The sequence below is a fragment of the Pituophis catenifer genome, unplaced genomic scaffold (genome assembly GCF_029215685.1).
Source record: "Pituophis catenifer annectens isolate HBS135680 unplaced genomic scaffold, rPitCat1.0.hap2 SCAF_3, whole genome shotgun sequence".
Classification (NCBI taxonomy): Eukaryota; Metazoa; Chordata; class Lepidosauria; order Squamata; family Colubridae; genus Pituophis; species Pituophis catenifer.
Window position 1 is genome coordinate 92052949 of NW_027256883.1, and position 130612 is coordinate 92183560.

A 130612-nucleotide genomic window follows, 5' to 3' on the forward strand; every position below is an offset into this window, starting at 1 on the left:
TGCATTGCTATAAATGGGGTTTTCAGTCTCCTCTGCTCCTCTCTTCAACACAGCATTTTGTACAATACAGTGAAGGGCCAAGTTGGGGTTAAATCTGACGGACCAGAATGATGCAACACACAATTGAGCTTCTGTCCTGAGCCAAGCAGCTCTTAGAGAGTGGTCCTTTTTAATTAGCTGCCCAAGATTTTCAGAACCTGATAATTTCTGGATGGCATTCAGCCAATATCAGAAAGTCATATGGTCAGTTTCGCTCTGGTATTTGCTCAGTCTCATTGCAGGATGATCGTGCTTAGGTAGCAGCTTAGAACATCATTCAGTCTCAGGGGTGGAAAAGCACAAAGCACATCTTCCTATATTAAATCTCTGTATCTCCCCCATTAGTCCGCCTGTTATTCATTCCTACTTGCAAGTGTTAACAAGCTTATTGATAAGTGTTGATAAGGAAGAATTAGTGAGTTAGGCCTTTACTAGCACTCTTTGTGTGCACACACCAAATACCTCCAGCAGTGATGGAATGGACACTTTGCCTGGAGAGCTTTGGCAAAGGGCAGGCACACAGCAATCTTCTCATGCGCAAAATCTGAAGAAATTTGAGCTCCCAAAATCTGTCTGAAACTATAAACGCCCACAGTGGTTTTAAGAAGTTTTTCCGACGGGTGGTAGAATCTAATTTCAACCAAGTTCAAACATCATGAGGCATTTCCATCCTATGAGAACATATGGTTGACTTATTTTAGTTCTCTCAATCTGGGCGGTTCTGTATGTACATTATGCAAATTAGTAATTATGTAAATCAAATTAAGCTTGGGAAAGTATTTGCCAATCCACACACACATAGACACACTCCCATATGAGTATGCACACACACGCACACACGTATCTGGCTCCAAATCACTCCTTTCAAAGAGATTTCTTTGCGAAGAAAAAAACAAAAAGTTTGTATTTGTGTTCAAAGTCAGTTTGGGACAACACCAAGCTGCACGAAGCTTGCAGATACAGTCCTAGGCCCATTTCCCTTTCATTATCCCTGCTGAATTCAGTGGGCTTCATTTCTAAATAAGTATCTATAGAACGTTAGTGTTTGTTTGATAGTGTGATCCTTAATTTACTTCCAGACTGCAATATTCTTTAAAATCTGCACCTCCTATTTTATGCAAAGAATTCCTTACTATATTTCTCTCTGGTGACATTGTCTTTTATTGACACTATTAGATGCTTGCTTTATCTTCAATAATGACACTGTTGTACAGAACAATTCTGTTATTTAACTACATGCAAACATTTCCCTAGCATTTTCAGAAAATCTTTTTTGTTGTTGTTATTCAGTGCCCTTTTGGATATTGAGAAGGAACAGCTGACATCAGGTATTAGCAAGTGGGAAAAACAGTCAGATTAGATGTTAGATCTGTGGCAAGATGGATAGGATCTGTTGGGATGTATAAAGCTGATAATGGTTGTCTTATCTCATGCATCTGAAGAACCAAGCTAATTTAAGGATTCATAAAAACAGTTTTACACTGACCTTCTTTCACTAGATGGAAAGGAGGTTAAGTTCTTTGCTCTCTAACCAAAGAGCTTTAGCAAAAGATAAGATTGTGTATTTATAGGATTTTTATTATGAAAGTGACAGTGGCATAAACACTTGAAAATATGAGAAGGGATAACCCAAGGAAGATCAGTGATAAGCCCAATGAACTTTTACCCCAGGAAGGCAAGATGTCTGCCTGCATGAAACAACTGCCAAATTCAGATTTACAGGTTATAAATAGAGCAAATTGTCATCATAGATAGAATTTTTTAAAAAAACCTACTCAAATAGCACAAGTAGTAGAGTAGTAGGAAATCTAGGAAATAAATCCCATCCCTAGCAATCTTCTGAAAGCCACCTTCAACTCCCATACAAATACAAATATTTCAGAGGTGGGTTCTACTTACTTTTACTACCGGTTTGCAACAGGAGCGCGCACGTGCGCTTCTGCACATGCGCAGAAGCTTCTGTGCATGCGCAGATCGTACCTTCTGATGTCCGGGCAGGTGGGCGGAGCCTCCCACCACTTTTACTACCAGTTCTCAAACAACCCACCATTGAAATATTTCCAATGAAAGGATTTCCATAAGAAATGATAGCAATGATATAATTTTTTCTCATGTGCTCCTTTTATATTTATTTAAAATTTTGATACTGATTTTAAATCGACAAGTTTTAAATTATGGGCCAAATTTATTAATTATTTTAAATCTATTTTTAATTGCAATGTTATGTATAAATGTTTTTATTTTGGCTGTTCACCGCCCTGAGTCCGAAAGGAGAAGGGCGGTATAGAAGTTTGAATAATAAATAAATAAATAAATATATGTGTGTGTGTGTTATTTGTAATTTTCCTGTAATAACCGTATTTTGTAGACACTATTGATTGGGTCAATATACTTTTTACACAATGCTAACATTAATAATACAATTAAATATACATAATCTTTGTCTTCCAACTTCTAACCTTAAGATGTACATTGTACATCTTTTATATATCAGTGTATATAATACTATTTTCCCAATTTGTACTCATTTTTCCCCCATTTGTTGGTGTTCTTCTACCTTCACATCTTTGTCTTTAAACTGTACCATTCTCTCTTTAAGATTCTTTATCACTTTCTCCATAAATATAAACGTCAATAAGTATGAATAATTCTTCATACAATGTCCTCTGCTGAATCACTAATATTTTAATATTTTAAATATTACTCAATGTTCCACCATAACTCCAATATCTCAATTTTCTAGAAACACCAATAAAACTAATTATTAATAAGGTTTAATCAGTCCCGGGGTTATATCTCTAAATCCCCTGAATTTATAGTCTTTAAAAGCTATAAATTTCAACATATTTTTATATACCGTTAACAATAATAATACATTTAAAATTTTAAATGTACCTAATCATAGTCTTCAACCTCCTAACCTTAATGTATTTGTGGTTATAGTAAATTCTATTATATGTCAATATGTTCCCAATTTATACTTTCTACTTTTTTCTATTAGTTTTTAATACAGTCACTGTATTGCAAGATATTTTATCTCTATCCATCATCTCTTAGACTTTTTAGAATTTCATCATTTATTGACTTTTTGATAACTCTTTTATGTTTCTCTTTTGGAATCTTATGTTTCTTTCTTACATTTTTGCACAGACTCAGTGGTGAGCTACTGCTGGTTCAGACCGGTTCAGATGAACCAGTAGGCTGGCCCCACCCACCCGCCCACCCCCACCCTATCCTGTCCTATTTCCTTCTTGCTGGCTCAGCTGATTCGTGCAGCACAGCTGATATCTGTGCCTCCGTTGTTCTACTTACTGGGGCTTCCGTAGAAAGTAAGCAGCTGAACTTCAAATTGTTGTATTTTGAATGCTGCACCAGTTGTTAAACCAGTTGCAGCCCACCACTGCATAGACTGAATATTCCCTCTGCCTTACCCCTTGTCTCCTTCTGCTGCATCATTTGCATACATAAGCCTTTATTATTTTTGGGAGATCTTCTTTCTTTTTCTCTATTCTATTGTAAACTCTTAAAGAATTATCTATTTGATTCTTAGTATTTATTGTTACTATCTCTTCAGTGTTTTTGTCTTCTTGTAACTTATTTTGATTTGTCTCCTCCACAACTCCTTCTAATTTCTCATCTGTATTCTTAATATTATGTTCTTTTTCCACCATTTGTTGAGGATCTTCTATACTCACATCTTTATTTTTGAACAATCCCATCATATCCTTATGATTCTTTCTCACATTTTCATAAATACTTTTAAGCGTCACTAACATTTCTTCATACATCTTTATTGTCTCCTGTTGAGTCATTTTGTAATAGTTTAATATATTAAAAATTACTCAATATACCACTAAGATTCCAATGTCCTAACCATTGGAACAAATCTCAACCATTAACTCTTGGATACTTATTGGCCCATTGAAGGTTTTATCTGTTGGGGTATACCTGCCATCTCAATTACTCTATTCTTCTCAGGTTGGACAAGGAATTATAAGTGAAGTTTAGAATCCTCAAATCCTATCTGGTTGATTTCATTGCTTTATTTGTCAAATTTTATGCTACCATTTTATAATTCATCTACACTGATTGCTAATCTTAATCCCTTATCTCTTTTGCAGCATATTAGAGCACTCTGTTTTTAATTTTTTTTTAATTTTTTTTTTAATTTTGATTTATATGCCACTCTTCTCCGGAGACTCAGGGCGGCTTACAATGCATTAAGCAATAGCCTTCATACTTTTGTATATTTTATACAAAGTCAGCTTATTGCCCCCACAAACCGGGTCCTCATTTTACCTATCTTAGAAAGGATGGAAGGCTGAGTCAACCTTGAGCCTGGTGAGAATTGAACTCGCAGTAATTGCAGGCAGCTGGAAGCTAAATACTACCTTTAACAGTAGCATTAGTCTGCTGCACCACTCAGGCTCCTCCTTAATATTGTTTTAAGTCAAAATTCTTTGTGTGCATTTCTCCTTACTATTCTGAAATTGTTGATACAGCTTCAGATATTTGCATATTGTTTTTCTTTCTGCTGGTTAAGGACCATAAACAAGTCTTTGTGGAGGGAAAAAGAGGGTGGGAGGAAACAGGGATGAAAAGAGAGAAAAACAAGCAAATTCAGCATTCAAAAATTACTGAGAGAAGGCGATGGATGGGGCTGGTTCCTTAAAAAGCTAATTTAAGTAGAATCCACATTTCAGCTTGCTGTCTGCTACCCCCAGCTAATCTTTTGTGAACCTTACTATGAATTTTGGCTTTGATGCTAAAATTTCCATTGGCTTTTCAACACAATGTTATCTTCTTCAACACAAATAATAACACGAGGCAAAAGTCCATCCCAACACATACATACAAAAGCCAAATTTACATAGTCCCTTTTTCTGAGGGAGAAGAATCATACAATCTGTGGTTCAATGTGTATCACCCCCTTCTACACGGGCTGTTCTTCCCTTGCACTACAACGTGGACAAAACAGAGAGTTTTAGAGTGTATTCTTTTTCTTTATCACACTCAAATGAGATAATGAGATAATTGACTCTTGGTAAATGCCTGAACTGGACTGTTGTTTGCAAACCTAGCCTGGTAAAACTGCCTCAAACAGCAAACAATGTTGATTTGGGGGATACCAATATTATCAGTTTTCAGAGCTGATGTTTTTAAGGATGCCTAACAGTTCAGTTCCTAATAGTGTCATATTTTTGGACACTTCAGTGGATGGCCTTTTTCAGAATGCCAAACACAGTGTTTTGAAAGGCGCTGTCTTGTAAAGACTTATTTTCCTGTATTAATGTAAAGTCATGATTTTGGTACGCTTGGCAAATCTCACAGTGTCAGCCATCAAGTAGTCTTAGTGTCAAAACTGGAGGTCAGTCAAGAATCCTTCAGCTGTTTGGAAGTGTACTCCTACCAATTTACAGATACTTTATTCCCAAACTACCACAAAACAGGGATCAAAATCCAGCTCGTAACTTCCCTGTGTTGGCACAGCAGCAGTAGCAGCAATAATATGGAATGGTTCAGAATATGTGTGTTCTTTATGTAGAGAGGCATTTCATGGAAAGCCAAAGAGGTTTAATTTCATTGGATGCCCCCTTTATTGGAAGTAATGCCTTTTACAATATTTGGACACTGCATAGACACTTTAAGAGCTAAAGGAATAAATAGAATAGTAATGTCTGTAACTTACATAGGTTACAATAGAAAGATGGATAATAACTGTCTATTTTTTTCTTGCCTCTTTGTCATATAGTTAACAATCTGGCATCTATGTTGGAACTACATCAAAATCATGAGACAAAGAATATTTGTGTCCAACTTTCCAAAATAAACACTCTACCTACTGCCTACTAGGTAACCAGAGTGTAAACTTGCCATACAGCATTAACACAATATTTAAATATACATTTTCCTCTAAGGAGAACAGTGCAGTCACACATGTTATTATCTCAATTAACTTGGTAATGATTTTTCAAAGATAGCCAAGAAATTTCTGAACTAGTTCAGGCCAATTTAATTCAGAAAAATAATAATCCTATCCTCTTATCTTACACTAGCTCTAGAACAACGGAATAGTAACAGCAAACTGTCATAGACAAAAATGGCTGTCTAGGAGGGGGGAATCCTAAATAATTAAAACTTGGCAAGATTTGCTCTGAGTATATATTTCAATGTCACAGATGTTATTCATGATTTTCCTTTGATAATCAAAGAAATGTTTTAAGAAAATTGAGGTTAAGATAAGTTTGTCAATTCTCTAACACCCAAAAACATTTTATACATAAGATATCATTTCCATCTTTATGTTTCTGTAGGAAAACTACATGAGGCAATTCCTTGGCAGCATCTTAGAGTTTAGTTCCAGTTTACTAGCATAAGGCAGTCTTTCTATATGTAATGAAAACACAATATGAACCATTGCTTACTTTTTCTCTGATCTTTGTGTGTTATCTAAATCTCTAAAACAGACTCCCTAGAGTGAAAGCGACCAAAAAATTTTATTTCATGAGGAATGCTGGCAGATTCCATTGTAGAAGGCACCTGACTAAGACTTAGTTTTAGGTCACTCTTGAATGGCTGGAGACTTATACTATAATAAAAAGGACAGTGGCTTCAGGAATTCAAGGCAAAGGCCTAGGTCAACCAAAGAATGTTCCCACATTTTACTACTTATTTTATATGTTCCAGGGCATCCAGTGATGTGAGAAATATATTCTAGATCATTCATCTGAAATAGGAGAGGAAGTGTTTGTCTGCTAACCCTATCTAATTGGGGTATAATTTAATTTACTTTAGCCCTATTCAAACATTCATCCTCATCATTTAGATGATCACATTTCCCAAATCTAGACCTTCAGTTGCATTCATACTGATTGGACCTACTGCCTTTCATTTCCAGGGTAGAGCAAGGAATTGCAAATGTTCACCATCATATGGAAACAACAAAGACATCCTTTCCATCAGTGGTGGGATTCAGGTAATTTAACAACCAGTTCTCTGCTCTAATGATTTCTTCCAACAACCAGTGTGCCAAACTGCTCAGAAAGTTAACAACCGGTTCTCCCGAAGTGGTGCGAACTGGCTGAATCCAGCCACTGCCTTCCACCATATGCTATCATTAGGGCTGACCTGCTATCATTTAGGGACTACTCATTCCAAGTCTCTGCCATGTTATGATAAAAGTAGAGGTAAGGATAGAAGTGGGGGTAGAGAGAGGTAGAGATAGAGATAGAGAGAAAGAGAGAGGGAGAGAGGGGGGATAGAGAGAGGGTATAAAGAGAAAGAGGGAGATTTTGTTGCTTAGTGATATTTTAGTTTGTTTTCTCTTTTTATTTATCTCTTAAAAGCATTTTAATGAGGTTATAAATTTGAAAGTAATTAGAATAAACTTGTACTGTAAATATATGTCATCATGATGTACTTGCATTGTAAATATATGTCATCATGATATAATTGACAATATTGTCAAGTTCAAACATTTATATATCCTAAATGTAAAAAATTATACAATTATGAAGTCAAACTGATTTAACTATGATTTTAACCATGTGCTAAATTCTTCAATTTAAATCATCTGAATCTAATTATATTGTTTTTTATGAGATTGAATCCTTAAAAATGAATGTACATATTTATTATTTAAAGCATTTCCTGTTCTATTTCTTGCAAAGAAGTAAGCATTGGAAGTATGCTAAAAAGAGGTTCTGAGCACAGATAAATGTGTATGGCACAGCAGAGTTGCATAGATTCCTCTTTAAATTCATTATTTTATTTTGAGAAAAAAAGTTTAAAATAGCATGTTCCGTCGATCTGAAAATGTTGTAAACTGAAGCCTGGGAAACAAATCCCTAAGGAAATGCTGTGGTTTTTAATAACCATCTTTGTCAATGGAAAAACTGTAGATTACTTGATTCAATTTAAAATTTAAAATATTTATAATGCAATCTACATATTTTTTTAAAAAAATCAGAGTAGATATAATGAAAATGAAGGGGAGGGGAGGGGAAGGGAAAGGGAAAGGGAAAGGGAAAGGGAAAGGGAAAGGGAAAGGGAAAGGGAAAGGGAAAGGGAAGGAAAGATCTAAGGATTCTCTAATCCTTCACGTTTCCAGGTGAAGAGAGATAAAACATAGATTGGTCACTTCTAAAGGAAGAGGGTCAGGCATAGATGTCAGATAGGGGGGAGGGGGGAGTTGTTTCTGGATTACCAGTCGTAATCCCTCTTGTACAACTATGTGGTACAACTCTTGGTTCAGGCTGCCTCGGAAGTAATGGACCAGGAGCCGCTCCGACCAGTGTCTCAGTTTCCCAACTAGACTCCGGAATTCACAAATGTATTCAGCCACCGGTCTATTCCAGGAGAAAAAAGATGGATCACTGAGATTATGTGTGAAATTTAGTTCCACACATAATGTGTATGTGTAGAAAACACGTGCCCACTCCCTTCAGATTTTCAAGGGCCAGCGAGACCTCACCGGACGCCACCAGAACCGTGGCACTTTCCAAGGCGCGGGCTCCTCTTTTGGGATGAACCCATTTCGGAGTGCTCTGCCCTTCACATATCCTTCTGGATATTCCACCCCTCCATTTTTCCCTCTGTCAATCCATACTATTATTTCTCCTTCTCTCCCCTACTGCTCATTCTGCTTTTCCCTCTTTCCTCCCATCCTGTACATGCTTATTTCTTCCTCTTTCTTACAACTTTCTAAAAAGTGGAAATGGTAATAGGGATGGTGCTATACAGCACCTTCATTTCTGCAAAGTATGTCTAAGGGAAGGAACAAGCATGGATATCATCAAGCATGCCTGATGGCCAAAATCTAGCATCACTGCTGCACATAGGCATATATATTCCCCAGGAATCAAAAGAAGTGACTTGGAATGAAGTAATAGAGAGAAGGTCAGTCCTTAGAAGATAGGAGGTTAGCTTGCTTTAAACTCTGTAGACCAAGCCAATAATTCAATACTTATAGCAGCATCAGAATTGGACAATATGGGAGACCACCAGAACATATCAGAATGATAAATTGGGAAGTTGAAAAAAAGACATCATGGAAGAAATTAATGTCCAAGCCAAGATAACTACAAAAACATATTCATCTAGTCACCAGGATTTGAACTGAAAGGAGAACTTTTCACATAAATGGAATTTCAACCTCTTTTTAAAAACTAATCTTTTGGAAATAATCAAAAAATGACCTGCGTTTTGAAAATTCCAACATCTTTGCCATTTCTATCACTGAATAGTTTGCTTCTCAGGGTTTGTTATGGTAAGTGAAAAATAGGAGGAACCACCATTTAGTATTCTTTTCATTCTGTTTTGGCTTATTTAAAAACTCAGGTGCACACTTCAAAAGAATTTTTTAAAAAAACTGGTAAGAGAACTCTCAGTAGAAAAAGGTCTGTTGTGAACAATAAATATTTTTGAAATATAGCCATCACCCAGCACTACATTTTCTGCTACACAGGATAGTTACAAAGGTATGTGGATCAAGGATCAAATTTTATTCACAGTCCTATAGAACATTTTGTGCAAAACATTAAGCAACAAACTATTAAGAGAAAATGTAACTAATTGTATTTTGACATGGAATAATCAGAACTCAACTATCGCCCAAATTTCATTAGAAGCAATTGTGCCTGAGTAGTATTGAACTTTCAAAATGCATTCAAATTTTAGCATTAGAGAAGTCTTCTTCGAATGCTGTGGACAGAGAACAAAGAGATGGATCATCAAACAAATCAATCCAGAGTTCTCACTGAGGTATAAATGATCAGGCTCAAATTACTTTAGATACATTATCTGAAGATCCAGCTCCCTAAAGAAGGCTTTAATGTTGAGAAAGGTAGAAGGAAAGAGAGAAGATAACCAGCAGCAAAGTGAATGTGTTCAGGTACAGTAGTAATAAGTACACCATTGGAGACCTGAAAGACAAGATTAGGGATAGATGTATTCACTTTCATGGTATAGTTGGAGAAGCTGATGGTGATATCAGTTCAGAGCACTTCCAAAACTGACAAGTATAGTGGACAGTTTAGCAGAATATGCAGTGCTGATTCAGTCCCACATTTCACACAAGAACAGATTTGTAAGGGAATGTTGCTATACCTTTCTTCTGGTTCCTTGAAAGCAAAGCATTAAGCTTGGGAACAGTAACATAATCTCCATTCCTAACAACTCTTCTGTTACGAGTGGAGATAATGTTATATAAATACTTAAAAGAGTAGATAAAGGCCTGTTCCAAAGCCCAACACTACAGTGATCAGAAATTCTGTTCCTGTTTTTTCTATTAAGTCTAGATCCAAGATACATTGCTTACTCTCTTGTAAGGCCCTCTCTAGTGTTCCAGTCATTGAACTGAAAATCTACAATAGATCAAGGATGAAACAATGCTTTTTTCCCATGAGTCAAATTCATAGACAAGGATTAACTGTGATAGAGATCAATATGAAATAAATAAATTTACTTAATACTTCAATTGGAAAATCCCCATACAGGTTTCTATTGATAATGCAACATAGCTCTAGCCTTAAGCTTACATTTGACATGCAACAAGGGACATGCAATATTGCTCTTAGAACTTGAATTGAATTACTTCCATTTTTTTACAACTTTATAGGCACAAATTTATGTGACATAAGTATTAGGCTTAGTACTTTGGCCCTGAAAAGCATGGCTGCAGTGGGAATATTAGTATTCCCATGACAGTTGACAAATCAAGTTTTATTTTGAATAAATTGTGTTACAAAGTGGAAAACATGCGGACCCATCAATTACTGTTCTTTTAAATTTATTTTGTTTTTCAAAAAGCAGCTAAAAACTGCAAAGGAAAGCTCCTTAAAACTGTTTAGAGAAGTTCAGTGAAAAGGACAAGTGTGGACAAATGATGTCCTTAATATACATCCTGCTCACTACCAACATTTTTTTCTCTGCATAGGTTGCAGGATGGATAGATTGGAGTGTACATACATTCAGAATATGCTCATACAGTGTGCTTGAACAGCACATATACAGACATCACTAACATGCTAAATTTAATGACTGTTATCCATTAGTTAGTAGATACCGTTATATTGTGTGTGTGTGTGTGTGTGTATAAATGTATATAGTATATCTACATACATACATACATACATACATACATACGTAAATGTATATACCTGTTAGTACAAATACATATGGTAGTACATAAATATACTGTATATATATAGTTTGGTTATGTTTCTGCAAACCAAAACTGTGAATTCACTAGTCATTTGTGTGAACACAATCTCCATCTATTGTGTGGGTAAATATGTGTATTCTAGATCCTTTTCTTAGAATTCTCTGTAGAATTCAGGAATTTAGTATCAGATAAGCAGGCATTCCACTAGCATTTCCTACCAAAAATTATTGCCTGTAATTTTTGCCTTTGCCTCAAGCATGCTAATAAAAACAAAATAAAAGGCACACTGAAGTGAAAAAAAAGAGAATCCAATAGAAATTTTAATAGAGAAAATAAGTCAGAAGAGGGTCATAAACCTTACTCCTACAAACCACAGCTCTAATCAGTTTTGCTGTCTTAAGCCACAATTAATTTCTCCAAGAGAAACAAGCCTGAGAAAGACTGTACAGTAAATACTGTCAGAAATATTCATTCTCCTGAGGAATAATCATAGTAGGAACTTATGCCTCCAGTCCATATGTAAACCACTAAGATTTTTTTTTTTAAAAAAAGGCAATAATTGTTATGCTGATTGATAAAGAGTTTTTAAAAAGAGGGACCCTAACATGTAACTTGTAAATTCACTTGTTATCAATGGGGAAAGAGATTTTTTTTTGTATTATTGTCAACAAGTAGATATGGCAACTGGGTACAAAACAGGGTAGTTTTCAGCATGTCCTACCTTGAGCAGAGGTAAGATGGGGCTGGGTGTTTTCTTTCAATCAATGCATCTTCATTGGATGGCTCTTAACTGCTTTGTCACCTGTGACAAAGTAGCAAAAACTAATCACTCCTCAGATTTCTTTTAACAAGAGGAGGAATGTGAGTATTGAAGTACTTTGTTTAAGGATCCAAATACTATATAGCACTAATTTATTTACTGGTATTTAAATGATTCATATAGCTCCTTATCTCACAAAAGTGATTCAGTATTTACTATATTGTTCACGGGAAAATGCAGAAACATCTAACTTCCTTCTCACTGGCTGCTCACAAACCAGCTACTCTGGGTTGCTTATAGGGGGTTAAACACCTACATTAAAAGCAGCCATGCTGGGAACAAATCAGATGCAATGCAACATTGCTGGTACATAGTGGGACCCCACAGGAATCTCACTTGAAGCCTGCAGGATTGCCCAAGATTGGGCAAGAAAAGACACCTAGCACCCTCTTGAAACATGTGATCAATTTGTAAGGGTAATGACCATAAAATTGTCTTAGCTGGAAACCTATTTATTTCACTCAGTTTAGACATACCTATCTTTATATAAAGCTGATCTATAATGTACCTAACCATGTGAGTAGGGAAGCATTACTGAAGTCAAGCTTTCATGCATACTCACTGACACACTGCTTCATTTCCCAATGTAACCTCAGGAATTACCATAACACAATACATAACACAAGTGCTATCACACCATCAGTCAAGCCAAAAGTTCCACATCAATAAAGCTTCCCTCCGACACTGGAACACTGTGGCTTTCCATGTTATTTTAGACTTGCTGGGAAGGACAAAAGAAACCATACCCACATACCACAAAAGCAGGATAGTAGAAGGGAATTTGTAGAGTTATAACACATCTGGACAACATCAACTTGGGGGACTGCATTACATTGTAACATGGCAGGGGGTACAAGTCTAGTCTCCTTCTAGCAATAAAACTAACTCTAGGAGAAATGATTGTAGCTGTTCCTTCCACGGGGAATAGGAAATAAAAGAAAACTAATTTTCTGGTTTGAATTCAGTTTACCAATACTGAACAATTCCCTCCACAGAGCAAGCTGTCTGAGGAATCATATATCAGTTGCAAATATTACCTAATTTACAGACTTTCCGTAAAGATAAATGGGGAACTCCCTGTCTTCAGCCCCTGATTTAAGCGTAAGACCACACAGAGAGTTGGGAGTGGTGAGATCAGTTTCACATAATGATAAGCTTCTAAAGTTCCCATGGCTATCACAACCAGTTTGTTACACCTGGCCTTTGCAGAAATCCTGGGAGATAGTGATCTGTTTTGCTGATGTTGGCTGATATTGGTGTAGCTTGTTTCTTATCTAATGAATAGAATAATTTGTCCACTGCACAAGGAATTTTGTGTGTATGTGTGGGGGGGGTCCCACATCTGAACAGCTGCAAGATGAGTTCAGTGGAGCAAATGGGTAACTGAGATCAGAAATTGGCACATCGGTTCTACACATTGGCGCAAAGCTGTGTGATTTTAAAAAATTGTGACTGTTCCTCTTCAAATTGTTTTTTTCTAAACAATCCTGTTCAGAAAAAGGTGAATTATGCTTTAATGAATAATTGAGAGGTGCTATGCTTACATGAAGTGTGAAACCCTTTTTTTAAAAAAAAAATCAGAACAGCTTTATTTCAAAATATAGTCAAGATTATTAACTTAACTATAAAAGACAAATCAGTGGAGGAAATAGTCTTATCAAAGATTACTACCCATGATACCTCTAGCCACAAGTAACTTACACTTTGCCAAGCCCACATTCTGAGCCATTGATGCATCTGGAAATCTCACACTTCTCTAACCAGCATGTAATAACAAATGCTATACATCTTCTCTGTCTCTGAGTATTTTCCAGGTGACTGGTATAATAATTTTAGAGGCTTAGGAACAGCAATATGCAATAAGAGAAATGAAGCTACTGGTTTACAAGATGCAGTTTTACTTCTTAGCAGTTTTTGTGAAAGAAAAATTCTCGCCCAGTTTTGCAATCCAATCAGCAGAAAGATTTAATTTTTATCCAGAATGCACTTGTAATGAAGAACCTTTATGATAGTAAGAGATCAATTTTTTTCCTTTTTCCTTTTTTTGTTCAATTGTGTCCAATTATCAGACACTGTGTCTTCTTCTTAGGACTGAGAGAAAGTGACAGATCCAAGGTCATCCTGCTGGCTTTGTGTTTAAAGCAGGACTAGAATTCATAGCTTTCTGGTTTTTAGCCTGATCCCTTAATGACTACACCAAACTGGCTCTCTAAGAGAAACCACTAGATGGCAGCAAAGAAAACTAGAACCCTTTCCTTCCATGTAAGGGCTCCAAATTTTTTCAATCCAAATATGGTAACTCAGGCAAGCTCTTCCTTATCGCAGCCATTCTGTAAGAGAAGATCTCAACATTCTAAGTTTTCCTTCTGATCCCCCTCAAAATTGCTTAATGCTTTTTTAATTATAATTATTGTTAAATTTCTTCAACAATACAAATGACAACAAATAATACAAAAAGGGTACATTTCATTTTAACCATACAAAAGTCAAATATTTTTTTAAATAGGAAAAAGCCAAACAGTATTTTTTTTTTAAATGAGAATAAAATGGAGGAACAGATTCAAAAAAAGAAGAAACAATAAAAGAAACAGATAATACTGGGGAGAGAGGGAGGGATGAATGGAGAGAGGGAGGGAGGGAATTCTCTATAATAGAGAAAGATCAATCATCTTTCAAAACCTGGGAGAACAGCCAAGTTCTCAACAATTTTCTGAACATCATCTGGACAAGAACTATATCCTTGAAGAGGATGTTGTTCTAGAGCAGGGGTCTCCAACCTTGGCAACTTTAAGCCTGGCGGACTTCAACTCCCAGAATTCCCCAGCCAGCTTTTCTTCTGGGAATTGAAGTCCGCCAGGCTTAAAGTTGCCAAGGTTGGAGACCCCAGTTCTAGAGAGCAGCTGCTGTAATAGAAAAATAACTAAGGCATATACATTAATGTCCCTTCAGATTTTTTACAACTCCAGCATATTGTAGGAAAGATTCAGCTATTTTTAAACATCTGCAATATACTCAAATAAGTTTTTGTTTATTTGATTAAACAATTCTTTAATTTTTAAATCCCCAAAAATGTATTTAATGTTCCTTAAAATTTGAGAACATTGCCATTGTTATATAGATTATAACAATTCGCTGTTCTAAATTCCTTGCATATTATCCAGACAGAGAGATATATAGTACTGAATTGTAAATTTAGCTCCTACAAAAACTTTTGTAATACATTCAAAGGTACCAGAGTCAGATTCTGCAACAGCATCTGGGCCAAACAAGCCATATTATCTGATATATATCTACACAGCTATTTGGGGGAAATTATATTCTTTTTAATATTTTTCACAGATTTTCATTGTGTCAATACTTATTAAGGGTAACCATCTCATTTTCACTTCATGTTTTATTTTTGTTTGTTTTTCAACAAACAAATAGAAGTAAAATAGAAGTAAATTATTTACTTATATTTTTAAATTATTCCAACGTGCCATTTTCTCATAATAATTAATATCAAATTTTAATTTGTTTTCCAATAAAGCCTAAATATGTCAAACTGCCTTAAAGTCTGCTGGAAGATCTCTGGAGTTCTTATTAAGAAGTGGAACCAAGCACTTGCCAGCATTTCAAGAATGTCAAATATAATTCTCAAATTAGTCCCACAGTAGTATATATTTAATATCATTTTCATTCTAATATGTTATTGAAGTTAATAGCCTTGTTCAATGATATACTTTAAAATCAAGAAACTAACATCTTATCAATAGCTTATCAATTTACTTAAAATATTTAAGGGAAACCGACACAGGAACAGTTCTCAAAATACTGTGTCAATTTTGAAGCCTTATTCATTTTCATTATATTTATTCTTCCTCACAAACTCATGGTTCTTTCATCCATCAAGCAGACCCCTTTTATCAGGGCATTTCAGTCTGAAATTTTAACTAAACATTTACTTTCTGTTTAATTTTCACTAAACATTTACTTTTACTTTTTATTAAACTTGCCAAACTCTCCAATCTCAAATTAAGTATTAAAGTATTAAAGATCCTCCTTGGTGCAAATTTCAGTAGAAGAGTTGTCATATAACCCAGGGAAGGATAATGTTTTCCTGGTCTTTATTTGGTTTCCAGTCTTAGAATTTATTTATTTATTTAGTTAAAACGTATATAACCGCCCATCTTCTAACCAACTCTGGGCAGCTCCCAATCAATTAGATGTTGTATGACCATTTGAATTATTTTGGTTTGCATCTTCTGTTCCCTCCACTGAAGACAGAGAATTATAAATTGTTCTGTAGCTGTAAGCATAAATAGGAGTTATGCTCCATCTTAAATGCTTTTAGTGTGAGTTTAGGGAAGAGAGTCTACTGAAGAGCCATTCTAATGCTGACTCAACTATATGGTCTGTACAGTTCCCAGCTCCCTCTTCTGGGTAAGTTCTTGCTCCTACAAGCAGCCAAATACCATGTAATTTGTCACAGCGCTGAAAACTATGTCATGCATTACAGCATGCCAATATTTTTATTCTCATGTTTTTGGTTTAGTCAGCTAGCAAACAGGGAGTTTCATAGTACATAGTAAGTTAGCATCAAGGATTATCTTATATCTAAACATTTTTTTACTATTGTCTAGAGAACAAATAGGTGGACGAACAAGGATTTTTAAAATCCTCCTGCTTTAAAATAAAGGAGGAGGCAAAAAAAGGCCCAAAGAGATTTTGCCATTCACTGCAGCAAATGTTGCAAGTGAGTGTTACACTGATTCTTTAATGTGCATTTGGAAATAAGCCTCACTTAAGGCTTCAAAGTGGGATAGGACAAATGGAAAAGCTAGGCACAATCCATTTCCAGCTGCCATCATAATAAATTCTTAAATCTAACTCATACTAAATCAGACCGACCCCCAAATCCCATTGCAAAGCATTGGTGCATTCCTTTGCAATTAGTTTAATGCACTTTGTTGTATAACTTCTCCTTCTTGTCCCAATGCACTGCAAGCACTGTGTATGGGAAAGGTACTCTCCAAATTTGGAGACTTCAAACTTACAGAAGATCCTGCATGGCCATTTATAGAGACCTCTTCATGAATAAACTGGGGCAAAGGCAGAAGAAATATTGTTGTCAATAATTCCCAGTGTCTGGTTATAGGAAGAAAGATAAATTCACAGAAAGATTATCTTCTGTTATTTTGCTACACTTGTCCACAGCTTCTAGTTGCAGAGCCACAGTCTGCATGCAGACAAGGATCTCTACATTATCTGTTGAAGAAACCACGATTATTTCAACATGTGTGTATTGAAATAATTTTGATATATAGAGATGCCTATAATTTTGGGCTGTTTTTAGCACTGTCTTTTCAAATAAATAAATAAGTACCAATGGCTAGAGAGAGTGGCAACTCATAACAAATTTTTGCTGATCTTGAAAATGGCTTGTCCACATGTGCCCTCACTGTGGCACAAACGTGTGTTGCTAACCATTCTTTAAGGACATGTGTTCATGATGTAGTCCTTGTCTCATATCCAGCCCACATATGAACCTCCTGCCTAATTCTATATGAAGCTGATCAAATGTCTAAGTGGCATTTTCTATCCAGACACATGCTTTGCTGTATGCTCACTTTACAGTGCTTTGGTGGTGTCCATGGTGATGATGTAGTCATGGACTGGGATCTGCCCAGCTTCTGTGGCTGCTTTCAACTGCAGCATAGATACTGACACTTTTCAGGCCCAGCCTGTGGGGTTTAATCTTTGGAAAGAAAGAATAGGGCCCTATGCAAAATTATCTCTTCACATTTGTTAAATGCTTCCGTGAAACAGCTTACTGGTTACAGGAGGCGCACATGAACCTAGAATAATAGGAACCTTCCCACTTTTCAAAATCCTTTTTTTTTAAAGTGAGTGTTGCTGTTGAATGCTATTCTGGCAGCAGAAGTGCTGGAAAAGAAGTTACAATGATGGAGCTAGGGAGATGGCAGAAGTAGCAGGGAGTATACCTTCCGGTGCCTATTAAGAGTCCACCCATCAGCCATATTTAAAAGAATGAGCAAAAACAAGCCAATGAGAAGTGTGCAAGAGAACAATCAAGACAGACGAAGTAGGAAACCAAAATCAAGATAGAAAGAGGTAACAAGCAAGATAGGTAATCTGCAGATAATCGAGACTAGAGGATGAATGTTTGCTGTAGCTCTTGATCTGTGGATGAAGGGAGAAAAGTGGGAGAGACCCATGAGCCTAGACTTATGTAAAGCTCATATTTTACACCAGCATCTCTACATCTTAGGTAGGAAGACTGACAGATCTTTTCCCTACAGGCGGGAAATCAAGCAAATGATTTTCTTAATGGCCCACATGGATGCTGCAGCATTATACTGCCTTGTTTCTGAGGGCGCAGTGGCTTCTGGGATGTGGAGTGTTATGATACCCCTTTGAACATGGATGCAACATCAGTACATATACAGAAAGCCTGCATCATGATGCCACTTCTGCCATCTTACTCATTTTCATACATACATGTATGTCACTGTCAAGCAAATTAGTATTTAGTTGTCAGGACAGAGCAAATTATACTGGCATATTTTAGTGCTCCTTTGCAGATGGGAAGGAAGCACGTTAAAACGGCTGCCAGTACAAGGCCCTACCTAAATTCACCAGGAAGAAACTGAGCTCAGTTATTGACAATAATTAAACTTTTGTGCTGTCAATGACTGGGTCTTTATCTTATCAACAGATCAAGATGAGATTTTGAAAAGTTTCAAGAGATTGAAGCTCTTCCAAGCACCTCTTCTCAATTAAAACAAAGGGCAAGGGCCTCCCTTCAAAAAAAAAAGAAAAGAATTACTTCACCCTGGCTTGCTTTCTTCTGCGCTAGTTTTATTAGTATTTTTAAGCAGGGTAATTTTTAAAAAGTGCACTTCTCCCAGCACACCTTACCCCATACACAGTTACATTCAGGAATGGTAGAGTTGAAATGTATGAATCTGCCACCTTTGGGGGGGGGGGAGGTTTCGGGTGTATATACTTGTCCTTTCTAAAGGATAGAAGACATTTGCCCTCTGCACCTGCTCGAAAGCTCTTGCAGGGCAGCCCTCCTCGAAAGCAGGGCTGGAGAGCGTAGCGAGCCCCGGGGTCTCGAAACCCTTCTCTCGTCCGCCTTTTCCCATACCTGCCCGCCTCTTTGGCTCAGCAGGACAAAGGCGAGTTAGCCGGACGGCGGGAGCAAAGCCCCGCCCACTTCCCACCTCTCCATCCGAGCGCGCCGCTTCTCCGCGGCAGCTGCAGGTGCGGGAGGGGCGGGGCCGAAGAGACTGTCATTCAGCGGGAGCCGGCTGGTTACCCTCACCCGTGCGGCAAGCGAGAGGTCCTCGCAGAAGCTCGCATGGGGCGACGGGCTGGAGAGATACACCTGGCGCGCCAAGGAGCCTCCAATCTTTCCACGCCCGCTGCCGTCACCGTCAACACCACCACCATCAGCCCCGCCGCTTTTGGTCAGGCACTTTTTAACAGCCGCTGGGCGTTCTCCTCACCGCGGAGCCTCCGCCGGGAGAGAGATCTGTTCATTCCTGTCATAAAGTCGCTTTAGGCTGCCTCTCTGCACAGCTCCCCCTCGCAGATGCAGATCTTTGCCACCTTGGAAGAGGGCTCCACTTCCCTTTCTAAACCAGGAGTCAGCCTCCCTCCCTCCGTCCGATTCATCCCACAGCTTACAATTCATCACTTCTCCGGAGGATGCCTTCAAACAGCTTAGTGGGGCTGTGGTTTTGGCTTTTCTTTGAAATACAGGTTAAGGTACGTTCGCCCAGAGAGCAACTGGGCTGAAGCCTTTGCCTCCCGCATTTTTCTCACCCTACCCGACTCGCTTTCCTTACCGCCGCATTAATGACGTCAACGCGAATGGCTCGGGGATGTTCTCCGAAACAATGTTAAAAGTTTTTTTTTTTTTTTGCTTGTTTGTAAAATGTGACTGCATTCCCTGAGCCTTTGCAAAATATTGAGGGTGGGGAAAAGATTGTTGGTCTCTTTCAAATTTGCTTGGTTTCTTGTTTGTTTTTTTTTAATTATTATTTCATAGGGATGTGTGGGTCAAACAGCTGAAGGAAGCCAACCTCTCCTGTTTTCCTCTTTGCATTCAGAGTTGCTGCACTTCACTGATAATAGTGGTAAGTTAACAGAACTTGGAATATTTGTCAAGGCACCTGAATTTTACTAATTTCCTAACAGCTCAAATTACATAAAGAATAGCATTACTGTATGTAAAGTGAATGATACCTGAAAATAACCTTTTGACTTTCTTTTACAATCTTTTGCAAATGCACCAACTTTTCACTGATAGCATCCATCTCCAGAGTATAAATGCAGTGCATGTTTACTTGGAAGTGAATACTATAGTGTTTAGTAGTGTGGTTACAAGGACTGCAAATTTAATGTGCTGTACTATTTTGTATGAACTTTCGGAGAAGTTAACTGAAATTTTGTACATTAATGTGATCCTATGAGCAGTTCAAAAGCTCCTGTTTCAGAACTAGGAGAACTGTAAAACTGGGGTTGTTTACATTGTTTAATCTTAAGCATGTTTAGAAATATATCCCATTGTAATCACAGAGGGAAGTATGCTTTCTTGGAATTTAGCCCCACCAAAATAATGAGACTAGCTGTCAATTAAACTTGCATAATATTGGCTGTATCATTCTGTGGGGATTCAGATAAGAATAAGCTAAACATTTAAAGCATAAACAATTAACCTGTTAAATCTAATTTATCCTGTTGTAAACCCACATGGGAGTAAGTGATATTGAATTTTGAGAGACTAATTTCAAATAAAATACTTACAAGTAGGCTATTAAGAAATCTTGCTGCTTGTTATAGGTGACAAGTTCTGTGTATTATTAGTAAGACTGAATTATTGAATTTATCTGCTGATATTTGGCATGGTAATAATTGTGAAATGTGGGCTATATTTGATGTGTTTCATTACTCTGTGTCAAAGGATTGAACATGACTTTCTTAAATTAAACTGATATATTTGTTACTGGCTTTCTTCCAGTCTAGAATTGCTGCCCTGCAACTTAAAACCTAACAATAATAACTTAATGGATGAGGAAATAACACCCACACACATTCAAGCTAATGAATAACTGTTGCTCTCAGTGAGGTCTTATCACATAGCAATAGGAACCTAATAAAGATCAGAGCCAATCAGTGGCTTGCTCTGTTTGCCTTGCAAATATTTCAGAATAAGTGAGCAACTGTCCTGTGTGAGAACACAAACATACACACCCTTTTCTCACAACCAGGTTATCAGGTAGTCCAACTTTTATTAAAATCATAAAACAACCAAGCAAACAATAAAACTATCCCAATAATAACAATAAATAACAGTAAATATAGTAAATAACAAATATTAATATTTTTGAATACTTAGTTAATATTTTCATTTTTCATTTCATTTTCATTTTATTAAATTTGTATACCGCCCTACTCCCGAAGGACTCAGGGCAGTGAACAGCCATAAAATAAAACATATGAATACAAAATTTAAAATGGAGATAAAACAAATTAAATAAATTTGGCTGAACCATTTTAAAACCCTAATAATTTAAAACCAAATTTAAAATTCCCATTTAAAAAGAGGAAAAGTTTAGGTCAGGCCAGCTTGATGGAATAGGAACGTCTTAAGCGCGCGACGGAAGGTACGCAGATCCGGAATCCTCCGTATCTCCGGGGGGAGCTCATTCCAGATAGTAGGTGCTCCCACAGAGAAGGCTCTCCTCCTGGGGGCCGCCAGTCAACATTGTTTGACCGACGGCACCCAGAGGAGCCCCTCTCTATGGAAGCGTATGTCGGTGGGAGGCTATTGTGGTAGCAGGCGGTCCCGCAAATAGCCAGATCCTAAGCCATGGAGCGCTCTGAAGGTGATAACCAAAACCTTGAAGCGCACTCGGAAGACCACCGGGAGCCAGTGCAGCTTGCGCAGGAGATGCATTACATGGGAGCGCCACGTCGCTCCCATCACCACCCGCGCGGCCACACTCTGCGCCAGTTGGAGCCTCCGAGTGCTCATCAAGGGGAGCCCCATGTAGAGAGCGTTACAATAGTCCAGACGTGAGGTGACGAGGGCATGAGTGACTGTGCGTAACGAGTCCCGATCCAGAAAGGGATGCAACTGGCGGATCAGGCGAACCTGATGAAAAATCCTCCCGGTCACGACCATCAAGTGCTCTTCTAAAGACAGCCGTGAATCCAGGAGGACACCCAAGTTGCGAGCCCTTTCCGTGGGGGCCAATGCTTCACCCCCAATAGTCAGCAATGGGACCAGCTGACTATATCGGGACGTCAGAAACCACAGCCACTCGGTCTTGGATGGGTTGAGCCTGAGCCTGTTTCTCCCCATCCAGATCCGTACGGCCTCCAGGCACCGGGACATCACTTCAAGGGCATCGTTGGGGTGGTCTGGGGTGGAGATGTACAGCTGGGTGTCGTCAGCGTACTGATGGTACTCCACCCCGAAACCATGGATGATCTCGCCCAGCGGCTTCACATAAATGTTGAACAAAAGGGGCGAGAGGACCGATCCTTGTGGCACCCCACATATAAGGGGCCTCGGGGTCGACCTCTGCCCCCTGTCAACACAGACTGCAACCGGTCGGAGAGAAAGGAGGAGAACCACCGTAATACGGTGCCTCCCACCCCCAACTCTTCCAACCGGTGCAGCATGATACCATGGTTGATGGTATCAAAAGCTGCTGAGAGATCTAATAGGACGAGGACAGAGGAACAACCTCTGTCCCGAGCCCTCCAGAGATCATCCACCAATGCGACCAATGCCGTTTCCGTGCTGTACCCAGGCCTGAAACCCGACTGGAACGGATCTAGATACGTCGTTTCATCCAGGTACTGGGGAAACTGTCGTGCAACCACACTCTCAACAACCTTCGCCACAAAGCGAAGGTTGGAGACTGGACGATAGTTAGCCAATATTGGGTCCAGGGAAGGCTTCTTGAGGAGAGATCTCACCACCACCTCTTTCAAGGCGGCGGGAAAGACACCCTCGCCCAATGAAGCATTTATAATCCCCTGGAGCCAGCCTTGCGTCACCTCCCAGGAAGCCAGCACTAACCAGGAGGGGCACGGGTCCAACAAACATGTGGTTGCATTCAGTCTACCCAGAATCCTGTCCACGTCCTCAGGGGTCACAGAATCAAACTCATCCCAGATAACATTCTCAGGACCTGCCTCCGTCATCCCCGCTGGATCTACCCAGTCGGAGTCCAGATCTTCCCGAATCTGAGTGATTTTGTCATACAGATACTGAACAAAATCCTCGGCTCTTCCCTCCAAGGGGTCCTCCCTCGCTTCCTGGTGGAGCAGGGAGTGGGTCACCCTAAACAGGGTGGCCGGGCGGTTATCTGATGACGCAATAAGAGCAGCAAGATAAGTGCATTTTGCTGCTTTTATCGCCACTAGGTAATTCTTAATATGAGATCTTACCAGTGTCCAGTCAGATTCAGTACTACTGGCCCTCCAACTACTCTCTAGGCGTCTTTTCCAGCGCTTCATCTCCCTCAGCTCCTCAGTAAACCAAGGAGCCAAGTGAGATCGGCGCCGGGTCAGAGGCCGCAAAGGCACGACTCGAATATTAATGAATAGTAATATTTTGACTACTCATCTAGCCACTTTAAGTGCCAAGGAGTATTAATCCAGTGAGTGAACATACTTCCAAAGGGGAGACCGATGCTTGGCCCCTCTTCTACTGAATATGCAAGAGAAGATCTGGTGTAAAAAGTGTTGGGATGTTCTGTCCTCCTCTAGCAAATCATTTTTAGAGTAGACAGAGAAGAGTGGAATCTCCTTCTTCCCTAACTGGCGTAAATACCTAAAGCATTTATCTGTTGATGGCACATAATATCTCTAATGTTATTTGACTGTATTTTTCTAGTGACCTGCACAGTTAAAGTACTGACAACATACAGTATAACTATGCATTACATCTGACAATGAAACAATGCTTCAAAAAAAAAAAGTTCACCCAATCTGTGAACTATGTTTGCCAGTTTGTGGAAGGTCAATAAAGAAGGAGCAAGCAAGTCTCCAGAGCAAGGAGTTCAAGAGTGTGAGGCTAACCACAGAAAGGATTACTTTGGGGCCCATGTGTCTTACTCCTCCTCTTGAACCCTATTCATGCAGGGATGGAAGCTGCAGCAGCCCCTCCCTGCTTCAAGGATGACCTCATCCAGAGCTAACAATGGAATTGTTGTGAACTGGGGTGCCTCTGGATCAATAGCTACAGCATCTTTTGAGATTTGTTCTGAGCTTATTTCTACCTATCCAGATCCTTACAATTCTAGACAGAGTTAAGCTATCACAATTACTAGAGCCTAACTTGAGGAGATGATACACAAATGAGGATTATCACCAAACCAATAATTCCTCAACCAGAGATGGTTGAAGAGCTTTCCCAACAGTTCCATGTGGAACTGTAGTAGGAAGTTAAAATGTAGTAGGAAGTATACCAAGCCTGTAGTATCCAAATTACAGCACTCACTGGTTCAGTTGCTTTCCCCTTCAAATGGAACCACCATAGGTTGGCACCAGTAGGCAATCCAGCAAGATAGCATGGTCAATGATAACAAAAACCACTGAGAGATCTAACATGACAAAATGGGTCATACTCATATCATCGAGATCCTGCTATAGTTTATTTATTTGGTTTGGTTTGGTTTTTATCCTGCCTTTGTTATTGTTTATCAACAAGTCAAGGCAGCAAACATACCTAATATTCTTTCCTCCTAATGCTTTCCCCACAACAACAATCCTGTGAGGTAGGTTGGGCTGAGAGAGTGTGACTGTCCAAAGTCACCCAGGTGGTATCCACAAGAGTAACCAATACTGTTTCTGTCCTCATCTGAAACCTGGCAAAAGCCCAAATGAATCATTTTCATCTAGAGTCTTCTATAATTAAGGCACTGCAACATTTTCAGCAACATTCACCAAAGGGGGTATTGGAAACCACATATATCGAGATATGGCTTCTTTGAGTGAAGCCACTTCACAAAAAAGTGAACACACTTTTTTCAAGGCTGATGACATCACATCCCCCCACCCCTAAAAAAAAAACATCAATTATCTCTTGAATTCAGGCATGCATGGCTTCTAGATGCTTGAAGAGCCAGGAAGATATGGGACTAAAGACATGTTGATTCATGCTGCAGGTGATCCTATCCACTTCTCAGTTTCCACAAACTCAAATGAGTCCTATGAGACAGTGGAAGACATTGCCCCATAGTTCATATTAGATTCTGTCCATGTGCCATTTAATTGCCAATGAATATGAGTGATCCTGTCTTCAGAAAACCTTGTCTTCATTTCAATTCATTCATTCATTCATTCATTCATTCATTCATTCATTCATTCATTCATTCATTCATTGCCTTCAAGACAGTTACCAATACCTTCACCAAAGGCAAAGCACCCAATTGACTTAATCTCAGGCACTCTTGTCCTTCTGTTTTGGGAACCACCAAACATCTGATCCTTCTTTATTAAGCTACCTCAGTGCTTACTAATGTTATGGTACATATAAATTCCCCTTCCTGGGGAGAGTACATCTATCTGGGCAGACAGTACATAAACACATCATGAGAACATCAGTCTTAAAAATATAGGATAGGAGGGAAGATCAGAACCATGAATCATGACATTAGTATGTTACATCAACATAGCAAGAATTGGGGTTCTGCTAAGGATCCCTAATGTGAAAAGTCTCCAAGAGGGAAATGTCTCTTTTTCTTGGCTACCTATCTGTTCTGCATTTGTGTTAAATATAAAACAGAGTTTCACTGTTAAGAGGTGGGACTTTAACTCCCAGAATTACCCAGCCTGGGTTGGGAATATAAATGCACTCATCTTAAAATTGCTGAGATTGAGAAACATTAATGAAAACATCTTTCATAACTGATAATAGAAGGATAATGTCTTCTGCATCTTTACTCTTCCTGTGTGCTTGGCATGAAAAGCAAATAAACTGGTGAAAGAGGCAGGAATACTTGATTTTTTGACTGAAAAAAATATGTTAGTTTGACACTGATTTATAAGAGTTTCTGGAAAATAGGATGAAGTCCCTGATAAAAGGAAAAGGCAGACCAGTGAAAAAAGTTTGCAATCCTTTGGGTGATAATTTACTAGAGTGTGTTAAAGGAAAATATATTCAAATGGAGAAGAAATGAACACTAGAGGGTGCTAAGTGTGAATTTGGGTTAATATAAAAGGGAAAAGACACATTGCCATAGTGTCACTATCATACTACAGACCACTCAACCAAACAGAGGAAATAGAAGAACTTTTTGCTAATCAGTTAGCTGAGGTGTGCAGGATATATAGCAATGGGGGAATTTGATAATTCTGACATCAACTGGGAGAAAAATTCTGCATGTCGTTGGAGATCAAACTGATTCCTGATGAATCTACTAGAGAAATTTATCTACCAAAAAGTAAAGGATGGAACTAGAGGATTGGTTGTACTGGACTTAATTCTCACTAAAAGAGATGAAATGATAGAAGAGGTTGAAGTTATGGGAACTTTGAGAGAGAGTGACCATGTGATATTGGGATTCAACATAATGCAGGCACAAGCAATAGAACAAAATCAAACTAGTATCTTAAGCTTTAAGATAGTTGATTTTTAACAAACTTAGAGCTTGAGCAGAATTCCATGGATGGAAATATTTAAGGGGAAAACAACTCAAGAAGCTTGGGAAACCCTGAAAAATGAGATTATAAAAGCCCAGTCAAGCACAATACCACTGAAAAAAAATAACTGATCCCAGAAGAAACCAGCATGGTTACATAAAGAACTCTCTGATAAACTAAAAAACAAAAAGGACAGGTATAAAAAGGAAAAAGAGAGACATGTAATTAAAATAGAATATCAGCATATAATCCAAAACTACAAAGATGAAGTCAGAAAAGCTAAGGCTCAGAACAAATTAAGATTTGCAACAAATGTCAAAAATACTTTTTAAAAAGTTTCTTTCAATGTAAAAAACAAGAAAAAGGCCAGAGAAATGATTAGTCCGATAATGGGAGAAGATGGCAAAGAGTGACAAGTAGCAGGGAGAAAATGGAACTGCTTAATTCATTCTTTGCAGGGAGAATGGATGTGTTCTTGATCCCTTGACTGCACTGATACCTACTTCTCCTGCCTCAGTACATCCCAAAACATTGGCACAGGCAAATTGCTTCATGGACTGGATCTTATCCACACATTTCCTTGGGACACTTAATAACAGCCAAGTACACCCTCCTGAAATGTTTGAAAAAGGATATTAAAATGTTTGAATTAGTAACAACCTATATGTGTACTGAGATGTAAGCCATGTGGAATTTACTGGGACATCCTCTGACATAACACTGCATAAGACTATAGCCTAAATATAAATGTCATACTATTTCTTCTATTATTTATGTTGTTCAGAGTGAGTTCTTGGCCTCTTTTGTCTGACATTTTTTGGGTTACAGCATTGTATTGATTGGTCAAGTTGTATTTCAGTAAATGGAAGCTGAAATTACTTCAAATACTAAAATAACCTATCAGGAGTAGCATTGTCTATTTGGTAAAAGATCACCTGGGAAACTTATTTGCACTCACTTTATTCATTTCAATCTTTGGATCAAGAGGCATTTGACTAGTCAATAAATTGCTTTCAATTACTAAGTCATTTTTAAACTGGGCACAAGTTTGCACTTACATTCTCTTCCACCCTTCTACTATCTGTGATCCCGTTATTTTTGTTGAACCATACTTTTTTCATATAGCATGCTATATACGATCAGTATAACATATGGTAGAAAATGTTTCATCCATTATGCAGGATTTATGTTTTTCAATTTTTCATCCAAAACGTTCATCCCATTCTGCTGAAAATGGCTCAATTGCACGTAATTGCCTATTTTCTAGATTATAACCTCTGGTTGCACATCTAAGTGAATCTCAACAAAAGTTTAATGAAATCTTTTTTCCTTTGATTTTTTTTTTAATTTGATTTATATGCTGCCCTTCTCCGGAGACTCAGGGTGGCTTACAATGTGCTCAGCAATAGCCTTCATCCTTTTGTATATTTATACAAAGTCAGCTTATTGCCCCCACAACTGGGTCCTCAATTTACCTACCTTAGAAAGGATGGAAGGCTGAGTCAACCTTGAGCCTTGGCGAGATTCGAACCTGCAGTAATTGCAGGCAGCTGGTCTTAATAACCAGCTTAATAACAGGGTGCCTTAGACCACTGTACTACCAAGGCTCTTTTCAACCTTGAATATTAGCAAGATAGCATACCTCTATTAAGTTCAAACAGCTCCTTTAGGAAAACAGAATATAATTCTGGGAGTTCTGAATTAGAATTGTCTCTGTATGAAATGGAATGAATAAGTAGTGAACTTGAAGATACCCCTATGCACCTAGTGAAAAATAGTTTTTAATATATCACACACAGTTCTTTTGAAACCCAAGTTAGTATATGAATGATTTGTAGTACCTCCTACTTTGGTATGGATGTTTTTCGATATAAATAATATAACACAAGATCATTTTGCCTTTAAATATTTACACTAATGGTATATATTAACTAATATATAACATTATTTAAACCAATGTGTTGTGGGTTAATACTTTTGTCCTCTATATTTCAATATAGGGTACATGTCAAATGAAAATTTTCATGAAGATCTGCATTGCTGATTGCAGCTGAATGATAGAGCTGCATGAAGCACTCAGTTGGCCTCACAGCCTTAAGCAAGTCACTCTTTCATCTTTAACCCTTACATCTCATTATCACTGTCTTCTTGTGGATATATCAATGATACTTATCTGGAGTTTTGATTTAGTTTTAATTTAGTTAAGGAGCTAAGTTGCAAATTTAATTATATTTGTAAATGCTTGGAACTGTGCCTGCATTTTGGGCCTGCCATTTGCAATCTGATTCTATGCCTTAACTGATTACAGAATATGACATTGTGACAGCATATGAAGTAGATCAAAATGGAGATTATATAAGCCATGCAATTGCACACCATGAAAGAAGGAAGCGATCAATTTCAGGAAGATCAACTGATTCATTACATCTCCATCTCCAAGGATTTGGCCATGACTTCCAACTTGATCTGAAGACCTCCAATTTTCTTGTGGCACCTGGATTTACAATACAAACTCTGGGCAAGGGGAGAACCAAGACAGTACAGACATTCCCATCCGAAGACTTCTGTTTTTATCAAGGCATTTTGCGATTGCACGAAAACTCAACTGTAGCACTTTCAACATGTGGAGGCTTGGTAAGTAGAGATGTGCCAAATGCTACAATTTAAGTTATGTGGAAATCAAATTGGAAAGAAAATGTTTTATATAGTAAAATATTTGTGAGCATTTCAGTAGCAAATCGTACATATAATAATTTGTGATAAATCAAGAACTCTGCTGTGTTGGGTACGCATCCGACTGGACAAAGAAGGATTTGGATCATGAAATGGAATAGAGTAATATTGAATAGAACTTCATTTACCAAAAACAGTAATGAATCATCCGTGAAACTCTGCATTTCAGAGTTGGAAACAAGACTGGATCCACTTAGATAAGCTCATCATCATCCCATCCAAAAAGTAAAAAAAAAAACAGCAACCAAGAATTGAAATTGAAAATTAACCCTCTTTAAAAAGTCATGTTACAAGCCTTCATTTAGGTAGGGTTTTTAAAATATATCCTTGCCCACCCTAGCAGGTGGAGTTTGGTGCCCTCTTTTGAGCAAGCTGGCTCATTTCCATTTTATCTATGTTTTGACAATAATCAGATTTGTTCATTCCTTGCTTTTTACTGACTAGCTCACAACAGCTCTGACTTCCTGTGAAGAATGACCCTGTGATAACTGTGCCAATACATTGGGGGCAGGAAGGTTTGATTAGGTATAATACCATACTAGGAACTAAAAGAAGGGAAAGTATTGAATTTGTTGCTCAGTGGTGACTCAGATAAGAGCATACTTTGTGATCGGACTATCATTCATTCATTCATTCACCTTATGTGGGAAGGAGAACAAAGATCTTGGAGACAGAAAGAAATATTTAGTTTTATCAGTCATTCTATCTTATTGTTACCCAGTCTCCCATCCTGAGCCCTTTTGTGTTGCTAGCCAACTGATGTGACTGATTTGTTTTATGGAATAGACAAGTGAGTTAAGTTCCTATTCCAGCTTTACTATGGAACCACGAATTTCAGATAATTTCTCATAAAAAATATTTGACCACCCAGAAAACTTATAAATAAACAGAAATGTTCTGTAAACAGTCTAACTTTCATAACTTCTTATTAACTCCCACTGAGACCAGTCCTGGAGATTTTATTCCTCCAATTAAAGTGTGCATGTGACATACTTGTATTGAGCTATGCATATATACCCTTACACTTGCCAGAATCCATGCTCCCAAAAAAGACAGGGCCAGTACAAAATATTAAATTACAATGAATTGTACTAATCACTGTCAGTTAAGATTAATTGCTTGTAAAATATAGCATTCCATTTATAAAATTAATTTAGCCCCATTTTCATATCTACAACATTCATTCACAGAAAAGTTATCCTCTCAACCGCAAGTATAAATATTCTCAGAGGGACTGTAGAAATTAGAGTTCAGGAAAGCAAACAAATCTACATATGCTTACTCTTTGTTAAATTATATTGACTTCAGCGGCCCCTATTCCCATTTAAGTATGGAAAGGGTTCTGCTATATTGGCTGCCAATCTCTTTAAGATCTCTTTTAGTGAAAACTGGGGAAGAAATCGGGGGGGGGGTTGGTACAGTCCCCCCCATTCCAAAATAAGGTCAAAAGAGGCATTGTGGTGGGTTTTCCCAATGCTGGATTATGAGCAATCTAATTTTAATTTTTCCAGTTCCCACTCTCTATCATGTTGAGTTAGAGGGGAATATCTCTAGCATAACCTGGGCCAAATATGGCTCACTATTTAGATTTGGTTAGTGATAGCAATCACTTAGACTAAGTTCTATATTGACTAGTGTGCTAAGAGGCTCCTATACACTATGAATGCATAACTCCTTATTTTGCTTTTTTACCCATAGCATGTGTTATATTCTACCTACAATACTGATTGAAGAACAATCAGTATTGTTGTTGATTGAAGATTATGTTGATTGAAGATTATGACTATATTCTTGAACCCAGTAGATTGATCCTAAATGGAGCTAATTCTTGAAGTTTCTTTAAGGCAATTTCCATCACTGAGTATCTTAGATATATATTAACAGAGTTAATACCGATACAGAGTTAGAAAGGACCTTGTAGGTCATCTAGTCCAACCCCCGCCCAAGCAGATCCTACACCATTTTTGACAGATGGCAGTCCAGTCTCTTCTTGAAAGCTTTCAGTGATGAAGCTCCTACAACTTCTGAAGGCAAGCTGTTCTACTGGTTGATTGCTCTCGCTGTCAAAAAAAAATATCCTTATTTCCAGGTTGAATCTCTCCTTGTTCAGTTTCCATCCATTATTCCTTGTCTGGCCTTCAACTGCTTCAGAAAATAGCTTGACCCCTTCCTCTCTGTGGCAGCCCTTCAAATATTGGAACACATGTCTCCCCTGGTCCTTTTCCTCACTAGACTAGCCATGCCCAGTTCCTGCAAATTTTCATCATATGTTTTAGCCTCCAGTCCCGTAATCATCTTGGTTGCTCTTCTCTGCACTCTTTCTAGAGTCTCAACATATTTTTTATAGTGTGGTGACCAAAACTGGATGCAGTATTCTAGGTATGGTCTTACTAAGGCTTTATAGAATGATATTAGTACCTCACTTGATCTTGATTGTAAATCCCCTAAATCAATAGTGAAAGAAGTAATTCTTTTATCTGTTTGCAGAATAATCATTCAAGTGAACAAGTAATCAAGTGTGATGACAAGATAGAAGATTTTGCCTGCTTTCTCGTCATTGTGCATAATTTTATTACTATTGTTAGGGTTATACTTGTCTGTACGGTGGACTTGTCTATATGGTTACACTTGTCTATACGGTGGATTTCAGACTTGCATTTTCATTATTTGATGACCAGAGGCATTCAAGAACCAAGCTGTGGTTATGACTATGCAATTTAAGGTCTTGATTGATTGCCTGGCACTTTTTAACATCACATGAATATAAAAGGGGAGTTATGTTTTTGAAGATGCAATCATGATCACCATCCTGACATGTAGATGATGACTAGAGCATCAAACAAATATGATGTAATTTCACAGACTAAGTAAATAGTGCATCCTAGTGGAGACTTAGCTGATACATTTGACTAGCAAGTAATGAAAAATTAACTGAATGATATAATGTTTTGAATATTGTTCATATTTTATTTGATACTTTGTTACATGGTTATTGAAGATGTTGGTTAAAGTATTTGTGCACATCCATTTTTCACTGTATGGGCCAGCATTGTACTACTTAGTAAGCTTCTGTTAATGTGTTTTTAACCTATTTGAAATTTAATTGAAATTCTCCATTTCATAAAAATAATATTCCCATTCTTCTGCGGAGATGGGGAATTTCATAAAAAATATGTGAGTGGAAAATCTGTATGCTCTTTAATAATTATATTATTATAATTATGAATTCATTTTAAAACCATAAATGTTTCAGTCTCCTTGCACTGCATGTGTTTCCTGGAATTTTGGTAGAAAATATAACATCAATTGACCCCATGGCAGCCAAGAAAAGAAGTTGGTGCTCTGAAAGTTAGTTCTATTTTAAGTTTAAAAAAAACATTAAACTTTTTTTCTTTGCTAAATCATCTTATTTTTAGAATGCCCAAGGAATGGCATTATAAAATGGACAGTGGAAGATGCATAGATGAGAAGAGATTTTGAAATTATCCACATTATGAAAAAAACTAACTCTTCATATTAATACATGTCATTATTCAGTGTATTTATGAACTGCAGTATCTGTATATTAATATTAAAAACTTGTGAAGTGGATTTAATGTTCTATAGGGAGATGACTTCACTTAATTACAGATACATTTTGTCATGAGATAACATGATGTCTCTTTGTTAGAATGCCAGGATTATGCTATTTATTTTTACCAAAATCCCTTACTCCCACCCATAGGTTCCACCCAGGAAAGAAAGTCTAATTTATATTCAGAAGTGCTTACGTTTTAGCTTATTATTTATTGAAACATAATGTTCAAAGTGATTTGAGACTTTTTCCATTTTCAAAGTATAAAAACAATGATACGTGATAAAGGGGCAATTAATTAAGCACCCCTTCAAACTCTTGGAGATTTGTTTAACAAGTCTTTCCTCTTCTTGAGTGACTATAAAACAGCAAAATAATTTTGTGCTCCCAAGATTTATATTCTCAGTTTGACTACTTATACATCTCAAGTTGTATTAATTATAAAACTAGCACCAGGAACTGACTTATGTTTAGTTGTACATGTTTCACAACTTACTAAATGAGTGTCTCCATTTTGGATAGAAAAAAAAATCTGTCTGTGAATCTGTGATGAAACATCCACATAATGTAGTAATCAGTATTTTAGTAGTAATAAGGATTTTATAGCGTATCAAATATATAGATAGCGAAGTACATCATTTACAACCATATTTGGGGCTGGGGAAAATCATCATTAAGCAATGTGTTCATTAAGTAAGGCATAATGTGACCTCACCTGATTTTATAGCCTTTTTTGCCCCAGTCATTAAGCAAATTACCCTTTTTTTTTTTTTAAGGAAGATATCACATGACCACAATTTGCAACCTTCCCTGATGACTGTCAGTGAATAAAGGCAAACATACGTGTACCAGGATAATGTTGCAAGATCCAATCTTGGTCAGTCACCGGGACCAGAGGTTTTGTCTTCTGAGTTTTCAGACTTATGCTGGAGCCCATCCTCAGGGAACTTCTCTCTACCAGAATATACCGGACAGTTCAGAAGGCTAAACCTCTAATCCCAGTGATGGACCCAGATTGGATCTTACTTCCCAATGACTTTACTTATCAGAAACCAACTGGAAACATTACAAATGGCACTCACGTCATGTTACGTCACGTCACGTCACGTCACGACACTGAAATTTTCACAAATGCAGAGCCCAAACAATGAGCATTACATGTCATTATAAGGACCAACTGAAACATATAGAGCAGAAAAAGCTTCTGAGTTCCATAGAAGTCTTCTTCCTTAAGATGGGCAATGAACAAAAACAGGAGGAAGAAGAGAAAAGGACAGGAAGGAGTTTCAAGACAAACAATTGGGTTTTCAGCAAAAAAAAAAATGTAGTAAAGAAGTGATGAATTTGAAATTATTTGGATCATCTCTAGCACTATCAGAAAATAAATTCCTTTGTAAATCTAGCACTTTAGTATTCTAAAATGTCCTTTAAAAATCTGAGAAACTATTTTTATTATTTACATGAACCAATCCTTTGTCCAGGATTCTTGTTCTTGGGTTAATTTACAATAGGTCTAAAGATATATTTGTACACAAATACCATCTTACCCTTATTACTTTTGATGCAGTTAAAAGTGAATTCCTCACATTTTGGACAAATATTTGTGTATATAACATATAAGCTTAGAAATATCTGAGCTATCTCATATCTTGTCACAAGAACTAATCCAGTACTTCCTGAAATCAAATGGTCTTTGGTTCCATTTGAAACATATTTTGTCAATTGGGATTTCAGTTTCAATTTTCTTTTTCTCCCTAGTCATAACTTTCCCTGAATATGGAACTTTCATTTAGGTTCCCACACCATCATCAGGTGTATGCTAATAATGCAGCATATTGAGGTCCATGATGTTTTGTAAGTTGTTATGGCAACACAATAACAAGTAGGAGTCTTTCCTGATAAATAAACCTTGAGAACTCCAAAAATTACTATAGGTTTGACCCAGAAGACAAAAGAACACTTGACCTTATTATTATGAAATATAAAATCATAGTGGTCAGTGGTACAAAAGACCTATTAGCTGATTCAGCCTTCCATTATCATATTTTCCTTTGATAGGATTTTTAAAGTGTTATTTTGGAATTTCCAAATGACAAGATTTCTACACTTTTTCCACTGTTTAAATAGCCCTGTGCAGTGCTTCATATTTAATTCCTAAACAATTCTTTGCATCATACAGGGGCATAAGAAGAGTGTTTATCTGCTATAGTTTAAATCAGTTGTATTTTTTTTCTGGACCATATGGCAGTGCAAAGCTGCTTTTAAGAGTTATAGACAGGTGGTACATTTGGGCTCTCACTTATTCTGGAAGGCCTCTTGGTAATCAAATCTCTATGGTTGCATAACTCCAACATTACAGAGGTGGATGCCTTTATAATATGAGGAAAATTCCTGCCACTATGATTTTGGGAAAAATTAAATAACATTTTGCAGTAAATGTTACCTGCTCCTGTACATTAAAGTGAGAATAGATCTGCCACCAAAATTATGTTGTTCTGCAGAACTTGATAATGTAAGTATGACCTACATGCCTGAAAATGATGTTAGATAGTGTTCCTTTTTCCTCACTATCAACAGGCATTGATATGGAATGAAGACAGAGAAAACTTATAATTCTGGAGAAAATGTTATAGTCAGTGTGTAACTGGTGAGTTCTACACAATGAGTTTTATTCTGAAACTGTTCTGATTGCAGGTTAACACTCACGAAATACTACTCTGGAATGTTCTCAGATTTTTGTGATTTGCTGAAATCAGGACACTATAAGAACAGACATGATTATATTTAAGGAAGCCTTCACTTTGGTTTTTCTTACTCTACTAACAATTTTATAAAAAAAACATCACTGTGGCCTTTCTCTGTATATGCTATGGGGATGTTTTCTCCTTCTCCTCTTTCTGAAGCTGCATTTCAGTTCCTTTGCAATCTGGTGTTCGGTTACTTTGCAATATGGAATGTAATTGCTGGGAGGTAGTTGTGGGCTTTACCTGAGGATGGAGGTAGGATTACCTTTCATCATCACCAAAGAACATCTTCATCATTACCAAAGAACATCACCCAGCAACTTGCATTTTGGAACACTGTAAGAAACTAAAAGCTTACAAGAATCCTACCTTGCCATACTTTGTTTTCTCCATTACACAGCTAAGAATCAATGGGCAAACCTTTGAAACATATACTGTAAATCCACTTTGTGGGGGGGGGACGAGACTTAGTTCTTGGGATAGAACATATTAGGGAGAGGCTAATATCACTTTAGAAATCATAGAAGTCTCTCCCAATATCTTAAAAAGGGTTTACCAATGTTCACATGCCTTCGCAGTCCATGCCTTCAGCATGACTTGAAGGGAGATTTGCAAGTGGCCTGTTGAACAATGGTTCTGTCCCTATGGTGCCAGTCAAGTAGAATATATTATTCACTATATCCTCCACTCTCCTATTTACAATAAGATTAGGCACCGAATTATTCATGGTAGGTGAATGCTTTGTCTCTGATCTTCACTTATTCAAAGAAATGGCCCAATGAGAGCTTACACTTGTTTGACACAAGCAAGACTTCCTGTCCCATGGAAACCTATAACTGCATTCAGGTGAATGCAGATAGACTTCTCTCAGATCTTTATCCTCAAAGTGCAAAGTTCAGTGACTGAACTGGAATTTGGGGCTTGAATGATGCTCCAGATATCTTACATACATTACTATACCTTGTTCAATCTAACCCCTGTACAGAGCTACTGAAACCTGCATTGGTATAAATTGTGGTTAGCATTGGAATAAAGATACTTGGTCGTTGTTACAAGTGACAAGATAGTGAGAAAAAATAGCTTAGAGAGAAGGCAATATTCATCCCTAGGCTTTCTGCTTTGAAAATATCGGTTTGTGTATAACCACCATGAGATTTAGGCAAATTGTAAAAGGGACATCTGAAAGCTGAACATGGGAAAAGAATTGAAGGGACCTTTTCTCTAGGATTGTTAGCAGCCACTGCCCTTGTTCCTAACTGTTTTTTTTTTTTTTCTAGTCAGGCTTGATCAGGACACAGGAAGCAGATTACTTTTTGAAACCACTACCTCCAAATATTGCACTTAAACATAACATTTCTGTTCCTGGTGGTCACCGTTCTCACGTACTGTATAAGAGATCGATTGAACGTAAACTAGTAATGGAAAATAATGAAGTAATTGGGACTGATGAGAGTCAGCAAGAGGCTCACAATTATGTCTTTCAAGATAGCCAACCATCTCGCAATTCTGAGTGGCATCAAAAACAGCACTTTTGTGGAAGGCGTAAAAAATGTATGTAAAGATGTCTCTTCCTCTGTTTATTACTTAATGTATTTTAAGACTGCCAATTTGACATTCAGTTCTGCTTTTTCCAGCAAATAAATGTTTTCACACATAAGATGTGATCAAGAAATGAAATTCAGTTGAACATACTGCTTTGTATAATGTAAATGTGTGAGAGGTTGCTCTAATGTAATTCCATATCAAATGTACAAGCAAATTGACATCACTGTGTTTGTAGTGTAAATTTATTATCATGTTAGGCTTCACCGTTCAAAATTCTCTTTTCCTAATGCTTTAACTCCTTAACTGGGAACAATCTATCAATGATGTGCTGTATTTAATGCTTTCTTCTATTTTTTTCATTATTATTAGGGTGCTGGAATTTATGTTGGCTTTTGAATACATCTGCATATTTCCCCTTTTTTAATCTTAGGAGGAAATAACCTGATATGAAAGATGTTTGGATGGGGTCCAAATCCCATCAGTCCCCAGCAATGGGCAGAAGACATAGTTTAAATCACCTTTAAAACAATCAGACTATCAAATTATACTCAATCTAAGCATCTTTGGCCCAACCCAGACAAATGAAGCACTCTTAAACTGCATTGATTTAACCAGGGAAAATTAATTCACAATTTAAATCAATGGTGCAGGTAATCTCCGGGTTACGAGCACTCCCTTAGCTCGTAACCTGGAGCTAAGTTCGAAGCTGTGCAACAAGCGCTCCCCTAGCACTTATGAACAAGTCCCAAAATTACGAATTTTGCAGCACCATGGCAGTTGTTCGCCCTTACAAACAACAGCAGAGGCTCTGCAACATTCGTCCTGCATGTTGCAGGTCAAAATAGAGCTGCTGAGGGGCAAATCTACCTCTCAGAAGCTCTTTTCGGGCCTCCACGGGCTTCCCCCAGCACATTGCAAGCCGTAATGGAGCTTCCGAGGGGCAGAATTAAGTACATGACAAATTGCATGTACTTAACAACAGTTGTAGCATCCCCAGGTCATGTGATTGTCAGTTGCAACCTTCCCAGCCAGCTTCCAACAAGCAAAGTCAATGGGGGAGAATGGATTTGCTTAATGACTGCATGATTCATTTAATAACTGCAGTAATTCACTTAACAACCATGGATAAAAAGGTTGTAAAAATTTGGTATGACTTAAAGAATGCTTAGCAATGGAAATTCTGTACTGAATTATGGTCGTACATTGAGGAGAACCTATAATAGGTGGATGGATCATGTTAAAAATTGTAAGTTAGTGCAGCCTCAAATTTGGGAGTACATATAGATATCCATATTATGACACTGGAAATCATAATATCTTTGACTTTTATTCTTCCTTATTTTCAGTTTGTTGGTTTGGTTTGATTTTGTCATTCACGTGAACCTATATAACTGAATGTTATTTGAACATTTTTTGTCTTGTTGTTGCAGATATGCCTCAGCCTCCAGGGGGAGACACCTATATCTTGCCAGATGAATATAACCCTCTGCTGAGAAACAAGCGGTCCCTTCTGAAAGTCCATAAAACCAAAGAGTTCAATGTTGAGACTTTGGTGGTGGTTGACAGAAAGATGATGCAAAACCATGGCTATGAGAATATTACTACTTATGTTCTAACTGTACTTAATATGGTACGGATGTTCCCTTCAGTTTCTTACTGAACACTTATACAGAATCCATATTATAATTGTCTAAGACTCTTCCAATAAGAATGTATCTCCCCTTGCTCCCAGACAAAAGTTTCTTCTTCTGATACTGAAAACATTTGGTTTCTGTGCTGCCTTTAATAGAGTCCAACGTAATAGAGACATAAAAACATTCACGTCTTGGATATGAGTAACATTTAGCAAGTATGTTAACATACCACACCTTTGCTTGAACACATAACCCCACACTGATGCCTCACCTGTTCCTCACTCATTCTTCATGGCACCATAAGATTCTTGCAATGACTCTTCTTAAACCTCAGCTCCCCTCCTATTTTTCCCTTTGACAAAAGCAAGAAATGAGCATAGCCACTTCAAACCACTGGAAATCCTCGAAGCAGAACCTGCAGGGTCACTTTGACCAAAAGAAGGCGTCATGTCTCTAGGACCTTCATAACATTAATGGGTAGAAACGAGTATCAGAAAAAAAGGAGGAACTTAGGTTTTTCATCTGTAGCTATCGTTCAGCTGGAAAGACACATCTTGTTTCCCGTTGCTGACCTCAGTGCAAAAGTGCTTCTCTGTATGCCTATATGGGCAGGTGGACGGACACAAGCACATGCAGGCATTTTCTCAAATACCTTTCAATGCATAGAAACATAGAGGTTATGTATGGATAATTACCATGAAATATGAACCTTTTTCACTAAAATTGCTGTGTAAAACTTTACAAATATACATGTTTAAGAAACAAATAACAGACAATATATACTATCACACACACGCACACACCTCCTTCTCTTTTTCTGTGCTATTTAAATAGATTGTTTTAAAGACAAAAATAGACTGCATCATAGCTATGGATGAAAATCAAACATTGTACAGGTAGTTCTCAACTTATGACCATAATTGAGCCCAAAATTTATGTTCTTAAATGAGACATTTGTTAAGTGAGTTTTACCCCATTTTAAAATCTTTTACAGTCTTTCTAGCCACAGTTATTAAGTGAATCATTGCAATTGTTAAATTAGTAACATGGTTGTTAAGTGAATCTGACTTCCCCATTGACTTTGCTTGCTAAAATTTCACAAAAGATTATCACATGACTTCAGGACACTGCAACCATCATAAATATGAACCAGTTGCCAAGCATCTGGATTTAGATCATATGATCATGGGAATACTGTAACAGTCGTAAGTGTGAAAAATGGTGGTCATAAGACACTTTTTTCAGTGCCATTGTAACTTTGAATGGTCAGGAAACAAACAGTTGTAAATTGAGAACTACCTATATTTTCATCATAATTTACTGATGGCACTCATTTAACAAACTCTAATTGTTCCACGATTTCTTAAAAATATGTTTCAGGTTTCTGCTTTGTTCAGAGATGGAACAATTGGAGGTAATATCAACATTGCAGTTGTTGGCTTGATACTTTTGGAAGAAGAGCAGGTAGAGTATATTCAATATTTTAAAGTAGAATAATTAATCTTGATTTTTAATCTTGCTCCTGGATTCAATTCTTGACATCTCAGTGCAGAAGTAGCATTATAAAAAGAAGCCAAATCTTTCCTTAGCTTGGTGCCTGCCAGATGTGTCAAATCACAATTTCTAAAAATGCATGCTGTAAGGCAGCTTTAGAGAAACTACCTTTTATCATCATAGCATTTGTGCACAGTTGTATTTACCTTTATGCAAATGTAAGTTTAAAGAGAATAAACATTTGAAACAGAATGTTCAGGATTGAGCTTGTTGATTTATTGCCCCAATTATGTTGTATAATTAATCTCTATGTTTCAAACTACTCATTCCCATCATAAGAACCTGTCTTCTTTTTTATAAATGTACATTCTGAATATTTGGTATTGAAACTTGGCCCTAGTTCTCAGAGATGCTGCAAGCTCAATGCCTTATCCTCTGTCCCAATTGAGGCTAAATGTAATCTTCTCAGATCAGAGGCAGAGTATGAGGTATGATATGAACATAGCTTCTAATTCTTTGGCTTCACCAGATCATTCCTCTGAGCAATGGACAATTGCAAAGGAAGAGGCCTGGATCCTGGAGCACCAGGCTTGTCACTTAAAAAAACTATTTTTTAAGTGCTTTTGGGGTAAAGGAATCCCATTATGACAGACCAAATTAAGCTGCTTGGCTCTTCTCTCATAGAAGTCTGGAACTATAAGCAAAATTGCTTAATGATGTTCAAAGGATCTGGGCCAGACCATAGCATCACACATTGGCTGTTTCACAGAAGTGTTTAGCCAGAATATTTTTAACCACAGGTCAACAAATAATTAGGGGCTGATTCACACCTCTGGCTAAACTACAATGTGTGATATTTGCACATCCAGTCAAGCCAAGAACAAACAAACCTCGGTATGGTTTTGTGTCTTGTATGAAGAGCCATTCTCTCAAGGATTCACCCAGGTCAGATTCTATGTAGCCAAAGTTCAGAGAGAACTAGATCTCAGTCCAGTGAGGCCAGAGGTGAATAGGGCAGCCCACAGCAAAAAGAAGAGTTAATTTGTGTAAGCAATAACAGGCAAGCAAGGTATCAAGTGTCAAAAGCTGCAGCTGAAATTCACATAGCTAGAGGGAAACAGAGAATGCCAGGGCAGGGGTCAAGTTCCAAAGGGAGTGATAATTTTGAGAAAGGGAATGCGCATTTCACCAGGTAAGACTGTTTTTTTGAAAAGACAAAAAAAATTGCACACTTAGATTGGAATATCGTAGAGTTGATAGAATTGTGTTATGATTTAGAATTGGTTGACTGAATGGTTCAGACTGATAGGCTTCTCTGGCAGAAATTCTGCATGATTCAAGACTTCTAGCTCAATTCCCTCATAGTTCCTCCTCATTTCAAGGACCATTCTGGCCTCTTTCATTCTCGGTTATGAAAGATTGCCACTTCTGGACTGATTTGAACCAGAATTGTTAACCATGTTCTATAGTTGTCATGAAACATGATGAACCATGGGAGTATCACAAGCATGAAGGAATTTCAAATTTATTACAACCCCGAGGCCAGGTACAAACATGAAGGAAAAATCTGCATATTAATAAGGAAATAATAAGTATGTCTACCACTCAAGGATTATATATGCATAGCCCTTTCAGGAAATGTGTTTTATAGTAAAAGAAAAGCCAGAGTTTTTTATCCTCTTCCAATATCTTTAATGAATATTTTTATTCTGAGTGCATTTCTGGAGTATCCAATAAAATACTTGAAGGCACTTAAATATGTTAGTTTGAGATATTATCCTTTCCTTCTTAATCTATGAAAGAAAAACTCCAGATTATCATATCTCCAGTTGTTACAACTATGTTGATGGTATATTTTCTACTTTCCCATCAATTATTTCCCTCCTTTTTTTTTTTTTTTAGCTTTTGAATTGATTCCAAACTCCTGTGCAGTAGAAAACTCTACTAGCAATGTAATGCTTCATTTTATGTGCTGAGCGATCAGGGCTCCTAACATGACAGCTTAATTACACTGAATGTTTAGATTTTCATGCTTGGACCATGTCCAAGCTGAAAGAGTAGGAAGAATAATCTTTTGATCTTACACCTGTGACATAATTTTCTTTTATATCTCTGGCTTGGAAGTGCTACTCCTCTAAATCTTTTGCTTGCTATTCTGTTGCTTTTGAGACTATCCATAACTACATATGTATGCTATTGATCATATAAACAGAGCAAAAGGAGCTAAAAAAATAGCTAGCAAATGGGGAAAAATTTACTTTAAAACTAACTATATTTTACAGTTACAGTTTAGCTTTGAATTGATTAATCACTTGAAATTGTTCATAGGAAAATGCCTTTGGCAGATCTTTCCCATTGTTTTTCCCTAATTTTGTCCCTACGCATTATTCTAAGAGAAAGTAATACTATTGGACAGACATAATATGATAATCTCTATAGAGATTTGCCTATCTCCCTCCCTGTAAAGACATTAAAGATTTTTTGACATTCTTTGTTAAAGTAGCTGTGTCTTCTGGATTAATTTATTATTCAATATCCATGCTTAAGTCTAATGCTCAGAAACCATATATTTTGGACTTGATGTTTTGGTAGTTGACACATTTGGGAAACAACTGATTTTGCTGTATAAATTACATTATGCTAATATTGTGGACAAGATCCAGCAGTAGCTATGGCCAATTTTTAGGAGCTGATAGCGACTGAAACAGTATATAGTCATGTTTCTCAAAAGGCTTACTGTATTTCATATGTATCAAGGGCTTGAATGGGTACAAAAATATCAATAAAGGTTCCATTCATGTCAATCTGTCTTATTTGAATTCTAACCTTTAAAGTTAATTAACTCATCATAAAGTCTTTTCTTTCTTATAACTTATTCATAAGTGCAGACATTAATCTCATTTATGCAATAACACTTTCCAAGATATTTGAACAAAATTCCTAGATAAAACAAAGTTCACTTCACCTCTTCTCCAATTAGCCAGGCATCTTGCTTCAATATTAGAGAAGAAGATCAAAATGGCTTCATATATCCTCTCTGTGTTCAACAATCTTCTCTCCTGATCAAAGATATTTTAGGTACTTAGGTATACAGAACAGCAGCAAAGATAAAAGAGAAGAGATAATATTAAACCCAGTATGTTTTTCTTCCAGAGTTTTTGGAGTGAAAGTTGAATGGCTTTAGTTACCATAGTCAGCCATCCCCTATGAAGGGTGATATCCTAAACAAATGGAGGTACTTGATTTCTTAACATAGTTTTTGAGAACTATTTTAGAAACCCGAACCCTGAGTACAAGCAAGCATAGAGGAATTAGCACCACCCTGTCTAGTGGTCCTAATCTCAACATTTCTATGCCACCCAGCCATATGCAGAATATTTTTCAGAATATGGTCCCTTCTCCACTACTATAAAAATTATAGGTGACTATTAGAAATTCCTTATTGATCAAAAATATATTACTTAGACTTCCAAGGACAAAGCAAATAGTCCATTGCAATACAGATAAACTGTACATATCACAAACCTCACTATGCATATACAATTAACTAATGAAGAATTAGAATCTGCTGGAGTCTGGTAATTCCAAGGAGGAAATTATGACTTTGGAAAGTCAAAATGTTTTCAGGAGGAAGTTTCTGGAAAATATCTGAAAATGGTGGAACCGTTTTTTTTTTTTTTTTAATTAAAGAAAGTGAAGATTTGCCACTAATCTTGTAAAAATAATAAAAATTCTAGAATCTCATATCTATTATCTCTTGTAATCATACTTTTCATAATCTTTATTTGCACTGGGTGACACAGTGGCTCAGTGGTTAAGACACCGGGCTTGTTGGCTGAAAAGCTGACAGCCCAGGTTCAAGACCTGAGAGTTGTGCAATGGAGTGAGGAGCTCGCGTAGCTCCTGCCCACCTACCAGTTTGAAAGCATGCAAAAGTGAGTAGATAAATAGGTACCACTTTGATGGAGAGAATACCGCACTCCATGTCATGCTGACCACGTGACCACAGAAACGTCTTCAGTCAATACTGGCTCAATGGCCTTGAAAAGGAGATGAATGCCACTCCCTACAGTCAGCAATACTCAGTGGAGTAAAATCTGCAAGGACACCTTTCCTTTTCCTTTCCTTATTAGCACTACATCATTTGGTGAAATAAATAGGCGAGATTTAAAAACAGTACTCTATACTTTTGTTTCTCTGTTTCTAGTGGGAAACATTGTTGCTAACTTGCAATTTCAGAAAGAGAAAACAACAAATACAATATTCTGTGTTCCAAGGTGCCATATCGACCCATTGGATAAGCCACAAAAGAAAGTTAATGAATCAGCTGAAGAGAGTTTCTGCAATAATAATCAATGCTCGTTATTTATTGATCACTTGGCAGGATGCAAACCAGGCCTACCAATCTGGGTGCATCCAAGCCAAATATTTTTGCTAGGCAAGTCTGGTACTTTGCTAAGGGCTTGATAAATATATTGGCTTTCCAGTCCTAGAAAGAACTCCTGTATGAAGGCTCTGATGGATTACCTGACCTTGGCTGGTGAGTTGCATTAGGCAATACAATCCTTTCTAATGAGTTTACATTAACAATAGGTCTTTGAAGTTCCTAAAAATGTCAAGTTGATTTTGCAAAGTAGACCAAAACATCAATTTATTTTGTCTAAGCTGCTTTCATAGAAGAAAAATATTGGTGTTCTGTTGTTTCTCAAAACTTGCCCCAAAGTGCTGGCCTGTTTTTATTCAGTTGCAAACTGTATTTTAAAAAAATCCCTGTTCATTTTTACATTCCAACTAAAAAAAAACTGAGTGGAGGTATTCCTTTGTTTGACTTGTCTGCAGCCAGGCCTTGTGATTAATCACCATGCTGACCATACTCTGAGTAGCTTTTGTCAGTGGCAGTCTGGGCTGATGGGAAAGGATGGCAGCCGACACGACCATGCAATTTTACTAACTGGCTTTGACATCTGTTCCTGGAAAAATGAGCCTTGTGATACTTTAGGTAAGTCTTTGCATGCACTGGGCCACAAATGCACCAAGGAGCCTTTGGCAAGACTGATATTTTCAAATTCAGGTGCTAAATACCTGCAATCAGCAGGACGTAGACATCTTCTAAGTCTTGATGCTTAGATGATGAGAAAAGCAGCATTTCCATTATTTAAAATGTTTGTGCAATGATATCTAGTGATTGCAGTTCCAAACAGAGACTAAATAATATCAAGTACATAGAGATTTATCCATGTTCTCCTTGTAATGCTACTTGGAGTAGCAAAGTAGGAGTAAGAAAGGACACCAATCTTATTAATGAATGAGAATATTCTGCACCAGCATCTTTCTACTCAAAGACAAATCTGGTTTCTAATGCATCCATGGGACTTGTAATGCATCTCAGTTGAAGCTTCCAGGGATTGAAGGAAATAAATATGTGACTCAAACACAACAGCTATATGCTATCAACTTTTACCATTTTTTCATGATTAAAAAAGGGAGACATCTCTTCCTATCTTATTTTAATTGTCTAATCCCAATTTTTTCCCCAAGGCATGCTGTTTATCTTCTTTTTTCACTTAAAACACTCCAGGATTTGCACCGATAAGTGGCATGTGCAGTAAATACCGCAGCTGCACTATTAATGAAGATACTGGACTTGGACTTGCTTTTACTATTGCTCATGAATCTGGACATAAGTAAGTTTGTCAACCTGTTTTTGAAGGAGCAAAAGAGTTTTAAACTTAAAATCCTTCCTGCAAAAAATGACCAATAGATGATTCATTTAGATATCCAACCATGCTGTGTGATTTCCACTAAGCAGGGTTACTGCTTACATTTTAATCACACTTTGATATTTAAGTATAAAAGGAAACATACTGAAGCTGCTGATCTGCCCCATGTTCCATCTTCTTAGTATTTAGACTCCCAGGATTGTCCTTTAGAGTGGCTGCAGTGGCTATAACTAAAATATTAAAAATCCTATTTAAACTATAGGTTCTGGCTCATGGTCATAATTTGCCAATGACATTTGTTATAAACACCTCAGTAATGTATCTTAAAATTTTATACTGTGTGTATGTATGTATATGTATAGGTATAGGTATAGGTATAGGTATAGGTATAGGTATAGGTATAGGTATAGGTATATGCATATGCATATGCATATATATATATGTATAAAGCCATAATCTGGTCTATTAACGTATTTTGCAATTACCAGCAGTTAACCCTCACTGAATACACCATGATATATGTTTTTTGGATCCAATGCATATTATTAAACAAATTAGGCCAGCCCAGTTTAATGCAGGTTACAGTTGAGTAGGGGCAAATAAATCAACTTCTTTTATCAATCTGCTTATCTACCTAAATTCTTTCCTGCCTAAAATTACTTGTAGCCTGTAAAAAACACAAACATTGATAAGCATATGTGAAGCTATGTAGTCTAAGCTCTACATTTATGCTGAATAAAATTATTTAGATAGAATGTTTAAAGGGCCCCTTGAAATGTATTGGAAAATCATTGTGTTTCAAAAGTATAACCAGATTAAGATTGTGCACAATACTGAAAACAGTAATTGAGATTCCTCTTCTGCTCAATTTAAATTCTGGCATTATGAGACAGTATTTGTAAAGGTATAAAATTAACATTTTGCCTCTTACAGCTTTGGCATGGTCCATGATGGAGAAGGAAATATTTGCAAAAAATCTGAAGGTAATATTATGTCACCCACACTAGCAGGACACAATGGAGTCTTCTCCTGGTCAGCTTGTAGTCGTCAATATCTCTACACATTTCTAAGGTACATGTGCTAAGTGAGTCATTTCAGTGAGGAAAAAGCATAAGCTCTGAGAAAGTTGCTTTTGTCCCTTAAAATGGGAAAGTTTCATTACAGAAAGCTGTAGGTACTGATATACATGCAGTGAGATCTGGGGAGTTTCAGGCTCAGCGTTTCAGATTACACATAGTGATAAATCTAGTATGATTCTATATGGTTCATAAAATAGCTGTTGATGGATTACATTTCCTCAGTTTATTTTTTGGGAGAAAGGAACATATTGCAGGAATTTGGTTAATGCATTCAAGGAACATATGAGGGAGGAGACTGCATGCCTCCAATCTTTCCTGGGAACTCTCCAAATGAGTTGAAATACAAGTGTAAATGTTCTCAGCCAGCCAACATGGGACTTTAGTCCCTGCAGATGGAGAAGACTCATATTTCTTATGTATAAATAAATATATTTTTAGCACCATCTTAAATGGCAGCTATAAGTGCAAGTTTTATAATAATTGCAAAACAACTAAGAAGTCTACATCGAAGTTCTAGCTTCTCTTTCTCCTATTTGGAAAATTCCATCATTGATCTGAGTCATGTAGCAGAAAAACATACATTTTCTACATATGCCTCATCCCAAGCTTGGCTGCCTCATATTCCTGCTTCCGTCCATTTAATGGACATATGTAGAAAGCAGAGGAAATGTCCTTTAAGGACAAGAGAAAGGCAATGGTTAGATAAAACTGCCCTCTTTTCAGAAATGAGTAGCTATTACAAAGGTCTGAATTTGATATAACCAAAGATGTCTTGTTTGGTTCTCTTTAGCTCTCCCCAGTCCTTGTGTCTTGCTGATCAACCTAAGCCTGTGCAGGAATACAAGTATCCAGAGAAGCTTCCAGGGGAGCTTTATGATGCAACTATTCAGTGCAAATGGCAGTTTGGAGAAAAAGCTAAGCTATGCATGATGGACTTTAAAAAGGTTAAAAAATATTTTATTTAATTTAGTTTTAATCTAGATTAAATTTAGTAAATTATTTAATCTAGGGGCTCTAGATTAATGTATGTGTATTATTATATCTTCTTCCTCATTTTATTCCCACAGGAAAGTGTGAGATGCATTAGTTTGAAAATAGTGAATCTCCTAATTCTCGTGAACTAATTCCACCTAGATTAGAAGTTAATTAAACTGATTTTGATTTAAATAATTTCAGATTATATATATATATATATATATATATATATATATATATATATATATATATGTAAGTTTTCACGGGTATGTATGTGTGTATAGTTAATATTTCGGGTTTCTTCCCGTGTAATTGTGGATATATCCCTAAAAGGGTAGAAGCGACGTTTCGGCAGAATCCCATCTGCCATCATCAGGCTTATGTCAGCAGTCATTTTGCACTAACTGCCGTTGGTATTTCAAATCTGGTGCTGGTATTCTGGGATGGCACCAGATTTGAAATACCAACGGCAGTTAGTGCAAAATGACTGCTGACATAAGCCTGATGATGGCAGATGGGATTCTGCCGAAACGTCGCTTCTACCCTTTTAGGGATATATCCACAATTACACGGGAAGAAACCCGAAATATTAACTACACACACACACACACACACACATATATATATATATGATAGTATGTAATTATATATGTAAATATATATACATACTTTACATATATAAATACATACTATTTCATATGTCTTCCCCATTTGAATTAGTTTTCAGAACAGCTTAGAATAGTGGAATAAAAGCTGATAGAGAAAATAAAAGCTAGCTAACAGCATGAAAATGTCAAAGTATTCATTTGTGCTGGAAAAGACCTTGGAATGAGCAGTGTCCTGGGAAAGAGCAATCCAAAGTTGGATTGACATCCCGGGGGAAACCCCTTTCCTAATAGCTTTGTGGATAGAAATCCAGAAAAGAATATCTTGGTTTGATGTGAAACATTTGTATTGACCCTATATAATAATATTTGGATAGAAAACTCAGTTACAGGTAATCCTCAATTTATAACCACAATTGAGCCCAAAATTAATGTAGCTAAGCAAGGCAGTTGTTAAATGAGTTTTACCCTATTTTATGATCTTTCTTGCCACCATTGTTAAGTGAAGCACTGCAGTTGTTAAATTACTAACATGGTTATTAAGTGAATCTAGCTTTCCCATTGATTTGGCTTGTCAGAAGGTCACAAAGGTGATCACATGGCCCCGGGATACTATAACTGCCATAAATATGAGTCAGTTGCTAAGCATCTAAATTTTGATCACATGGTCATAAGTGCGAAAAACAGTCATAAGTCACTTTTTTCAGTGCTATTGTAACTTCAAGTGGTCACTAAATGAACTGTTGTAAATCAAGGACCACCTGTATTTCAGTAACATTTCTTGTCATTCCATGGAATTCCATGGATGTTATACATGCAGAAGTTCTGTCATTGCCATTGTTGCCCCTCCATGTAGTTCTTATCCTGTTCTAAGATAGGCAAACCCCCACCCCAACTCTGTAGGTAGATGTTGTATGATATGTAGCTTCTAAGAGCACCACTTTGCTTTCCTTCTATAAGCTATTTGGCAGAATTTGAGGTTATTGGGGGGTTTTCTGGAACGCTGACACTATTTTTGTTCTAACTATAGATACATTTGTAAATAAATCATTTTTAATGCAATACTTCCCTTATTGCTATTTTTCCATCCAGGATATCTGTAAAGCATTGTGGTGCCATCGAGTTGGCAGAAAATGTGAAACCAAATTTATGCCAGCTGCAGAAGGTTCAATCTGTGGTTACGATATGGTAAGAAAATATTTGATAGATGTTATTTATATAAGTGGGAGTACAAGTGGGAGCTATGAAGAAAGTGAGTTGAAATGGGAAATAAAGTGCATTGCATCGCTATTTAAGTTGAACTGAACTGAACTGAATTGAATCAAATACTTTATTTTGCCAAGAGTGCTTAGATATACAGACATTCAGTATCTGTTAATCACTTTTAGTACATTTGAATCATTTGAATTTAGATATATGTTTGTTCCTTTCCTTACCTAGAGTTTTTGCATATTATCTTATGCATAATAAGTATTCTTTTGATTATTTGATGTATTGAAGAGCAGACTTGCATCCTCTTTCCTCAGTGATGCCAGTATTAAAAATGTAAGATGCTGGTCAGGCTTTCCCACATCTGATAGAAAGTTTGGTTGTCCCCAAAGGATAGACTAGGTTGTATGGGAAATCATTTTATTAGAATCACTGAACCCTTGGGATCAAGTTATGGTCCTGAGTGTCCTCATGTGATCTTGGAAGTCACATAGGAAGAAAGTTTAAATACCCTCTTAACTCCGTAAGCTCTAGTTGGCTTCCTGTCATTTTTGGTGATGGTTGTACCAGGAAATGCACATCTATGAATATCATATCACTGATTAATCCTAGGCCTTGTGGAACAAAGAATAGTTTTTGAAAGAGAAACTGCATGAGAAGAAGTCTGGAATAATCAAGTAATCGAGTTTTGTTTTTATTTAAACCTCTTATATTCTGCTCAATCCATCAACAGTTAACCCAGAAATATAAATGGCTTTCCATGCTGATTGCAAAAGTAGGGTTTTATAGGTCAGTACTTTGAGTTGCACTTGCTAGGAACCAGCATAACACCTGCAATGGAAATGTAATGCTGGTGAAAAAGCTTTCATCTCTCTGTATAAAATCTATACATGAAAGCAGCAATTGGTCACACTTTTTTATATAGTTCTGTTGGACTCATTTTCTTTACTTCCTTGCTATGTCCTGCCTCTGCTGTCCTGTTTCTACAGCCTTGTTTTCCCTCTATTCCCACATTTATTTAAGAAAAAATTCTTCAGATCAGTGAAGATTCTTTTTTATATGTTGTTTATTCAAGAGGGCTATGTCACAATAATATCAGTGAGAAGCCACGTTTCTTTCTTTCCATTTAACAATTCTTCCCCTCTCTTTAATCCATTCACTATTAGTACTCAGTCTTCCAACTTCTCCCCATAAATACCTTTTCCTCTACAGGCACATTTTTATTCACTCTATCTTTCCCTAACCTATCTGCATCTAATTTTGTACCCTATGTCCTCCTTCTTTTCCACAGACCCTTATCCTCCTTCTCTTGCTTTAGCATAGAGACCCCTTTGCAATCCCATCTCTCAGCTTTTCCTTCCTCTTGCCTGTCTGTCTTCCTTCTGTGTGCCTGTCTCAAACGGCTTCTTCTAATCCTGTATGTAGCAGCATTCTCCCAGTAGTTCTTAGTAATTCAGCATCAAATCTCAGATATAAGTAGTTCAACCCAGGTTTGACCCAGATAAGTAAAAAGAATTGACAGAGGCTTGGAGGAGTCTTAACACCTGCAATTTATTCCAGAAGAAGTTTCTGTTTACACGTGTGGAAGTTTTCATCCTAATACGTGGGGATCTGATTTGTATCAAGATTACAGCAGAGAACAAAAATTAAAAACTCCTTCCCATCATGGCATTACAAAATCATTGCAGAATTATTATTTATATGAATTAAATAATATTGAGTTTGAGCCTCAAACACAGGAAGAATTATGCTGTGGAACTGCAACAAGCTGCAAACACTGTCTCTCTGAAGACACAAATGAAAAAAATTAAAATTGTGAGGCGTAAACATCATTACAAATAGTGGGATAGGCGGATTTTTTGCCCTTCAGATGTTGCTGGACACAAGTTACCCATTATCTGCAATCAGCATGGTCAATGAGCAGCAATGATGCAAGCTGTAGTTCCTTATCACGCGAAGAGTAACAGGTTGCCTATCTCAAAGCAGCCAATCATTTTCATTATGATTATTTTTAGCCTCAGTTCTTAGAAGAAGAAATATCATATCGGGCTCTTTTTCCAAACAAAACTATTGAGTCATTTGACTCCAGACAAGATTTCAAGGATATATCATAAACAAGGCACATGTCAAGTTGAATGCAGACAGACTCAGTTTAAACTTTCACATCAAAGCCAGTGTGTACTTTTAGGTTAAATGGGGTGTAATCCTGACTGACAGTCCCAAGAGAAGTGCTGTGTGTGAGTGTGTATGTTTGTCCAAGAATAACAGACAGGAACAATCAATCTCAAACAAATGACTTCATTTATAAATCAGATAGCACACACAATCTCTTTGCTTTCTTTACTATGTGCACATTTACTATTTTTAACATGTCACTTGTCATAAATCATTCTCATAAATATAAGGGGATACAATCTAGAACAATAACATAAAATCTGACACGATGACTGTAGATAGTCTCTTTGAAATATAAGATTCTAAACACAGTCCCCTGGTCCAAGTGGGGGAGAAAAGCCATGAATCTAATATGGAAGCAGGCTGCTGTATTCACCTAAATGCACACCCAAATATAGAAGTTGCCTCTCAGAACTATACTCTTTTCAGAAGGCATCCTTTTGAATATGCAACAAAACAAACACTGAACATAACAAATAGCACCCATTCAGGTACGCGTCACATTCAAATTCAATCTGATACATATACAAAATCCTGCTTCTCCACATGATTTATTATCTCTGTTCAGGATCAGAAATACTCCCAACAATGGTTAAATTTTTTTTAAAAAATACATGACTTATTTTTGTGAATGAAAAGTGTCTTTTCCAGCAAGGTGAATATAATAGACTCCTCTGCTGTTCAATTATCTCACATGTATATATTGCCTGATGTCTAAGCATATAAGATTAAAAAGACCTTCCTGGTTTAACTGATGTGTGTTGATGGTATCCACTTCACCTGATGCATGGAAAAATTTCAGACTTGTACTGTGAAGCTTATGGGATAGAATTTGAGATATGGAGCTGCTTCAGACCTAAGTGCTTGACAGTCAGCTTCAAACGGTCAAATGAAACTCACTCTCAGCCGTAAACCATTAACTTCTAGTGCAACTTTAACACTTTACCTTCTAAAACTATCAAGATATACAATGCAAAAGGCATTCTTGTCCATATTCATTCTTTCCTTTTGTGACTTTTAAGGGAGAGCCTTTTGTTTCCCATTTCACTTATAAATTGATTCATTTCATGGATAAGAGGCAGAAAGCATTCAGTCTACATTCATTGTATATCTGGAAATAAAAGATTCTTATCCTTTCAGTGCCTAGGAATTATTATTACAAGTAGTGGATGAAGATAGGAAAATATTGGTTGGTCCAAATCTGGTTGAGGCAGTTATATCAATATAATTTATCAATGTCAATGTGAGCTATATGTCACGAAACAGAACATTCAGCAATTATTATTATATAGAAATGTTTCCATATTGTATAAATGTTATACTCCAAATGTACATATTTTTACAACTATACACAATTTTATATACCCTGCATACACTGTTCCTAAATTATAATCATTATGTAATTTTTATATTTTTAAAATATATATATAAAAGTTTAACTCTTAACTTTTTAATTTTTGTATATTGTTTTATATTTTGATATTTTACTGTGCATCACCCACAGCTCCTCTTTGAGGGAGATGTGCCATTTAGAAATGTGAAATATAAATCAATCAATAAAATAAAAAAGCTCTTTTTTTCTATTTTGTTAACTTTTTACATTTGTTGAATTATGTTTACAGTATAGCTATGATTGTTCCAGCAATCAGTACAGTATAGCTATGATTGTTCCAGCAATAAACCCAGGTTGTTCTCTCACATAATTGATTGGATTACATACGTATGCATATTGCAGTGTTTGCCCAGCTAGTATGTTACAAAAATTTAGATAAACTAGAAGCTGCAAGAAATAGCATGAGAGAAGCACAAGAAGATAAGGATCATATTGTTCAAATTAACATATTAATGAACCAAACATTCATTCATTAATATGACAAAATTGTAGGTGGCAAGGCAAACTTAAACAGAAAGTAATGGGCTAATAGCAATCAACTCTAGTCAGCATCTGACTAGAATGAACGATTCCAGCCTTTTCAATCTGGTAACCTACAGATGTGTTGAGACTTCTCAACCAACAGTATGAGACATAGATATTTTCTAAGATTTACCTCTTTTATCATTGCCTACCAAGCTTTCTTTCTAAAAGGAAAGTGAAATATAGATATTGACAGTAACACCAAGACCCTTTTTTAGACTGTGATCTAAAGCCTGAAATATTTAAACTGAAATAACTCTTCAAATACTTAACAAGAGCACTGACTAGTCAAAGGCCATAAAAAATGAATGTATATTTGAAGTTTTTTCCCAATTGTTGTTTTCCTTCTTTTGATGCACTTATTTCTGTTTTAAAAAATGTTTATTTTTTTTTCAATCATAGGAAAAGTTAGATACTATAAATTAGAAGTTAGATAATATACAATAAATTAGATAATATATAGTAAGATAAAGTTAGATAATATACATTTAAAACATTTATGTGTTTCTGCATATCAAGGTATTTGTCTTCAAGAAAAATAATGTGGAGCAACAATGATTGCATTTTACTAGTAGTGATATATACAGGTGTACTACTTTTCAATGCTCACTTCCCAGAATTGACATTATGGGCATTAAGTTTAGTAATAACAATAAAGCATACAGAAATTAAAATTAACATTGACCACTCATCTTCTATTTTTACACCAAACATGACTGAAGTTGAGACAATGGCAATAACATCACAACTGAAGGTGTGGATATAGTGAAAAGAAATGAAATTTTTATTGTTTTGTCCCCTGGACAAGCTGTGTGACCTTGGGCATGCTGTAGTTTATCACAAAGACCAGGTGTCTCAGAGGAAAATATAAATCTTCTTGCAAAAATGAAGTCAACTAAATCTCAAGCATCTCATGCTTTAGTTATAGCTCAGCTGAAGCAGGAATTCTGAATTGTAATAAATCAGTTTAAATGAACTCTAGCTTTTCAAAACCTTTCAAATTAGAAACTGGGTACAGAACTTTTAAATTTTTTGAATGTTGATTTCTCAACATAGACATATCACCAAACATGATGCATATATTAGGACTATGTTTAGCAGCAACATTTGTATTAATATTTGCTATTTCTTATGTTTACATGTAAAGTAAACCCATCCTTGAGAGAGATGGGCAGTCTAGAAACATGACATATAAAATAAACAAATAACAAAATAAATAAATAATAAAATAAAATAAATAAATAAGCCTTTTTCATATTCTATCACAAATGCATGAAGAGGAGAAAAGTGGTAGAGCTTTCATTCTAGTCTACTTATCTTTTGTCTTCAACATGCCTTCAGTTCTGTTTGTGGACATACTAGGAAGAGACTGGCACAAGTTGCTCTAAAGCTTTCAGCTCCTTCCTCATCCAAATAACACCTAGTTGAGATGCCATTTTGAAAAGTTATTCTAGAAGCAATTTCCAAAAGTAAAATGATGCCTGAAAATTAACAAAACAATTATATAAAATATGTCCTATAATTGACTGAGGGCTTTGTTCTGCTTAGGAAACTGACTAAGAATAAAGCCACCACCCCATTTGGAAACATGTATGAGAACTACTTCATAGCAAGAAATGAATAATCTGTATTAGAAATAGGTTTAGAAACTTTTTTATCTATCTTTTTAATAATTGCATGGCCAGAAGACTTTTTTCATATGTGATGTTTTTTTGTAAATACCTAAAATGAAAGTTACCATGTATGAAAAACTATTATTTTTTGAAAAGAAAATTCTGTGTTTTCACTTAGTCTCCTTCCTATTATTCCATCATGGCATCAAGCATATGAAAGGGCATTAAAGGCCATTGAAACAATGTGCATTAGGACTTCCAGGAGACTTATGGTGTTTCAAAACAATGGCTGGGCTTCTGTAAACCATCCAAATGTAATTTATTTGGTTCCTGACCTCTAATAATAAGTACATTGTTATTTATTCCCACTAATTGTAGACAGAAGAAGCAGTGTAGAAATTTGTCTTTGATAGACAGGCTTATGGAAAAATTAAATTATATTTGATTTGGCTTGCTGCAGGTTTATTATTAAGATCTCTGCTGGATCTAGGCAAAACTTGGACTTAGGTCAAGTAGAGAGACTTAGATATGCAGAGGATAGAGAACTGATACTCTATTCATTAAAATTAGTCATGCATCTGCCTCTTAATACCCTCAGATTGATTTACAACATTTGTATGCCTTCAAAGAAAGAGTCTTTACACTGCATATATTAATGCTTCACCCCCAGGGGTGTCAACAGGGAGTTTTATTTAACATTCCCTGCCAAGTTCATATACATATATATATATATATATATATATATATATATATATATATATATATGTATGTATGTATATATATATATTCATTCAGTCACTGAAATTGAATCCGTAATATATTCCCTCTTGAATTGCTACATATTCTTGGTGATCATAGTTAATATCCCCTCTAACTGTATTATCTCCGTAAATTAATTTAGTTGTTACTAAATTTATCAGTACTTCAAAATTTATACAAAAAATTGTCAAATTTTGTACTATAGTAATTGCAGGCTTTCAAAATAAGATAGTTTTACTGTTAAGACCCTTGTTCTTTGAAAAGTCCACCTCATTGCAGAAAGCCAATGAGTGGGGGGAAGGTGTATGAAAATAATTGCATCCTATCTGTATGTTTATTAAAGATGTAGAATTACCCTACTTGCATGTTGATTGTAACTTAAAAATAAACTCTTCTTTAAATTAATCTTAACTCCTGATTTCAGGAACAGGGTTCTTGGTAACCGTCTGGAAGTGATTTGCCAATCTAGTCTTACTGCTGACAAAATTCACCAGACCCAACCTTGCCTGGCTTCTGAGCTCAAATAAAGTTGGTTGGGTGCTTCTGTCTGATGATTATAAATTGGGTAAAAAGCTGGGTTTATTTTTATTTTTTTATATAATTTTTTTATTTTTTAATATAATACACACCATACATATTTTTTGGACATTGTATTGATTGGGTCAAATCTTTTTTAAACAATGCTAACAATAATAATACAAATAAGTATGCATAGTCCTGATTTTCCAACTTCAACAGTACCATTCTCTCTTTATAATTCTTTATCATTTTTTCCATTAATTCATTTAAACATAAATAACATTTCTTTGCGCCATGTATTTGTTATCCCCTACTAAGTTACTAATATTAATATTTTGAAAATTACTCATTATTCTACCATAATTTCAATATCCCAAATGTCTAGGATTACTAAAGCCAAATATTAACAAAATTTAATCAATTCCAGGAATATATCTCAAAATTCCCACAATTTCTAATCCTTAAAAGTTTAAATTCACAATATACTTTAACACACTATTAATATTAATAATACAATTAGATTACATAATCCTAAACTTCCACCTACTAAGATTAGCTTATTTTTAATTATAATAGATTCTATTATCTGTTGATATGTATGCTACTGTTTTCCCTATTTGTATTTTCTATTTTTTCTTTTTATTATAATAATATCTTTTATCATTATTTATTTATTTATTTTATTTGTTTGTCAAACATGTACAAGATAACAAGTATAGGTATGAACATAAACATGAACAAAAGAAGTAAATACAGATAAATGGGGACAGTAAGACAGGGACAGTAGGCATGCTGGTGCACTTATGCACACCCTCTTTATGGACCTCTTAAGAATGGGGTGAGGTCCACATTAGACAGTTTGTGACTGAAGCTGGGAGAGTTTGAGGTTGTAACAACAGAGTTGGATATAGCATTCCAGGCTCTATCATCCATCATTATCCATTATCCATCATCTCTTAACCTTTTTGGAGTTCCATCCTTTATTGACTTTTTAATCACCCTTTTATTTCTTTTTCTTGGAGTCTTATAACTCTTTTTGATATTTTTTATACCTACTGAACATTCCCTTCAGGTTGCCCTTTTTCTCTTTCTGCTGTATTATTTGACACCCATCAGTAAGACTTTCTTTTTTTAAAAGAGATTTTTCTTTTTTTTTCTCTAAATCTTTCTCTCTTTTTGTAGAGATTTCCCTTTTTTCTCTCTGTTCTATTATAAGCTTTTAAGGAATTATCTGATTCCTACTTATTAATCCTTTCTCTTCATTATCTTTATCTTCTTGCATCTTGTTTTATTTTTTCCTTCCACTGCTTCTTCTAATTTCTCATCTATTTCCTGAATATCATGTTCATCTTTTCCCCCCAATTGTTGAGTGGTTTCTACACTCATTTCTTTATCTTTAGACAATTCCCTTGTCTCCTTATTGTTCTTTATTGTTTCATGCAAGTTTTTGAGCGTCAAAATTATTTCTTCATTTGCCTCTATTATCCCCTGTAGTTCCATTTTGTAACAATTTAATAAAGATTGCTCAGTATACTTCTTTGGTTCCAATGTCTCAATATTTTAAAACTCCAACTTAATAAAATTCAATCAATCCCATAGTTACACCTCCAAATCCTCTAAATTTATAATCTTTAAAATTCTTTATAGCCTTATGATTTTCCAATTGCATATCTTCCCAATTGTCCAAATTTTAGTCTTATTTAACTTTTCTTCTTTTCTCTTCTATCACCTTTCTTTTTTTGTCTCATAGAATGTTCTGTCAAATAGCCTTAATAATCCAAATCCAAATTAATCCACTAGGTTCCTCCAATCTTTCAAGTTCATAATCCAATAGCCACTTTCAATAAAGTTTAATTATTTGCAATTTAGTTCATCTTAGAAATCTTCAAGAGGAAAAAGAAACTCATTAGGTATTTTCAAAATATTCAAATTGTCTTCTAGAATAGAGTCAAGGTCACTCCGCCTTCTAAGTGTTATTTACTTTTTTCTATTTTGTGTATTAGACTTTATGTGTATTGAACCTCACTTTCACTAGAAGTACTGATGCTGTAGTGCTGTAGTGCTGTAGTGCTCCCCTTCTTCCAGTAGATTGCTATCCTGCTCCCAAGTCCAAAATTAAACAGTATGTCAAAAACAGCTGATTATGCAATAAGTCCATAAGTTTCTCCCAAAAATCAAATTGTTTAAGCTTTTTTCCAGGCTTTCTGTAGTTTAAAGCTTCCCTTGAGCGTTTCTTTCGCCTCTTAATTTTCCATCTTTAATTTTCTCCATGGGTCTAATTAGTGCTTAGAGATTATCTTTTAAAATTGTTGTACTTAAATTAAATCTTTGGAGTAAGAGTTGGAAGTTATCTCAACCAGTTTCAATGCTCTGTCCACGGACCACTCCAGCAGAAATCTTATGGTCCCAGTTGTCCCAGCTTGTGACTGCCAAAAATAGCCGTTGTCCCTGCTGTCGTTCGGACCTAATGAGGAAATAGTGAGTTCCTTATGGTCCATGAAGTGCCTCTCCTTTCTTCACCACCCCTACAAGGCAGCTTTGACCCTGTAGGGCCTCCCGACAGCGGTTACCGACTGGATTTCACAAGGCTGGGTGGAGCCCGCTATTTTCCAAGCTATTCTCACTGTGACATCAACCGGAAGTTCAGTAAGCTGGGTTTATTGTAGTTCTTTCACATAGATGTATTACATAGCAAAACTACTTTAAGTTGGGCCATCTCAAAAACATCCAAAATCTGCAATTACTCCTGAATGTAGTAACTAGTCTGCTATCAAGTGCTTATAGCTGGTGTGGTATTATTCTATTACTGTTCAGTGTCGGAGGCCCCCATTTTGTTTCCAAAATAATACAAAGTACTGCCAAGCCCTATATTATTTGAATTTGCAATCTATTAATAATTGCTTACTCTCACACAAACAAACTTCTTGTACGTTATAGTGGTGCCGTGGTGGCCAATGTGTGAAATATGGTGATGAAGGACCAAAACCAATCCATGGACATTGGTCTGAGTGGTCCAGCTGGTCATCCTGTTCTAGAACCTGTGGAGGAGGTATATCTCATCGAGAACGAACCTGTTCTAATCCAAGGTGACTGGATGTTTCTATGTTTCGGGTCTGAGCACTCTGAGATGCAATCTAAATTGTTAAAGCTAATCATAACTATTTATGGTATGAACAATTGTTTTTAAAAATAGCCCAGGATTAGGACACAATGCTGGACCTCCAAAAGATGTACTGGATCTATTTCTTTGTTGAACTAATAGTTCACTCATCTGGCCATGGATCCTCTTGTGCAGAAGAGTATTTTACTTGAAGGATTGTAAAGGTAGACTCTTTAATATGAAGTAATCCTGTTTTGTTCAAAAATAAAAAGCAGAAGGGAAATTGAGGTACTTGAAATTAATATCTGAGAAGGTGACTAAGCAGGCATACAAATCATTGCTGCACAGGATTACAAATTTATTGTTGGTGCTTGATTCTAAATTCTAAATTCTTGTGTTGAAAATCTACTCAAATGCACCCCTGTTATATCTCCGTATAATTTTAAATATAAGTTCCTGTCCTTAGTTAAGCACCCAGCACTGTCCATTGCTCTGCTCATGCATTGTTACTTGTGAACAAGAATTAGATTCAGAGGTGTGAGTAGAATTAAGAGGCACTCATGTACATTCAGAATTAAGATGCTCAGAACAATCTCTGAAATGAAAAATCTTTAAATGGCAGAGGAGGTTATTTAAAAGCTGCATTTCTATTTGCATTTGCAAGGGATGCATTCTGATCCATCATTTCAGGAGTCTGCTTTGTTTCACCACATTGATAATGCTAAAGATACAACTGACAATAGGGAGGGGTAAATGCTTGCATTTCAGTTGAAGGTGGTACGCTTAGGATATATTACACAATCCACTTTACTAAGCTTCTCATTTGGCTTTCCTTGGCCCAAGGAGCAATAGTTGAAAAATATTTAGCACCTTCTGCCCCTTATCATGATACATACCTAACTGGAGAATATACATAGTCTTAATTTCAAAAATAATGTTTCTGGGTTTTTCAAGTTTCCAAAATACCATTACATATTTTAGTGAAAGTGCAGCAAACATAGTAAAGCTAGCTGGAGTGGTAATAGATGAGTTAATGTCACAAACAATGCTCAGGAATAAAAGTTTGCATATCATTTTTCCTTGAATTGTATGGCTCTCCATTTCATAGAAAAAGAATCAATTCATGATGGAAAGAGAAATTCTCAGTGTAGTTCAACATCAATATCACCTCTCAAAAAAATGAAAATTATGGACAGTTTTTTAAAAATTGTATTCTAGTCCTTCTCAGAGGTTTTCTGGCAAGGAAAAATGACTGTAGCAAGTATTCTGTCATTGCACCACTTGAAGGTGCTAATTTCCCAACTGTCAGCAGCCTGTGAATTGGGTGACAAATTAGGGGCAATCATTTTGGTCTATTTCTAGATTAAGCATGCTCATATGGAAAGCAGTGAACAGAATGTGAGTAAATGGGGAGCTGTCCTGTGTCTCACACTGAACCTCGTAGCTTTTATTAAGAGAGCAACTACTTTGTAAAACTTTTTTTATCATAATTATATACATATTAGGCTGATGGTATAAGAACATTTCAATCACAAGCTTCTATATGAATGTCTCATGTATTTTCTATTGTTTATTGGGTTATTTAAATTTATGTTATTAATTAATAAGTGATTTGAGGTAGATTTTCCATTAATGTTGTAGACCTTCGCATCGAGGGAAATTCTGTGAAGGTTCTTCTCGGATGTTGAAGCTTTGTAACATTCAGAAATGTCCCCTAAACAGCATTAGCTTTAGAGCTGCTCAGTGTGCAGAATTCAACAGCAAGAGGTTCAGAGGATGGCACTACAAGTGGAAACCATACACTCAAGTAGAAGGTGAATTTAAATATGTTTGAAAGTGTCAGAAGAATGAAATTGCATGTGTGATAGGACCAGCCCCACCCCCAACCTCAAGAAATCAGACCAGCTGCATTCAGCCATACGGCTTCGGATTGTATACATTTCTGTTTTAAATTGTGAAATGGTTCATTTTGCAAATGTAATTGTTAAACATCAAAAGAATGTATTCTATAAAGATGGCCTCTAATATTAAGCACCCTATTTAGGGAGTGTTTGGGATGTCTTGGAATGCACCACCACAAGGAAAAGCATAGAAGGAAGATCACAATCTAGGGATATTAAAGTTGTTGCCTTCCAGGAATCTCAATAAGGGGAAAATAGGTGCATTCACTCATGTTCTCTCTCTCTCTCTCTCCCTCTCCCTCCCTCCCTCTCCCCCTCCCCTCTTGCTTTATTTGTTTAATAAAAGAGAATGAAATGAAAAAGAATAGAATAACCTAGGAGGAAAAGAAAAAGAATAAAAGAAAGCAATGCAATAACATAAGCTTTATTAATGTATATATAAGAAACATATGTTTTAATTCTTCCCCCAAAAGAACATGGAACGAATTTGCATAATTTTCTTGGTTAATGCCATTGTAATGGTTTGCCCTTTTCTCAACATCTTTAAAATTACAAATGCATTTTAAAATCAACACTTCAATGTATCCTTATTTAAATGTATTATTTAAATATTCCATTTAAATAGTACTGAAAGCAGGATAAAAGCACTTATTCATTCATTTAGGATTTAATTCAGGCAAATGTAAACTTACTTCATTTGGAGAATATGCATGATGTGAAATCTCTCATCTTTTAAGTTAATAAACACTCAGTTTTTAATTGCACCGGGTCTTTGATTTATATATTTTCCTTCTTCTGTTTAGAGTTATGTTGATTTTTAAAAATCACAAATGTAAATAACCAATAAAGTAGAAAGATACAATTTATTTCATTTACCAGGTTTACAATTTCTAAAAAATGAAGTGAAAAATGCCCCATTGGATTGCTTGCAGTCTTTAGGCGACTTTAGGTTTATTCATATTTTACTTCCAGTTCTAGCGATGTAGAAAAAAATAAAAATAAATGGCTTCCTTGTTCTCTTTCCATTTCAGAACAATATTTGTGCAAACTATACTGTATTGCGGAAGGCTTTGATTTCTTCTTTTCCTTATCAAACAAAGTAAAAGATGGGACGCCCTGTTTGGAGGATAGCCGCAATGTTTGTATTGATGGTATTTGTGAGGTAATGATGGACTTAGGTACTTTTCTTTGCTGATAATATGCATTTCATATCTCTAATTAGTATTTACAGAGTCAGTTTGGTGTAGTGATTTGGGGTACAAACTGAGCAACTGTGAGTTTTAGTCCTGCCTTAGGCTTAAAGCAGATCTTTGGCCAATCATTTTCTCTCAGCCCAAAATGTCTGGGCCAAAGTCACTCTCTGGTTCTAAAAATAACATGGATGATGAAAATCCACATTTTCCCATCTTGCGCTATGAGTTTTTCTATGGACTAGCTGGTGTCAGTTTTCATAGTGTCCAACAACTGGGTTCTTTGGTGGCCTGGTTTCCTTTTATCGCTAACTCTTTCAAACAGAATTGTTTTCTCCAGTGAATTCCCGCACATGACATAGTCAAAATAAGTGAGATACAGTTTTGTTATTTTGCCTTCTAGTGGCATGTCTATACTTGCTTGTTAGTCACCTCTGCTGCTTGTTAGTCATTTCTGCTGTCCAAGAAATACGCAGGAGCTTCTTCAGCACCACAGCTCAGAGGAGTCAATTTTCTTCTTGTCTTGCTTTTTTAAGGTCCAACTTTCACAACCATAGGTAGCAGACACACAATAAAGTAGACCAACCTACATTTGGTTGCCAGGCTGATGTCTTGGCTTTTAATATCTTACAAGATATTAAAATGAACTGAAGTTGGTGAAGGACACCGAGAATAACAAAAATGGTTTCCATAAATATTGAAATATTTTCAAAATAAAAGGAAATGGCAAGAATCTATATATGCTTAGTGAAGAAGACAAAATGCTAAAAGATTACAAAGAAAAGGCAAAGCTCTTCAACTCCTACATTGGTTCAGTTGTCTCCAAGAAAAAAATGTCTTTTGCTAGAAAATTATGAAGAGCAGGAGGAAGAGCAGGAATGAAGCTTGAGATGGATAGAAATATGGTTAGGCAATATCTTTTTACTTTGAAAGAGCTCAAATCTCCATGATCAGATGAAGTTTTTCAGTTAAATCAAATATATAGGGAATACCAGGAATAAGTTCTTGGAATATTAATTGACTCAAACTGAGACTATGAGTCAGTAATGCAATAGGTGCAAAAAAGGCAAATGTAATTTTAGGTTGTATCAACAGAATTATAATTTCCAATTTTTGGGAACTAATCATTCACTTTACAATTAGTCCTTGATTTATGACTGGCCATTTAGTGATGGTTCAAAGTTATGACACATCCTCCAAAAGCTATCTACAGCCCAGTTTCAGAGTTCCAACAGTTGCACATACCCTGCAGACCACATTTAAGGCACATGGCAATTGGATCACCTTTCCAGCCAGTAGCAGTGTTTAGCAGTCACATGACTGCAAATTACTATGGTTTGTGCCAGTTTCTGGCCTTTTCGGCTGGTTTTTAGCAAAAAAAAAAAACACCCACCCATAGGAATACATTGATTTGCTTAAAAATTGTGGCATTTGCTTAACAACTGCTGGATTCACTTAATAGCTGTAGCATTTACTTAGTAACCACCACAATCATAGTTATAAAATCAGGTCCAATCAAGTAGTGCAGTGGTGGGCTGCAACCAGTTTAACAACCGGTTCTGTGAGCGTGCACTTTGCGTGCACATGTGCCTAATGCACTTGCACGCAGCGTTCAAAATACAGCAATTTGAAGCTCAGCTGCTTATCTTCTAAGGCAGCCCTGGTAAGTAGCACAGAGGAGGCACAGAAATAAACTGCCATGCGAATCAGCTGAGCCAGAAAGAAGGAAATATAGGACAGAATAGAGCAGGGGTGGGTGGGTGGGGCCAGCTGATTGCTGGAACTACCGATTCGCCTAAACCGGTCTGAACTGGCAGCAGCCCTCCACCGAGTAAGTGCCTCAACTTATGATCTTATGGTTTATGACAGAAATTCCAGGCTCCATTATGGTGATAAGTCAAGAACTACCTGTAAACTGCTTTGGGTTTTAAGCATCAGAACTGAAGAACAATTCTAAGAAATTGCAATAGACTCAGAGGACAATACTGATATTGTCTATAAACTAAGTCTTGTGAAGAAAGATTGAAGGAGCAGGATACTGAGGGCATATAATTGCATTCATCACATACCTGAAAGATGTCATAGAAGGTCAAGACCTATTCTCTCTCATTCAGAGTGCAGGACTCAGAATAATGGATTTAAGGTACAATGATGGATTCTTCTTCACTGGATATGTTCAAGGAAAATCTAGACAACTACTTGCCTGGGATGCTTTAATTTGGATTTACTTTCCAAGATTTTTTAATTTATCTACTTTTTAATTGCTTTGTTCATCAGTTTTGAAATTGTGTTGATCCCTTAATGTTGTTATATGCATTTGTATTTTTGTTGTTCTTAATTGTTATAAATAAATTTAAAACAATTAAAAATGGATTCCTGCAATGGCAGGGAATTGAATTTAAGTGGCCCTTACCAGCACTAATGACTCTCTGGGTATGAAGAGGGCCAAATTTGTAGTTCTATGAACAAACAGAGAATTCACCTTTCAAATTAATGGTTATTCCCATTCATTTCACAAAAATTGCTGCTTTTATAACTAATTCAAAGTTCAATTCAATTTCAAAGAATTTCAGAACACCTACCATAAAATATTACATAGAAACAGTCAGCAGTCAGCAATGAAACTACTACATTTTTAATAGTAGGGGCTATTTAGGAAACAGCTAAGCTCTTTCCTAATGTCCAAAATGCTGCTCCAAATCTTTACATAGAAGAGGATAAAAATAAAAAATGCAAGTGTGAAGCCTCCGTTCCTTCTATCAATAGCATTTCTGCAAACCCTTTTCCTCAAATATTTTTCTCCAATTTAGCTATGAATTATGATAGAGGAGAAAATACTCAAGAGAAATACTCATGTAGTGTGAGGTCCTTTGGGATGAGCAGGGAATGGTGAAGGTATTAGCTATTTCTCTATTAAACGGTAAATAAAATGCTCAGCACTGTGTTATTCTTTTTATTTTTTTCTTCACGTTTGGACAACCTAAAATGGCAAGAAGGGCCAGGTAAACACTCTGAAAAGAATCACAATATATGGAAGAGGGAGAAGCCATGTTTTAGATCGATCACAAATGAAGATAGTTTTGTATTAATAAAATATAAACAATGGACATAATACATACACATAATGCAAAAATATGTAAACAAAAGATGCAGGCTTTTTCTCTATAAGGCTACACCAAAATGTCCAGCAAAATGAAATGTTTTGATTCTTGTTTGTAAACCTTTAGATTAAACTACTGTATGTTATGTAAGTTTACATGCATCAAGGAAGTCTTTCTTTTCCAGGTGGTTGGCTGTGATCATGTCTTAGGCTCCAGTGCTGTAGAAGATGCTTGTGGAGTATGCAAAGGAGATAATTCAAGTTGCAGAATTTATAAAGGGCAGTACACAAAACAACACTCTATAAATCGTAAGAATTTAAAAATATTTTCAATATAATACATCATTAAAATTATCTACAGGAAATTATTAGAGGAAAAATATTTCTGTGCTTATTTGCAGAAAAAGACATGCATGCCTATATAAATAAGAATGATAAAAGCAAATTAAATGAGCAGTTTTATGACAGAACATCACATATGATTTACTTCCATACGACTGACAATAAAGCTGCTTTATAAAAAATTTTGGCCTTTCTTCTCTGAAGGCTAGAAAACTACATTTAATGTGTGTCTATGATTAAAGGTAATGACTTGTAAAAGATCTCAGCAGAGACCTACCACTCAACTGGACAAAAACATGAATGAGTCTACTGAGGAATAGAGAGGTGGATGGGGTTCAGCGTTTTCAGTTTACTTTCTTGCAAATTGGTCTGTTATTGATCATATCCTTGTAGCAGCCAATTGTACAAGCCAAATTTCTGCTTTTTACAGAAATTCCACAATATGCTTTCAAAAACATCAAATGACTCTGCTACTCTATGAGGTAGACCCCATGTCATACTATAGTCTCCCCACTGTATTTCTCATCTTGACTCCAAATTTCTTTTATCTCCAGATAATTCATGTTCAAATGACATGATGCTTAGTGCTCCTGGAAGTCAGTCCTTTTATCATGTTCTTACCCTTCTTCCCTGTAGAATAAGAGGCAAGAACATGGTTAGTGTAACATTGTGCTCAAGGCCCAACATCATTGCTTGGTATTATATCTACTTCTTAGGTGAAAGTAGGTATGACTGTTGGTTTCAGTCTTTAAGATAGTAGAAAGACTTGCTATTGTTTTTCAAGTATCTCCAAGACCCTGGGAAAAGGCTGCATCCTTCAGGTATAGAAACAGTATAGGAATGTTTCATGTGCAGTTTATGTGCCCAGCAAGATGATGACTCTACAGTACTGCTATTTGAAACTTCAGGAGTAGATGGCGTGTTATCACAGTTTCAAAACACAGAAAAATCTAGGTCAGGTTGGCCTCAACTGAAACACTATGTTTCAGTGTTGAATAAACAAAGGACAGGCTTTTATCCCACTGTAACACAATTGGTGTTGCTTATATCCCATTGTTAGTGCTTATCTACTTGAGATAACAGCCTATTTTCAAGGAGGCTTATTTTTCCCAAGAAATGTGGCACTTCTTTCTAGTTTCTGCTTTCCAGTGTTTAATTCAGAAAAAAAAAGATTAATATGCATGCCTGTGCCCTTATTTCAGAGTCTGACTTCAGGATGGCAGGATCAGGGGTGAGAGGAAATTTGGCCAAGACTTCAGAAATAGACTTCTCACGTAGGCTCTGCATCTCCTTGGAAAGGAATTTATCTGGAGGACTGTAACCATTTTTCACAAGAATCAATTTCAGTGTCCTATGCTTAAAGATGCCTGAATTCATATAGTAGAAATGCTAAAGAGATGACTTTGGAGAAACTATGTAGCAACAGATACAAAAACCCACTTTAAGCCTGGAAAATGAAGAAAGCATTGTGAAGAAACTCAAGCTAGCTCTGCCCTAAATCCTTGGGATATAAGAGGGAGGGAATGGAAAACATTTATCGAGGGTCGACAGTTTTGGCCCTCTGCATGCCTAAAGCTGCAATTCTGAGTACCGGTATATCTTTCAGTGAACTTTCTACTATATACAGGATTTTATATATAAAATAATTACATCATGATGTCTTCACTTTAAGTCTCCAAATTCCTAGCAGAAACCTACATTGGGGTTAATAGATGTTTATTTACTTATTTCTTAAAGTCCACAGTATCATCTGGAACTGGCTATTGCATTATGAAGTGTCTCTCTTCTTCCTTTATCTAGAGTACTACACATTAGTCACAATTCCTGCTGGAGCAAGAAGCATTAATGTGTATGAGATGAATGTATCCAACTCCTATATTGCTGTTCGCACTTCCAGTAAAAGGTACCACCTCAATGGTTATTGGACTGTTGACTGGCCTGGGAAATATAAATTTGCTGGGACTCTGTTTGTCTATCAAAGACCATATAACCACCCAGAGACATTAAGTGCTTCTGGACCTACAAATGAGAGTATTATAATAGAGGTAAGTGATATTGTCATGGAATGTTGTTCACTGTATAAAAGTAATTAGAATTCCTGAAGGACTCATATTACTTTATCATGTCCACTGAAAAGTCCAATACATGGATAATGCAGGTTAACAAAACCTGATCTCTCTTTATAGCCCCTCCATTGTGATTCACCTTGGAACAGTCATAATACAATACTGGAAAATAATATGTTGAATAAGGAACATAATTTTATTAGGCTTCATAGCTCTGTTCCTCCTTCCTGAAATGAGGACCTACTGCAGTTTAACCTATACTCTAGAAAGTCATGGATATTTATAACTGACATTATGACTTTGTCTCTGAATTTGCAATGTAGTCAAAATACAAGCTTCAGCAATTCCTAATGTTCTTTTATAAACATTACATATATTTTATACAGATCTAGAGAACAACTTAACTGCTTTCCCCCTTTCCTGCTGCTGCTAGACCAAATCTCAATGAGAGGAGACAATGAGGTCACAAAGAATAGAAAAGGAATCTGATCATTTTGTACACTTTCACATGTTGTTGGATTGCAATTAATGAATAATAATCTTGGGATAATCTAAGTTGTCCCCTATTATGGGAATTCATTTTTTTTTTAAATTCAATTAGTAGTATAGAGTATACTTACAGTATGTGTTTGAAATGAAAAGACTGGGGATATCTATGGATAAAATCTCAAAACAAATAAAAGGCAAATTAAAAGTAGAGCATTCAAGTAAAAAGGGAGAGAGGGAGGGAGGGAGGGAGGGAGGGAGGGAGGGAGGAAGGAAGGAAGGAAGGAAGGAAGGAAGGAAGGAAGGAAGGAAATTAGTTCCTACTCTAAAATTCCCAGAAGCATGGGACAGTTTAGATTATTCCAAGGAAACAGAACATTGAAGCTGAAATATTGAACCAGAGCAGGGATATTATTTTCCAAAACACATTTCTGAGTAACATTTCTGAATTTTTTCCCCTTCACTTTCCAAACAAAACAACAAAATGACCCAATTTTCTACCCCTTCAAAATTGTTAGGGGAGTTGCAGTTTTGTTTCTGCAGTGCCCTTGAATAGTAATAAACTTGGATAACTATGGAGAATACAGTATGGGATAGGATGTCCATACAATTGGTTTTTCTGAAAATCTATTTATTTATTAAACATATTTCTATGCTGCTATCATTAAAATTATTCCCAGAAGCTTATATAGAAAAATGCAAAGTAAATTGTGCCCCACAAAAATGACAGAATAGGTTTGATTAACAACTATAGCAGCTGTAGTAGCAGCTATATTGTAAAATATGAAGTAATTGCAGTAATTAATGAAATAGTCCATTAAAATTCTGTGTCATGAATGTTCAGGAGTGATTAGGTCCTTCCTATAAACAATTTGGATTTGGGGAAGGGGATATACTTCTCCATTCCTGCTGTATCTGCTGTCATTAGTTTATGACCTAACTGCTCTACAGTTCAGATATTAATTATCTCTCTCTCTGCAAACAACAGTATTGCTTCTGTTAAAATGTGTTTATCTTATAATATAGTTGCTGCTAAATTCCCCAAACAAGTTAATTAAGGGGTTGTAGTTAAAACTTAGCTGGAAAAACCTGGATCTTCTTTCTTGTTTTGTTTTCTTTCTTTAGTTATCTGTGCAAGGTACACAAATTCTATCTCATGTTGTCCTCCTGGCATAGCAACCCCTATGCCAATTCCTTTTCAATGGTCCTGAGTCACCTTGGAACATGCATTTCTTCAACAGTCTGCATGAATCTAATTCCCACATAGCATGCCATCATCAAAAGAATACAAATATTTGGGAGGTTGTTGCTGTCAATTTATTTATTTTTGTTGTGTATACTACTTTAAATACCAAAATCAACTTGTCACAGCTTTTATTGGAATGACAGACTATAAATATATTTACCTTATTAGAAGAGATATCCTAAATCAATGCCTCTAAAATTAGAAAAAAAACCCCACAGTTACGTCTACTTCTTCAGTGCTAAACAGCTGGAAGATTAGTCAAACTTGCACTTACTGAGCAAGCTATCCTTATGGGTAGTGGCCTCCTTCAGGCATAGCCAATTAGATATTCAACACATTCCCATGAACTGAGGAACTGTAATAGGAGAAAAGAATTCATTAGTCATATCTAAAATTGTGAACAGACAAGACAGATTCCAATGACATAAGATTTTATTTGTAAAAAAGAAGGTAGTTAAGATAGATAGATAGATAGATAGATAGATAGATAGATAGATAGATAGATATAGATTGATCTTAATTCTGGCTGTTCTATGAGTTTGTGTGTATATATATATATATATATATAGACATATATATACATACATATATATACGTGTGTGTGTGTGTGTGTGTGTTCTGATGTTTAAACCTGTTTTAATGTGTCTTATCACTTTGTAGGGAATTTAATGGGAATACCCAAATGGCCAGCAGGCTTCTAAGCGTGCAATGGAGCAATTGTGCTAATGCAGCAGCTCAAGTCATTCTCCATATCATGGTGTGACCTAAGACAAGACTTGCTGCCAGAGAAACAAAAATGTCAGGGTCAGGTGGTGTGGAGCCCAGATTTCTGACCAATATCATTTGGATCACTCTTATGGTCTCAGGCTCTAACAAACAGTTATTGGCTAGTAAGGTGAACTTTCTCATCCTGAGGTATTAAGACCTTCATCCACTGGCCACACCATAATCAGTACCTCTTCCCCAGAATGCTGCTGCCAATTTGAATTATTCCATCCTTCCAAGAGCAATGAAAACAGCATTTAATAGATCACCCACAACATTTCAGGATGATCATATAGTTTAATTTTATACACACTTAAGTATAAATTTTGTAGATGGGATATTTATTAGCTTGTGCTGATGGACGAGGTCTAGTCACACTTGCTCTACTTTGCTAAGCAAATCCATTTTTCTTGAACGAAGAAACAAAATCAAGTCCTTACTTCTATTCCAGAGATTTATGCATTTTGTACTTACACAAATATTATAATTCTCTAGATTCACCTCAGTTCTACCTGAGTCATTCTAAATATTTTCAAATGTTGTATTTATTTATCTGGCCAGGAATTCCTAATTATGGAAGTTTTTATTATTTAGCACACACTAAGCATGAACTGATAGCTTCCTTTGTTTGCTTTTGTCAGCTTCTCTCACAAGGTAAAAATCTAGGAATTGCATGGGAATATTCTCTTCCTAAAGTGGAAACCGAAAGAACACATATATTAAAACATAACTATACATGGGCCATCATCCGTCCTAAGTGCTCAGTGTCATGTGGAGCAGGTAAGGTATCTCTAAAATGTTTTAAAATATAGTTTTATTGCAGACTACAAATTGTTCCATTTTCAGAAATCAAACCTTCCTAGGCACATTCAGTTGATTCGGAAGTATAGTCCATTTGGATAATAATCTCCTTTTTTTTTTTTTTTTTTTATTTTATTTTATTTTATTTTGAATTTGTATACCGCCCTTCTCCCTGAGGACTCAGGGCGGTGAACAGCCAAGTAAAAACATTAAGTACAAATATTAAAATACAGTTAAAATATACATATATAAATTTGGCCCCATTAATTAAAAACAATAAACAAAACACTTAAAAACACTTTAAAAATTAGGCCAGCCCGGCTTGCTGGAAAAGGAAGGTTTTAAGGGCACGGCGGAAGGCATTGAGGTCTTGGATTCTCCTTATCTCTGGAGGCAATTGATTCCAGAGGGTAGGTGCCCCCACAGAGAAGGCCCTCCCCCTGGGAGTCACCAGCCTGCACTGTTTGGCTGATGGCACCCCGAGGAGGCCCTCTCTGTGGGAGCGCACGGGTCGATGGGAGATCGTCGGTGGCAGCAGGCGGTCTCGAAGATAGCTAGGCCCTATGCCATGGAGCGCTTTAAAGGTGATAACCAACACCTTGAAGCGCACCCGGAAGACCACTGGGAGCCAGTGCAGCTCGCGCAGGAGCGGTGTTACATGGGAGCACCAGGCTGCTCCCGTCACTACCCGCGCTGCTGCATTCTGGACCAGTTGGAGCCTCCGGGTGCTCCTCAAGGGGAGCCCCATGTAGAGAGCGTTGCAGTAGTCAAGGCGAGAGGTGACGAGGGCATGAGTGACTGTGCACAGGGAATCCCGATCAAGAAAGGGCCGCAACTGGCGGATCAGGCGAACCTGACAAAAGGTCCCCCTGGTTACAGCCGTCAGATGTTCCTCCAAGGACAGCTGCCTATCCAGGAGGACTCCCAGATTGCGAGCCCTCTCTGTGGGGGCCAACGACTCGCCCCCAATAGTCAGTGATGGAGTCAACTGACTATATCGGGATGCCGGGAGCCACAGCCACTCAGTCTTGGAAGGGTTGAGCCTGAGCCTGTTCCTCCCCATCCAGATCCACACAGCCTCCAGACACTGGGACATCACTTCAAGGGCATCGTTGGGGTGGCCTGGGGTGGAGATGTACAGCTGGGTGTCATCAGCGTACTGGTGGTATCTCACCCCAAAGCCACAGATGATCTCGCCCAGCGGCTTCACATAAATGTTGAACAGGAGGGGCGAGAGGACCGACCCCTGAGGCACTCCACATATAAGAGGCCTTGAGGTCGACCTCTGCCCCCCTGCCAACACGAACTGCGACCGGTCGGAGAGAAAGGAGGAGAACCACCGTAATACGGTGCCCCCCATCCCCAACTCTTCCAACCGGTGCAGCATGATACCATGGTCAATGGTATCAAAAGCCGCTGAGAGGTCTAACAGGACCAGAACAGAGGAACAACCCCTGTCCCGAGCCCTCCAGAGATCATCAACCAACGCGACCAATGCCGTTTCCGTGCTGTGTCCAGGCCTGAAACCCTGAAACCCCCCTTAATGAGCAATTTATTTAAGATACCTCTGAAGTTTTATCTTAAATATTTGAGGCAAAGCGGAAAGACACCTTATGATGATCATATTTGTTAACCAACTGAAAAGATAATACCAATGCACCATACTTCTAGAATTTAAAATATTTTCAAATGTCACTCTAATACTACCTTTTGAACAGGAAATTGATGACAAAAATTAAAGAGTATGAATGTCTGTATAGTAATTTTAATAAATATTATAACAGTAAAAATGAATATGAACTAAGAAGATAGAAAAATAAAAAAGAAGTAGAAATACAGAAAAGAAAGGAGACAAGGAAAAAAGAGAAATACAAAAGAAGGAAAAATAATACAGTAAAGAAATACACACACACACACACACACACACAGTTCTTACCTTCATCAACAGAAGTATAAATAATCTTAGTAATTTATCACATCTTAAACAACAATTGTTTTTTTCTTTCCATATCCCATCTCTGATCTACAAATAAATCCATAAAGCATTGTCATTTCAGTTCTGATGTCAATGAAAATCCATTAAAGTTTACCAGAGATAATAACATATATATTCCTTTATTTAACAATTGTAATCTTTAGTTCATTCCAATAATGTCTTAGCACTTGGTTTCTTTTCATGTTTTTTTGTTCCTTCTCATGATGTTCTTCAAAATTTTAATGTCTGTTTTGTAAATCCAATGTAAGAAACTTATCCATGTCACTTTCTTGGTTTATTATTTGTATATCACTTTTAATTTTTAAAAAAGCAGACATTTTCTTTTGCATGTCCAGTACAGTACAGCATTTTTCCATGTCATTCTTGTAGCTTGACCTTTGTAACTTAGTCTCAATTTTGTCAAGTAAAACTTGTTCTTCTTCCATAACATCTTTTATACACCGTCCTTCCTCTGAGGCATATGTCTCTGTTGACACAATAAAATTAATTTCTGAGTCTATTTTTCAAAAATATCCTTCAATATGTCATATGTTAGATTATTTTGTTCTCTTCCATTACTATAATTCAGATTTGTGAGTTCGTCTTCTTTATTGCAATTGTCTAATTGTAATTTTATACTTATGCAAAAAAAAACTGAATGTGCAGGCGTAGAATACATGGTAACTGGCTCAACAGCAGTAACTTTGAGAAGAATCTAGGAGTCCTAGTAGACAATTACTTAAGTACTGTATGAGCCAGTGGTGTGCTGCAGTTGCCAAAAAAGCCAATTCTGAAATATGTTCTGTAATAACTTCTGCCTCTATTGCCTAATTTTTAAATCTTATTTAAAAAAAAAAAAATCAAAGAGCCTTAGTGCTGAGCCTGTTATTAAGCTGGTTATTAAGACCAGCTGCCTGCAATTACTGCAGGTTCGAATCTCGCCAAGGCTCAAGGTTGACTCAGCCTTCCATCCTTTCTAAGGTAGGTAAATTGAGGACCCAGTTGTGGGGGCAATAAGCTGACTTTGTATAAATATACAAAAGGATGAAGGCTATTGCTTAACGCATTGTAAGCCGCCCTGAGTCTCCGGAGAAGGGCAGCATATAAATCAAATTAAAAAAAAAAAAAAAGCAAAAATATTTTTCCATAGGAAGGATTTTTTTAGAATTAACTCCAAAATTCTGTTTCAAATTTATTTGGACCTTTATTTCATTTGTAACTCTCTGAAAGTTTTAGTCACCCTTTTGTGAATTATTCCAATTTAAGTTCTAAAAGTTTTAATTAAAACTTCCTTTCTCTAAGGATTGAAGGAAACTCACCCAGTGCTATCCATCCAAAGATTTCTAATTGGTAAAGCAGTTAATATGCAATTTCCATATATATGTGGAGATTGAAAAAACAAAAAATAAAATAGAAAAGAAAGAAAAAAGATAGGGAGAAATAGTTTCTGATCTTCTTTACAGCAGTAATAAGTACAATTATAAAGTTGCCTCTTTATCTAGTTACATCATGACTGTATTCCTTCTATAATCTTACTTATATAACCATACATTGTAATTTCATTTTTCCTGTTTTATGCAAAAAGTCTATAAGGTGTTTCCAATAACAAGCAATTTCCAAAAGTGATTAGAGGAGATAATATGCAAAGTAGTGTTGTTTCAAAGGCACTGACCTTGGTTTGAACAAGATTGCTCATCTCACAGAACTCTAAATTCACAGAGGCCACTAATCTTATTGTCTACTTGTGATCTATCTGGAGCACTTGTGGGCCATCTCAAGTCCATAGAGGTTTCATAGAGCCAGTTTACTAGCCAGTTCTTCATCTGCTGCAATTGTTGGGACCACTTTTCATGGAGTGGTCTTCAGTCTGCTATTTCTTATCTGGAAGTCCAAAATTAAAGAGTACCTCTCAAAAGGTTTTACAAGTAGTTATTTTTTCTTCAACATAATGATAACTTTGACTGGGTCTGGAGTGGCAATAATCTGAAATATTTCATTTGTGTATCTATTTATAGTATATGCATTTATCTACAATATATCTAAGGTGTATCTATTTATCTACAAATCTATTTAACTGGAGCAAAATTTTGAATTTTGGATAGGTCGAAACTAGACTTTTATTATTCTTCAAAAGACAGTAATTTTCTTTTCTGGCATTGTTTTATGTTTCTGAAGAAGGAAGTTAAAGGACTCTGTTTTGCTTAAGGTATAATAATGCAAAAGATGAGGAGCTTGGACAGGTTGAGAACTAGATGCTAAAATCGGAGGCTCAAAATGACCCCTGAAATAGTTAGCTGCTTTCCTCTGTTCAAGAGTAATATCCCCCAAACTATTCCTTTCAAATGTATTAGTTTACAACTCGTGTCATTGCTTTGTGGACTAAGATGAAGGGAGCTAAAGTTCAATCTAATCTGAAAACAGGGTGGGAAAATCCCCATGAAGATACATGTTTATATTATCCATTTGAGATGCTGTCACTTAAATAGTCTGGGTAGCTACCAAGGATTGATAAGATGAACATTACATTGTTAGAGGCCAGAATCTACATCTGAGCTGTCTATTTATGGGGCAATAATCTGCTACTGCTTGTTCTGTATAAACATCTGCCACCTGGAGAATGAAGAGGTGATGTCATGTAAAATGGTAACGGTCAAAATGACTGTGATCCTTAAAAACTGAAGCTGATTGTTGTCTCAGCACCTTCAATACAGATATTTCTGCCTTTGTCCTAAGAGAGCTATGCTTGTCAAACTGTAGCAGGATTTTAAAGTTTCATTTGCCCTTTTTCAATCTTTCCTTTTAATCTCATTTTAGATTTTTTATGTATATGTATGTGTTTGTATCACCTGGATGGATTTATTAGTTAACCATTACTAAATTACATATCACTAAGGCTGGAATTAAATGCTTAGTAGGCAGCGTTCTTGCAGAAAATTTATGCTGAAAGTATAAAAAGAAAAAAGAATGGCAAAAGGCAAACAAGAAAGGTTTTCCTTCACCTTGAGCCCAATTTGTTTTGGGTTGTAATAAAAGATCTCCCCTCCTTCAAAGCCAAGTAGGAAGTTGCAGTGTACAAACAATGGAATGGGATGAGTTAAGTACTTCTTCAGTGAAGAAGCACAGCTGGACACACTGGCAGCTGGATATTTATTGTTCCAAGTATTTTATCAGTTTCTTTGTTTTTTGTCAATTTTAGCTTCCAGAGATCTACTCATTTCATTAAAATGTAGGTCCACTTATGCAATTCTGACCTTTGTAAATTGTAGCAATGTGCATAACTGAGTGCTAATCATTTTTATATTGTTTGTTTGTTCATCTCAATAATTGTACGGTGTTATAGTCAACACTTCAGACAGAACAGAGATGGATAACCTTTTGTTGTCTGAGGGCTACACTTAATATTGCTTTCCTGGGCAAGCATTATCTGATATTGTTTTCCCAGCTTCAATGATACAGTACATTGGGTGGAGAATGTGACAATTATGTGAAAGTAAGTGGGCCAGAATTTTCTAAAAAATAATCTAATAATTATTTAAAATCAAAGCAGTGTATTTGATGTACCTAAACAAGCATTGCATGTAACTTTAACAAGGAAAAGTTACAGGTCACACAATGGCCTTGATAATTACTCCATTAGATTTAAAAATAGTCATGGAAACAACCCTAGAGTCCAAATACACTAATGAGTTTCAACTTATGAAATGGGGCTTCATTTGAACATAGTCTCATCCTATATCACTTTTTTAAAATGATGATCCATATTTTATGATTCCAGGAGCCCTTTCTTCCCCTGAATGTTTGTACCTACTTTGTGGGGGTGGGTGGGTAGGTGGAATCTTCAAATCAGCCAGATAAAGGAATTCCCTTTTCTTTAAATGGTTTGGAGAGTTTTAAATAAATGAATGAAAGCACTTAACGAGAAAAGGAGATATAATTAAAAGAATAATTGAGAGAGATGGAATAAGAAAGTAAGAAGCAGAAACTCTGAGGATTCCTCACAATGTTTCCCTCCTTTTTCTCCATTTCTGTATGATTTGAACCACTATGGCAGGGGTGTCACGGCGGTGTCACGTGACGTATTGGGACTTTTTCCCCCTTTGCTAAACCAAGCAGGGGTGGAGCAGCACGTGATGCATCCGGCCCGCGGGCCGTGAGTTTGTCACCCCTGCGCTTTGGAAATTGCCACTTAAATTTGACCTTATATGAAATTTGTAACTAACCTGGCAGTGTCATCCCAGACTAATTTCAAATATCTTGAGAGTTACCTTAGGTTAAGATGGGCAGTCTATAAATTTTATAAATAAATAAATAAAATAAAATAATTAGTGAATTAGTGAATAAAAAGTAAGGTTTTTAAAATTGCAAAATACATCACTTACTACTTTCCAATACTTACTCTAAATATTAGGATGCTTCCTTGCAATTATGGGAAAGCAAAATTGTGGTTTCAACATACCAGCCATATTTTAAATAATGTATCCATTGCAGTTGAAAATCAGACAGCCGAGAGGACAATAAATCAAATGCTTTTATTATGATTATAGATCATATAAATTGGGTCAAAGACCCCCACTCTCAAGACATAGGAGGCTCTTGTTTAATCAAAGTTTTAAAGATTCTCTTTATACCGTAATGCCAAAGAATTAAGAATGTATGTACCTTTAATGTGCAGAATTCATCCTTGCTGAAATTCTTTTGCTTTAACTGCCAAAAAAGCAAATGTGGCCCTAGACTGCATCAATAGAGGGATAGTATCAAGATCACATTAAGTGTCAGTAACACTTTATACTGCTTTGGAAGACCACACTTAGAATATGGTATCCAGTTTTGATCACCACAATACAAAAAATAAGTTGAGGCTCTAGAACAGGGGTGTCAAACTCAAGGCCTGTGGGCTGGATCTGGCCCACCAGGTGCATAGACCTGGCCCATAGGCCCACCCTAGAAACAGCAAAGGACCGACCTGCGGTGCCTCTGCCAATGAAAACAAAGCTTGGGAGGGCCACCCACAGCATGCCCATGACGGCCTCCTGCAGCCCTCTGCCAATGAAAACGGAGCTTGGGTAAGGTGACCAGACATCCCGCTTTTGGCAGGACAGTCCCGATTTTTAGCAATTTGTCCCGCGTCCCGCGGCATTTTAAAAAAGTCCCAATTTTTCATTCTGCCTCCTGAGTCCCGGCTGCCTCCTGAGTCCCAGCTGATGGCTAGAGGGGAAAAAACTGTTTAAACCCTTGCCACGGGGCTTCAAAGAGCCGCCCTACAGGTGATCAGTGTTAGAAGAAAACAAATGAGTAGACCGATGCCTGCAAAAATAGAAAAAACAGCCCCTTACAGCTTCCGCATAGGTTAATTAGCACAAGTTGATTAGCTCGGCTTCCCCACTCTCAGCTGATTTGCTCTCAGCTGTTTTGCGCAGAGCTCTGTTCTGTTGCTAGCTGCAAAGAGTTCCTGGAGCAGATTTTTTTTCCCCTAGCTATGCTGAAAAGCAAAAGCGAAAGTAAAGCAGCGTGACAAAATGAGGCAGAGAGAGATTTCTTTTTCTTTTTCCTCACCAAAAAAGGTAGGTGCAAAACTGCAAACAATGGGAAATTTAGGGCAAAAGAGGAGAGTTCAAGATTTTAAAACACAAAAGAAAAAAAGCTCTATTTAACTAGGAAATTGTAATAATTGAGATACTATTAATTGTATATTGTGTTGAAAGCAGAAATGGATAAGTTGTGGTTTGGAGGAATATATGAGGGAAATTATTTGGTTCATTATTATTGGTAAATATAATTAATTGATTTGTAAGAAATTGGATTGCATGGAAATAATTGGAATATTCATGTTCATATTGATTAATATACCAAAAAGATAGTTATATAACTAATTGATTTATATTAAAATGTTGAATTTGTATTATACAACTGTATTACATAATTACATAATTAACCAATGTGAGGATGGATATAAAAATAGATGACAATGGGAAGGGGTATAATATAGAATAGAAGGGAAAAATTGAATTTGATTAAGATTAGAGATGAGGATGAAGGGTAATATTGTTTTTTTAAAAAAATAGATGAGGAATAAATATGGTAAAAAGGAAATATAGAAATTGTAATTTAATTGAAATGACTAAACACTGTTTAAATTTGTGAACCAGCCAAATATTCTGTTCAAAGAAAATACATTGGATGTTTGTATGTGTGTTTCTAATTATTGCTATTTATTCATATTTGTTCTCTTTTATTCTTTAAAGTTTAACAATTCATTCTTTATCTTAATATCTTTATATTTGTTTGGGGTTGGCTTTCTTTCCTTTCATCTTTTTTATTGTACAGCAATCTTTCTCCTCAAACCTACCACCTCTCTCTTTTCTTTCCTTCTTACTTTCTCTTCCCCCCACCCTCTTCTTCTCCTCCCTACTTCCTCTTCCTTTCTCCTTCTCCTCCTCTCTTCCTCCCTCTCTTACCCTCCCTCCTACTCTAATTTCCCTTCCCTTCCTTCATCCCTCTCTATTGCTGTATCCTTTTATGCATATGGACTACTCAGAGGGCTGAAAAAGTTATTTTTGACTGGTCCTCACACTTTTGACCAGTCCTCGAACTTATGACTGTCCTCACACTTTACATTTTTGCCCTATCTTGTCACCTTGTTGAAGAGAAGCAGTTGTGAAATGAGTGACATGGTTGTTAAGAATGCTGCACGGGCATAAATGTGAGGATGGTCATAAGTGTGAGGACCAGTCAAAAGTGCGAGGACCTGTCAGAAATGACTTTTTTCAGCCCTCTGAGTAGTCCCTATACACATAGCCATGGCCACCTGGTCACATGACCAGCTAGCCATGCCCACCCAGTCACATGACCTCTAAGCCATGCCCACAAAATAAGCCACGCCCACAATGGTATCCCTCTTTACCAATGTTAAAATCTGGTGACCTTAAGCTTGGGGAGACTTCACGCAGCCTGCCCAGGCTCTGTTTTCGGCTGCAATAGCCTCTTGCAACCCTCTGCCAGCCTCTTGCAACCCTCTGCCAGCAAAAAAGGAGCCTGGGCGGGCTGCACGCGGCCTCCTTGAGGTCCGTTTTTGCTGCCAGAGGGTTGCAAGAGGCCGTCATGGCAAAAATGGAGCCGTGATGAGTGATGTTGTGCTGGCCCTGCCCTCCAGTCCACTGGCCATGCCTCCTTGGCCCCTTGAGGTCAAACAAAACCTTGATGCAGCCCTCAATGAAATTGAGTTTGACACCCCTGCTCTAGAAAGAGTGCACAGAAGAGCAACAAAAATGATTAGGGGACTAGAGACTAAAACATGTGATGAACAATTGCAGGAAATGGTCATGCCTAGTCTCCAGCAAAGAGAAGCACTAGGGCTGACATGATAGCAGTCTTCCAATATCTAAGGGGCTACCACAAAGAAGCGGGAGTAAAGCTATTCTCAAAACACCTGATGGGGGGGACAAAAATTAATGTATGGAGGTTTATTAAAGAGAGATCCAGAACTAAGGAGTAATTTCTTGACAGTGAGAACAATTAATCAGTGGAAAGCCTTGCCTCCAGAAGTTGTAGTTGCTCCATCCCCAGAGGGTTTTAAGAAGAGATTGGACAGCCATTTGTCTGGAATTGCTTAAGCAGGAGGTTGGACTCGACTTCCAATGTCCCTTCCAACTCTATTATTCTGTTTCTGGTCATCTTCAGTAACATTTGAATAGTTACTTTATGTAGTAATTAGCAGCATAACTAAAAAATGCATGTCTATCTGCAATAAACCTAACATGCTTGGGCTCTGTATTCGGTGTTGTTATTATCAGTGAGGAACTGTCAGTTGTGAAGCAATAAAGTACAGATGCACTGATAAAGCACTAGGCTACTATTAGGTTTCACAGAGCTTTTATAAAGATAAATTAAAACTAATTGGAAACTTTTTGAATAGCAGCAATTATTTATATTCGTGTTAAATACTGTTATTTGCCTTCTCAGTCCAGAAGACATATGAGCAGAGCCAGTGTGAGCTTGGACTCTGATTTATTTGACAAACTAAATGGTTGCTGTTGCCTTCTTCCCAAATGCTTCTCAGGGCAATTCAGAGTCACTCACCTTGCTGGGAAGATGACATGCTGCCAGCTATTTTCCGAGCTTCTTGTTAGTCATTGCACAGACAGCATGTGATGGGCAGGTCCATAAAATGCATGACTAAGTCGTCTGGACGTCTGGCAAGCCATATATTATGTAACTATCAAAAATAGCAGAGTCTGCACTGGGAGACTACATTGGAAAAGAGGCTGATAATAGAACTAAAATAAATTGTAGAATAGAGTCCTTCCATCTCTGAATGTTTATATCAGTCATGCAAAATATTATGAAATAAAAAAGTACATACACAAAGAAATCTGTAAAGAAGAGGATAAACTTACACTAAAAGAAGTGTTCATAGAAGGGATGAAGGAATGGGGAAAACCCCACAATAGGAGAGAAGTAGACGATAAAAGCTGAGGAGAGTAAGAGTAAGCCTGCCACATAGATTGCCATACCCACCTTAGTACTCTGAGGTGGTTCCCTTCAGGCAAAGTCTCCCTAGTAACTATTTTCTAAAGGCCCTCTTACTATTGAGATAGGTTTGGAGGATAAAAACAGGGGACTATGAGTGTTCATGTTTAGAGAGGACTTGAACTCGGTGGAGAAGGCACCAAATAATGACAATTGAGTTTCTTCCAGCTGAAGTCAACATAGGTTGAGACCTGCCCCATCCCATCCTTTCTTTCTTCATAGAGCATCAGTGGATTCTGTAACTATAATATGGTCATTCCTTGCAGTGGGAATCCTTGAAAGACTAAAGACAAGTCTGAGCTGTAGAAGCTGAGTAAGATGGGGAAGTGGAATGCTAATAAATCTGCCCATCAGCCGATCATCTATCTCATCCTGAGGCTGTTTACATCAACTTTGTCAAACTATATATAGTGGAATGTAAGTTTAAACACCTTAGTGAAATGGGTCAAACATTCCTTCAGACTAGCAGTGTGTGTCAGACCAAACTGCATTTTGTTTTTACAAATTTTATGAGGGTTGATCACTATGTAACCTCTCCTTATATTCTAAGGCATAAAAATGTACACAGATTTCCAAAGGAAAAAACTCTAAATTAGAGTCACAGCTTCACAGAACAATAAAGCAGTTGCCTACACTGAGCTAAATGCCTGAATTAAAAAAATGAAACATTTGGTTTAGACATATAGATAATACCTATTTGCAAACTTTCAAATCAGATACTCTAAACGTTTATCTAATTCAAATGTAGTCAACAAAACTGTTCTCATAATATAAGATCCATACTGTTGTACTTGAATTCTGCATACTACATTTTGATAGTTAGTTGATTTATAAATTTTTCATTTCATTGTGAGTTTGTTGTCTTTTCATCCTTTGGGATTACTTTCCAATATACTTGAGAATTGGTATGTGCTCAGAGTATTAGTTTCCAATTCATTTTTTTCCTTTAAAGTTATCAAAATCATTGATAAAACATCAGTCATTATCAGATCACAAAATCTCTTTTTGCTGTGATTTAATTGGTGCTTGTATGTAGATATATGTACTGATGATGTATAAGAATAGGGTGAGAAATGTAAATTGAGAGCTGTAACGAACTGCACACATTGTCTGAAAATAAAATTTTAAAATAAAGTAATGGATTAATAAGAAACAATCCAGAAATAAAATCAAAACATTTGAACTGGGAGAACTTTCTAAATAATCCCCTTGTTTCCTTTCTCTAAAGACATTGGTCTGAATTGTACATCCCTGTGACTGAAAAAGGAAGCTGCATCCCTCTTCTGCTAATATAGAACTAACAACAAGCTAGTTTGTATAGATGCAACTGAGTTTACATTTTAGTCAAGAAACATGGATGGAAACAAGAAAAGGCTGCAGAAAAGAAAGACAACTTTGGAGCAGCAATTAGGAGCAAATGGTATATCGTAGTCCCCAGAATTTTTTGTCAAATAGTATGAAATTAGTGAATGCTGAAGGCACAAAGCATGTCTTTGACCTGGGAAATAAAACCATGGAAAGTAGTCATATAAGTGTCTTTATTGTTTGTGTAGGATTGTGTAAAATGGACACAATGGGTTTAGATAATCAAGAGATGGAGTTTCAAATGTAAGCAGGTATTCATGATTTTGTGCTTGCCATTTGTGCTGTGTTGTATGCAGGTCAAATGGTGACAAAAGAAACCTGCTACAAAGATTTTCAAGTACAAGTCGATGCTTCTTTATGTGACTCCAAGAGCCGACCAGCTACTGGAACCATCCCTTGCAAAATGCCAGCTTGTCTTCCCAGGTAATAAAATGCACAACAAAGTGTGTATTTCCTCAAAAGTATGTGGCATTGCATGTATCCATTCAATGAACTCTGTTTGGAATGTATTTGTAATATGCACTGGCTTCCAGTTTGTTTCCAGGCATGGTTCAAGTCCTGCTCATAACTTTTAAGGCTTTCACAAATGAAGAAATATATGCACTTCTTGGTGTGATAAACTTTGGGAAGTCTAGGCTGGAATATATTACCAATAGCAAAACTTTTTCTAAATCTTTGTACTGAACATTCATACCAAAGCTGGCCATGAAGTGCCTCAGTGGCACAGTATTGCAGGCAAACTCTGCCCACAGCCTGGAATTTGATCCTGACCAGCTGTTCTGACCTAGGCTTCCTGAGACAGTAAAAAGCACACTATTGGTCCCAAAAACCCTCTCTTTATTTCAACAGCTATGAATTATGTTCATTCACAGCCCGTAATGAATCACAAATTGTTTGTAAAGAGTCCGACAGAAGTCTGCCACATTCCTTTGGGATAAGTACACACCTTTATCTCCCTTGACATGCTGCCAAACACCTAATTGGCAATTAGCTTTGCAAGGCCACACGGAGCACAGAGTCAAAATGGAGCTTCAGAATTTAAACCGAACAAACAAAGTTGCTTCCTGAAAAGGCTCACGTGCCTTTGCTTCTCCTTTATGTCTTATGAGAAGGGCCAATCATCTCCAAGCCCTACTCCCGAGTTGTCCCTTTTGTCTTAACTGTTCTTGCCTTCTGGCAGCTCTGCGCATGCACGCACTGGGAACAGGCTCCCCCTGTTCCTCTGCCTCGCTGATGTCCGACCCTGGAGGATCTGGAGGCAGCACCTCCCAGATGGCCCTGGCCCCCTCTCTCCCTCTGATGCAGAGCCCTCATCCGAGCCTTCCCCAGACTGCCAGCTCCGCAGGCCGCCGGCAGATCACAACACCAGCTCAAGTTTGACTTAGTCTTCTATCCTTCCAAGATCTGTAAAATGAGGACCCAGATTGTTGGCGGCAATATGCAAAATAAGTTACCTAGAGAGTGCTGTAAAGCGCTATGGGGTGATATTTCTATTTGCCTTCCTGGACCCTGAAAGGCTTCCTGCTTAGACTGGAACCTTTTCTGAAGAACAAACTGTTCTTGACTCTGCTGTGGTGCTGTGTGTCCTTTCTGTCTTCTTCCTGCTTGTTCTGTAGTTTCATTTTCTATTATTTCGTTCTGATTGGTGCTTCTTACTTGAGTCTTAACAACTTGTCCCTTGGCTTTGACCCCAAGTTCAGCTTTGAGTTCCCCATCTTCTTCTCAATCAGCTGATTGCCTATATGTGGGATAGAACCTTTTCACTTAGGTCATCTAAGCTGTGAGTGATAACTTAGGTTGCCCCTTCCCCTGAAGACCCATTTCCCTCACTGTTAACATTTAAATATGCTATGGATAACAAATTAGGTTCCATCCTATCTTAAATTTTACTTAGCTCTTTAACTCCCCTATTGCTATGGTGTCTTATAGCTTTGCATTGTAATTGATGTTTATTTATTGATTCTACTATTTAATGCATTTGTTTTCAGTTAACACTCTCTACCTTCTTGCAGTCCCATATAAGAGTATAATGGTAAAAAAAATAATTTAGAAGTTAGCGGGGGTGCGGGGGTTGTTCTTTCCCAATTGTGATGGATTTTGTAACTCAAAATTTTAACAAAGATCATTAATACCCTAATCATCTATGGATAACAATAAAGCCTTTCATTATAATCTGAATGGACTAAAAGTAGGTCATATAGTATAAATGACCCCAGTCATATCATAAACTGGCCAATTTCTCTTGTGTACACTAGGATGGAGGCAGGTACCAGGCCATTCAAGGACATACTATTTCTGATGAGGTGTATCTCAGAGAAGCTGATGTAGGTTTTATGGGAGAATTTCAGTAACTGCTATGTATCAAATGAAATAGTGGTTTCAGTAAAATCAAATATCAGTTTCTTGTGCTTAATTCTCCTGCCCATACAGTCTGATAGATTTGACATCATTCTTTTTTTGGCAGAGGGGATGGTTTCCACCTCTCCTTTTCTTTGGTAATGAACTAGTCTGGATGTAGATTGTTTACCTGCATCCCCTTATAGGAATTGTCTCCCTCATTAACTCAATGTAGATCGAGAAATGCCATAGAATTCAAGCCAATGAACTAACATCTGTGGAGTGCCAGTTCAAAACTCATGTTAATTTTGGCATTTGTTGAGAATCTCTAAAGTTATTGTTCCTAAGTTTTATCCTTCTCTCCAAGGTACTATCTAAAAGAACGAAATAATACTTATAATTGTAATGAGGACTGGTACCAGTTTTGGTGCTTCAACAGCCTCCCGTCCTTAGAGATACCTTGGCTGTACCCCAATAGTGGCAATCCAAGGGTGAGAGAGAGAGAGACAGACAGAGACAGAGAGAGACAGAGACAATGAGATAATCCATGTACAGGTTTTTCTATCTTGACTTGTGATGCCAAGCGTGTATCTTTCCATGGCTCTTTGCACCACTCATAGTTTTTGTATTGATTGTGAGGTTAGTGTCCATGTTTCTCTGGCACATGTTAGAATTCCATTAATATTTTTTAAGTCACATCAAGTAGCAATACCTAATCAGTTTTTGCTGATCACAAAAAATAAAATAAAAAAGTATTGTTGAACCTTGAATGCTGGTTACGTCAAGAAATTCTAAGAATGTGGATAAGATTGGGAAATTGAAAGCAATTTGAAATTGCTTTTTGAAATTGAAATTTGAAATTTCAATTTGAAATTGAAAGCAAATTGAAAGCAAAATAATCCAGAAAGAAAGTAAAGGCAAACTATTTTAAGACTACTTGCAAAAAAGCAATACCCCTTTAAGGGGACTTTGTCTTTATAACATATATGACAAGCTATAATTTGAACTCCTTCTCAGAGATGCAATTTGGCTCCCTCAGTACTGGGATTAAAGAAAACTATTAAAACCTGGTTAACCTTTGGGATGATGTATCATAAGTCTGTTCCCTCTGGTAGTTTAACAGTGTCTTTCTTCTTCTTGGTGTATAAGAAGATTTGCTATTTTATTCTTGCTTGTTATTGTTATTTTATTGTATGTATGTGTGTATAACAGCTCTGAGTAGAAATATATATATATTAAACATACAAATACAAATATATTTGTATGTGTGTATGTGTATGTGTATATATATACGCATACGCATACCTGTACCCATGAAAATCTACGAATATATATATATATATAACAAATAAACAATTCCTACTCAGAGCTGTTAGAATTTCTGTTTAAGTAATGTGTCTGATTAATTTTTAGGCACTCAGACTAGTTGTGAAGACCTTTCTAATTTCATTGAGCCTGAATCATCATAGTAAAACAGCTATTTAGTTGCAACACATTCCAGAAATACATAAGCAGTTATTTTATGGTTCCTTATGCAGATATAGTGGGTTACCTCATTTATATGCCGTCTATCAAGTTAAAAGAGACATTGCTTTACTGTCTGGAACCTCGAGACATCATTTCTATGTTGTGCATAAGATATTTTAGAATTCATGTCCACAAGTTCCAAAGTTGGCTGTTATCCCAGTTTTGAGCATTTAAACTAACTGAGCTAACACATTAAATTTATAAATATTAGATTTACACTAGCTAGGCTTAAGCCAGTTATTTAGTTGTTGATCATGCCCCAAAACTGTCCACCATAAACATTTATGTTATGTTCTCCTCATATAATATTACAAGCTGAAGATAGAGTTCCAATTAAATCCATTAATGCTGCTGCTGCTGCTGCATGATTGACAGCTCCAAAAACATGCGTTAATTCCAGAGCTTTCTTGGGTCACTTCTGTGTTGCCCAGTGTATATTTTGTAGCCTAATTTTAACTATGTTCGTTTAAAAAGTTCCACTTTCTCCTGCCCCCTACTCCACAGGTTGAGGCAAGATTTCATCATGTCTAATTCTTCCTGAGAACTCCTTTCTTTCTTACCGACAGTTATCACCATAGAGTCCATCACAGGAAGAGGAACTACTAGAACATCACTCTATCCTAGCTGGACCTGGCTTCAGTGAGGAACTCCTCCATTTCTATTACATGAGGGATTGTAGTAGAAAAGGATGGCAAAACCTTGTTCTGAATGTGTGCATTATAATATATTGCTATTTTTTTAGAAAGTATTTTAATATTGCTCTTCATCTCACAGTAGAAGAGAATTAAATTAATTTTAAAATGTGTAAAAATTAACTTAATAAATCCATATTAGGATGCAGCAGTAAAAGGCAAATATGAATACTGTAATAATTAAAACTTTTCAAATGCTTAGTCAAACAAAGTTGAACTCCCACCCCAACCCCCAACAAGCAATAAAATGTCAATGCTGGTTGTACCTCAGTAAGGTGGGCAATATGGCAATCAGAGTTTGCCATCAAAGCTTCACTGCACTGACATCACACCCTGTATCAAAGTGTCAGGTCTTTATAATAATGTCACAGCCACATTTTTTCCTCTTTTGCCTACCTTCCACCCCTGGTGGGTACTGTTGGGTGAGCTCAACTCCTGGTTCATTAAAAAAAAAACATGCCTGTTCTGATTTCTTGGTGGGAGTGGTTTGTCATTGTGCCTTCTAGGTTGTTTGGAATACCCAGTAGTCTAATCTACTGTCCTGACTATCTCTGATCTTTGGAGAAAAGCTTTCCCTGATTATTTTAAATCTGAGAAAGACTGAAAGAGAAGAGCTCCTTCAGAAATGTGGAACTCAAGTTATTTAAGGCAATGACAATATGTGGTATGCATCAGCTTCTCTAATTAGAATGTTGTGAGAACATAAATAATTGGGGTCAAATTATATCACTTCTTTAGCAAACTAAGCAAGACCGATGAAAGTCATTCCTAGCCATCGAAGCTACTAAGGTCTCAAATGGCAAAACTAAATCAAGGTATTCTGGGAAAGTTCATCTGCATCTGGAATAGGTCGAAGTCCAAATCTAGATATAAGAATTTCTCATTCAGACAACCCTTATCAGGATTCAGCATTAGTTTATTGTCTGAATTTAGACCATTAAATCTAGTCACTGGTGGGGCACCAATGATCAACATATCTGATTTAGAAAAAAGATAAAAATAATTTTCTCAGCTTCTTTTCAATGTCCTAATCCTTTAATTCTTTTATCATCTAGCAATTCAGCCAGTTTCTTCATTCTGCAATGTTGTTAATTGAGAATATTTTTAAACAAAAATCTGATCTTAAAATGGTATTAGCCTACATATTTCAGAGATCTTTTTCTGTATCCTGTATTGTAACCTTGCATTTCTTTTGTACAACTGTGGAGAAGCTTTTCTCTAATAGGTTCCTTGAAGTTGATGACTCTGTTAGATATTTTTCTTGTTATATACTAGCTGAATATCTATTACTGTGTTTTTCAACACACACACACACACACACACACACACACAGAGAGAGAGAGAGAGAGAGAGAGAGAGAGAGAGAGAGAGAAAGAAAGGGGGAGAGAGAGAGAAAGGAGAGAAATTTTCTAAAAATGCCTTATTTATCAGGTTGTTTGGCTCTAAGCCAAAATAAACATGTTTTAACTTACTAATACTCCATAGACTTCATAGAAGGAAGGAATATCCAAGTATTCCTTTGCATTCTCCAGGCCCAGACAGAGCATGGTGCTTTTTCTCTGACTGTTCCATGTTTCTTCCACCACATCAATCTATTCACAGGCTAATCTTGGAATTTCATTAAAAACCAAATAAAATCATGTAGATCCTATTGATTTCAATTCATGTTCTTTCTTTTTAGTAAATATGCATATGGGTTTAGACTTACCATAAAGTCTAATAATCAGAAACTCTTATTAATATAGATGCTAAAAATCACTTAAATGCAGCACCCTTTTTCCTCTATGTTCAGCATACAGATATCTCATAGCTTGAATGGCAATTTGTAAGTGAGCATTATTATAATGCTTCTGAAGATTGATGTCAATATTCTGATTGCATGTTAGTACATTTACATCAGGGGTGGATTCTACTTACTTTTACTACTGGTTCACAAGGGGATCGCTTGCGCACGTGCCTTACTCAGATCACTGATGACGACATCCAGGGCGGTGAGTGGGGCCCCCCTGCCGGTTTTACTACCGGTTCTTGCGAACTGGTCCTTACCGGGAGCAATCCACCACTGATTCACATACAGTGGATTTAAAACATAGCATTGTGTTTGAATTTTCTTCTATTGAAGAATTTACTAGCATTCCCAAATCATGTTTTTAAAAAGGATAAAGATGTTGAGATTAATGAAATGAAACAGACAGCCCAGACCTATGGTTTGGATGAAAATACAGATAGCTTTGACTTACAACCACCAGTGAGCCCAAAATTTCTGTTGCTAAGTTATTTGTTAAGTGACCTTTGCCCCATTTATGATCTTTTATGCCGTAGCTGCTAAGTGAATCACTGCAGTGTTTAAGTTAGTAACACAGTTTATTTATTTATTATTTATATTTATATACCGCCCTTCTCCCGAATGACTCAGGGCGGTGAACAGCCAAGATCAAATACATAAATATAAAAATTAAAAACAATTTAATACCAGATTAAATACTTTGGCCCATAATTAAAAACATCCCATTAAAATCCAATTTAAAATGTAAAACTGTTAAAATTAGGCTAGCCGGCCTAATTTTATGAATTAAAATTGAATGAATCTGGCTTCCCCATTGGCTTTGCTTGTCAGGTCACAAAAGGTGATCATATGACTCTGGGACACTGTAACCGTCATAAATATGAGTCAGTTGTCAAGAATTTGAATGTTGATCACATGACCATAGGGATGCTGCAATGGTTGTAAATGTGAAAAACAGTAATAAGTCATTTTTTCAGTGCCATTGTAGCTTTGAATGGTCCCTAAACAAACTGTTGTAATTCGACATCTATCTGTACTCTGTGAGGTTTTCTATAGCAACATGAGCCCCTTTCTAATGACCTCTTTGATTTAGACCCTCAGTGGAAAACTGTACAATCTGAGGTCACAAGACTGCATGTGAGCCCTCAAAGCTGTGAATCCTCAGAGACCACCAAAATATTTTTTTTAGCAAACTGTAGCTTTAACTACTCTAAAAAAGGGAAAACAATCAATGCATAACTGGTAAGTAATCATGGCATTGCATTTAGTTTTTATCCTGGCATCAAGCCAAGTATAGGCCTTGAAAGAGAGGCACGCTCCCTTCTCATATCATGGCGTCTTCTCTACGTAGATAATTTAATTGGTGATAAAGTTTGCATTATAAGAATTCCTTATAGCGTCCTCATAAATTGCAAGATGGCATTCTCTTGCGTGTCTCAACATTTCCCAACATTTTCTAGCCACTATTAAAGGTAAAGGTTCCCCTCGCATATATGTGCTAGTTGTTTCCGATTCTAGGGGGCGGTGCTCATCTCTGTTTCTAAGCCAAAGAGCCAGCGCTGTCTGAAAATGTCTCCGTGGTCATGTGGCCAGCATGACTAAATGCCAAAGGCGCACAGAACACTGTTACCTTTCCACCAAAGGTGGTCCCTATTTTTCTACTTGCATTTTTACGTGCTTTCAAACTGCTAGGTTGGCAGAAGCTGGGACAAGTAAGGGGAGCTCACCCCGTTACACAGCACTAGGGATTCAAACCGCTGAACTGTCGACCTTTTGATCGACAAACTCAGCATCTTAGCCACTGAGCCACCGTGTCCCTATTAGAAGTCCACTATTAGAAGGGGGAAAAAAGGTGCAGCAGTCCAGAATGAACAGCAGTCACATAAAGCTGTATCTAACAATCCTCATTGTCATCTGAATGTTCCATCAACAATCAATTTAAAAACATATTTAAAGTGTAATCAAAGATGGATGGGTGGAACAAGGAGAGGGCGTAAGGAAGGATAGCTTGTTTCTTCTGTCTGATATCTATAAATACTAACAGTTCCAATCCTAGGATTTAGTTTATTATTGTAGTCCACAAAATACAATGTGTTGAGAGGAATTAATAGAGCCTTCACATACTTTATCAAGTGCACAAGCAGCTACCCATTATAGGGTACAAATGAAATAAACTGTTAAAATTAAAAAGGAACTGTGAAGAATCCAAAAATGTTGATGGGAATGTTTTAGATCATTAACTGAGGGCTTGGGTTACTGTTCCAGGAGTCTGTCTTTCCATGCTCTTTGCCAATCACCTGTCATCAACCCCCATCTTTTCTATGCCAAGGTTTGATATTGGGCAGTAACTTGGGAAAAGAGCATTCTGGGGATTCTGAAACCTGCCCCTAAGGTCAGTAAGTTAAACATCTGTTCAAACAGAAGAACTGGGGAAAATGTGACAGAAGTGTATCTTCTATTTTTTTCTGCAATTGCATATTCATTCTTTTAGATAGCAGCAAAAGCAGAATATGGATGAGACTATGATAGGTAGCAAAATAAGTCTGAATCCTGGTAAATTTACTTACCAATATATGATGAAAGCCCGGTTAACTTACAACAGTTCATTTAGTGACCATTCAAAGTTACAACAGCACTGAAAAAAGTGACTTGTGACCATTTTTCACACTTACAACCGTTGCAGCCTCTCCATGGTCATGTGATCAAAATTTGGCTGCTTGGCAACTGATTCATATTTATGATGGTTGCAGTGTCCCTGGGTCATGTGATCACCTTTTGTGACATTTTGATAAGTAAAGTAAATGGGGAAGCCAGATTTACTTAACTGTGTTACTAATTTAGCAACTGCAGTGATTCACTTAATAATTGTGGCAAGAATGGTCATAAAATGGGACAAAACTCACTTAACAAATGTCTTCCTTAGCAAAAGAAAAGTTGGGTTCAACTGTGGTGATAATGACTATCTGTATTTCTCCTGTAGCAAGATTAGGATGAGGCATAAACAATATAATCTATATTTTGTTTCTACAATGTTGTATTTGAAATCACTAATAGAAAAGCAACAAGGTTTCATATTTTAAGAAATATTATAGGTGTGTGGAAGAGAAATGCCTTGGGTTGTTTTCAGTTAGAAGATACAATCTCCTTCAAGTCAAGCCCAGCTCTGGAGGGCCGCATGGACACTTTCTTCTGGTTTTCTTAAAAACGATATAGAAAAGTTTTGCTATTGTCTTTTCTGGAATTGTATTTTCAAACTCCCAGTGTAACCTATACACTTTGCATTTTCTAGTAGTCTTCCACTCACATACTTACCAGGTCCAACCCTGCTTAGCTTTCGGATTAGGCCAGGTTAGCCATTTGCTGCCATCTGCTGTGGCATCCTTTCAGTTACTGCACTGCATATAATCATCCAGTGAGCTCCTATATAAGAAGAAACTGGCTCAAGGAGGTGTGGCTCTCAAATCATGCTCTTAATTATGTACACATTGTCATTCATTGTGGTAAAATATCTGAACATATTGTGATTGCTATTATGCTATAATTATTGTCAAAAATTTTCCTGCTTGCTCAAAAAGTCTAAATTAAAAAATTGATAGGGACAAAATGAATGATTTAAATACATTGATTTCCCTTTGTAGAATCATTGCCATATCTTAATTTGCAAAATGCATTTCAGAATGTCAGATTTATGTTTAGAAAAGTGACATATTTCCATCATTAAAGAGTAATAATCTGTATCTGCTGTATTCTTTTCTTCTTTTTCATTCTTCTTTTTCTTCGCTCTCCAAATTATATGATGTGAGTATTAAAACAATGGAAATTTAAACACAATCTGATATAACATCTGAGGTTTCAGGTTTCATGAACTTATGGAATATACTGAAAGTGGGTGTCTTTTGCTTACTCTCTTATCATAAGGAGAAAATAAAATACAGGTAGTCCTTGACTTACAATAGTTTTTTTAGTGACCGTTCAGTTACAACAGCACTGGAAAAAGTGACTTATCACCACAACCGTTGCAGCATTCCCATGGTTATGTGATCAAAATTTGGATGCTGGTATGTATTTATGACGGCTGCAGTGCCCCAGGATCATGTGATCATCTTTTGCAACTTTCTGATCAGCAAAATCAATGGGAAAGCCAGATTCACTTAACAACTGTATTACTAACTTAATAACTGCAGTGAGTCACTGTGGCAAGAAAGGTTCAAAACCAGTAGTGGGTTTCAAATCTCGGCGCTAATGGTTCACTAGCGAGTACATTGCGCTTCTGCACAGAGCATTTTTGATGACATCTGGAAGGGTAGGCAGAGCCTCCCACCACTGCCGCTACCAGTTGGCCCGAATCGGGAGTAACCCACCACTGTTCAAAACTCACTTAACAAGTCCCTTGCTTAGCAAGAGAAATTTTGGGCTCAATTATGGTCATAAATCAAGCTCTTAAATGTTTGGAGAAAAGCTGTGGTATAAGTGTGATCCCTACAAATAAATCAAATTCTCCTTATACTGGGTTAGACAAGCTAGTCAGATCTGCAAGTGCAAACTGTGTGTGTGTGTTTTTTAACTCTCTTCTAGCTGGTCTGTTGGGAACTGGACTGGGTGCAGCTTGACTTGTGGAGGAGGAGAGAGATTTCGCGATGTTCACTGCATGCAGAGAATTCAATACGAACCAGAAAGGGTATCAGACTCCCTTTGTCAAATCCCTGCCCCAGTCACCAGGGAGCTATGTAACACTCAAAGATGTCCACCTACGTGGAGCACCGGGCCATGGTCTGAGGTACATTAAATTCACACTTGTATACTTCAGAATTACAGCCAACAGATGAATAAATACCTACATGTATTTCAGGGTAACTTTGATTTCTTGGATAAAATTTGTAATAGACCTTCTGAAACTCATTTTTATCATAATTGATAACCAGTCACACTTTGGTAGAGTTGAATATCAATCTATTGGAAGTGGGTAAAGAGGGGTCCTTTCCCACCCACCCCCGGTATGAGAGAGATAGTTCAGGGAAAGTTATATCAGAATTCATTACTGGAAATGTAGTTAGTCATCAGATATTACACACATCTAAGTCAGCTGCCACTTTTAACAGCAATTAAAATATAATACACTTTAGATAAAAATGCGCCTATTCTCTGCTATGATCAGTAGGGTGGATTTAATTCCAGTATGTTTTTAATTTTTTTTTTACTTAAAGTAAGCATTTTTCAGTTTAAAAGAAATCAGACTAAGAAATAAGAATTAGTTATCATTTACATTTATATGCTGTAATATAAATTTAGAAATAATGCAGAAAAGTTCATCGTCCTGATGCCATGCTTGCCCACTTTCCTTCCATATGATGCTGGACTAAATGGGCATTTGATTCTTCTTCAATTCTATTCTACATATTCTGAGAATGTAAGAATATTCTGCTGGAAAAAGCAAAGTATATAAGACACCCTAAACTGCTACATATTTTATTTACTTCAAATTATTTTCTCTTACTTTTGAGAAACATTTTGCTATCATGTTCGTTGTCCATTCTACACTCCCAGTGCTCTCGAACTTGTGGGAAAGGCTGGAGGAAAAGAACCGTTCTGTGCAAAAGCTTCTCTTCCTCTCGCTGGGATCAAATTCTACCCGATGGTGCTTGTGCCGCAGAACTGAAACCAAAGATGCAAGAAACCTGCCTCCTGAAACGATGCTATAAAAATAAGAAACTTCAATGGTTTGTGTCCGCATGGACAGAGGTGAGAAAACATTTTTTGAAAAAAAAAATACGAATATACAATATCTTCCATTCATGAGAAGATAACTATGGAGTCCTTGGTGCTCTTGAACATGGTTGTTTCTTGAAGAAATTTCATTACCCAAATAGGTAACAGTTCAATCCTGAGGTATGCATCGTCTCTTCTATTAGAACAGGAATGTATTTTTTGTCTCATATTTGTTTAATTTTTACATCCTGAAAACCCTGTCCAAGGGAGAGTTTTACCCATTAATGCTAAGCAACACTCCTATTTCCATCTCACTATGTGTCAACATTGCTTGAATCTTTTCACTAACTTTCAGTGAAGCTTGCTTGCAACATTTTGTTGCAATGAAAAAAAGAAAAAAAATATTCCAAACCAAACTTGTCCTATATACCCAAACTGCCATTATAACTGGAACATCAATAGCATGTAAATGCAACAGCCTAAGGCAGGGGTCCTCAACCCCCAGGCTGCAGCCCACTACCAGACTGCTTGAGCGACTGGTTGGCACATGCGTGCACATGCACAGTTCAACTTGAGCAAATGGTGGGCCAGCACATATGTGCACAGCTCAACTTGCATGAGCGGTGGGCCAGTTTTCTCTCACCCTCAAGCCATAAAGCTTGGGGACTGCTGGTCAAAGGTATTTGAACATAGCATGTCCCCAGGTTAAGAATGCCCTGGTTTAAAATGACCCAGTTAAGAACAGAGCCTACTGTAGCAATTTGTTATATACATAATGGTTCAAGCTGATTACACAATACTTACATAGTCTTGTGCTATAATACTGTTCCCGCTTACATACAAATTCAACTTAAGGAGAGATCTTGGGAATGGATCTCGTTCTTAAACTGGGGACTATCTGTACTTAGGAATCTACTTTGCCCACTGCATGAAGATATTAAGCATACGCCCATTCATTCCATGTCCAGAAGTCTTCAAATACAACAATAAATTTCACCAGAAGTCATAGTAGCAGTTTGCTGCTGGCTGCTGCCAAACTGTTTAGAACAAAGGGCTGAGCCTCCTATTAAATGGAACCCAACTCTGCCTCTAAAAAGTGTTGAACTCTGGAAATGATACAATCCAAAGTTTTAAGAATCTTGCTCTGTAATCTTTGTTGTACGCTTATTATCCTTCTCTGTTTGGAATTTGGTTTTACCTCTATTGAGACTCACATGAGAAAGAAAAAATGCCAGTTACTATGACCCATATATAATGGTTGTAGAATTGAAAAAGAAAAATGGATGAACAGCTGGAATGGAGTATATTAGAAGAGGATGTGTTGTTTGGAACAAGTAATTCTCTGTTAAGTGAATTGAAATGTAACCTATTGAGTTTGGGAATCACTCTGAGGTTGCCCATATGTCTGATCTAAGTCAAAATAAAATCAAGTTTATATTGACTTGAAAAGTTAAAGTGCTTCACATGGAATGAAACAAGGGACTACCTTGCTTTGCACTAATTGTTGTTATTAAATTCTCTTTTCAGTGCTCTGTGACATGTGGAAAGGGAATACAGAGGAGAACACTGAACTGTGCTGAAAAATATCTTACTGGAAAGTATCGAGAACTTGCCCCTAAAAAATGTTCCTATCTTCAGAAACCAAACATAGAGATGGAAAAAGTTTGCATCCTACATCCTTGTTACAAGCACTCTGTATATTTATCAATAAATCAAGGCAACTGGTTTTCCTCCTCTTGGTCTCAGGTAAAGGACATAGGTAACTCTGAAATATTTTAAGTTTCATGCTAAGTCTCATTATCATTTTTTCTTCCAATGGTTTCAATGTCCTAGATTCATACCTATAGCACAAATATATTCTTCACAAACCTATAGTTCCTTCATAATCATATAGTTCAAATAAAATGGAGCATGGGCAGAAGTAGGCAAAAGTCCACAACATCCACAATTCATGAAGTAGAAGTTTACTAAAAACCATTGGCAATGATGTATAATTTCCAAATTCAGAGTCAGTTTATATAAATAACAACAACAAAGACGACAATAATGCATCTGCCACATAACACTGCAGACTTAACAACTGTCGATAAGAAAGACAAAAAAGTTTGCATAGTGAAAGTGGCAGTGCCTGGAGACAGCAGAATAGAAGAGAAAGAATTGGAGACGATAACAAAATACAAAGACCTACAAATAGAAATAGAATGACTGTGGCAAAGGCAAGCAAGGGTAGTACCAATAGTAATAGGCACCTTGGGTGCAATCCCAAAACAACTGGAGCACCACTTGAAAACCATTGGCTTTGACAAATTCACCATCAGTCAATTGCAGCTTTACTTGGAACAGCTTCCATCTTGCAACGATATCTGTAACACCATCAAACATCCAGATCTGCTTATCGCAGGTCCTTAGTAAGGGCTCAATAGGGCGACAAAAATGCCAAACCCAGTTTGAGCATCTGGTTGACTGTGCAAATAATAATAATAATAATAATAATAATAATAATAATAATAATGATGATGATGATGATGATGATGATGAAGATGATGATGATGATGATGATGATGATGATGATGATGATGATCCACTGGGAACATCAGGTTGAGAAAGTTTTAGAGAATGAGAAACTCAAGATCGTGTGGGACTTTAGAATTCAGACTGACAGGCACTTAGTCCACAACACACCTGACATAACAATAGTTGAAAAGAAAAAAGTATGGTTCATTGACATTGCAATACCTGGTGATGCACGAATTGAAGATAAGCAGCAAGAAAAAATCACAAAGTACCGGGACTTACAAATTGAAGTTGAGCGACTGTGGAAAAAGAAATCGTGTGTTGTCCCGATTGTAATTGGAGCCCTCGGAGCAATACCCAAAGGGCTACCCCGCTATTTAGAAATTCTAAATTTGCCGGACTTGAACATTTTGACTCTACAAAAAACCACCTTACTCGGAACAGCTTACATCCTCCGACGATACCTTAACAGTTCCTAGGTCCTTGGTTAGGACTCGAGCTGCTGAGCGATTAACCAGCCTCAAAGGCTCTGAATCTCACTAAAGATTAACCAATAAATAATAATAGACTTAATATATGTTAAGACTGTAAATACGACTAATGTCAGAAGACGTCTGATTCATCAATTGGGAAGCAGGAGATACTTTCTTTAATTATTATCCTCCAACTGAATTGGATTACAATTCTGCCATCCCTGATCAGGATGATATGGTACATAAATGGCTGACCATTTATGGTTGACCTCCAGTTTTCAGCCAGGAGACTACCAGTGGCAAGCCCTGCTTCAGGACTCCAGGTGGCATGCTGATGACTCCATGTGTTACAAAAGTGAGTAGTGAAAAGACCAAGAAGGGTTGACTTGAAATTTCACTGAAAACAATTCTTCTAAGGTATTTATAGGAGGCTAAACCTTTGGACATATTCTTTATTGCCTGGCTGCAGACTTCTTATCCCTTCTACCAAGAATTTCTCCCTTTTGCCAACTTCAAGAAAAAGTAACCACTGAACAAATCTTGTACTATAGTTTTGCATGTGGGAAAACTGATGGGGAAATTTTTCATTAGAATTTTACTTTTTAGTCCAATCAACCTGTATAAAAGAGGTTACTGAGAAAGGGGGCATATAATAAAGAACAGTGAAGTATCAAGCATATAAATGTTCTATTCTAAATAAAATGTTCTAATTCTAAATAAAATCAACACAGGCAGCTTAACTGAATTAACTACTTGCTATTTGCTTGCAAGGGAACTTGGATTTTAGCAATCGTCCTAAACTCACTGCAGAAAAATAGTTGAAGAAGGAATATTTGGGCCTTTATTTTGGATGCTGTTAGGCAATTTTGTGCTGCTGCAATATCTGAGGAAGACGATTGCTGCTTCAGATTAAATATATTATTATTATAGTTTGTCATTCAGTCGACCACATGTTTAGACTAGATTTGGCATTTTTATCTACCTAGAGATTCTTTATCAAGGACTGGGATAGGCAGATATTGCTTGAGCCTGTTAAAAGTATCATTTCAAGTAAGCGAGTAAAACTGCCTTTTGCAATTGACCGGTGATTTTGTCAATGTGGATGGTGTTCAAGTGGTGCTCCAGATGTTTTGGGATTGCAACCAAGGAACCTATCACTGGTGGTACTCTCTTTGCTTTTTTTTGCCCCAGCCATTTAAAACATAAAGTATTGGAGTCTTAACATATAACAATAACCTTGTAAAGACACCATTAACTATGTTACATGTAGCATCATCTTTCCCATTGAGCTATACAGAATATGTGTAGAGAAGAAGCAGGCTTAAAGAAAAATTCTAAAACTTGTTCAAATTGAATTTACTCTGGATTCAACTCAAGCTGCAGCTATTAGAGGTTGCTAACGTGCAGAGATAAGGGGTAGAGTAAGGAGGATGAATGATCTCTGTCTCCCTAGATTTTATTCCTTGCATAGAGGAGAAAAACTAATCAAAAACATTATTGGTAGAAATAGCCACAAATATTCCAGCAGGATAATGTTGCTAGTTGGACTTAAAAGTAGGAGTGGGGTAGTTTTCTGGGTATATTTTGGTATTTCCAGAAGCCGAAACACAAATGGCCCTGTGGGCAGATGGAAGGAGCAGTCCTCCCACAAACCAATTGGAGTTGTACTGGTCACCAGTCTGTGAATCCCAATGTTTGTGTAGAAGCCTGCATTGTGTTTTCTAACTTGGATCCCTCCGATTTAGCTTCAGGCTGCCTGAGGGGCAGGCTAGCACTGAGAGGGAGGCATAGCCTGGTGATGGCTGTTATCCACTGGAGGGAGCTCATTCGAATTTATTCAGTTACAGATATTCAATGCTGGACTGCAGATCAAAATCTAATAAATGTCTCTTTTTCCCCAGAACTGTCATCACTTTCATTTTTTTCAAGGTTTTTTTTTTTTAATATATATGGAATAGAATAAGATGCAACAGCAATCCTTTCCTATCTGGTGTAGGCAAAATGCTGTTAAGGCTTCTGGAGAATCCTGTGCCTTTAAATGAAACATTTCCTCTTGGCAGTTCAACTAGTAATTTTCCATGGATTTCATTTATAGGATTGATTAGTGAATATGTTTTCTTTGAATAGCTAATGATCCAAATCATTTTTTTCAACATTATGGTGTATAGCATTTGTCTTTGTAAGTTAAGGTAAGGTTTATTTACTTTTAGGCTAGAATTGGCAGTTATTTAAACTATTGGGCTTCAGAGCTGCCAAGCATCAAGCAAAGAATCATTTCATTAATAGGAAGGCTATTCAAATGTTCAAACTACTATGGGATGCTCAAATTACATTTAAACTACTGTCAGATATAAGAGGGAGACTGCAACATTGGTTTTCCCTCAGTAGGCCAAGTGTTTCATTGGGCTTTATTCTTATTTGCAATAAAGGACCTAGTCATATTTGTAAGATATCTGCCAAGTATTAGAGAATATTGAGTCTTATTCCAGTATTCTTTAAAAGAAAAATTAAGAACAATACATAGAAGATAGTTACATTTGTTTTGTTATTCTTAGCTTGGCTTTTAGGAGTAAGTTCTGATTCCAAGATTCAGTTTGGGATTCATTTGCACTTTGGGGGGAAAAACCAATTTAATTTAGGATTGAATCAAGGTCAACACGTGAATTAAAGCAGGCTGAGACCACTAGAAATTATTCTAATCTTTTCTTTTTTGGGGGTGGGGGGGTATCAAAGTATAGGATTTCTTTTATAGGAGCAATAGACAATTCTGGAGGATAAAGAGTATCCAGTATCAAGGCAACAGGTGCGGCAATATTAAAACCAGATTCTTTTAAACTCTGTTTTGGTTATACTATAATATACAAGTAGTTCTTGACTTATAACCACAATTGGAACCAGAATTTGGTACAGTCATAAGTGTAGTCATCACATGACCAAACTCGATTTTATGATTATTTTTATGGCAGTCACAAAGCAAATCACCTCAGTTGTTAAGCACTCACGCGGTCATAAAGCAAATCCAGCTTCCCAATGGATTTTTTTTTTAAAGGTTGCAAATTGCCATCACATGATTCTGCAACCATTTCTAAATGCAATCTTGAGTGCCAAGCACTCAAAATACAATCATATTACCGCAGGGTTGGTACAATGGTTGTAAGCGCAAGTACAAACCATAAAACACTTTTTCTGTGGCCACTGTAATTTTGAATCATCATTGAGCAAACAGTCATAAATTGAGGATTTTGTTTTATTATTTCACTTTACTTATGCTTGCAACATTGTTAACTCTGACCAGAATTATATGCTATTTGAAGTTGTAATTGCTCCAGTACTATTAAACCTTCTAACATTTTGAGCAAACAAATTGGGAAGACGTTATGCGAAGGAAGATAGACTTCTGTATAAAAGAATCTTCCCATTTCCTTATTTACTGTAAATGGGCAATATTGATGGAGAAGAGACACGTTTCTCAGCCCATGACAGGGACTATGCCAACAATCTCTGGACTCTTTTATTGGAAAGTCATTGGATGTAGAGGGGAAATGTTGTTTATTCTCAAGTCATCTTGCTTAGGATCCCTGAAAGGATGGAGCAGAATTGCTGGGAGGTTGGTTTATCTATGATGAACCATTAGATTTAGACATGGTTCCTAAATCTTCCAGCAGTTTTGTATGGCCATTCATTATAAGATGTGAGGAGATGAGATACATTTAGCATTCTTTTTAGCAATTTATTCATTTGAAGATTAGGAAGCCCCTGTTGAACAATTTTTTATTATTAAAAAAATAAGAACCGTCAGTCATTTGATTGTATCTTTCTCCCTTCCTTTACTTCCCAATCTTAGACTTATTTTTTAAAAAAAAATGTAGTTGGCTGTTTATCAACTCAACAGATGGCTTTCTAAAGAACTGAATCATCCCCCAACCTCTTGACTTTGGGCTGATATGAGATTCAGCTTCACCTCATACAATGACAGGTTTGGCTCAAAGCTGCTGACTTTTATCTTGTTATTCAGGGCTCTCGGGAATCGTTGCACTCCATGCTTTTACTGCAGGTTTTCTTGAAAGTGGTTGCTGCAGAATGAGCAAAGTGAAAATTAAATAATTCCCCTTCTCTGTGAAATAATAGGTTATTTGATCTAAAGAATTCTCCTTGACACCATTCACATAGAAATCACTGTTCCTCTAGACTGGATCAGTATGAAAATGTAAATCTGTCTGAGGCTGCAAACCTTACCCTTTTATTGCCCAGTAGTGAATTTACACAAGTAAGCATTACAAAATAATCCTGCCATGGAGAAGAGCATGCATTAATATTATATTAAACACTGTGCAGATTCTCAATTTTCATTTCATTGCCATTAATTAAAGAAAAACAATGCAATTAAGCAGTACTGAAAGTCCTGGTGTGGAAATACTTAAGGCATCTTGTATCTGTTTGGGAAGGGCAGCATCTGTGCCTTGACTAATATAATTTAATAACACTTCTGACTTCCCTCTTTCACTTTCTGCCAATGCATTATCCTTATCACCTTTATTCCCTTAAAGTTGGTAATTTTAGACTAGACATATATTGTGCGATTCTCCAGTTTCATTTACAGAATTTCTCAAAATGCTTAGGTATGATATATCCTTCCCGTTTCCCCATTGTGCCCCACATTTTGTGTCTGTGTGTGTTTGTTGTAAAATAATACTCTGATACATCAGAAGGGGGATATGGAATAGCTGGCTTGGTAGTATTAGAAGAAGAGGAAGCACCTGTGTGCAGCAGAGCACTGTGCTTGTGGTTATTGTGTATAGGTGGAGAATGGATACAGGAAAACTGGATAAATGTTTCTCTCAATTCCAACCACTCAGATTTCACAGGAGAAAGGAAGTTCAAGTTTTTTGGGGGAATCCCTGCAATGTGCATTTTGAGGTTTCATGATATATCTGTTTGGAAGGGCATGATAAGTAAGCATTATTTTAACTAGGTAATATCAAGAAAAATCAATTTAACCTAAGGAGGTTCTAGGTTTAATCATATATTCCCATGCAAATACACCAAGGCAACAGTTGTCAATGATTGACAAGTTAGAAATTCCGGAAAAGGCATCTCTTTTTTCTTTTAATACAACAAGAATATTTTTTTCTAAGACAGATGGATGCATTTGCTTCAGTGAATATTTCTTTTTCCTCAGGATTCTTTTAGATGTGTACTAATTTGTAGAGATTTAATTCTTTTAAACCTGTGTGATTAGTTGTTCAATATTTGTTTTATTAAGTGACAACTTAATAGGTTTGTAAATATTAATATCTGAAATTGAACCATGCAGGTACTTTTGAAGACAGCTGGCACTCCAAGTCTCCAACCAGTAATTGTGTACATAGGACCTATCTGCCTATCTATGTGATAACATACATAAGATTGAGCTTCTTATGAAAAGGTTTTATTAGGAATAAATAGTTGAAAACTGTCCAGAACCTCTTGCTGAAAATGCATTGGTGAATTCAGCAGATTATTTATGATCTTGTACTGGATGTTCCACTTCCATATGGAGATCTTTATAAGACTTTCTGCCCAGTTGTAGTTAGTCATATTGATTAACTTTGTTTTACCCTGCAGTGCACAGTGACCTGTGGAGGTGGCATGCAAGTGAGGTCTGTTCAGTGCCTAGCAAATGGGAGATCAGCTACCGGATGCCTCTTGCATCAGAAGCCCATTGCATCACAAGCCTGTAATATAAACTTCTGTCCTCTTCCAGAAGCAAAAGGTAGAGTTAAACAGTTTTCTTTTCTAGACTCCATTTTTGTCTTTAAAGGAGCCCTTCCTCAATACGATATCTTTTGAATGCTACTTGGGAATCATGAGATGTGCAATCCCAACACATATGAAAAGGGTCAGATTGAGGAGGGCTGCTTAAAATTTGGTTCTAGAGAGCTTGCTGAACCGATATTAAAGATATTGTGAGTATTCCACCAGGACTGCTTAGCAAATAGCATTTAGAGACTTCAAGTACATTCATAATCTTCAAATTTCAAAATCCAAAACCAGAAAGAATCTCAGATAGGGGGAAAAATGGAAAGAGTAGTTGTGTACGTAATTAGTTGCAGAACTATTTAGTTTAAAACAAAGGGAATTAGAGAACATCTTTCTATTATTTGAAGAAAAATGGAGACAATTTTGAGATGAGCTCCCCAACAGGGAAAAAAAAAAAGCCTGAGATTCTCCATTCTTCAAAAACGTATTTCAAATTGTGAAGATCAGTCTAAAATTACTTTACTTGTCAAATGGATGAACTTCTGCACAGAACAAAGTAAACGGCATCTCAACCATATTCAGGGAGAAAGAGAGAGAAATTCATATGTGTGAACACATTAATCTTTTCCATCAAGAGATGGACATATATCATGAGAACTGGGGCATACATGTACACATGTACACACATATAATTATACAGTACATATATATTCACAACACACACACACACACACACACACACAGAGGGAGGGAGAGGGAGAGAGAGAGAGAGAAATACCGAAACAGTATGTCATGAGTTACATATGACTCACCTTCAATTACATCACAGGTCTGGAAGCTGAGTGATCTTATTTGGTTGTCTTAGTGTACAGTTTTGTGTTTTTCAACAATTTTTATTCTCATTTTTATTAAACTTATGTAATGTTGTATCAGTACATATAGGCATATATACACCTTGTTTTCTTACTTTCATAACCCACTTAAATAAACTGACATTGGTCAGTGAATTAAAATGTCCTATCTTCCAAGCTTCAAGTAAATCAAGTCTTTTTTTTTTATTTTTAAATGCTGCATTTACATTTATTCACTATACTTGGAAAGCCAACTCTTCATTCAGTATATTTGATTACATTCACTATGTCTTTTCTGCTCATATTTCTAGATATCTTCTGTAAGGATTATTTTAACTGGTGCCACTTGGTTCCCCAACATGGCGTTTGTAGTCATAGTTTCTATGGGAAGCAATGCTGCAGGTCTTGTATCAATTCTAATTTGTGAGCATCATCTCTAAAATATAAGGCATAGCTCTGAATGCAAAATGAGCTTCACTTCTTAACTGGCATCTGAGCTGAATAAACAAGAGAATCTCAAGAGCGACTGGGACGCTCTGAAGCATCTTTCTCGGCAAGCAACATGACTCCAGGTTTTTTTAAAAATCCACATAACCAAGAACTACGTGCATGGAAGAGGTCACATCCCACATACTTTTCAGTATTCCAATGTGACCTGAATGGATACCTTGTTCTTAAAATAAATCAAAAGAAGGTGCTTTTAATGTAAACAGGGCATGGTTTATTTCCCGCCCCCCCCCCCCAAGTCTGAATATTATAGGAAGGAAGCAGATCCTTGAAAATATAACCTATTTTTTTGAGGAGCTGATGAGAGAAGAACATCTATGAACAATAACAGAGCTATTGGTGGAGACTGAGGGTTGAGTTTTCTTTATACCTCAGTTTCTCCTGCTAAATAAATACTTTGGGAACTATCCACCAGCAGTTTTTTCTGACACGAGTCCTATGGAAATTAGCAAGAGCTATTCCAAGTACACTGTTGTAGAGGAGCATACTAATGGGGCTCTCACAAAAGTCCACAATATTATTGGCCTTGTACCAGCCACTTCGTTGAAACCTTTAGGTAGATTGCATGATTCATCTGCAGGTTCCTGCTTACAAAGATCCTATAAGAATAAATACTGTAACAGATTGCAGCAGCTGAAATGTGCTTGAGGCACTACTGCTAATAAATAAAAATTAACTGAAGCTTTTGTTGAATATGCAGGATGCAAAGAAAGCAGGCAAAGCCTAAAGATTCCTTTCACTTTTTCAGTGCGTGTTGGATAATAAGATCTTTTACATTCATCACTGTCAAATGAGCAATTATATTTAAATGTCCTTATTTTATGCTTTACTCTTAAGTATAAAAAGAGTGTTCTGCTATCAGTGTTACAGAAATGGCTGATTATACCAAAAGTATGTGGTTTGTATTTAAACACAAGGTACTGTCATGTTAGATTTCAGCACCAGGGTAGCATAATACTCCCATGAATTTTTTCCCCTCTTCTTTTCTGGTTATTATGGCTGTTCAGCATAACCAGAAATTATTTGCAAATTTAGAACTACACGGAACATCAATGTTAGAAAACAGGTGTCTTGCAATTTGAAAGAAAATGTGAACACATAGAATACTAGTTACAGCACTGAGAACTTTAGTTTTCACTAAACAAAGCAGGTTTCTGGTCCTCCTGACTGTAAAGGAATATTCAAATGCACATGTGCAATCCATTTGCACAATCTTAGACACCCAATGGCTGGTGGAATTGAATAAAATTTGTCTTTAAATTCCAACCCCATTACAGAAATTAACAAAAGCTGAATACAATTGACAGACTTTTTTAAAAATACAAATATGGACTACTTAGTATAACATAAGCAAAATCAACTTTTCTTTGTCCAAAATTATTGATGCTTTTCTCTGTCCAGAATTATTGGTGCTTTTCTTTGTCCAGATTTATTGGTGCTGTTCTCAGATTTTTTAAAAAAACTTTTTTTCTTTTTGGTGCTGCCAATGAAAATGGGAATTTGAAAATTTATATTACCTGATATTTAATAAAAATGTTTCTGTATTATCTCATTATTTATTTCATTGATCACATTGAAAGATTCATTTGGAAGTATATATTTTACCATTTTATTTCTGATACTATGGTTACATTATTGTATTCATTTTCTTGCCTCATTTATTATTTGTGAACATCAAATCCCATCAGAGATAACACAGTCCCACTTCCAGAATCCATAGTAGAATTATAAAGACATAGAGGCAAATTGAAATGTTGCTCAGTAATTATCATGGGGCAAAATAAACTAAAGTCCTAGGGAAGGGTTTATCCTTTACCTATCAGCATCTGTGTTATGTATGTAGATGTAAATTCATGTAAGACTCTTTTCCTTTAATAAGTACATATGAATATATTTCTACTCACAATTCTTCAAAGTTTGAGTTTTGAAGACTATCTGCTGTAATCTTGCTTTCTTGCTTGTGCACTGCATTCAAAGAAACATCACCCCACCCAAACAGATACGTGTTAACAAATGTCCCTTACCCTGAACCCCACAGAAAAGAAAAGGGAGCTAAAATAAATTGTAGCTTCCTATCCCACCCACATAATTACTTCAAATTGTGTTAATTTGTCTTGCTAAACCATAAATAAAATCCCAGTGGTTCCTGTGAGGGAGAGCTGAAAAGACCTCAAGCCACCCTTCCACTTGAAAGACCTGAAGTCCAGGACTGGAAGGACATGCTAGAAATTTTAACAAATGGAGAAACAGACCTGCTCGACCTTAGGAAAACTAACTCTAGCTTTATTCTGGTTTCAAATATACTGCAACTGAGCCGGAAATAAATCAGCCCAGCTCTCAAATGCACCTCTCAATGTTGTGGGATTACCAAGGTCTGGAACAGCACATTTACAGTATATATGAGAAAGTTTGCCAAGCATTTAAAAAAGGTATGTGAAAATCTATATTAAAGCCCATCTATCTCCTGAGCCTTATTAGATATTACATCAAATATGTGGCTTGGGTTTTGGACGCAGACAGGATTGTATACATTTATGCTGTAGTTTGTTTCTTTACTTTATCCATATTATAGAAGCTTTTCTACTGAGGGTTGGGTTGGGTTTTTTTCCCTAAAGGCAGGATTTGCAGTTGCTTAAATTTAAAAGATTAAACTAATAAAGCAACAAAATGTAGCCGAGCATCTCGAATCTCCTTTTTAACTGAGAAAATTCTAGCCCTCATTGTTGCAAAGATATTCAGAGGCCACAGGATTGCTGAAGATTTTCACAGTCATATTTAATACTTCTGAGCAGACTTAAGGACTGCAAAATAGATGGAGCAATATCAGGCATGTAAGAAAGGTGGAAACTACAGATATTGTAAAGACATTTGTTATTGTTGCTTTTTAACTATGATATCTTTATTTTAAGGCATTTCAGTTTTCATCAATACCCAGCCTCAAAAGAAAATAAACTTTCAGTAATCATGACCAGAGGAGATTTAGAAGGCTGCAAAAAAAAAAGTTGTTACCTATCCCTTTGGTTACGTTTCAACACCTTGCTTAGAATATAATCATATAAAAGCCAACAGAAAGTGAAGACAAAACTGATGAACCTAACAATTAGAGAATGCATAATTCATATACTACTCATAAGTAGAATTATAAATATTAAAGCCACATTCAGCTAAATATTACTATGAATTGGCTTTCCATAGCACATACATTGCAAAACATGTCAGAAAATCTTTTAAACAATGGAAGATACAGGAAGGATCCACCCATCCATCAAAACTTTATTTCAGCCATTGATCAGAAATCCAGTATAAGTAATAAAAATCTAATACATAATAAAACATTCAGTATTTTTCATATGCAAGCAAGGTTACCTCTGCAGATAGTTATTTGGTCTGATAGTATATCTGAATTGTTAAGTAGCAAACATATTGTCTTTCTTACTTTATAGATAGTCCTCAACTTACGACCACAATTGAGCCTAAAATTTCTGTTGCTAAATGAGATATTTGTTAAGTGAGTTTTGTCCCATTTTACGACTTTTATGACTTTTCTTGCCACAGTTAAGTGAATCACTGCAGTTGTTAAGTTAGTAACATAGTTGTTCAGTGAAACTGGTTTTCCCATTGACTTAGTTCTCAGAAGGTTGCAAAAAAGTGATCATATGACTCCGGGACATGGCTATTGTCATAAGTATGAACCATTTGCCAAACATCCTATTTTTGATCACACAACCAAGAGGTTGCTGTAATGGACGTTAAGTATGAAAACCGGTCATAAGTCACTTTTTTCAGTGTAACTTTGAATGCTCATTAAACTGTTGTAAATTGAGGATTAGTTATGTTGCTTCTTAGAAAAAACAACCTACTACCAAAATTCAGCCAAGTTTTTCATTGTTGATTCAAAGGCAATTCCTGTTTGATAGGAAGGCTAGAACAGAAGCAATGTATGAATAATATTTTTTTAAAAAAAATATTGAAAAGATCCATAGCAGATGAGGACATTCATATAATTGGGCATTTGTGACAGGGGCTAAGAGATCCAGTCCATTTTATATTTTTACATAGCAGCTTTGTAACAGGAAAGGCGAATATATGTGTCCCAGGAAAGGCAGCTTTATATTTTTAAGATGCTAAGAACAAAGTTCCCATTTCCCATTGCTTAAAAAATATATCATTTCTTGATTGTTCTTAATTTTTACTGTTGTACGTGTTCAGTGTTTCTAAGTGGTAGAAACTGATCCTTGCATGCAGATATTTGCTATTATGGTTTTCCATGTAGGAGGCTTCCCAGTCTTCTCATTTTGTGCCATGACAAATTTATAATCAAATTTATAATCTCAGCAGAAGATTATAGAGCCTGTCAGGAGTCCCATATTTTCCTCCCCCGCCCCCAGTTTTTCCCTTTCTTTCCTCTGTCCTCTGTTCTAATTCCCTGTCTCAGTCCATTCTATTCTGCCTAGCAACTGTCTCCTAGCACTATTCGCTGGAAGTTTTCTACTGCTCAACATTTCATACTTCTGAAACTCTATTATGTAATATCCCTTATTCCTGCAAAGCTATCCTGCTATGAGAAGGGGGTTTCATTTTTTTAAAATTAAATAAACAATGCAGTGTGGGAAAGAACACTTAATTCTTTTCCAGCGATAGTGTTTTTCCAAAACTATACCACATAGGCATGCACATGTACCCTGAAGTTACTGTTAAGTCACATTGGCATAAACATTGCAGACGGAATCCAGATTTCTTAATTTTTCCATACTATGAATCCAGTAGCATATTAAAAGGAGGTTACATGCATCTGGAAAAAGGGCTAAGACACTGTCTTGATGTTACTTTTCTAAATTGAAATTAAAGTATTCTTGCCTGTTTTATGTGGCTCATGCAGGGCCGGATTTAGATGAAAAGAAGCCCTGGGCTATTCCACTTATGAGGCCCTTTCACCTATAGTGAAAGGTCTCAACCTTTTTTTGCCATCTAAGAACATACACTGAACCTCTGGGCAAATCGGTAGTCTCTCTCTCTCTCTCTCTCTCTCTCTCTCTCTCTCTCCCTCCCTCCCTCCCTCTCTCCCTCCCTCCCTCCCTCAAAAAATCCATCATCTCTTTAAAATATAAGATATTCTGTAGGTATCTCTGTCTATGCATATACAAATACATACCACACACACACATACTTATGCAGATACATACATACTAGCCTTTACGCTAGTATTTTGTTTGCATGTATGCGCTCCAGGTTTTGACACCTGTCTATAAGACCAGAACCCAGTCCATCCCTGCTGAGGTGATTGTGGTAGGGAGATCACTTTGCCTCTGAAGATGCCAGCCACAGCTGCTGGTGAAATGTGAAGAAACTCTGAAGCCCAACCTGCCTAATAAGTAGTTAAGGGGAAAATCCCCCATGACTCAATTGATGAGTGGAGACCACACAATCTGTTTGAGCCAACTTGATTGAACTGGAAAATGGACACCCCACATAATATAGAGGAATAATGCTGAGTAGTAATTACATTGATTTGTCAATCATAATTTTGATGGCATGTGTTACATTTTATGCTTACAATGAGAATATATAGTTAGTAAAGCAAAGCCCTGCAAGAGTCCACACCTGTGCTTAGTTACTTCCTGTTTTCCCATCAAAAATTCCATCCAGTACTATTTTAAAATAACTCATGAGCTAACCTCTGAAACTATCCGAGCAAGATATTAGAGAGGGTAATTTGAATTCAGACACCTTGCTGGTTTGCAGGTATTGGTTCAATATTTATATTAGTCACAGCAGTAGTACTATACTTAACCCATGATGACTTTGTCCTCCACCAAATTAATCCATCAGTTACTAGCCAGCACTTCATGAATCCCAGTGGTGATCATGGATTTAAATTTGTTATAGGGAAAGTGGCAGCGGCTAGAGAGAAATTACAAGACTGCCAAATAACTGCCAAGAATGTATATTGCTAAGAGGAAATTATTTTCGCTTTTATAATTTCTATTCCATCGGGTTCCCTGCTGTTGATTTTTGAGCGAGCCATTTAAGCCAAATTTTACAAAATTTGCACCTCCTCGTGTCCTTAGGGAAACAAGGGACATTGCTTACTGGACATCTCAGATGCAATGACAGTTGCAGGAACAGTAAATTCTTAGAGAGCATTTACTGTTGAACAAAAAGTCATCTTAACCCCAGCTAGCTGATATCCAGCTAGCTTGCATTTCTGAATCTATTCCTATGTAAACATCTGACTCATCCACCCCCAGGTTTCAGGACTTGGCAGGGAATACCTTTCTGTAGTTGAGGAATTCTGCTGCTCTCATCATTTTGTGGTCATTTCAGGTCCTGTCCCTAGTTATTCTCTTGGAAATGTTGGAATCCTGCAATAGCTAAATGATGGCTAAGGTCAGGAGGGTCAGGGGGGGAAAGTGGAAAGCATAGATTTACTCATCCCGTTCTCTACACTGAATAAATTTTTCCACTTCTCTCCAAACACAGAGATAATTATCTATTACTAAGAATTTAAAACTTGTTTTCATTCAAAAAAAGAAAAAAATATTTTGCCGTAGTCAGGACACACATAGGAACTATTCCTCATTTAGAGAGGGAACTTTTAGCAACCTTTACAATTAGAGACAGCCCATCTATGCAGACAGTAGAAACAGTTACCTTAATAGTTCAGCAAAATATCAAGCATTGGTTCAGAGTAGCAAAAAGTGCAGCCTTGGGGCAAGGTCTGTTTAATAAGCTTAAGGATTCAATTCAGTAGCAGTCTTGCATAAATTCTCTCTCTCTCTCTCTCTCTCTCTCACACACACACACACACACACACACACACACAGGGGCAATGCAGTCAGAAAATGGGAATTGGGGATAATTAAAGGGATGAGGAGCTTGATCTTGAAATCCTAATCTCATTATAGAAGAATGTCCTTGGTGCTCTCCAAGCCTGCTTGATTTCTTGCAGATGTTTTATTACCCAAACTAGATAACATCATCAGGACTAGCACTGATTACTTTATATAGTTTGGTAACTAAATGTCTGCAAGACTGCTACTCAGAGAGCACCAAGGATCCCTCATTTCAACCCTAAACTACAAATATTCTCCTTTATAGAAGATACTGCATGACAACACTGATCATCCTCCCAAGATAATGAATTACCCCCAATGATGTAAATGTGACCTTTGATGTGATTCCTTGAAAAGGAAGAACGAATTAAAGTATACTATAAACCAACAGAAGGGATGCTGATTGTTCCTCTAATGCATATTTTTTTCATCTCAAATAGCAGATAGATAGATAGATAGATAGATAGATAGATAGATAGATAGATACATACATACATACATACATACATACATACATACATTGTTATAGAGAGCACTTGTCTATAAAATTGCCAACAGTCAGATATGACTAAATGCTAAAAACAACAATAAATAAATAAATGATAGACATAGATGGATAGACAGATAAACTACCGATCTGATGCTTTACAATATCCCATTTTATATTATTGATGTTGAGTAGAATACCTTACTGCCCTACCTAATGTTGTTGCCAGTTTTTGGAGAGCAGCTTTCTAAAGAGCTGGAGATCATGTAACAAAGAGAACATGGAATTTACGAATTTAATATCTGTACAAAATTAGGATCTCTGCAAATGTATATTATCAGCAAGGGAGCCGGAATTGAAATAGCTTCTCTTGAACAATAGTAACAGATATAGGGGTCCCCCTCCTCCCCATATCTGTAATTATTTCATCTTGTGTTCATTTAAAAATAATTACATAGGTCAATATTTACTCTTTCACAGTTTTTATTTTGAGTTGCTTTCTTCTAACTTCCATCATCTCAAACATAACGGGTCATTAGAACAATAGAGACATCAAAATTATCCTATGCAGGTAATTTTATACTTCATACATCCATTTATCCCTGCAGTTCATTAAAAGCTATCTTAGAGCAAATCTAAGAACATTTCAGGCATATTTCCAAAAATTTATCCCATCAAATGTACTAATACATTTTTATTTCATTACATGAAACAAGTACCATGTGTTGGGTTTTTGTTTTGTTTTTTTTTTGATCTTTTGATTAATTGAATGGAGCTGCCAGTTTTTCAGTTATTGCTGTGAAGTGTGCCACATTCACTCTGTCTGATTCCTAATTGCAAGATTCATACCCTATTTCCAGTTCTGCAATCCTTATGGCTGCTGCTGCTTACATGAACCTGCCATGTCCCTGCATGTCCCTGCATCATTAACTCTATTGAATATAAATAATGCTTCAGTGCTTTGGTTCATTAGTTCACCGCATTTCATGCCAGCACAGTTACTATGACTAAAAAAACATCATCAGACTTAATATCATTAATAAATCATTTTATTTATATTCTTTCATATTTGTAGATTTAGGTTTATAACAGGAAGGAATTATAAGATCTGCCAGGTTCAAAATGAAATTCAAATATTACAATTCATCTCCCATACTGTTTTCACTTTCAATATTGCCCCATACTTTTTGGCAGGAGAAAGAAAGAAAGAAAGAAAGAAAGAAAGAAAGAAAGAAAGAAAGAAAGAAAGAAAGAAAGGAAGGAAGGAAGGAAGGAAGGAAGGAAGGAAGGAAGGAAGGAAGGAAGGAAGGAAGGAAGGAAGGAAAGGAAGGAAGGCAGGCAGAAAGAAAAGAAAGAAAGAAAGAAAGAAAGAAAGAAAGAAAGAAAGAAAGAAAGAAAGAAAGAAGAGAAAGAAAGGAGGGAGGAAGGGGGGAGGGAGGGAAGCTTTAAGGTAGACTACTCTTCAAAATTTGAAAAACAGGTATTAATTTATCAGTTTTGTTTGAAGTCACATACTGGTCTGAATCCTTAATATTGTGTGATATTTATTTAGATCACTAAGATATGATCTATAAATGCTGCAATATAAAATTAAAAAGAATTAGAATGGGCATGAAGCCTGAATGGATGAAAAACCTCTTTAATATTGATTACTGAATTATTAGGACTTCTTTATAAGCATTATTTTGCCTTCTTAATGTGTTTCTAGACTGACTAGAAAAATTCACATAAAGATATAATATACATTATTAGAAAAATAAATTCAACCCAGTTATTTTTCTACTTCTAACAATCTTAAACAAGACATATCTTCAGGGTTACAGAAAATAAGGAAATGACTTTCCCCTAAGTCAAGACAAGTACAAACTTAACAACTTTAACATTGTTTTATGAAAGGTCAAAAAATGGGGCAAGATTCACAACTGTCTTGCTCAGCAGCAGAAATTTTGGGTTCAATTCTGATCATGGCTGGCTAGGAAAATCTGGGAGCTGAAGTTTACAAATTTTGAAGTTACTAAAATTGGACACTCCTGCCTTAGAAGGACTGAAGAAAAAGTCAATGTGGGTTTTCTGTAGCTGTGCATCAACCTAGAAATTCTACAACTGGTTGAAATAATATTGTCCACAAAACATAATTTCTCTGCATAAACTGATACACTGCATATCTGCTTGAGAGATACTGGCTTTTCTGTAAAAATCATTTATACAAAAATCAAGCTATTGCCAGTTTTCTATTTATTTTGGATAAGACACTGTTTAATTTTTACTACAACACATTCTGCTTTATAGGGAAAGAAATCCAGCAGAATTAAGTATATGGCTTGCATCTATCACCTCTTAACTTTTGAGCTTTGGCCATGAAGAGAGAATAAACTTTCAAACCCAACATTCTGATGTTATTCTTTCCCTAGCAATAAATGAAATGTCTTGTAATTTATTTATTTCAATTGAGGCATTTTATCATAGAGTCAGACTCATAAATTCAGCGGTAGGCATTCCACTTCTCCGCAGAAGTAAAATACTGTGGTTTCTTAAAAGCCAATCCATTACATTTTCAAGATATTTAATAAACATTGCTATGATCATACATTTTCAAATATCATAAATCTTTTAAGCACTATAATAGACTCTGTGAAAATGAGACAGTAATGCAGGCTCTAGTTTCCCCCCATCCAGGGCCTTCCAGATGTCTTGGACTTAATCTATCATTTCCAAGCCAGGACATTTTTCATCTTTTGCTGGACTAGATAATCAACATATATGGAGGGATCCAGGTTGAAGAAGGCTGGGTAACAAGGAAGTCAGAAATCCTGAACATAAGCAAAATTTCATGACACATAAATACTAAGTGGCATAACATTTCACACTTTGTAAATCTGGTGCAGGAGAATGAGAGAAAAGTGAATTAATGTAGAAACTCATCATCTATATATGGGTTAATTCCAGTGGTGGAATTCCAATTTTTTTACTATCAGTTCTGTGGACGTGGCTTGGTGGGCATGGTGTGGCTTGGTGGGCATGGCTTGGTGGGCATGGCAGGGGAAGGATACTGCAAAATCTCCATTCTCACCCCACTCTGGGGCCAGCCAGAGGTGGTATTTGCTGATTCTCTGAACTACTCAAAATTTCATCTACCGGTTCTCCAGAACCGGTCAGAACCTGCTGAATAGCATTACATGTACTACAGCATTAACCTCCATCTATAGGTTAACTCCATGTACCACGTTGCTGTGTGAGCTACTATAAGCCAACAGCTTCTTAATGTATTCCCTTTGGTAATGTGTGGGCAGCTATGTAATGGAGAAGGGAGTACAGTTTCCAGACTTGTTTCAGAACAGAATAGGAGCCATGATTTCATGTGCTTCACACCTTCCTTTCTATGGCAGGTGAATCTCTTGTTTTCAATAGAACAGCAATAGGGATCTATAAGGAGGGCTAATATTAATTCAGGGTATCATGAATGGATCAATGGGCAGCTCAGCAGAACATGAGTCATTGATTCAATATCCTCCATGCAGGATCACATTCTGTCCTGGAAGAGAAAGTTGCTCCGCTTCTCTTCCAGAACCTTTGATAAGTGTCAATATAATATCATTCTTTCTTTTCTACAGCAATTATGCTTTCTGGCCTGACCACTTGGCTTGGGAACTTTTTAGAAGGCTTAGTAGATGACTGACCTTCAGCAACAAGGGACTGTAAATGAAATGAAATAAAGGCCAATTAAGCAGTAATATTTAGCCCCACAGAATTCTCATTAGCGTGCTATAAAAATAGCATTTCTTGCTTTCTGCTGGATGCATTTTGGCTCAGTTGCTTGAAGCCCAGGCGTCTTTCTATATTATACCTGCTCTATGTGTGTAGTTTCAATTGTACAAGAAGCTCTCTGGGATGCTGGCAGGGAGCCAATCTAAACATTACTTTCTCCTTTCTTAAGAAAAAAACCTCTTTTTTTAAAAAAAATCTCCAAATAAAATTCTTGAAAGAGACAGCAGCAGCATCCAAATCAGGTCTCTTCAATAGGCTAAACTTATACAATTCACAATTTCTTTCCACACATTTGTTTAATAGTTGAATCCTTTTACTAATTAAAAGCTGGTCTACCTGAAGAAAAAAAAGGAACCTGACCCTGTTAATACCACAAAAAAATTCTAGTGTTGTAGGCTAGACTAGGTTGTTTAACAAAAATCCAGACAAAGGCAATGGCTAATCACTTTCATATTTTCTCTCTAAACTATTCTGAGTTGACAATAGCAACATATAACATTATAGTATGCAGTATGGAACTCAGAGTTGCCTAGAATTGTGGGATGGATGGCAAATAAAATTAGCAATACTGATAGTAATAGTAAAACAATTAATTACTGGTAACTTAAAATATTAGCATAATTATCCTGTCAACTTTGAAGTTAGCCTGACTGAGGCTTCAGTATTGCCACAATGGTGCTAAGGGATAGGGAGGGGGGAACAGAGATAGCTGGGGTTTTGTAGCCAAAACAAAATAGTTTCCCCTGAGAACCAAGGATATTCCCACAGTTGGCTGAAGAGAGGAGGAGTAAAGTTTCCAAGCAACCGGACAGCACATTGATTGGACCATGTGACTGAATGTTTGGGAAAGGGGAGAAAACTTTTACTTTTAATTAGATGAAAACCATGGGAAACTTTAGAGTCGATTTTCAGCAGTGTGTGCCAATATGATATATCCAATAAACTTGTTCTTTGATAAAACTGCTTGCCTTGGAGTTCTGTTTGCTATGGTATATTACTTGGAACCCTGACATATGCTGTGTGGAGAAAGAGGGGAGACATCATGGTTAAGAGATAATGTTGTCAGGATGTTGCAAAGGGGAAGAGGGGTGAAAAAACAGAGAATAAAATGGCTTCACATCTCCAGAATCACAAGAAAAGGTAGAGAATGAGGAGACAAGAAAAGATAGCAACCACATATATTTTCTCCGAGACTATCTGCCCCTAACTTTTCAGGCCATATGGCCATAGTAATTGAACCAACCACTTAGCTGTTATTCATGCTTTCCTATTTCCTTCACCTTTCCCAGCATTAAATCCTTTTCCCGAGAGCTAAGTCTTTGCATAAGGTGCCAAAATATCATAATTTGAGCCTGCTCATTTGAACCTCAAGGGACAACTTTGTGTTGATTTGTTCAATGATCTGTTGGTTCAGTTTTAATTTGTTTACCACATGTCTTTACATCAAAAACTAACAATTTGCTTTGATTAACATACAGAGGTAGTCCTCACATACTAAGGATAATTAGAACCGAGAACTCCATCGCTAAGCAATCAGTCATATGGCACATATGTTGACTAACAATGGCAGCTGCAGCAGTTCCAGTTGGCCTCATTTGGTGAAACCCACATGATTACAGCATTTTGCAGTCATATGATTACCATTTGCAACCTCCTCCCAGTTTCCCCATTGCCTTTATTTGCTAGAAGCCAGCACTGAAGATTGCAGATAATGATGATGTGACTGCAGGACACTGGGAATGTTGTAATTGTGAGTTGGTTGCCAAATACCCTAATTGTGATCACATGACCTTGGGGACACTGCAATGGCTGCAATTAAGAAGACCTATCATAACTACTTCTCATTCAACACCATCATAACTTTTTCATGATCACTGAATTAGGGGATGTTAAACAAGGGGTGCTTGTAAATATTTTGTGGAATGGGATTTTTAATGTGAGTATAATGGACAAAACTTTCATTTCTGTAGTTGGGAACAACTGACATCTCACATGTGACCAGCTATTATCAGATATTGGAAACCCATTGATACTGACCATCAATAACAAAGTTCGGTTTCTCTCAGAAATATCCATGTGTTAGTTGTATATCCATAGACTATGTATAGTCTATGGATATACAACTATGCATAGGTGCATAGTTGTATATTCATAGATTGTAGATGTTTATGTGTTAATGAAGTTCAGTATTCTTATCTGTTATTTTAGTTGATATTAAATTTATAGCTGATATACTCCTTAGTAAAAGTAAAAAAAAAAAATCATTGATCTGAGATCTCTTTGAAAATTCCTATCATGATCTCATTATGAATTTTAGATGATTGCAAATTTCATTGCCAACATTTTATTTGTGCTAATACTTTTGGAAAACCTGAAAGACCACGTTAGGGACAGATAGGTCACAATGGAAAAAATCTATGTGATTGCTAAAAGTTGACAATGACTTGATGGCACATAATGAATAAATCTATCTATCTATCTATCTATCTATCTATCTATCTATCTATCTATCTATCTATCAAATAAGAATTATCCCAGAATTGTTGTTCTACAAAGCAAATATTAATCAAAAAATAAATATGGAACCAAAAGAATTATAAAATTTAGGCAAAAGTAAGAAAGTTCACTTCTTTAAAAAGATGTATATATATTTTATTGGGCTTGCCTATTTCCAATAAAGTGGTCTTATTTTATAAAGTTTTAAGATTTATTCATTGTTTGCTTGACATATAGCAATTAATGATTAAAAGAAGTATATTGATTTCTTGCCCAACACTAATTTCAAAGAAATCCTTTGTTCTATTCCGGGAGGGATCGGTTATATTGATTTACTACTTTAGGGAGTTAAAGTATTGTAAAACTCCTGCACTGAGCCAAAACCAAACAAATTCCATTATGGTTTGTGGCATCTTCCCAATTGATTGTAAGGTAACTTACTGGGAAATTTAAAGATTTTTGCAATGGGGGATATATTACAAATCTGGCACCCTCCTGAATGAAAAAAAATTGTATGCCATAAAAGAAACTCCTAAAGAATCATTTTATTTCATCCCCAATCTATACCTCAAGTAACATAAAGTAATTTTATTTTATCTGTTTATATCCATCCTTTATTATTTTCACAAATAACTCAAGGCAGTGAACATATTCAAAACACCTTCCTCCTTCTATTTTCCTCACAAAATAGAGGCGGGTTGGGCTGAGAGAGAGTGATTGGCCCAAAGTCACCCAGCTGACTTTCATGGCTAAGGTGGGACTAGGATTCATGGTTCCCCGCTTTCTAGCTTGATGCCTTAACCACCAGATCAAACCAGCTCTAAAGTCATCCTTTGCAATTAGACAGTTCAAGTCCTCTTTTCCATTTTAGGAGTACGACAAGCCCATTTTGCTGTGGGTGCTGTCAATTTCAGTAACTGTTTAGTCAGTGTCACAATCATGGGATCCCTGGAAGGTGCAATCAGCCTAGCATATATTCATTTAGACTGATGGGCATCTGCCCTCTGTCCCCTGGTTCTTCTGCACTATCTTCCATGACTATTCTATTTCAAGTAATGGGAAAATCCAGTTCATCCCACCTGGGTTCTTCTCCTGTACTTGGCTCATCTCAAACTGTGCTCTCTTTGAAGGCATCCATGCCAGACACTTGCATAAAACCAGTTTTATTGGTTTTTAAGTTATTTAAGTTTTGACAGGCAAATCTTGTCTAAGCCTATCTCAAAGAGAGTGCTGGATCTTTTCCTGCTGGGCAATTGTGTTGGGGAGAGGGGAAATAAACCCCTAGAAACTGACCTTGAAGTATCCTGTAGCTCATGGGTGTCAACGCGTCACATTGCCGTCACGTGATGTTTCAAGATGTTGTTCCCATTTGTGGAGCTGGGGTGGGCGTGGCCAGCGCGTGATGCATCTGGCTTGCGGGCCGCCAATTTGACACCCCTTTGAAAGGAAAAACCTGTGACAGGATAAAGACCACTAATGAGGTCAATAAACTTTATTTTTATAGTTCTCTGCAAGAGCTGGTGGATAGAATTTTAATTCAAGTGTAAGGAAGAACCTAAGTATCACAACTGGTAACCATTGATAGTAAGTAGCTGCCACTGAAAATTGTATCCTTCATGGTATTTATGGCAAAGGGCATGGTATTTATGGCAAAGGATCTGTAAAATGCCTATAGAAATTCCTGCATAGGAAGCTCATAGGAATCCTCAGAAATAAAGATGATGGCAAGAGGTGGCATCTAGGGACCAAAAAAAAAAAAAAAGCACATGGGACACTCAAGGAATTGACTCTGATTTTTTCCTTAATGTCATATTAAACCTATCCACATTTTACTTCTTACAATTGGGTATTACCAGTATGTCACTTACACAGAGTGACATAGTTGTTAAAATAGTTTTAGTATCTCCTGCGAAAGTAATTTTGTTTGTAGAATGTCCTGAAGGAATAAGAGAAATTTGCACTGATTATGAGTCATAGTTTGGAAGCCAGAGAAGGCTCTTATGTATCATTCATATGGGATTACTGAATTACCAAATAGATAGATTCAAAACGGACTATTGTTGTATAACAATGTGAAGCAGATCATCTCACAAAGGGGATATTGTTCCAATATGCATTATAACATAATCTATGAAGTGTTTGCTTAGACCAGGCTAAAGAGCCATCTTCCAGTACATTGCTCAGTGCAATCAGACCTCTTGAAGAAGTTCAAAATCAAGAATAAAGGCATTTTCTCCCACCATATGCCCTCACATTCACAGGTACACTACTTCTGAACATAGATGATCTATTTAGTTATTATAATTAATCACAAATATGAATAGATAACAGATCTCTAAAAAATTATGCATTTTTCGAAGAACTCAGCAGATCTTAGCCAACAAAGTCAAAATGAGGCTTTGTTGTACAATTATTGTGCCCCAATGAAAGAATTCAAATAGGGCAACTGAAATTACATTATTTTCTCTTATAACTTTCCCATATTTTACCATGTTCCTATCTATTTCCATTGGAAAAGGAAAAAAAAATAGCTGTTCATAATACTTTTTTACTAATAATACTAAAAAGTCCTGTATCTGGAAATACTTTCAGGCATATTTCCTTCCTTCTCCTGATAAATAGAAATAAATACTGGGTTATCTTTATGTCTTGAAGAAACTGACTATCAAATTCCTTATTGGTTTTATTTCAAATTTACATTCATTTTGCCAAGGGTTGTGGGTTTTTTATTATTATTATTATTTTCCTCAATGAGCAAAGCTTTTCTAAAAAAACTAACATTTTTTTCTTGGCAGCTATTTAGCTAAATTAGCATTTGTATTCAGCTTGTTCATACCTTGGTTATTTGAATCAGAATAGAGCTTGGAAGGACTTGGAGGTCTTCTAGTCCAGCCCTCTGCTCAAGGAGGAGATCCTATACTATTTCAGACAAGTGACTGTCCAGTCTCTTTTTAAAAACCTCCAGTGATGAAGCACCCACAACATCTGAAGGCAAGCTGTTCCACTGGTTAATTGTCCTCACTGTTAGGAAGTTTCTCCTCAATTCCAGGTTGCTTCTTTCCTTGATTAGTTTCCATCCAATGTTTCTTGTCCTGCTCTCTGTTGCTTTGGAAAATAAATTGACCCCCTCCTCTTTGTGGCAGCCTCTCAAATACTGGAATACTGCTATTCTGACCCCCCCTTCTTTTCTCTCAACTAGCCAAACCCAAATCCTGCAACTGTTCTTCGTGTTTTAGTCTCCAGACCTTTAATCATCTTAGTTGCACTTCTTTGCACTTTTTCCAGAGTCTCAACATCTTTTTTGTAATGTGGTGACCAAAACTGGATGCAGTATTCCAATAAGCCTTTATAAAGCAATACTAATACTTCAAATGACGTTGATTCTATGTCTCTGTTTATACAACCAAGGATTGTATTAGCTTTTTTGGCTGCTGCTGCACACTGCTGACTCATGTTTATGTGATTGTCCACTAGGATTATTAACACAGTAGTAACTTACAGCATTTATAGAGCATCATCCAACCATTACAATGGTATAAACATAGTTTCATTACCATTACTTTAGCACAAATATGGTTGGCTGATTCTATAACACGGGTGTCAAACTCACAGCATCATGTTGCTGTCACATGATGTTTTGCAACTTTTTTTTCCTTCACAGAGCTGGGCAGGCATGGCCTGCACATGGCACATCTGGCCTGCGGGCCACCAGTTTGACACCCCTGTTATAGAAGATGCTACAAGTTCCCACTGAAGAAATGATGTTTTTCTAATAAGTAAAATATATGCTAGGACTAGGCTACTGTGTGACGATATAGGAAGACACCCAATCCAGCAGCACATAAAGCAGCTGCAAAACTGTGAATCAACTTAGACAACTCCATTTGGGTGAGCAACAAGTGTGCATGCCCGCTGCTCACACAGAACCATCCTCCCTCCTCCCACCCCTCCCAAATGTTGGGGAAATGTTGCTGCCATAAAGTAATCCTGGCCACAACACTGTATTAAGTTCTTCTGTGTCGTCAATTCAACAATACTTCAACTTTTTTTCTCTTTTCACTACTTCCAAATTTAGGACTATAAATCCATTTTAATGTGGTCTTTGATTCAGAGAACAATAGTATACCTCCAGGACTATATTTCTATAACATTCAGTTAGTGTGATTCTGTCAGTGAATAGGTTCTTCCTGTCATTTTAGTTTATTAAACTCAGTAGTTTCTTTCAGACACAGAACAATACGGCAGTAAATTACCATTTATTATCAATAACATAAATACCTACACTTGGAAGGAGATATTTGCCAGACTACCATCAGATATAGTTACTCAGTCTTGTTAATGGTTCTTTCCTTGCTTTCTTTCCGCCTTTTTCTTTTCCATTTAAAAGGTCTTTATGTAACAGGTTTACTATCAGCATCATTTTTCCTCCATACTAGTTAATCAGTATATGCTTCAAATTTCCCTGCTTTAAGGGCATATGATAAAGTTATTATGATAACACCGACAGAGATAATAATGTACAATTCTCTCTAAATACAGATTTATGAGATGAAGTGGACTGATAGGAGAATCATTATTGGACTGGAATTTCCTCTATTACAGTTATCAGGTTGCCCCAACATTTTCTGCATGCTGCTACTTCAACAATGCTATTATAATACTGAATAGGAGCTCTGGCGCAATCTTTGGTGCCATCTGCAGTATGTTGTCTGGAATGTCAAACTTTTCTTGAAACTGCTACAAATAAAAACCCATTGATTAAATGTGCTTTGTCTTTTCTTACTTTATCTGTTTCATTTGTCTCCCACCAAAAATGTTTAAAAAATCCAAAAGCTTACAATTTCAATTTCTGAATCCAGTTTTCTATTTACTAATAATTTTTCCATCTTGAAAGAGACATGCAGAACTTGCAAATGGTTTAATGAACTGAAAAGCAATGCCCCATGAGTGCTTTCAAGTGTTGAGAAGCTACATCAGTTTTCTTGCCATTATGATGTTTTATAGATGCCACTGCCTGTGGGAAACCATAGAGCAATAGCCTAGGTATCAAACTAGCCCCTAGTACCACTTTCTGAATGTGGCCAAATAGAAAGGAACAGACACACTTTTAATAGTGTTCCTGGGTCCTATCTGCCAGACATTCCAAACTATTGTGGTGTCAAAGCATGCCGAGTGGTCCTGGAAAACTAGTAGGGTACATTGTTCTGTATTTTTTTTACCATGAGTAACGTGTTGCTTCTGATTGGAAACTGGAATGTCAAAGAAATAACCTTGAGAAGGAAAATGTAGTTGTACTACATAGCCTAGGAAATGGATATGAAGCAGGAGAACAGCTTACACATTTCTATTAATTCTATTATTTCTATATTGCTAACACAGTTTCTCAACAATCAAAAAGATGCCTATATACATGGATAAACACAGAACTCAAACTGACTATATTAATGGTATGAGGAAGTATTCAATTATAACAGCAAAGATGGAGGCAGGGGCTAACTGTACAACAGATTGTGGACTGTTCATATACAAGTCCTAAATTAAGCTACAATGGAAGAAGAAAGCCAACCCTTTTCCATGTTACGATGTTGAGCACATCTATATACCACTGAAACACTCATATCTATTTGTAACCTTCAATTGGGTGAAATAGTGCATCATAGGGCCACAAGTTTTGAATCAACGTATCTCAAATGAAATAAATTACAGAATACCACCAAATCCAGGACTCCTGTGGAAATAAAATCTGGGAAGTTGTGGCCACTTCAGCACCACTCGCTGCTGTTGCTTCAGTATTGCCATTCTGCCACAGTCAACCATAGTCACCTCATCCTCATTTCCAACAATCCCCGACAGCTTCTCCCAAGGCAGTGAAGAAGCCAGCAGTGAAGGCCACAAGTTGCTCAGGTGAGACTCCCCCAACTGCAATTTTCACACCCTGCCAGACCCCCAGACACTCTTGCCAATCTGCACTGCACCCCAGGGCACTCTTCCCAACCTGCATAGCACCTGCTAATGCAACCCTGTACAACGTTTCTGACTTGTACTACATTCTTCTCGCTTTGTGGCGAAGGTTGTTGAGAGTGTGGTGGCGCGCCAGCTTCCACAGTACCTGGATGAAGCTGTCTATCTAGATCTGCTCCAGTCCGGCTTCAGGCCTGGGCACAGCACGGAAACAGCATTGGTCGCATTGGTGGATGATCTCTGGAGGGCTCGGGATAGGGGTTGTTCCTCTATCCTAGTCCTGTTAGACCTCTCAGCAGCTTTTGATACCATCGACCATGGTATCATGCTGCGCCAGTTGGAGGGGTTGGGGGTGGGGGGCACCGTTTTACAGTGGTTCTCCTCCTATCTCTCTGACTGGTCGCAGTCAGTGTTGGCAGGGGGGCAGAGGTTGACACCAAGGCACTTTGTTTGTGGGGTGCCGCAGGGGTCGGTCCTCTCACCCCTCCTGTTCAACATTTATGTGAAGCCGCTGGGCAAGATCATCTGTGGTTTTGGGGTGGAGTTCCATCAGTACACTGATGATACTCAGCTGAACATCTCCACCCCAGGCCATCCCAATGATGCCCTTGAAGTGATGTCCCAGTGCCTAGAGGCCGTGCGGGTCTGGATGGGGAGAAACAGGCTCCGACTCAACCCTTCCAAGACCGAGTGGCTATGGCTACGGCCATCCCGATATAGCGAGCTGGTGCCATCGCTGGCTATTGGGGGCGAGTTACTGGCCCCCATGGAGAGGGCTCACAACTTGGATGTCCTCCTGGATGCATGGCTGTCTTTAGAAGAGCATATGATGGCCGTGGCCAGGGGGGCTTTTTATCAGGTTCACCTGATTCACCAGTTGCGTCCCTTTCTGGATCGGGACTCCTTACACACAGTCACTCAGGCACTCGTCACCTCCCACCTGGACTACTGTAATGCTCTCTACATGGGGCTCCCCTTGAGGAGCACCCGGAGGCTCCAACTGGTGCAGAATGTGGCCACACGGGGGATTATGGGAGTGATGGGGCGCTCCCATGTGACGCCTCTCCTGCGCGAGCTGCATTGGCTCCCAGTGGTCTTCTGGGTGCGCTTCAAGGTGTTGGTTACCACCTTTAAAGCGCTCCATGGCTTAGGGCCTAGGTACTTACAGGACCGCCTCCTGCCACCGATAGCCTCCCACCGGCCAGTACACTCCCACAGAGAGGGACTCCTCAGGATGCCGTCGGCCAGACAATGTCGGCTGGTGACCCCCAGGGGGAGGGCCTTCTCTGTGGCAGCACCTGTCCTCTGGAACGACCTGCCCCTGAGATATGTAGCATCCCAGATCTCCATGCTTTTTGCCGTGCCCTTAAAACTTTTTTTATTTCATCAAGCCGGGCTGGCTTAACCCCCCCACCCTTAGATATTTTTAATTGTAAATTGATTTTAGTTGGGTTGTTTTAAATTTATTGGGCCAAAATTTATTTAATTCTTTTTAAAAATTTAAAATTTTGTATGTGATATTTTTATTCTTGGCTGTTCACCGCCCTGAGTCCACTGGGAGAAGGGCGGTATAAAAATCTAATAAAATAAATAAAATAAATAAATAAATTCCTGTGCACCCTTCAATTCACACAACATTCCTGCATGCTCTCCCCAACCTACACAGCTTCTCATGCACTACATAAAGCTTTTCTAACCTACAATGCACCCTTGCACGCCCTTCCCAACCATTCCTTGCCTGACCCACTTAACACCTCTTGTATACACTTCCCAAATCACAGCCACTCCATGCCCTTTTTGATCCCCATGGCATATTTCATGCAGCCCCACTCTCTTTCCAATCCTTTTAACCTCACATGTCCTCCCTAATCCGTATGGTGCCCATTTTTTAAATCAAGTTAATAGGAAAACTGGAGGGAGGGAGGGAGGATTTCTAACACTGCTTGCCAGTTTCCCACAAGGAATGTGATGTGCAGATTCTATTAATGAAAGTCAAGGAGCACTCTGAAACAAAAATGGGATTAAGATAAATATAAAGATGATCAAATTAATGACAGATACAGGAACCAGCCTTAGAATGAAGATATTGGAGTGGCAGATAGCTTCTGGAATCCGCAGTCAAAAAATAAACCACAAACAGTAACCATGAAGGCCTTGGATAACATATTCAAATGCCAAGATGCATTAATATCTCCCTAGATCAGAACTCTTGGACTCCAAAGAAACAGGATAGAAAGATTATTTTTGAAACTTGAAAAAACTCTGGGTAAGCAAGAAAACAAACAAATGAATCACTGAATAAATCAAATCAGAGCTCTCAATTGAGACACAAATTACTATGCGTAAAATATTATATTTGGGACATATTGTGAAAAAAATTGATGCTGAGAAAAGTGAAATAACAGAGAAAAGGATGGCCAGCAGCAACATGGAGGGACTGAATTAGAGCAGCTATCAGTACAGTGTTGGAAAACCTGAAGGACCAGACTGAGAACAGATCATCATGGAGAAAACATTATATGATTGCTAAAAGTCAACACCAATTTGGTAACACTATGTGAATGTCACATTTAGTTTTTGAAAATTAAGCCACCCTATGGCTTAATTTTATTGTATGTCAGACCTTAAAAACAAATGCACAATATAGACACCTTAAGGAATCTTTAAGTAAAGGGTAAAAGGAGAGTGCAAAAATTGGTCTACTATTCAATAGGGAAAAAAAATGATTTGACAATCCTTGCAAAATTACATACATCAGATCATGAAGAGTTGGAAGTAGTTGGAAATAGACTGAACAACTGAGTAACAAACAATTTAATAATTTTTTGTAACAAAGCTTCAGTTTCCAAAATACATTGATTTCTCCCAATATTTCTAAACACAGCTTGGATCTTTGAATGCCTGGATTCAACTTTTGTTTAAGCATTTTATACTGATCAAGAAACCCAATTATAAAGATATTGTAAAAAATTCTGAGGAATGTGCATTTTTTTCCATTCAGATCTTTCATTCTGCTAAAGGCAAAGTTTAAAGAGACAGCCTGGGCAATAACCTGACAATTTTTTAATTTAGCTTTTAATTTACCAGGCAGCCCAAATAACAACAAATTTCTGTAACTGTTGCCAACCTATGGTGCATACTATGGGTCTTTGATCATTGCAAAGTTCAATGATATGAGACTTCCCAAAGTGTATCTTGTATTATTTAGATCTCAGATTAGGCAAGGACCATGCTATGCCTGTTTTCTAAAAGGGTACAACATAGGAAAAAACAAGGCACAGGTGGTCAGAAGGACACAATTACAATTCACTTCTCGATTGCTAATTACTAACTCAGGTGCAAGAGGTAAGTACAAATGCTCAGAAAGATAAGATCTAATTGGTCTGGGGAAAAAACCCAGGTGCCAATCAAGATAAGTGATTCTCTTTTGATTCCAGCTGTAAGTCATTATTCAACTAAGCAGTTTGCTATGAACTACTATAATCTCAAAAACCAATGGAATATTTTTATAATGAAGAAGAGAGGAATCTTCTGGTTCTTCTGACTCCTTCATTATAGAAATATTCCATTGGTTTTATTGCAGCTTTCACATACAAGGTGGAATTATAGGCATGAAGCTGAAAAAACAAGATGTTGTGGGCTAAAATAAAAGCAGAGGACACTACTCCTATTATTTATGGAATTCCTTTCAGATTTCTGGGAAAATACAAGAAGACTGGATTTGGAGACATTGGGTATGAGCATTCTGCAAGCATGACTTATTTGCACTGCTTCAATTCTTCCACAGTCATTTTAAGAGCCTTTCTTCAACATATCTTCAAATATATAATTATGTTACTTACCCAAAATATATGCATTTTAGTGTATGAATCCTCACTAATTAAGGCAAACATGTGACCCAGGATAATGTTGCATGATCCAATCTAAGTCTGTCAAGGGGACCACTGGGGAGTTGGGGGAGTCCTTTGAGGATGGACTGCAGCACCATCCTCAAGGATGGAAGCTTGGAAGAATAAACTCTGGTCCCAGTGACCGACTCAGATTGGATTCTGTATAAATTCTGTCTGTGAATTTGTGTTCTTGCTAAGGGCGGCGCTACAGTTTCGGTTAAAATGTACCGTCTTGCTCCGTGCTTACTGAATGAACAAAGCAAAATCTGTAAACCAGTTCAAAATGTGTATTATGACAATATCTTTATTAGAAGAACTCAAAGGTCAAAAAACTTTTGCAAGCTATCGAGATCCCCAGATTCTTCATCAAATAAGGGGATTTTTTAAAATGCTAAGCGCAAGGAGAGAGGAAGGGGAAAACCTGCATTGTTGATATCCATACTTAACATGCAGTCTTCCATGCCTGTTCCAAATAGGATAGCAGGATAGAAATAAATAAAATGTATTCATTAAATAAAATTTAACTTTTGTATTTAATTATAATCACATATAAAGGTACATTTTTAATTTAAATTCCCTGTTTTGGAATGTGGTTCTTGCCATGCTTCTCGAGGGTCAGGTGCAATTTCCAGGCAATGAAATCTGGAACTGCATCAAACAAAAGCGAACTTTTTTTATCCTATCTCAAACGGGATCCTAAGTGTACAAAAGACAGTTATGGTGGAACAGGTAACAAATAAAAATAAAATAATAAATACAGTAAACACGGGTCCAGCTAGATAGTCACTGAAGGGCCCTCTTTGTTCTTAATACTGTAAGAGAGAAATTACTTGCAATTATATTCAGAACACAGGCAGGGACATTCCTTTCCAGTAGGATGCTTATTTCAAGGCCTCTCAGTTGTCACAGATAAGAACAGTCTACGTGATTTACACCTTGAAGGTCAGAGTAACAGAGATGTCCACTTTGTTGTTTCAACAAGAGATAATTTGAAAAATATGCTTCAGTAACTTTTTAGAAGAATTATTATAACTGTTCTGCAAACTCTGTAATTAGGAAATGTCAATTAAAAATGATAAATGTATATGACCATATGAATTGCTGAGTTAACAGAATCCTTTGTCTAGAAGGGTATAAAACCATTGTACCTAATTTCTGTCTTTGTTCAACGCTTCATGTACAGAGCCTTGAACCTA

The 130612-nt window shown here is 36.9% G+C and overlaps 1 protein-coding gene across 2 annotated transcripts; it reads left to right on the forward strand.

The window, feature by feature from the left end:
* Positions 1–19739: 19739 nt before the first annotated feature.
* On the forward strand, positions 19740–105904 carry ADAMTS16 (ADAM metallopeptidase with thrombospondin type 1 motif 16). 2 transcript variants are annotated; one of them, XM_070939113.1, is made up of 23 exons: positions 19740–19799; positions 20083–20170; positions 29005–29330; positions 37025–37298; positions 38723–38922; positions 40307–40390; positions 45260–45419; positions 45999–46104; positions 47074–47211; positions 48010–48163; positions 49892–49987; positions 59927–60075; positions 61731–61903; positions 63022–63152; positions 66466–66589; positions 68423–68667; positions 71827–71965; positions 84149–84275; positions 94770–94971; positions 95739–95933; positions 97428–97646; positions 104492–104639; positions 105789–105904. In XM_070939113.1, the coding sequence occupies exons 1-23, from the start codon at positions 19740–19742 to the stop codon at positions 105902–105904; spliced, it is 3654 nt and encodes a 1217-aa protein (XP_070795214.1). The 2 variants fall into 2 exon arrangements, with proteins under 2 accessions (XP_070795214.1, XP_070795215.1); XM_070939114.1 differs by having other exon boundaries at positions 19740–19793.
* The last annotated feature ends 24708 nt before the right edge of the window (positions 105905–130612 follow it).

Bases quoted from the DNA above. Each gene is read 5' to 3' on its own strand.
- ADAMTS16 (XM_070939113.1), top strand. From the start codon at position 19,740: ATGCCTTCAAACAGCTTAGTGGGGCTGTGGTTTTGGCTTTTCTTTGAA. The intron at 40,391-45,259 runs GTAGAGTATATT...ACTTGTCTGCAG, and splicing joins TACTTTTGGAAGAAGAGCAG to CCAGGCCTTGTGATTAATCA. The intron at 47,212-48,009 runs GTACATGTGCTA...GGTTCTCTTTAG, and splicing joins TATCTCTACACATTTCTAAG to CTCTCCCCAGTCCTTGTGTC.